General features: G+C 39.8%; 1 protein-coding gene across 1 annotated transcript; it reads left to right on the top strand.

Moving 5' to 3' along the window:
- The first annotated feature begins 53,006 nt into the window (after positions 1-53,006).
- SLC6A17 (solute carrier family 6 member 17) lies at positions 53,007-120,478 on the top strand. Its single transcript, XM_051993086.1, has 12 exons — positions 53,007-53,100; positions 77,023-77,400; positions 84,791-84,948; positions 90,202-90,328; positions 92,314-92,495; positions 94,507-94,617; positions 96,225-96,466; positions 96,745-96,937; positions 99,210-99,402; positions 100,286-100,445; positions 113,701-113,863; positions 115,158-120,478. The coding sequence occupies exons 2-12, from the start codon at positions 77,115-77,117 to the stop codon at positions 115,524-115,526; spliced, it is 2,184 nt and encodes a 727-aa protein (XP_051849046.1). The 5' UTR covers positions 53,007-53,100; positions 77,023-77,114; the 3' UTR covers positions 115,527-120,478.
- Positions 120,479-144,179: the final 23,701 nt, after the last annotated feature.

Genomic DNA, 144,179 nt, shown 5'->3' with positions numbered 1-144,179 from the left:
AATCTGTGAGCAATAAAAATAAGTGGGCCGTTTTATTCCTTTTTCTAAGATGGGAATCTGGAGTAAGTGAGGATAGAAGCATTTGTTTTATAGCTAGTTAAGTTGATCAGCGAGGGTGTCAGAAAAGTAGCCCAAGAGATGGAAGCCAACTGGCCAATCCCCTTTCACTGGTCTCCCCTCTTGAGGGAGGGGCTGCTGTGACTCCAGGTGGCTCCTATCTCCTTTAAGGACTTTTGGTGAACTTTTCCCATGATATCTAGGACCACCTCTCTGTTTAATGCCCTCTCTATATACCTGTTCCCCACTTTTCATCTCCCTCATCCCCTGCTCTACCATCATTAATCTCTGAGCTTCGGAATTTAATATTACTCACAGTGAAAATTTAAGTCACTCTATCTTTCTACATTTTTAATCTCTCTTTAATTGTGGAAAGAAAGGCTTATAGAGCTGGAAAGGACCTTAGAGGTCATGTAGTACCATCTCTTCAGTCTATAAATGAGAACACTGAGTTCAAGTGACTTGCCCAAGATTCACCTAGGTTGTCTCTCGCCATATTGGAAAGTGTTTTCAGGCATCAGGGAGAAGGCAGAAGAGACATTCCATTAGAGTAATGGAAGTCACCCCTAAAATTGTGTAGATAAATAACCAGGCAACTTAGCCTACACATGGGTCTGGTTCTAGTGGGAGTAGTTAATCCAGAGAATTAGGTGTTTAGGAGCCAATATCATGGTTTCCATTCCCCACACTGAAACAAATTAACTTTGCTCTCTTTTGTGATCTTAGCACTTCAGAGTTGACAAAATGAAGGGAAGCCCTTTAGTATATCTGTGACCAGTGGGCATCCATCCTTTGTTAGAATACCCATGGAAATGGAGAACTGACAACCTCCAGAGGCGGTTTATTCCCCTTCTGTACAATTCTCATCATTATAAAGTTTTTCCTTACCCATGACTGGAATCTGCTTTTACAACTTTTATCACTTGCTCCTGACTTTGCTCTCTGGAGCCAAGCAAAACAAATCTAAACCCTTTATAACACTATAACCTTTTAAATACTTATAAACAGTTATTATGTTTCCTTCTCCTCCCTCCCCCACTTCTTCTCCAACAAGTCTTCTCTTCAGTTCCTCCAATATTAAAAACAGTCATGATAGTGATAAGCAGAATATAATGTTTTTGACATTATCTTTGAATTGCTAGTTAATTTGTGAAATTATGAAATAGGTCAGACATGTCGAGTCCTTTTGGTGTTTTCTGGGAAAGATTACTTACTATATAGCAGTGGGAAAAGAAACTATATCATTCTTCAATAAAGCATAGAGGGTGTAAGGAAAAACAGCACAGAAATACCAAGCCAAGTGGCAAAAAGGGTAGGAGAGTACAGAGGTAGATGGTGTGATACAGTTTGCAAATTATATTTCTTTGATTCTTGGGACTATTTGTACATAATTTCCAGATTCCTCTTTGCAGTTTTGCTTCCTGCTATAGCAACATTATAGTGATTACTTATAAACTTAATATTACACTGACTAGAAAGGAGTGTGAATTTGAGAGGGATCAGAACAAAATACAATTTTAACATAATCTCATTATCTCCACCATTTCTCACGACATGGCTTTGAATCCCCTCATCACCCTGTTTGTTCTTCTCTAGATGAATGCTATCTTCTCAGCATCCTTTCTAAAATGTGGTACCCAGAACTGAACACCCAATCAGATGTGCTCTGGATAGGGAAGAGCACATTGATATTATTACCTCCCTTGTTCTGGTTATCATGCCTCAATTCAATTTAGACCAAATGAACGTGTTGGAGGTCTTGTGCCAGGCTATTGACTTACTTTGAACTTGGAATCCATTAAAAACCACAGATCTTTTTCACTTAAAATGTTATCTAATATTTCAGACTCCTTCCAATAGAAACATAACTAAATTCCTACTTCCCCTTATCAGACTGATAAAAATGAAATGAGCCAAAAACATCTTGCATGACATTTAAAAATGGCACAGAATACCAAATCCTACTACTTTAACTGAAACACAATCTATGTTTCTTTCTATCCTTATTTGGTGATGTGATTTCGGTGGGTGGTGGGGTTGAGGTGAAGAAGAGGGGAGCAAAAATAAGAGGAATTAATCTTTTTCCTTTTTGTTTTTTTCCCACGGTTACAACTGTATCAACAGAAGGCTCACACGAAGGGGTAATCTTGTTTTCTATTCATGGGATAGTCCTCTCACTTATATTTTAAAAACATGAAGAATTAATGGCTCCTCCATGTCATTACAAACTTCTCACTGATGAGGAACACAACACATTATTTTTAAAGATTTCACAGTTCTATTTGTAGTATGTATCTCTGCCCAGACACTTAAAAATTTTAATATTTTATTTTTCCAATTATATTTAAATATAGTTTTAAGCATTCATTTTTGTAAAATTTTTGAATTCCAAAATTTTTCTCCCTTTCTCCCTTACCTCCCTCTCCCCAAGACAGCAAGTAATCTGATAGGTTCTATATGTACAATCATTTTAAACATATTTCCATATGAGTCATGTTGGGAAAGAAAAATCAGAATAAAAGGGGAAAAACCACAAGAAAGAAAAAACAAAACCCAAAAAAGTGAAAATAGTATGCTTTGATCTGCATTCAGTCTCCATAGTTCTTTCTCTGGCATTTTCCATCCAAAGTCTATTGGAAATTGTCTTGTGTTGCTGAGAAGAATTAAGTCTATCATACAATCTGTCCAGACATCTTTCAGATATAATCTTACAAGGTATCAGGGTGTTCTGAAGTCAGTCTTTCTAGATTCACTGCTTGGATCTTCACTCACAACTACTCAAAAGGGTCTCTCCCTTTTTAAAGTTTCAGTTTTGGGGAATTCATCTCTGTTGTGTTGTTCTCCTCAGCATCCTTTCTCCATAATAATTGATTATAAATTCAGACAATTATTTCTAGCATAAAATTGTTTTAATTCACTTTGAGGAATCATTCATACACATTCATACATGGCAAATTATAGTCAGACGGCATCATTAGAAAACCTAGCATGGTCCAGTGAAATAGGTAAATCTGGCATCTCTCTTCCATTACACACTATTTTACCCCCAGACTAGTTTAGGAGGACTTGTTCTCCCTCTAATCCTCCTAATACTCCATCTTGTTTGTTCTGTCCTCCCTAACTATCATATCTGAAATCTCTTCCCCTAGAAGTAAAGTGGATTAAACACTAGAATAAGCTCAAGAAGTTCTAGACAGGCCCCATCATTGACCATCTGTGTAACTTTAGGAAATTAATTCATCTCTGGAGACCTATTTTTCTCATCTTCAAAGAGTATTGGACCAGAAAATCTCCAAAATTCCTCTCAGTTGCAAAGTTCAAAGATTTTCTGATTCTAGATTCTTTTCTTGCATCTATTTCTTGCATAGGTTACCTTTTCTCAATTGCTTTCCACCTTTCTGATTAGCTTATATTTTCAATAGTTTTGTTTGCCATATTTCTTTGACTGATTTAATAGTGGTATGGTTTTCAGAGTGGAAGATATGGTCCCATTTTATTTTATGTTGATTTAAGCACATACCAATATTGCTTTTGTTCAGTTCCGGGCACCATATGTTAGGAAGTACATTGACATGTTGGAGAGAAATAGTGGAGAGAAATCAGAATGGCTCAATTTCAGAATGGGAATGCCTTAACTATAGACATTCTCTTTCATTTTTTATATTTGGAACACTGTTTCCTAGCATAATTTAAAAGATAGATAAATCTGTATAGCTAGACACATGGATGAATAAGTAGATAGATAAGTATGTACAGATAGACAGATGGGTAGATCAAAAAGATAGATAAGTATAGCTAGACAGATGGATAGATAAGTATAGATAGATGGAGAGATAAGTAAATAAGTATAGATAGACAAATGGATGGGTTAATGGTTGGACAGATAGACAAATAGATATGAAGATATGTTATAGCCAGCTCTTATTGCTCATGAGAGCCAATTGTTAAATTTTCAACATTTGCACCTTGGAAATTGGCAAAAGCTGCAAATCAAGGTTTAATTTGTGGTTTTCTTGATTGTCTAGACCTAATAAAGTGATGAAGAATGTATTAATAACATAAATTAAACTTTTAAAAATTTAACATTAATTTTTTAAAAATTTGAGTTCCAAATCCTCTTCTTCCCTCCCTCCCATCCCTCCCTCATCCACTGAGAATATAATTAAAATGATATAATACATGTGAACTCACACAAAACATAATTTCCATATTAGCCATATCACAAAAAGCAAGAAAAAGAAAGCAAGAAAATTATACTTTAATTTGCACTCAGAATTCATCAGTTCTCTCTCTGATGTTGAATAGTCCTTTGAAACTGACGGGATCATTGTATTGAGCAGAGTAGCTGCATCTTTCACAGCTGATCATCATTAAAACATTATTGTCACCATGCACAATGATCTCTGAGTCCCTTTCACTTCATTTTGCATCAATTCATGTAGGTCTTGCCTTTTTTTCCTGAAATCACTCCACCCCTATTATTTCTTATAACAATAGTATGTTATCACATAAATAATATGGCCTCACATATGCCACGACTTATTTGGCTATTCCACAATTATATACATATATATATATATATATACATAATTTTATATATGTCAAAGGCAAACAACTTTGAAAGACTTAAGGACTTTGATTAATATAATGACCAACTATGATTTTAAGAGTACTTGTGATAAAAAACGTGACTCATTTCCTGACAGGTGATGAACTCAAAATGCAGAATGGAACAAATATATCTGGACACAGCCAATATAGGAATTTGTTTTGCTTACTTTACATGCTTGTTACAAAGTCTTTTTTTTGTTTCTCCTCCCTTCTCCTCCTCCTCCTCCTCCTCCTCTTCCTCCTTCTTCTCTCCTCTTTCTCCTCCTCCTTTCTCCTCTCTTCCTCCTCTATTTCCTCCTCCTCTATCTCCTCCTCCTCCTTCTCCTCTATCTCCTCCTCTTTCTCTATCTCCTCCTCCTCCTCCTCTTCTATCTTCTCCTCCTCCTCCTCTTCCTCCTTCTTCTCCATTTTGGTTAGGACAACCATCCCTTTTAAGAACGTGTCATAAGAATCAATCTCCCTGTTTTATAGGGCTTGTAATTGGGGACTAGCATTCAATTGATACTGATGTACTTTTCCCTATGGAAGATGCTGGAAAGCCTAGATCTAGGAGAGCCAAGGTGATAAGTAATAGAAATAGCTTGGAAAAATTTTGGAGCAGGTATAGACATTCTCTAATGGGTCCTGGTCTATTAACTATATAGTAAGTGACAGTTTCTTTGATTGACTTGAGAAACCACAACTGAGAGTGTCTTCAAAAGTCCTTCATCTGCCTCAGCCCTCCCTCTTGGAAAATCTCTGCTCTTGGTCTTATTCTGTGGATGGCATTCAATGAGCAACAATAACAGAAAAGATGAAGACTTGAACCCTTTCTCTCTGAGACTGATATGTTATCTCATAAAAATAGTTCTTAGTCCTCTGCCTTAAAGATAATTTTTTTTTGCTTTAGGTGGGAAAATTGGAAGTTATGATCTTGTGAATTTTAAAAGGTCAGGAAAACCAACTGTCCAGTGTGGACATGCTGCACACTGTTTGATGCTTCGCCTTAGAGCTGACTTTAGAACTCATTTGGCAGTGAATACTACATTTGAAAATGAATCTAGAGGCATTAATACTTTGCAGAAACTGTGCTATGTCTGAATTCCTTTTCCCCAGAGACTAAGGTGGTATGGGGAGACTGTTTCCCCAAGGTGTCAGGTATAAAGATTTGTACTTTGGTTCTTTCTAGATCATTAAAATAAATATCCCTGTCTAAAAATTAATTTAGGTTAAGTAGTTAAATGGAATTGGAGACCTAGCCACTCACCGGTGGGAAAAACACAACTGATGGGGGATTGAAACAATATTACCTTAAAAAACTCTACCCAAGCCTCTAGAGGTATATACCCTTAGAACTCTGAGGGCGAGATGTAGCAGCTTGGTTCTGAGAATGAGCACAGATCTCTACATCCAGATTATAGAAGTGAATGAGTGCCTTAAAGTGAATCTAAATCCAAAGTTTAGCAACCTCAGCTCCAAGGGCCAAAATGCCCCTGATCTAAAAATGTTTTTTATATTTTTGAATACAATTTTATATGTAAATTTATATTGAATACAAAACCCTATCAAGACCTGAACTCAAGTTCATTGCTAAAAATTTCATCCTCTTCTCTTAAAAATCAAAAATAAAACAAAGCTATAACACTTGTTCTTTCCTTAGTTCCCATTCTCTATGATTTTTCATTTATCACTAATTGTCAGGGATATGATGGTAAATGTTTAATCACTGGCTCACCAAAAACAAAAAGTTTACTCACCAACACGTTTAAAATTTAATTTGCATCATTAGCATTTTCCTCGTTGCTTTCTTAAGTCTAAACAATTAATATAACAATAGATGATCCCTGATTTTGAGGGATAAATGCTCACTCTGAAAATCTAGCAACCTGTGTGAGCTGGCTCTAGCCAAACCTGCCAACTGGCTCAACTGCGATACCTGACCATTATATCACAGCTGGAGAATAGTAGCTCATCTTAGATGGGAGACTTGAATTCATTAAAAACTCATTATTTTCTAACTTGCCTTGAACATTAACTTCTTTTAGGCTCTTTTGATTCTATCTCTTCTAATCCAAAGGTTATTCTCTCTTTGGCAGAGAGTAAGAGTGAGCAGTAGTGATCTTAACCATTTTTTGATTCTCTTCTTTTTCCCCAGTACTCTTTTTTTAAAATTATCTCCAATACTCTTTAAAAAAACCCAATTTTTTTGAGGTAGTTCTTACTTTGTCTCATTCCAAATTTTAGCATGCAATTCAGGACATTATTCTATATTATAAAGAATAATACTAAATCTTGGAGAAGCCTAACTCCTATGAGAAAGGATCAAACATGTTCATTTTCCTTTTCCATTAGCTATCCTTGCTTCCATTTTCTGTAGTCTAATTATAAATTTAGGTTGATTGTTGAGTTCCCAGCATTTCCACCAGAGACACCAATTCCTTGATAGTGAGAATCAGATCCAGAATAACATGATGATGAGAATTTATATTCCCCTTCTCATTTTAATACCATGTTATTAAAACTATATAATTACAACATAATAAGTGTTTGAATGTATGGGTGCCAAGGGAAGAGATCTAAGAATAAAATGTTCCTTAGAGATAGAGACAACAAACCCAAAATCTAAACACTGGATTTCATATTTAATATTTCACATATTTCATATTATCTGAACAATACTCCTAGAGCAGACTAGGGCCTAAGAACCAGGAGAAAATGTGTCTTGCCCCATGACACTGGAAAACCTATCTGAGCCATTCAAACAGTGAGACTGAGGTGACTATCCAACCAGTGTACAGGTGGGGCAGACCCAGAAGAACAACTTAATACCACCTGGTGACTCACTCATACAATTCACTCTGCAATATTTCAAACTGCTTGGCTGGGTGTTTATTTTAAGACAACATATAAAAGCCAATAGTCTACACAAACACTAAGAAGTCAAATCATTGAAAAGGAATTTGACATTATGTGCTGGTTAAATTCTAAAGTAAACATGAAGGAGAAAATCATATACAGTCAAAATTACCCTTTCTCAAATTCCTTAAATTGCTTACTCTGTCTCTTGTGTTTTGAACTCTCCATTTTAAGAGGTGTCAGGGGTTGGTGGAAAGTTAACAGTGCCCTGGTCCATTGGAAGAGGTGCTATCCCTCGAACAAAAGTATATGTTCATCGAATAGAATTATGAAATCAAAGGTGGAATCTCCTGTGTTATTAAACTCTCTCTCTCTCTCTCTCTTCCCCTCCTCCCTCTCTTTCTCCTTCCATTTTTGTCTTTATTTCTATCTCTTGACTTTTGTCTTTCCCTCCTCTCTATTTCTATTTCTGTCTCTCTTTTTTCAGTTCTTCATGTAATTTAAATGCATACGTGACATGACTTTACTCAGCCTCACTAAATGTATCTTTAGATTCTTAAATTGTGTATATTTATCTCAAATGTTGAATAGTAACAAGGTCATGAAAATGTGGATTTTTCTTATTTTTACTTAGAGTTAGTAGGCACTGCTATCCACTTCTTTTCAGTGATGAGGGGCCAAGTGTTGGTAGCCCCATACTCGCCTTGGTAATTATATGCTCCATCCAGAACCAGGAGGCACTTAGGAGAAATACTAAACTTTCTATAGTTTTCAAGAGGTAGTACTTTCTCCTGCCTGGTTTTGTCCCTTTTTAGGTAGCAATGTTATATTAATGTACAGTTGGGATCATGGTGGATGCTTTCAACTTGATTCTTTCCAGTTAAACTTAGCACTATTTACTGGAGAGCTCCACCCACTTCTCTTTTCTATCATATTTTAATGACTCCAGATTCATGTAGGCATGGCATAATTGGGTTGGACCATGTAGAATGCTTGACTTTGCCATAAATGTAAAAGGCATAAATCCAAATGTCATCCATGTGTCCACAGCCAGCTGGGGAAATTGGAAGGCATAGTGCTTAATTGGTTTTTGTGGTCTCTTCAAGTTCAGTCATATAGATTCAGAGGCTAAGCCCTTCTCCTGTCATGTCATATCAAGCCTTTCCTGTCCCACTACTAGTTTTCCCAATGTGTCCTTGCCTGAGGTGTACCTCCCTTCTCTATCATTTTCATATCCAGCTCATTTCTACTCAAGCTTCTTACCTCTTTTCATAAGATAGCTAATAATAATACCTAACATTTATATAGTACCCACTTTAGTCCAGGTACTATTCTAAGTACTTTATAAATATTATCTCATGGTTTTTTCCCAAAACAGGGACATAGGTGGTATTATTAGCCATCTTACAGATGAGGATACTGAAAAAACACAGGCAAAGTGATTTGACTAGAGTCACATAGTTAGTAAATGCCTATCTAAAGCCATATATGAACTCAGGTTTTCCTGACTTCAGATTCAGGACTCTCTCCATTTTACTGCTTGGTTGCCTCTGCTGAGACAATAGAGCTATGTGGAAAGCTATCTGGCTTATTACTTTCTAACCCCACTTAGAGAGAGGAAACTCCTCAAGAGAAGCCACATGTAATGGTATGCTAGTAAATGTTTAACAACTGCTTTTCTAGGGGAGAAAGGTATACATACCACACTTTTAAATTTAATCTGCATTATCAACATTTTTCTCCATCATTTTCTTAAGTCTAGACAATAAACAAAATACAACTCAAACTCTGATTTGTAGTGTTTGCAGGTTTCTGTATTATAAATGCTCATGCTGAAATTTTCACAATAGGCTCTTTGGAGCCTAGAGACAGTGGAAGTTGGTTTCAGTACACTTATGGCTGTATTACCCTCTATTGCCCGTTGGTTTGAGGAGAAACAGAGAAATAAAACCTAAACTTTGTTGGGAGAAGAGGTTTGATTTTGCTAAAAAAACTCACTGGATAAAGGAGAACTCTTTGCTATTTGAAGAGCTGGCTGAAAAAAAAAAGGCTGAATTGCATTATTGCTCTCTATAATTTGAGAAGGATCTGCTATTCAGAAGCCAAGAGCATATCTGAGAAGCCAGGCAGTTCTCCAGATTAAGGAACTGCTTGCTGCTAAAAGAGCATAACTTTTTTTTTCAGCACCAAGCCAAGGGTGGCTGGATGCTAAAAGAGTTTGTCGTTGCTTCAACATTAGCAAAGAAGTGGTTTTGCCTAGCAAGTGGTATGTGTTAACAAACTGCTACCATCTAAAGAAACCCCTAAATTTATTTTTGCTGAGGCAATTGGGGGGTCAGACAGCTAAGAAGTATTAAATGTCTGAGGCTGGATTTGAACTCAGGTCCTCCTGACTTCAGGGCTGCCACTCTATCCACTGTGCCATCTAGCTGCCCCAGAAACCCCTAAAATTTTTACGAATGGAAATGAAAATAACCCTTCCCCAGAACATCAAGATCTGTTATTCAGGATTTGTAAGCTGCCTTCAACACATGGGTTTTCTTATTCATGTGCCTCCCTATTAGCTTTCTGTATGTGCCCACTTTCCCTTCACTAACGATGTGTGTACTAGGAGGAGAAAGTATGGGCCAGTTTTATGGATGGACTAGGATGCTTTGATTATTCCTCCTCTTATTGTCTATTGAGTAAGTGTTGTTATTCTTCTTGCTCTTAACTCCTACTGAGAAAACTTTATGATTAAGTTTTTGCTTTATTGTTAAGTAAATATTTTATGTTTAAGAGTCAATAATATCATAGTGATTGATTTTGTGTAAACACAAAGCACTCCAGTAGGGGCTCAGAATTAAAGGTGAGTAATAAAAGTGTATTCCACACACACAAAAGTAAACCTAGAACAGTGAGATCAAAGAATACAGTGGCTATGGCCAGCTTTCCATCCTCAGTGGCCAAACTGGAGTTTAGAGGGAAGAACAGGAGGACAGATACAATGTCAGATGCCACGGCAATTATAATGCCTGCTTGGGTGAGTTTGGGGCTACACTTAGAGATTCTGTAAAACATGAAACAGTAGCCTTTCACTCTTATTTTGAAACTTTGTAGAAACTGCTGAAAAGAAAGAGATTTCATTTCACCACTGGCCTTTATTGTCTGCTGTCTGTGCAGCTCACAATTCTGGATATCCTGCAAGTCAGTCCTGAGCATCTTTCAGATGCAGCAGCCTCCTAATGAGGGCCATCTCCTGCAACAGCACCCTTAAAGAAAATCCCAACTTCTCCAAGTGAGCGCTACCAGGGTTGATGACCTGAACTCATGAGAAACACAGAGCAGAAGAGACTTTTAGCAGGCTCTGGTATTTTGTTTGATTTGGAATATTTGTCGCAAAGTTTTCAGCTTTTTCTTTTTCATCAATAGGAAGGAAGTAAGAAAAGAGAAAGCAAATGTTTATTAATTGAAAAATAACACAAAAGAAGCAGGTCTAATTTTTTAAAAGAAATTTTGGGTCTAAGCTCAGACTTGCCAAACCACCCCATGGTCTCACTATCATGTGCATGTAGCTGCTGTGGAGAATCAGGGAGAAGGGAGAGAAATCACATCCCTCCTACTTGCCGGATGTCCTAGGAAGAGCTGGCCCTGGCTGTGTCCCAATAAAGAGGTTCCACTTTTTAAAAGAGGCCAGAAACTTCACTTCTTTTTGCTTTTAGCTTACAGAGTGGATAGCTTTTCCACTCATCTTTGACACAGCCTCCAGTCACAAGGAGGACCAACCAGAAGTTGATGGCAAGGGGTCCAAATATGTGACCCACCAGAAGGAGTCAGGGTATATCCTCAGCCTGGTTACACTATAATTAGATAAATTCCCTTTACATGAGATCAATGTCTCTGTCTCTTGAATCCAGAAGCTAGCCATGCCTTTGATTCCATTTGGAATCTCAGATTCTACGGCCTTGGAGCCCGGAGTCCATTCTGCATCCAGGACATTCCCTAGGACTCTGTGCCTGGCCATGTCCTAGTCCCCACAGGCTGTTATTGTCCAGTGAAGGCAAAGGCCTCAGCCTAATCACTTTTGGCATATCAGTGTGTTGGAAAGGAGGTGGAGGGAGAGACAGGGAGAGACAGGAAGCATGCAGCAACATGACACAGCAGAAAGAACGTCACAGTGGGAGACAGAGACTCTGGGTTCAAGTCCTGACTCTGCCCTTTGTAGCGTTGGGGGTGGGGTGGAATCATTCTTCGGAGGGTGGAGAAAAGCCTTCCTGACTCAAGCAAGACTCCTGCTGCTCCCTACGCCACTTCTGGGTGGGGATGGTGGTGTCTGATGTGGAGCTCAGACTGCAGAGCCAGCTGTCAGCCAGCAGGCACTCTGGGTGTTGGGATGAAGTGAGAAAATTGAAACAGAAATGAGATCCGAAAGCCCACAGCAGATGGTGCTCCCAGACAAGCCTGTTTCTCTCTCTGCTCCTCACATTCTTTGTCTCCTTCCCTCCCTCTTCTCTTTATTTTGGGGTCACCCCTTCTCCTCCTTTTTCTATTGTCCTTGCTCCCTCCATCTGTCTTAACCACACCCACACGAGATACAGCATTAAGCTATGAATGAAAGTTTAACTGTCTGTTTCTGTTCTATTTATGTCTCTGTCTGTGTGTCTGTGTCTGTTTCTCTCTGTTTCTGTCTGTCTGTCTCCATCTCCATCTGTCTCTCTCTAGTAAGTGTGCCTATCTATGTGTATCTCTGTTTTTGTCTGTCTCTAATTTGTGTCTCTTCTGGTGTCTATGTCTTTGTCTCTCTTTAGTAAGCATGTCTGTCTGTTTCTGTGTCTGTCTCCCTCTAGTAAATGAGTGTATCTCTGTCTCTGGATCTCTCTGCTTATCTCTGTCTCTGTCTCAGCCTCTGTCTTCTGTCTGCCTCTGTCTATTTTTTTTTAATTTCTCTCTGTCTTTATCTCTCTCTTTCTCCCTGTCTTCCTCTCTCTCATCTCTTCTTGTCTTACCTTCTTCCTCCTCCTAGTGGTTGGATCTATGGGCCACCAGGGCAGACTATAAAATCTGGGTATTTTGTTGCTACAATGGTAATACCCCAATAAGCTGAAATTTTACTGAAATAACTGCTTTTGTGGATACACAGCTTCCCTTTGTCTCTTCTTCCTTCTCTGGGAATAGAACCATAGGTATGAAGCTGGAAGGGACCTTAGATGTCATCTAGTCTAAATCCTTCATTTTATAGATAAGGAAATTGAGGCCAGATAGGGTATTTTCTGTTGGTTATCCAGATAGCAAGTAGCAGAGGCAGGATTTGAGAATCCATCTCCAAATCTGATGTTCTTTTTGCTGCATTCTTCCTATCTCTCTGTCTCTGTATCTCTACTTTCTTTCTCTCTGGCCCACAGTTATGCCCAATACAAAGGCAGACACAGCCCACGTCCACAGGGACACAAGCTCCCTTTGAAGATAATCTCCAGAAAAAGGGAGTCATGCTCATTCAGACAGGCTTGTGTGCATGTGCCGGCAGCAGTACCTGGGAGAAACAAGCAAGCTGGCCGCTCCCTGCCTCCCTTCCTACCGCTGCAGCAGAACCTGGCTGCTGGGGCTTTGCCACGTCCTCCCATCCCACCTGCTCAGCTCTCTGCAGCCTCCTAGTATCCTTCCCTGCCTTTCCAATCTCACCCTATTCTGAAGGGCTGTAAATCTCTCTCTGGTCCTCAAAAGTATAACTGGAGTAGAGCCCAAGGAAGACTGGAGCCCCCAGAATGTCTCTTATTTAGTCCCCATCCTCCCTGGACTGCTTCTCCCACCATGCTGATTTAAGTGGTTTCTTCCCTGCCCTTTGCAGCCCTCACCACTCTTATAGCCTCCTCCTTCTCCTCCCTGGGTGGTAATCAATCTCCAGCTAACCACTGTTCAGTCCTGGTTGTAAACCAGTCATGGTTAATGGCAGTTGGGGGAGGAGAGGGCCCATCTCCATATTCTGAACAGCTTTAGCTTTAGATTACTTTGTCTTTGCAGCCCCCCCAAGGTGACTGTCTCCCCCCTTCTCTTCAGCAGCACCTCCCCAGTCCCTCCTTGATCCTTATTCTCTTTGAGAAGTCACAAGTTACCTTGGACAGGGAGATTTGTTTATAGACCTCAAGACCCAGGAACAAAGCTGCTTTCAATCAAAGAAGGAGGGATTGAGAACAATTAAGCCAGGGAGATGCTTCCCCAGAGAGGCCCCCAACCCATGCCCCTCCTCCCCCTTTCTTTTTTCCCCTTCCTTCCTTCCCTTCCCATCAAGGGGCCTTACAACAGGAATACTCTTGTTGCAAAACTGCCTTGGTCTAGGTCAGCAAGGAAGACCTCTGGGCTCTGTAATTAGGTAGGAACATAGAGATGAGATTCTCTTTTCTTCTTCAATCGCCAGACTGCTTTTCCAAACTTTCACTTTTGAGGAAAAATTGAAGAACAGGACAGGGACCTTCTCTGGTCCCAAAGTTGGGTAGGGGTGAAAGAGACAGGAAAGGATCAGGATGAAAATTGCCGAGGTCATCTCTAACTGGCACCCTCTGGCAGCCCAGTGTGGGAAAGGAAATATTTGTTCTTTCTGATTCAAAAACCATAGATTTAGAACAGGGAGCTTAATGGGCATTTCATACCTGTGAACTAACCATCTTCCATACCTGGAATGTATCTCCGCCTTCACCTTTGCCTTTTAGAAGAACTCCTAATTCAGCTTAAGAGTCAGCCCAAGTTGTACGTCTTTTGAGAATTCATTTTGTACCTGTATATGTGCTGGCCTTCTCCCTAGAAGAATATCAATCAACAAAATACAAAGCATGAAATAATTCCTGCCCTCAAAGAGCTTTATCTTCTAATGAGATATGGAGAGATAGAGACAGAGGCACTGAGACACAGACATACAGAGACAGAGATAGAGTCAGGGGGGGAGAGAGAGAGAGAGAGAGAGAGAGAGAGAGAGAGAGAGAGAGAGAGAGAGAGAGAGAGAGATCATTTCAGTTCTGACATTTTTTGATCTCTCCTCTCTCCCCTCTCCCTTTTTTCTTTGGTAAAGATGCTGGAGTGGTTGGCCATTTCTTTCTCCAGCTCATTTTACAGATGAGGAAATTGAGGCAAACAGGGTTAAGTGACTTGCCCAGAGTCACCCAGCTAGCAAGTTTCTGAGACTGGATTTGAACTCAGGAAGGTAAGCTCTAGCCCACCACTCTATCTACTGTGTCACTTAGCTGCCATGTATACAGACTTACATATGTGTATGTGTATACACGATACACCAGAAGATTAGATACAAAGTAGTTAAGTCCAAGGTAATAAGGGAAGGAGCGCATGAGTATGTAGCAGGATTGAAGGAAAGATTTCATGTGAAAGGCAATACTTGAGTTGCCTCTTTTTAAGGCACAGAGGGATTCCGTGAGGCAAAACTGAAGACGGTGCACATGGGGGATGACCTGGCCAATGCAAAAGCACCTAGGTGGGAGATGAAGTATTAAGTGGTTTGCTTACTGTCTCATAAGGAGTAAATATGGCAGCTGGCATTTGGACCCAGATGCTCTGACTGCAAATCCCAGGTTCCTTCCGCTGATCTTCCACAGCTTGTTCAAGTTTGACGTAAACAACATGTTCATCTTCATCAAAGTGAGTTCTTTTCCAACTGTTCCTTTTCCCTTCTTTCTGCTGGCCATCTGGGTTCCAGACCTTTTCCCATTTTCCACAGACAGAGGATGGGAATTGCATTTCTTTCTTTTTTCCCTGCTATCTCCCCGCAGGGCTCAGAAACTAAAGTTTGGATTCATCTTAGTGGTATTAACTCTTGATGTTATTAACCTTTTTCTGCAGTCCTCTTTCTGACCTTTTAATGTTAGTATTTCTCCAGAGTCCCTGTTTTTGACCTTCTCATCTCTTGATACTCAATCTCTACACACACACACACACACACACACACACACACAGAGCAACATTTATTAAGGACCTGTTATGTTCCTAGCACTGTGCTAGGCACTGAGCAAAAGTAAGCGTGTCTGTCCTCTGGGAGCTTACAATCTAGTGAGGGGAGAGAATGTGGACCACATGTATAGGTATATGCAAAGTTAGATATGAATTACTTCTGAGGGAGAAGGCAGGTGGACAGATTAAAAACACATTCGCATGAAATGTGCTTGAACTAAAGCTTGAAGGAACTAGGAATTCTAAGGCAGCAGGAGAGAGAAGGAAGTCCGTTCCAAGAATGGAACAAACTTTTGTAAGAACCTGGAAATAGGAGATAAGAGTATAAGGAATAGAAAGGAAGACAGTTTGGCTCGATGTGTGTGTGTGTGTGTGTGTGTGTGTGTGTGTGTGTGTGTGTGTGTGTGTGTGTGTGTGTGTGTAGAGGAGCAGTAAATTTGGACCAAATTGCAAGCAGAGGAATTGAAAGTCCATCCTGTAAATCAAAGGGAGCTGCTAGAGTTTGTTGATTATGGGGATATGGGGAAACGGAGGTAAACAGTGCTAAGTGACTTGCCCGGAGTCACAAATAGGTGTTTAAGACCATATGTGAACTCAGGTCCTTTTGACTTGAGGGCTGGCACTCCACCCACTGTATCACTTAGCTCCCAAGGTCACATCTATACTGTAGGAGACTCATTTGGGAAGCTAGCCAGGAAGAGAGATTGAAGAAAGTAGAGGTCTGAGGCAGTGAGACCAATTAGAAGGCTGTTACAAAAATGCAGGGGAGAGACAATGAAAGTCTGAGTGAAATTGTGTGAATGGGGAGACAGAGAATAAGTTTTAAGGCATGCCAAGGGATAGAAATGATAAGATTTAGAAAACTATTTGGATACATAAAGCCATCCATTCCTGCTGCTTCTATCATCACCTCAGCAAGCAACCCCCAAATCTGTCTCTCTCCTCCTGACTTCTCTTAGAAACTCCAGATTTTCATCTTCAACTTCACTTCGCAAATGCTTGCAAAGCAGTTGGGAGCATGAAATTTTCTTGGCAACGATATTGGAGAGTTTTGCCATTTCCTTTCCCAGCTCGTTTGGCAGGTGAGGAAACTGAAACAAATTGGCTTAAGTGACTTGTCCACAATCACACGACTAGTGTCTGAGGCTGGATTTGAACTCAGAAGATTAGTCTTTCTGACTACAGAGAGAGGGTTCTTTATGCACTATAGCACCATCTAGTTGCCCCAGGAATACTACAGGCATCACAAACTCACCATGAAAGAGGCAGCCCAGTATTATCAGGGACAGATGTGGATTTGAACCAGCTCTGTACTAGTTGTATCCTCTTAAATCACTATCTGACTCGGGGTCTCAGTTTCCTCCTCTGTAAAATGAGGCGGTTGGGTTAGATGATGTCTAGGGTCCTTTCTGGCTCTAGATCCTGTGATCCTATGAGTCTGATTTTTTTTTAACACCAAAGAAGGGGCTCTGAATGCCTGAGAACCCCAAGCCCCAGGGCAGTTTTGAGGAAGGCATCTTCCCAGGCTTCACACAAATGTGAGAGCGATTGCAGTGACATTTAGTGAGTTCCCATTTTAGTTTTAAAGTGCCCTGTGCATCGGGCTAGGAGGGTTACAAAGGAAGCAGAAGGCATTTTACCTCCATCTGGTTGGGGGGATGGGAGACAGAAGCCAGACATGAGCCAGACACATGAAATTGCTGAAGAACACACCGACTGAGCAGAGGCTTAAATGAGTGCCAGTGGATGTGGGGTGTGAACTGAAGACCCAGAGGCAAACTGGGAAATGAGGAGACTCATGCCTGCACAGAAAGTACCGGAGTCTAGTTCATCCAAGGTCATGGGGCAGATAATGAGCAAGTGATTTCCTCTCTGAAGTGAAGGACGTTGTTGGACCAGATCATAGCATCACAGATCTAAGGCTAGAAAGGATTTCAGAAGGAAACTGGCCTGTCCAAACCTCTCCTGTTACCCAGAAAGCCAGCCCAGGTCCAATCACTGACTTGGAAGTTAGACTATAAATTCCAGAGGCAGGATTTGAACCTACAGCCACTAATCTTTCCATTTTTCTTAAAAACCCTTTCTTGTTCTGTATAGTTTGCAGGAACTTTTGCTGGTTCAGGGAAGAGTTGAGATCAGATGAAATTTTTATTTAATTTTTTGGAGATGACGGGGTAGGTGACTTGCCCAGGACCACACAGGACCACACTGTCGGTGTCTGCATTTGAATCGGATCCTTCTGACTCCTGAGCCAGTATTCTATCTAAGGTAAACCTTTTAAATGATGATTCCTGAGATTTCCCTTATCTATTCCCTTATTTCTTGGCACAGTGGTCTCATCACTTACTAAGACAGTCTAATTTTATACTATAACCCTGATCTGGAAGGGACCTCATAAAGGCACTTCTGAGCCTCCTATTTTACATATGAGAAATCTGAAGCTCAACAGAGTTAAATGTTTGGTTGGAGATCACAGAGGAAAGATTTGAACTCAGTTTCTTGGGTTTAAAGCCAGCATGCTTTCCATCATATCACATAGCATCTTCCTCCAGTCAACATTGAGAGTTCTCCCTTAGCATAATTGTGAAAGCACTGAAGCCTTTCTTCCTTAAGTAAGTTCTCTTTCTGTGCTTTCTTCCTCCTTCCCAATGTGCTCCCCACCCCAACTAGCCAAATCTTCCATCCCCAAAGGATATAAGCTGCCATTTATACTTTGCTCTTAACTAAAGATGCTTTATTACTTTCCCTAAGGGCATTTCTTATTTTTATGTTTCTCTAAGGCAATGAAAGACTATTCTGGGTTAAAAGCATTAATGAACAAATGGGAATTTATTTAATTCCTTAAATATTATTCAATTTAATAAGCATTTATTAAGCTCTATCTTGAGCTAGATGCTGTGGCTGGAGGCATGGAATTCTAATAATAACCTATACTTAAATGGTACTTTAAAGTTGTATCTTATATTTTATAGCTGGAATAGATGTGGTGTTCAGGAGAACTAGCAGCTCTGATGTGAGGGCTATCTGAACCCTTTTCAAGGCTACTCATGTATCTTTAGTGTCCACCTTTCACCTGTGGATCCATGTAGCTATAGCATTCAAAAGAGCTAAATCCTGGTAAAACTGTCTCTACAGATGGGTTAAATTAGGTTGAGGATAATGGACATCTCCCCCTTTTGTTTGTTTTTCCTTTCACTGTTCTCTCTCTCTCCTCTGTCTCCTTCCCTTTATCTCTTTTTTTCCTCCTCTTCCCCATCCTTTCTCTGCCTTTGTTTTTCCTTCTCTTCTCCCTGTTTTCTCCTCCTTTTTCTGCTCTTCCTGAGGGAGGAATGATCTGGCAGTCAGCAGGAGTAGTAGAGACCAACAATTAGCGTCAGCAGGAACCTCCACCTTACCCCCACCCACTTCAAATCCATCAGTGAGTTAGGGGGATGTCTACCCCAAGCATGTGAAGATTCTCCAGGTGGAATGGATGAATAAGAACAATTCTTTCCAGTGGTCAGGAAGGTGGCTGAAACAGGTGCTGTGGAATCCTTCGAACTCGGTCAAACACAAATGACATCGAGGTCATCTGCTGCACCCCCGACTATCACCATTTGTCTTGATTTTTATCTTGCAACTGGACTTTGATAATTCTGGAAGAAGGAATAATATTGAAGACTTTATGCAACTCTGCCTCACTTAAATCCAAATCACTCATGAGTCAAGAGATCACCTATGGTGTCACTGGTCCTCTTCAAAAACAAGTGACAAACAACAACTTCATAGTTACAAAGTATGTCCAATAGAAAGGAATACTAAAAATCAGGAGTACTGGGTGTCCAGAGTATGACTACCTGTAAATTTTTTATGAGCCTCAGTTTCTTTGCTTTCCTTTTTTTTTTTTCCTGAAGCAATTGGGGTTAAGTGACTTGCCCAGGGTCACACAGCTAGGAAATGTTTAGTGTCTGAGGTCAGATTTGAATTCGGGTCTTCCTGAATTCAGGGCTGGTGCTCTATCCTCTGTTCCACCTAGCTTCCCCTCCTCAGTTTCTTTGCAAAGTAGGAATGATTACACAACTTGCCTCACAAGGATGTTATAAGGAAAGCACTTTGGCAAAAATAAAAGTCCTTTAGGAATGTGAATTGCTTTTATTATTACTAGCATGGTGAGGTGAGTGAGATGAATAGAACAGTGGTCTTGGAGTCAGGAAGTCCCATGTTCAAATCTGCTTTCAGATACTGTGTGATCCTGGGCAAATCACTTTATTTGTTTGCCTCAGTTTTCTCAGCTGTAAAATGTTCATAATAATTGCACTTACCTCAAGGTTGTTGTGATGATTAAATAAGATAATATTAATAAAGTGGCTGGCACATAATAAGAGCTAGATAAATATATATTCTCTTCCCTATTAAAAACTTCAATTTAAATCCCAACTTTGTCAGGGAGGGGGAAGAGAGGTAAGGATGAAGGGGATAGAATTTGGAACTCAAAACGTTTTTTAAATGTTAAAAAATTTAACATGTAATTGGGGAAAAATAAAATTTTTTAAAAGAATAAATACTATCTTGGACACTTCAGATCAGGATGATCTCACGAAAATATCTTTACCTCCTTGGGTTTCCTCATCTCTAAAATAAAGGAATTGAATTAAATGATCTCTTAAGATTCCTTCCAACTCTCCATCATTCTACAATTGAATATGAGGTTATGTAATGAGTATTATTTCATTTGATCTTTGTAATAGCCCTAGGAAGGAGTCACTGGGAATATTCTTCTCTCCTTTTGATGGAAATGGACCCTTATAAAGTGTAAGAACCTTATTCAAGGTCACTAAACAGTTCAGAAGTCCAAGAGATGTTCCAACCCAAATTTTCTGCCTCAAAGTCAGCTCCTCATCGCAACCTAAACATTTCAAAGTTCTCCTTCCTTTTGACAGAGCATTGGCTAACAGATTTGTAGCTGGAAGGAACTTTAAAGGGAGAAGGATGCAGATGAAGAAATTCTAGATTTGGCTTCTAGAGGGAAGGAGTACAAAAGGAAAGGCAGAGAACTATTAGGTAAGAGAGAGATGGGGAGGAGAGGGAAAGGGAAAGCAGAAAGGGGAGGAGACTAGCAGGATAGAGGAAATCAATCCTCTGCTGCTTCTTAGAGAATGTGATTCATTGCTCAGCAGCAAAGTGAAGACCATGGGGAATATAGTTATGGGGAGTGCTTTTCAAATGCCCATTCACAATCCGATTTAATACTTTGGTGTGAGAAGACTAGCATTGATCATGGAAGGACCCCCCCCCCCAAATCTCCCTTCCTCTCTCCTTTCTTTTGTTTTTCCTTTAACTGTTCTCTCTCTCTCCCCTCCTCTGTCTCCTTCCCTTTATCTCATTTCTCCCCCCTCCTCCCCATCTTTTCTCTGCCTTTGTTTTCTCTTCTCTTCTCCCTCTTTTCTTCTCCTTTTCTTTGTTCTTCCTGAGGGAGGAGCCTGCAGGAATAGTAGAGATCAACAATTAGCATCGGTAGGAACCTCCACCTTATCCCCATCCAGTGCAGTATCTGGGGAACCTCCCTTGGGGTCTTGTTAAAAGAAACAGTAACCACAGTGGAAAAGACAATAGAAACAATATAGCAAGGGAAGACCTGATTTCAGGTGAGAGATGGATTCCCATTGGAGCCCAGCAGCAGCCAGCCTTCAGCATACTCTATCTGCCCTCCCTTGTTTTGCCATCGACATCCCTTAGGAATTGTCTTGGAGGAAATGCTCCCAGCAGGAAGGAAGGAAACAGCACTAGCAGCTGAAGGTTGGATCAACATTGTGATGAGCTCACTTGTCTTTGAGGCTGGAAACTCTAGAAGGTATTACTGTATGTGTAAAGTATGTCTGCTGCTGTTGAAATGGTAAGATAGTCCTTGGGGGCACTGGTCAGCCTGTCAGCAAAGGGAAATGGGTGAAGCTGGGGCAGAAGAGAAGTTTTCAGTGGACCCAGAGAGCATCTGCCTTAAAATCAGAGTTAAAATTAGAAAAGAGGGATCATAGAATTATAGATTTAGAATTAGAAGGATCTTCAGAGATCATTTACTATAACCCTTCTTTTACAGAAAAGGAAACAGGCTTGACAGGGAAAATGACTTGTCAATGTCACAAAAGGGTAGTGAACAGAGATGGACTTCAGACACAGGACCTCTGAGCTCAAGTTCAGTACTCTTTCCACTCTCTTTCCATTTTTCACTGTCTTTCCATCATTCTGGAAGCATGAAATTGGTAGGAGGCATGAGAAAGTTTGAAATCATTAAAAAAAAATCCTTGAGTATCTAACATCCAAAGCACTTTGTCAAAATTTAATCAAGAGTTGTCTCTCAGTTTAAAATCATAGTCATTTAAAATTACAGAGATAAAACCCAAGTTGGACTGAGACTGTAGTTAAAGGTTATAGCTTCCAGGATATTCTACCAGTTCAGGTTTTTTCCTAGCAATCTGGCCTACTCCATTCAGTTCTCCAATCTCACTTCAATCACACACCACAGAATTTTGCTCAAGGCATTGAAATGAGATAGGAAAGCATGCTTATTGAAGGAGGCTGCGCGTTCCCCTCTGTGGTTCAGAGTCCAACATCTACACATCTCATGGTCCTTCTCATGCCTTCACTGACATCCCAACTCAATATCCATCCCCATATCTACCTGCTTTACTTTTCCTTACCCCACTGAGTCACAGAACTTCAGGGGAATAGATTTTTCCCATTCCTAGAGCAACTGAGCCCATGGCTAGACAATCCTCTGTTGTTCCCAGTAAAAGACTTCCTAGTTGTGCTTCTACACATTTTAGACCTGGGAGTTGCTTCCTAGAATGATACCATATCCAAGATCTAGAATTTTGACATTTCATTCTCTGATTGTAAGCTTCTAGCTATATACTTCTCTCACACAAATGAGACTTTTTGTCTTTATCATGACTTTGGGTCTTCAAATGTTCATACAACTTTGTGCCTCAATGGCTTCTCAAATATATATATATATACACACACACACACATAAATACATACATATATATATATACACATATATGCACATACATACATACATATGTATATATATATATATATACACAAAATGCAGCTTATTATATTTTTCCCTAAACCTGATCTTCCTTTTTCCTTCTGAGTTCAACATTTCCGTCTATGGCATTACCATTTCCCCTGACTCCCCTGTTTGCCATGTCGAGGTTATTTTTGAATTTTCTTCCTCCATTATCTTTCATATTTAGTCAGGTACCAAAGTCCTGTCAATTTTACCCTTGCAGTACCTCTCCCCTTTGTTCTTCTCCTTTCAGTTCTCATTGCCACTCTCTTAATATAAACTTTCATTACCACCAAAATGGACTATTGCCATAGTCTTTGATACCGCTACTCCTTTTCATCTCGGATGTGTCCTTCATACCACTTGCAGAGTAAGTCTTTAATTCATAGATCAGGCCATCAGTTCTTGGCTCATAACATCTTTAGTGGATCCTTCTCACTTACCAAGTAGAGAGTCAGCTGCTCTTCCTGGCATTCGAGGCTCTCCACAATTTGTTGCCTCCTTCCTATCTTTTATCACCCCCTCCATGCATTCTAGGCTAGCCAAACTTTCTTTACCAGATACACATTACACTTTCACAACTTGGTGCCTTTGCTCATATTTTCCTCTTTGACAGGAATACCTTCATTCCCCCCTCCTTTGTTTATAGAACCACTATCTACCTTTCAAAGCTAGACCCAAATGCCATCTCCTCCTCATTCTTCACTTCCATTCCCCGCCAACATATACACATACACACACACACACACACACACACACACACATCCTTTCCCCCTTAGAATTCATACCACATTGTGTTTTGTGATTCTTTAATGCATTTATTTATTATTGTATTATAATTATATATGTGTGTATATATGTACTATACATGTATGTATATGTGTGTGTATGCATGCCAGTTTCTTAGCTTCCTTTTGTTGTTGTCCAGACATTTCAGTAATGTAATGTTCTCCACTTAGTAATGTTCTTCGTGATCCCAACTAGGGTTTTCTTGTCAAAGATATGGAGTAGTTTGCCATATCTTTCTCCGGCTCATTTTGCAATTGAGGAAACTGAGGATTAAGTGACTTTGCCCAAGGTCACACAGCTAGTGCCTGAAGTTGGATTTGAATTCAGATCTTTCTGACTCTGGGTCCAGCTCTCCCTGCACTGTGGTACCATCTAATTGCCTTTGAGCCTCCTTTCAGACTATAAACTGCACGAGGCCAGATAACCTGATTTGGCTGGGCTTGATATTCCCCTCTACCTCTACTCTTAGTGTTCTGCATGGGGTAAGTGCTTGATAAAAGTTGGCTTTGGAGAGCTGAGTTTCATCTAAGTGAAGGTGAGTGAAGAACTCATTTTATCTGTGTTTGAGGATTATACCAAGCAGCTGACCCAGACAGAGATGGATCAAGGGAGAAAATATCTCCCTTGACAAGGTCAGGCAAGGCTAGCTGAAGATGAGATTGTCTTCATAATTGGACAGTTCCAAGCCTCTGCACATTATTTTTTATTTATTTTACTTTCTCTTGTAATAACTGTAAAGTCACCTTATTTGTGAGAAAAGCGATTACCATAATCCTCAGCTGTATGGCTGTGAATCACAGGGACACTACCTTCTGTAGAGAAATGACATTGCAGAGGACTAGGAGGACCACAAAAAGCCTCTTGATGCACATAAATAGGCTATAGGATGGTGTCAACACTGACTTGCCAGCAAGACGTGCCATAAACACAAAAGCACCCAGGAAATGTATGATTGTAAAGAGGAGGTGAGATCATGAGATCAGAGAGATGAATGATTTGAGGCTGTTGCAATAAGACCATGCATGAAATCCAGCAATGGACAGGAGATCTTTGATTGCAGGTTTATGGGAGGTCAGTACATCCAGGTTGCTGTTATTTATACCACTGAAGTGGCCCAAAAGTCTTAAATCTGTTTTATACTTTTGTTGTTGTTGCTTAGCCTTTTGGTTACATCCATGGGGTTTTCTTGGCAAAGACACTAGAGTGGTTTGCTATTTCCTTCTCCAATGGCCATTAGACAGTATATGACTTGCCCGAGATCACACAGCCAGAAAGTTTCTGAGATGGGATTTGAAGTCAGGTGTTCCTGATTCCAAGCCTGAAGTTCTATTTACTGTACCACCCAGCTGATTCTGTTTTATACTATTTGAGCTTAAAACTATATTAAAAGACTCTTGGGACATGCCATATCCATGTGATTATGTAAAACTACAGGCAGCTAAATGGTAGAATGGATAAAGTACTGGATTGGAATCAGAAAAGCCAGAAAATCCAGCCTTAAATACTTTTTTTTAAGCTACATGACTCTGGGTGAGTCATTTAATCTCCTGGGGCAGTTATAAGGATCAAATAAGGTAAAGTGTTCTGCAAGCCTTAAAATGTATATAAATTTAAATTTATAAGTGATAAGTATATGTTTATAAATTATACATTTATTAGCTATAAGTATAGCTATTATTATTATTATTATTACCAACCTCACTGAGTTCAGAGATCTATTAAAGTATTGAATTATATAAAACCTAACAAAGGTGATGCTGACTCCAATGAATTAGGTAAAGAAGGATATCACTAAAAATGCTCAAAATCACTATTGATCAGAGAGATGCAAATTAAGACAACTCTGAGGTAACATTACACACCTCTCAGATTGGCTAAGGTGACAGGAAAAGATAATGATAAATGTTGGAGGGAATATGGGAAAACTGGGACATGGATACATTGTTGGGTGGAGTTGTGAACTGATTCAGCCATTCTGGAGAGCAATATGAAACTATCCCAAAGAGCTACCAAAATGTGCAAACCCTTTGATCCAGCAGTGCTACTACTGGGCTTATCCCAAAGAAATACTAAAGAAGGGAAAGGGACCTACCCGTATGTGCCAAAATGTTGGTAGCAGCTCTTTTGGTAGTGGCTAGAAACTGGAAACGAAGTGGATGCCCATCAGTTGGGGAATGGCTGAATAAGTTATGGGATGTTAATGTTATGAAATATTATTGTTCTATAATAAATCAGCAGGATGGTTTCAGAGAGGCCTGGAGAGACTTACATGAACAGATGCTAAGTGAAGTGAACAGAACCAGGAGATCATTATACACAGCAACAATGAAATTAATCAAAAATCATTCTGATGGATGTGGCTCTTTTCAACAATGAGGTGATTCAGACCAGTTCCAATAGACTTGTGATGGAGAGAGCCATCTGCATCTAAAAAGAAGACTATGGGGACTGATGTGGATCACAACATAGTATTTTCACTTTTTGGTGGTTGTTTTCTTACTTTTTTGTTTCCTTTCTCAATTTTTTTTCCTTTTTGATCTGATTTTTCTAGTGCATGATAAATATGGAACTATGTATAGAAGAAGTGTACATATTTAACATATATTGGATTGCTTACTCTCTAAGGAGAGAATAGGAGAAAGAAAGGGAGAAAAATTTGGAACACAAAGTTTTGCAAGAGTGAATGTTGAAAAATATCTTTGTATATATTTTTATAATAAAAGTATTATTTTTAAAAAGAATTTTATCAAGTGAAAAAAAGGAAGATATTTGGTCCATAGGGTTATAGCGAATATTTAAATCCCTAGCTGTAATAATAAATATAATCACAGGCATTTATTTAAGATGCTCGCTTACATTGATGGAGAGTTTCCTTATTATAACTAAAAGCATTTATTTAAAATGCTCACATACATTGATGGAGAGTTTCTTTATTCAATAGTTCTCTTTATCAGTGAAATCATGGATCCAGTCTCTCTTTCTATCCCTTTAAAGTGTGCAAGTCCCTTTATATAAATTACTTTTGAATCTTGCAATAAGCTTATGTGGCAGGTACCCAGGACTTACTTTCTCTATGCAGATGGGGAAACTGAGAATCAAAGAGAGTGATTTGTCCATGTTCTCCCACTTAGTAAATGACAGGGAAGGAATCTGAACACTGGCCTTTCTTATGTTGTCCAAATTGCTTGACACTATTTTACCCTAAGCTGACAAGAAGAGAAGAAGTCCCCTTTTGGGAAGAACCTTTAAATGCGTGGCTCCTGCTTCCTGGCTTTCTAGGCACATTATTTCATAACTCTATTTATAATTTTCCTATCTGACCATCTCATTGCAGACATAGGGAAACTGAGGCAGATATCCAGAACATTAGCAACCAGGGCCTTGATACTCTAAATGTCTACCAGTATTATTTGAAAAAGAAGGTTGGGATGACCCAGTTTCTGATCTAGAATGTTGATAATCATCCCCAGAGTTGGCAGGGATTTACTGGAACTTGTTCATACTGGCTCATGAAAGCTGATTGTTAAATTTTCAGTATGAACATTGGAAATCAACAAATGCTACAAATCAAGGCTTTATTTATTATTTTATTCATTGTCTAGACTTAAGAAAGTAATAGTGAAATGTTTTAATTCAGATTAAACTTAAAAATGTGTCATTCATTTTCTGAGTCCGTTTTTAAACATTTACCAATACATCCCTGGCTGTTTGTTATATGATACAGGGTATTCCAAAAGTCCTGATGCCGTTTAAGCTTATTAAATCTTATTCTTCTTATAGTTAAAACTTATAAACCTTATTATTAAGACCATTAGGACAATAATTGTGCATAACAGGAATTTTGAATCCTTTGACAATCTGATGAAGCCTCTGGATCCCTTCTCAGAATCACATTTTCAAACACATAAAATGAATCAAAGGAAATACTCGACTTCAGTCAGAGATCAGTTCAAATAGAATTGTAGGATTCTTTTCCATCTAAATCCACAGATTTCCACTGACCTCAGGTTAAGAAGCCTTGGTCTATATAGATCAAAAGTAGAGAGAATAATATAGATCTCTTCTTAGGAAATGTGGCATATGTATGGACTTCAGTTATGTAAAGGCCCTGTGTGAAATGCTTTTCAGAGATCTCACCTGATCCTCACAACAACCCTGAAAGATGCTGTTATCATCTCCATCTTATAGTTGAGCAAACGGAGCTAAATAGAAGTTAAATGACTTAGCCAGGATCACATAGCTAGTAAACATCTAAGGTCAGATAATACATGCGAAGCCCTTCGTGGGGAAACTGTAAAGTGTTATTGTAGATGCAAATTGTCATTCATTTTATTTGGCTTTGTGGACAAAGAAGGGAAGAAGGTTATTTAGAAAATTAGTATTTGCTGAAGCCTTCCCAATCACCCTGCCTGGTGGCTGTTTCTTTGGGACCTTTGAAATGTGTATAGATCAAACATACCCTAGTTCTGGAGCAAGGATATCCTGGCCACGTGGATTTTCTTCCTCATGTGTCTCTTCCACGTGTATCCATCCCTGGCAGCTCTTCCAGATTTCTCATTGCTGGATTCAAACATTATATAGTTATGCTATACCCTATAGGTCATAAGAGCGGCTCCTTCTGTGGTTGGTAATTGGGATTGTGGGTCCAGAAGAACAGAACTGGGAATGTTCCCTGGTTTGAGATCCAGTCACAGTTGAAATGGGAGAGCTTCTCTGGAAAGAAAAAGTCACAAATATTGTTGGGGTTTGAGAGGTTCTGTGGAACTCATGTGTAGCTATAAACCTAGATAAAAATCTCCAATCCTGGAGTCCTCCAGGAATATCTATGTCCGCAGGGCAGGACCGACTTGAAATTTGTTCTCCAAAGATTCATATATACAGCAAATCCATTCATAATCCTTAGCCTCAGTTTTAATCATCTGTAAAATGAGGAGAATAGTAATTCTACTATCTGATGGATGGTACAGTGGATAGATTGTTGTTGTCTGTCCTTTGTTCTCGAAGGGGACCATGACATCAGGGAGGTGATGCCATGATATGCGAGGGACTTGGATTTAAGTGAGGGAGAGTTGTGCAAAGTCACCTGCCTCACTTTCCTTCCCAGAACCACCTGGGTCTAGTGGCCAGACGTAGATCAGGAGGACTGGAGATGGCCCCAGATGAAGCAGAAGACCTTAGCGTTTTTAAGCAAAGGTCTTTAACAAGGTCTCAGTTTGACTGAGACAGCATTCTAATAGTGATTAAGGCTAAGTAGGAAGTGAGAGAGTAGGGCTTGGAGACAGGAAGATTCAACTTCATGAGTTCACACCTGGCTTCAGACACTTAGTGACTCACTGTGTGAGCCAGGACAAGTATGTTTGCCTCAGTTTCCTCATCTATAAAATGAGCTGGAGAAAGAAATGCCAAACCACTGCAGGATACTTGCCAAAGAAAAATGGGGTCATGAAGAGTTTGACAAGATGCAATTTTCTTCCCAGAGTAGTCATGAGATTCAAACAAACATCATGAATATAGAGTGGAGAGAAGGAGTATCAAAGAGAAGGAGAATTAGAGAGAGACCAAATCAGAAGAGAGTAGAGAACTGACTTTGGAGTCAGAAAGACCAGACTTTAAAGTCCTGTCTCTGATACCTACTGACTATATGACTCCTAAATTATTCCAGAGGCTCCCCATTATCTCTAGGATTAAATATAAAATCCTCTATTTGATTGTTAAAGTCCTTCCTGATCTCAACCATTTCTATCTTTACAATCTTATCATCTCTCATACCTTTCTTTGTCCTCTACAATATCCTGCCACTAACCTGGCAGTTCTCATTTCATCTTCCATAATTTTCTCTGGCTTTCTCATGCCTAGAATTCTCTCCCTTTTTTCTCTGTTTCCTGGAATCTCTAGCTTCTTCTGCAAGGAGCATAGGCCCTTAATAGTAGACATTTAATAGACATTTAATAAAATGTTTCTTGGTGGCCCAATGGATAGAACACCAGCCCTGAAGTCAGGAGTACCTGAGTTCAAATCTGATTTCAGACACTTAATACTTCCTAGCTGTGTGACCCTGGGCAAGTCACTTAACCCCAATTGCCCCAGGGGAAAAAAAAAGTTCGTTGCCTGACTGACTTTCTCTCTGATTCTGTGTCTGCTTTACTGATTGGCTAAAATTTCAGGACTTCGCTTTCTTCACTTAATGGGGATAACTATTGCTCAGGTTGAAAACGAGCTCCTAGAAGGGATAGGTCTTGGGTTATACTTGAAATAACACAGGTTTGAGAAAGTCAAAAAAGTCGCATCTCACAAGGTTCTGCACTGGCTAGTTTGGGATGCTTTGGTACCCAGAAAGTCCCGCAGCCCTGCCTGCCCGGGCCGCCAGTGCCGCAGTTCGCAATCAGGCGCTGCAGGGGAAGCACGTCTCACCGTCTGCGTCTGCTGCTCACGTCTGCCCGGCTGCTCTCAGAGGAGCCCTAGTTCCTCGGGAGGCATCTGGTGGGCTCTGCTGGCGGGAGGCGGGGGCGGGGCCCAGGCACCTGCAGCTGCCCCAGGAGCCCGGTCCCGGCGCATCCGCTCCGGGCTGGCCGGGGACGCGCAGTGGCCGAGCCTGGGAATCTGAGGCCCCTTGAGACTGGGCAGCCCCGGCGGAAGCCACGGCGGGGCTTCTGAGCAGCGGGGAGAGAGGGCTGCGAGAAGCCTGGATTTCTAATCCCCCTGCCTCCCCGCTCCCCTGGCAGTGCAGCCAAAGGGCGGCTCATATTTCACAGCTGTCATGTGATTTTTCCAGGCTGTATTTTAAGCCTCTGTTTGACGTCACTTTCTCGCCTAGTCCCTGGGGGATTCTGCCTTGTACATTTCCAGGCTATTGAGGCCAAAGTTTTCCTGTCACCCGGGGTCCCTCCTGCTTCCCCCGCAGCCCGCCCCTGGAGAGGGGTGCTGGGAGCGAGGGGGAATTCGGGACTGGAGGAGGGGGCAAGGGCTGGGGAGAGGGCGTGTGCATGGCTGCGCCTGGCCGTGACAAGCCCAGGTGAGCATGTGTGTGTGTGTGTGTGTGTGTGTGTGTGTGATCACTGGGACACCGCAGGAGAGGAAGGCTATGGTTTGGGCTGGGAAACATTTGTCTCCACCATGACTATCCAAAACGTGCCAGCCACTGGCCTTGACGATGCCCGGTACTTCCTCCGTCAGGTGATTTGGGAAATTCTGGGAAACAAAAGGGAGGAACTGGTGACGGGAGGGGGAAGACAGACAGAAAGAAAGAGAAGAGAGGAAGATGAGAAGGGAGAGAGGAGAGGTTAGGATGGAAAGAGGAGGGGAAAAGAAAGAAGGAAAGGGAGAGAAAGGGGAGGGAAAGAAAGGGAAGAGAAGAGAAATGAAAGGAAGGGAAGAAAAGGGGACAAAAAGAAGGGAGACAAGGGAAAGAAAGGAAAAGAAGAGAAGTAATGGGAAGAGATTAGCTTGGGAAAAGGGAAGGGAAAGCATTTTGATTCAATAACTTCTCCCCACCTGAGGCAACTGGAGTGAGATGACTTGCCTCGGGTCACACAGTCAGGAAGTATTATGTGTCTGAGGTCAAATTTGAACTCAGGTCCTCCTGATTTCGGGGTTAGTGCTCTATCCACTGCATCACCTAGCTGCCCCAATAATTATTTCTGAATGCATCTTACAATTCGAATACTTATTAAAGTAGCTAGACATTTTTCTGATTCCTGAATATATTTGGTGTTTCTTTAACTTTAAATCTAGGATACTATGGTCCTATCTTTGTACACACTGCTCTTTGTGTCCCTTTTGTTCTATATCCTTTATCATCACCTGTTGAATTCTTACCCCTCCTTTAAAGCCCAATTCAAACGCCTTTTCCTTCATGAAGTCTTTTCTGATCAGTACAATGGAAGGGTACTGCTTTCAGAACCAGAAAACCTGGGTTCAAGTACTATTTCGATCACTTACTAGTTATATGTCTGTGGAACTCAGTTCCTCTATTTATAAAATGAATGGATTGGATTAATGACCTTTGATCCCTTCCAGCTCTGCATTTGTGATCCTGTGGTCTACTACTATAGACTAATGATATGCTGGCAAATGTTTTTTATGTCTTTTTTTTTGTGTGTCTAGATCTTTTCCTCCTCCTCCTTCTCCTTCTCCTCCTCTTCCTCCTTTTTCTTCTTCCTTCTTCTTCTGTCATTCAGGGTTAAATAACTTGCCCAGGGTCACACAGCCAGTAAAGTGTCGAATGTATGACCTTGGATTTGTACTCAGGTTCTCCTAACTCCAGAGCCAGAGCTCTATTTTTTCTTTTTCTAGCTTCTAAAAAGCAGACTCTAGAGTACTAGGAGTGACTTGTGCAGGTTCACATAGTCCGAAGATCTCAGAGGTAGGACCTGAATGCAGGACTTGATGACTAAAAGCCAGCTTTCTATCCACTACTTCACACTACCTTTGTGTAATTTCTATTTTTGTGAACCACTGCCCAGACCACCTGCTTCTCAAACAGCTGTTCTAAGGACATGCAGCCTGGAAGAGGATGATTAATCTCCCTTTAGCCTTTAGCAGCAGGTGTGGAAACTGCAGCTCTCAATCTCTCTCCTACTTCCTGTAAGACTCATTGAAATCATAGGATGTTAACACTAGCAAGGTTTTTTTTTTTTTTTCACTTTTTAAATGAAGTGACCTTTTTGTCTTTTTCTTCTCCCAATCAGCAAACATTTATTTTCTTTCTCTCCCACCTCTGCCCACATGATATCACAAAAGAAAATCCTCTTAACAAATATGCATAGTCAGGCAAAGCAAAGTCTCATATTATCCATGTCCAAAAACATATGTCTCATTCTGCATCGTGAGTTATTCTTTCTGTCAGGAGTCAGGTAGCACACGTCATCATCGGCCCTCCAGAGTCAATGGTTAGTCATTGCTTTGCTAGAGTTTCCAAGGGTTTCAAAGATATTTTTCTTTGCAATGCTGTTGTATAAGCTATTCTCCTTATCTAGTTTAACCTCCTCATCTTAATATTTTTCGTTAATCAGCATTTATTTTCTATCCACACCTTCTCTCCCCTCCCATGTACTCCCTCATTTTACAGAATAGTTAATTAAAGCCCAGAGAAAGTGGTCTGCTGGTTCTAGGAAGAGCTGAGACAGATGCCAGGTCTTTTCACTTCCAGTATGGCACATGTCTCGCACATAATAAACACTTTTGGAAATGGCATCTTCACGGACAGGGAGGTGGGGTAGGAATATAGATACTTTCATTGGGAGCTGTGTGGAACACCAAAGGCAGTCATAGGATAATATTTACAAGGTGCTTGGCAGTGTCTGGCATATTAATAAATACTTTTCTCCTTTTTCCTTTATTCATTAATGCCTGAAGTAAGGATTCACAATAGAACTGCGATCTCTGCTTGCTTTTTGAGTTTGAGCTTGGGGTATGTCAATTGGAGGAAAACCTCAACTGAATCTGTGGCAAAAACCCCTGAAACTGTAAATGTCTTTTCTGATTTTGCTTTCCATCTCACCCGGCCCACTTTAGGGTCTAGGACAAAGGCCTTTGGTGTAGGAAAGGGAGACAGATTGGAAGAGAGTAGGAAGGAGAAATAGACTATACACAATTTTAAGTTCACTTAAAATGGGCAGATCTTGGGGACCATTTAAGCTGGGAGACTCTACACAAGAACCTCTCTAATGCCTGGATTTCTTATTTATAAAGCAGAGAGAATGAACCTGGCCTCCTTGGCAGGAGAGGCAAAGGGATGGACTATAAAAAGATGAGATAGATCTCTGCTTGGAGCCCGTGGAGCAGAATCTGGCTACTTTATAGTGGCCTAGTGGATAGACCCTGTAGATAAAAGCTTCCAAGTGGGGCCCAAGGGGAAGCCCAGGCTGGTTTAGCACCTTGAGGAAAGCATCATTTCCACTGGGTTCAGAATACAAAGATCTTTCAGCCTCAGTAATTGACTTGTATGGCATCCAGCACCTCCTGGCTTATAATTCACCCCCAGTGATGTATCATCTTTAACAAAAAAGATTCATCACCGAGGCAGAGGCAGCCGAGGGCTTGTCTGGAGTAGAAAATGGAATAATTCCTCATCCCTGCCAGCAAGTTTGCGGAAGCAAATTTTCTTGTGTTCTCCAGCTCCTCTGGCACAGCCCTAGGCTTGAAGCCAACATTTAGAGTCCTGGGACTTGGTCTTTAGGAACTACAAAGAAACATAGAGCCCGGGTTGTAGGGATGGCCCTGGATCAGGACCGCAGAGACCCCGCTGATCTTGCTTCCTCTAAAGAGCTCAACAACCTTGGGCTTACCTTCCTGTTTGTTTTCCTTTTATAAAAAGGGAAGAATGATTGACAAGCCCTACTGCTTTATAGGAGTGTGGCAATAGTTACCCCATCCAACAGACATTTATGGCTACTCACTACATTTGGACAAATCATTTACTTTTTCGTGTCTGTAAAATGAGGAAGCCCTTAAGGTCTCCTCCATTTCTAAATCTATGATTCCATTAAATGCTCTCTACACAGGATGCAAAGGGCAGCTCCTCTGCCTAACTTCAAATCCAGGTTTAGGCACTTACTATCCCAAATGGAATCCCAAAGAATTGGACATGACTGAACAACAACATGGGATGCAAGAAAAGCATAGGGCCTGACCTCTAGCATCACTGATCCAAAAGCAAATGGACCTTGAAGGTCATCCAACTTAACTCCATTTTACAGATGACAAAACTGTGTCCCAGAAAGGTTGTCACTTGCCCAAAGTCACTCAGATGGCAAGTGGCAAATTCAGTATTTGAATCCATGTTTTCAAACTTTAAATCCAGCACATATAACAAAGAATTGGAAGGGATCTCAGAAACTAAATCCAGGCTTTTTATTATGAAAAATTGAAGTCCAGGAAGATTGAAATTCAGATGAACAAGAGTTAGATCTGTTTTCTCCAGAACTAAATTGGAAATTCCCATTGATATCCAAGCAAGATTTCTGGCTTTATTCTGAACACTTGAGATTTTTGCCTGATTTATCAGTGACCTTGAACATATATCCTCACAAACTGCTCAGTTCTTCCATTCTTGTCTTTTTTTTTTTTGCAAGAATTATACACATACTCAGAATCCCTTTACAATCTACTTGAAGATATCGCTAATCCATCCAAGTCCCTACCCTGTGCTAATACCTTTCAAAAGATGGGAAAAGCAGTCTTCCAGTGAATTAGAATAACCCCTAAGGTTCATTAGGCTTCTTAGAACTACATGTTGAATTAAATAATATAAAACTTTAAAGTTTTATTTTACTAATTATTATTACTAAGGGTAAAAATTGCTTGGGTTCAAAGAACAAATTTCACAAATATATGATGGAGGAAATATGATTAGAAAGCAGTTTGAATGAAAAAGATCTGGGGTTTTTTGTGGTCTGCAGGCTTAATATGAATCAACAGTATAATATAGCAATCAAAAGGTATGAGGCTCCAGGATATCAAAAGATATTATATTCTGTCCTAGTCAGACCATATGTACAGTATTATGTTAAGCTCTGGACACCACATTTTAGGTGGAGTTGGAAGTGATGCACTAACTAGAGTACAACCTCTAGGCTTTTTTCCCCAGATCCTGATATCTACTTAGGGTTATCTTTCCTCTCTGAGGTTGATCCTTTACTCAGAGGGAGATTCCAGATTTCAGATAGTTAGATCACAGGCTTGCCTCCCCACTTTTGGCAGGTCTAGGGTCAACTGGAGAGATGCTTCTTCTTCCAACCAGGTTTGGCCCATAAATAAAGGCACTATAGCTCTCAGGAGGCTCTGAGAAGAATGGGCAGGCTGGGGGATATTGCCCATGACCATTTTCCTTCGATGGGGAGAGAGAATCTGTTTAATATATGGAGTTAGGGCACTTCAAAGAGCCCAGGCCTTGGGAATTGGGGCAGGGTTACTCAGTGGAAAGACAATTGTTTCCTAAATATAGGATTTTTTTTTTCTGAGAGAGTGCACTTCAGGGGCTCAGAGGAACTAAATGATTTATCCATGGTCACACTGTTAAGACATGTTGGAGTGATTTTCTCCATCCTGTACTTATGAAATTTATTTTTTCAATCCAAGCAATATTGGCTCTCTGGTGTCTAAACCAGCACGCTTTCTTATGCATATTTTGATGGAGGGAGAGGAAAGCAAATATATGGACCTTGGAGGAAGGGTAGTAGAGAGCCAGAAGGAAATCCTCTTCCTCATCTCCTTCCCACTGTTTTCCAAAGCAGCCCTGATGATATCTGTCTCAGCAGGCTCAGCAGGTTCTTTTGGGATGCTTTACAAAGACAATATCTCTGAATTGTTCCCTACTCCTAAAGATGAAGTCAGAGGGATGGGCTTGGCTCAAGGATGACTATTAGAGCCACAATGAGATCCCAAAATTTTAATACAATCCAGGAGTAAGATAGGACCTGGGTTGTCACAAAGTTCAATCACCACACTCCATGTGAGCTCCTTGAGCTGGTATAGAACATGGTACATAGTTAATAAAAGCATGTTGACTTGAATTATTCTTGTTCTTCTTTGAAATAGACTGAGTCCTTTTTTTAGGGTAAATATGTGCACTTCTTTTAAATATATTTCCACATTTGTTGGAATGTTTTGCAAGAAAAAATCAGACCAAAAGAGAACAAGTCACAAGAAAGAAAAAACAAGCAAAAAGTGCAAATACTATATTTCAATCCATATTCAGTTTCCATAGTTCTCTCTCTGTATGTGGATGGCATTTTCCATCCCAAGCACAGACTGACTGTTGATGCAGGAATCTCTAGATGGTAAGGGTTGACAAGAGGTCGCCCAGTTTTTGCTTGAACATTTAAAGAGATGGTAAACCCCTCCATTCCATTGTAGGACAACTTTGGTGCTTGATTCAATTCCACAAAGATATGTTAAATGCCTATTCTGTGGTAGACTGGGGCAGACGGCTGCAGTAGATATAGTTCCAGTTACCTTGATTCAAATTTTGCCTTACACTAGCTATGTGACTTTGGATGAGTCACTTTGCTATGTCTCTGAAAGCTCCCAGGATTTATCTGCAGAGAGATAAATCTGACCCCCCACCTTTTTTTTTTTTTTTTTTGGTGGAATAAAGAATTTCTGTACCAGAGTTTCCTAGCTGATGAAATCACAGATTCTTGTGATTCTGCAGGATACTGATGTAGGATGGAGGCACTATTGGAATCCTTCCTTATTATGAGCTGAAACCTGCCTCCTTGTTATTCCTTCCCTGACCATTTTTCCTAATTCTAGGCTAGCTAAAGCATTAGATCAAGAACTGAGTTTGAATTGTTCCTTAGTCCCTTGTTAGCTGTGAGATTACGAACAAGCTACTTCACTTTTTTTAGCCTTAGTTTTCCTCAGCTACAAAATGGAAATAATGGTAGTGCCCATTTTGTCATTGTTGTTGTTGTGTCATTTCAGTCCTGTCCAACTCTTCATTTGGGTTATTTTGGGTTTTTTGGGTTTTTTTTTTGGTAAAGATACTGGAATAGTTTACCATTTCTTGATCTGCCTCACTTTACAAATGAGGAAACAGAGGCAACCCATTGTACAGATCAAATGAGATAATGTATATAAAGCACTTTTCAAATCTTAAAGTATTTATATATATATTATTTATTAATATCATTGTTGTTTTTTATTATCAATATATTATTATTACTATAGTTTTACCCTCTGAAATCATATAGAATTGATTGGTCCCATTTTGGAGTTTCCCCAGAAGTCACTTTGTCCTACTCATGTTTGAATAGGAATCCTTTCTGCTAAATTGTGATCATTCACCCTCAGTTTAAATAATATCAATGAGAGGGAAGTCATTACCCCCAAAGCCTACCCATTCTACTCATGAATGGTAAGAACGGTTAGGATGTTCCTCTTTGTACTATTCACTCATTGTTCCTGCCTCTACTCTCCAGGGCCAAGTCTAATGTACTTTCTTGTTACAGCTCTCCAACTTGAAGACAGTTGTTTTGTCCCCACTTCTCTTCCCCTTCTCCAGACCTCTTTCTCTTATCTACTTCAAACTAAACATTCCCAATTCCCTTGTCCTTACATATCAGGGTCTCCAAGCCCTTCAGTATCCTGATTGCCTTGGTTGCTATCTGTCAAATGAGGCAGTTGAATAAGATAGCTTCTAAGATCCTTTCTAATTCCAGATCTTTGGTCCTATGATCCTTTCTCTGGTCACATTCCATTTAATCATCATTTATTAGAACAGACATTGTTTTTTGTTTGACTTTTTTTATCTTCCTTGTTTAGTATAGGGACTGCAGAGTGAGTCCTTTATAAATACTTGATGATTTATTAGGTGTCAATCATTTTTTTTAATAGTCTGACTCTTGAAATATCATGTCCCATTCCCGTCCTCTAGTTTTCTCCTCTCTGGGTCAAATATTCCCAGTTTCATTTTAAAAGATACAAATCTTAGAGCTCATTAGGGCATTAGAGAGCATATAGTCCAATGTCCTAATTTTAGAAGTAAGGAAATTGAGATAAAGCACAAAGGTAAAAGGATCTATCCAGAGTCACATAAGGCAACAAGAGATATAGATAGTATTCAAATCCAGATTCCCCAGGCTCCACAGCCATTGTTTTTTCCCTGGTGCCACGCTACTTCCTAGCCATGAGATGGCTTTCTTCTCCTCATTTCCTGTCCTGGGAATACTTTTACAGAACACAGAGATGTCCCCTTTCTGCCATCATTGATTAATATCCCTTAAGAAATCCAGCTTAGAGCTGCACATTGGCTCAAGGTCAGAGAAACATGGAGTTCTGGAAGGGCCAATAGGTCCACAAGAGCCCCCAGCATTCTTGAGTTGTCAATTTGTCATAAGCATAGGCTGTAGGATTAAGGAAAAAAACCAATCCACCTGGACTGGGAGTCTGGAAGTCTGGGTTCCTGAGTCTCTCAGGTCCTGATAACTGGATGATTTCACCTCCCTGAGCCTCAATTTCCTTATTTGTAAAATAAAGAGGTTGGAGCTCTAACAGTCTCTGATGCAAAGACATCCTCTCCTACTGCCTCTAAAATAAACATGTTGTTCTTTTAACAATCATGGAAGATCGATAAGGCTGTCAGCACATCCTGCAACAATGGAAACTTTTAGCCTGATTATTATTTTTTTAAAAAATAAATGCATTTCTTTTTTTTCTCCCTTTCTTCTCCCTCCCCCCAACCCATCTCCTCCCTCCCCAGGACAGCTCAGAGTCATCATGAATGAAAAGGGATGATCACATGGCCTCGTCACCATGACGACGGATCCCAGCAGAAGATGCGGGCATCAAAGTCACATGAGAACCATGGAAAATTGGCTGAGATATTTATAGAGCGGTAGGCTGCTGGTGCCTTTATGGAAATGGGTCTATATTTGACTGTGGTACCAAAGCTTCCATTCCGTCTCTCTCGCTCGCTTCCCCACACCCCAAGCACTGTCTAGTAGGGAGCCGCAAGGCACTCTGACTGAAATTGATCTCACCAAATGACTCTGTTCCCAGGCAAAAAACCAAATCCTTTTTATTCCCATTATTTCCCCCCAAGATCCCTCAAGGCACCCCCATCACCATTGCTGCAGCTCTTATGGAGACGGATACCCTCTCTGCTCTTGCAAATGGGCACCTAGCAAAAGCCTCCCCAGTGGTGATCTGGGTGGAGTGGGAGCAAGCCTGGTTGGAGATATAGGGGTGCTGGCATTTGGGGAGCAGTTTTCTTCCACGTGTTTCTAATGAAAACAAGCAGTCTGGCTTGGCTTCCAAGGGACCCCAGCCTGCTCAAGTCAGCAAACAATTATTAAGTGCTTTCTATAGAGAGCTGAGTAATGGTCCAGGAGGAATTTGAATAATCAAAGATAAAATTAGATGTGGATTTTGCCATCCACAGGGTTTCTAATCAAATCGATGCCAAATCTTTGGAGTTAAAGGTTCAAATCCTGATTCTGAGGCTTATTGCCTTTGTGAGTTGGGAAAAGTCATTTAACTTCCCTGAGATCCAACGTTCTCATCTCTCTAAAATAAGGGGTTTGAACAAGATGAACTCTGAGTCCCTTCCAGTCCTAGATCCATTGATGCTATGGTCGTCCCCCTTTTAATTCTTTTAGGAAGCTTCAAATAACTAGTTGTGCTTTTTTAAATCATTGTTTCCCTTTCTTTGTGGCACCCAGCATAATGCCTTACTCAGAACAACAGCAGCTAGCATTTATATGGTGCCTTAAGGTTAGCTGATTGCTTTACAAATATTATCTCACAACAATCCTAGGAGGTGGGTGCTATTATTATACCCATTTTACAGATGAGGAAACTGAGGCAGGCATCAGGGCAAGAGACTTGTTCTGAATTACACAGCTAATAAGTGTCTGAGGTAGAGTTTTCTGGATTCAGGTTTTAATGGCTGTTTCATGTACATTTGTTGAGTTTATTGAGGTAGTCAAACCTTGAACAAATTAGGGAGTTTCAAGAGTGCATGGACATGGTGTCTTAGACTTCCTTAGGTTGTCTGGTTGTCCTGCCTCTTTCATAATACAATGTAATATGGAGAATCTAATTGTGTGGTGCATTGGGTAGAACACTGGGCCTGAAGTTTAAGTCTGGACTCATACACTCATGAGCTGTGTGACCCTGGCAAGTCATTTCACCTCAAATTGCCTCAATTTTATCATCTGTACAATGGGTATAATAATAGCACCCACCTTCTGGGGTCATAAGGATCAAACGATTTAATGATTATAAAACACTTAGCACAGTCCCTTGCACATAGTAAGCGCTGTATAAATGTTAGCTATTTATTGTTATTATAGCAATATTTTTATAGGTAGACCTCTATTTACACAGTAGACATGCTCTAGAAAACATTGAATGGGAAGTGTTTGTGAATAGAATCCTAAAGAGTTATAGCCAAGGCCTTAATAAGGATCAAGTAGTCCAACCCTCTTATTTTAAAAATGTGGAAATTGAGGTAAAAAATCACATAGCTAGCTAGCAGCAATTTTACATGTAGTATGATATCTGTCTAGTTAAAAGAAATCTGTATCCAGTGCTTTTTTTTTTGTAAAATGAAAAATCCCTTATTATAGTGTTGACTCACTCTTTTAGCTAGTCTTTGTTTTAAAAAAATCTAGACTCTCACATCATAAGAACATAGGATTTAGAGCTAGAAATCATCTTATTCTAATACTCTCATTTCACCGATAAGGAAATCATGGCCCAGATAGATCAGATTTACTTCAATTGGGGCATACCTATACTGTACAATAATATAATAACTGCTGGTATTTACAAAGTGCTTTAAGGCTCACAAAATGCTTTACATATGTTAACACCTCAGCTTGCAGGTTCTCTAAGGATAGTCCCATGAAGCTGTATGCTACATTATGTATGCATAAAAGGATATGACTCCTGGTTGGCTGAGGGACCTCCAAGTTGGGCCACTGAAAAAGGTAAACACTTCAGCGAAGGGTTTAAGGAAGACATCGAGTAAGTAAAGCATTGACGTTTGAATGGGAGATTGGAGAGCTCCTCAGAGGTACAGACATGATTGGGGGGGAGGACACATCCCACCGTTGTCCTTGATTCTTAGCACCTGCAACCCTAAAAATTCTTGAGAATGGATTCTTTCCAATGAGGTCATTGTTTTTTTTTTTTGTTTTGTTTTGTTTTGTTTTGTTTTGTTTTGTTTTTAGAGGTCATTGTTTCTTTTTGAGCTGAAGAGCTCATTTACACTTGTATATTCTACCATTGACCCTAAACTGTATAATCACTCTGATTTGTTTACTTCTTATTTTGATAAAGAGGTTTCTCATCTGTACAATGGGTATAATAATAGCACCCACTTTCCGGGGTCATAAGGATCAAATGATTTAATGATTATAAAACACTTAGCACAGCCCCTTACACATCTGTAATTACCTGTAGTTACCTTTGGTGTAACCAGGGTTTAGTAGGAGGAAGCTAAACTGGTGAAAATATGCTGTTATTGTGCCCTTAAAAACAACTAGAGAGTGATTGAAGGGATTGGAGATTTTACTGAAGAAAGAGAAGGCTTGGGGTAGGAGCCACCAAAGGTTCTTGTCATTTCAGTCGTGTCTAACTCTTTGTGACCTCATTTGGGGTTTTCTTAGACAGATACTGGAGTGGTTTCGCCATTTCCTTCTTTGACTTACTTTTCCACTGAGTAGACTGAGGCAGACTTAGAGTCACTTGCCCAGGATCTTACAGCTAGTTAAGAGTCTAGGGCCAGATTTTAACTCAGTAGGATGAGTCCTCCTTTCCCCTCTATCCCCTAAGCTATCTAGCTGCCCTTAAGAATATGATTATTCCCCTCAAATATTATCAGGAAGAAGGTTTAATTCTGAGGGAAGATCCAGGACAGATGGGGAGAAGTTATAGAGAGGAAGGTTTCAACTTCAAATAATGTAAAACTTACTGACAATTAGAGCTGTCAAAAGGTAGAATGAATAAATTATCTCATTAAGTAGAGAGCCTCTCATCATTGAAAGCGATCCTAAGCACTAGAATTTAGAACCATTCAGCAAATTTTACAGATCATCAGACTGAGGTCCAGTCTCACGTGGGACCTGGGAGAATCACGGCTTGTCTGAGACTACACAGGTTCACGTGGCAGGTAGATTATTACTGGAATGTCATAGAGGGGATTTCTGTTGAGATAACAGTTTAGACTGAATGACCTCTGAGTCATCTTTAGAACACATCTTGCGCCTACATGGTTTTCTCTTCACCCTTTCTTGAGTCATCTGGCAGGTCTGACCTCGGTTTCCAATGGAGATGAAAGAACATTGAGGTGAATTTTGCCCTGACTCATACAGAGAGACACAATGAAGATTATAATTGGGTGCTCCCTACTTATTCAGTACCTTCTCCCCCCTCCCCTGACTTCTCTCCAACTTCCTTTCCCTTTTTATTCTACCTTGCCTACCCATGGTTTTGGTTCTGGATTCCAAACTTGACAATAGCTTTTGGGGGCAGGCTCGGACTTTCTACAGATGGACGAGCCAAGGCTGGAGAGATAAAAGGAATTCCTTAAAATGGCCCAAGCAGCAGGACCTGGGAGTCCTGGGAGAGCAGGAAAGGTACTAGGGCTGTAGTAATAGGTGGATGTCACCTCCCTGAAAACAGGTCCAAAGTCATACACCCATTTCAATCCTATCCCTGATAAATTCATCCTGCTACAACATCATCTATGTCTCAATTGTGTCTACTATATGAGAGGTGCTTTTTTAAAGATACAAAATAGCAGCTTTTGCCTTCAAAAAGATTATTACAATCTAGTGTTGTCATTGGTAGTTTTCAGTCATGTCTGATTCTTTGTAACCCCATTTGGGGGGATTCTTTGCAAAGATTCTGAAGCAATCTGTCATGTTCTGCTTCAGCTTATTTTACAGATGAGGAAATTGAGGCAATTAGGATTAAGTGACTTGTCCAGGATCATATTGAGGTTGCAGTTAAACAATCTAGTGGAATGTGTTAAGTACATTGCAGGAGTCAAAGAGGGATGAAAAAGAAGAAGAACAATGAAAAACACATTTGTTAGAATATTTACTACTGAGATCAGCAGAATGACGTAGGAAGAAGTGATAAAAATCTTGAACCTGGATACAAAAAAATCACCTCCCTAAATATAAGATGGAGGGGATATGAATTGATGTCAGTTGTACAGAGAAAAGATTTGGGGCTTTAGTGGACTTCTAATTCAATAGAAGTCAGCAGTGTAATGCAAAGAAGATAATGATTTCACTGCATTAAAAGGGGTATAGTTTTTAGGAAACAGATAGGTGATAGTTTTGCTGTGGTGTGTACTTGTATTGTGTCCAGTTCCAGGAAGCATGATTTAAGAAAGATACAAATCTAAATGGAGATTTGACAGTGAAATTTTAAATATTGAGTGGGTCAAAGAACATATCAGAGAAACAATTAACAATTGTGTAAAAGAAAATGATAATGATGGAGCAACATATCAAAATTTGCAATCCTCAGGGGGAAAAGCTTACCTCTATAAGCATACTTAAACAGAATAGAGAAATAGAGGTTTAATGAACTGAACATGAATTTTAAAAATTGGAAAGCCAACAAATGAACAAACTAAGTTAATCACAAGAGGAGATGTTAAAAATTAGGAGAAAATAAGAAACAAAGGTTCATAGAAATTGTAAATAAAACTAAAAGTTTGGGGGAAAATTAATAAAAATTGTAATTTTTTAGCTAACCTGATTTTTAAATAGAGGGCAGAAAATGAAATTAAAATATCAAATGAGCAAGGTGAAATCACAACAAAATCAGAAGAAGCAAAAAGAACTACAATTTATTACATTCTAACAAAACTGAGAATTCAAAGGAAATAGATTACCTTTAAAAAATGTAAAAAATTATCAGAAAATCAGATAGATATCTTAAATAACCCCATCTCAGAAAATGATTGTAAAAAATAAACTACTAAAAGGAAGAAAACATTTTGTCCTAATGGATTCACAGCAGAATTCTATTAAAATTTTAAAGAACAACTAAGGGTGATATTTCACAAGATATTCTCAAAAACTGAGGGGGGAAAATCTCCTTATCAGAATCTTTTTGTGAGATAAATATAAGCCTAATAGCTAAACTAGGGAAAGATAAAACATAGAAGGAAAACTATAGGCCAATATCATTAATGAACATTGACCCAAAAATTTTCAACAAAATCCTTTCAGAAAGTAGTGATTTATCCCATAAATCATATATTGTGTCCAGGTAAAATTTATACCAGAGATGTTCAAGGATGGTTCAACATTAGATAAATAATCACCATAATCATATTAAAAACCAAAATGTACAAAACCACAAAAACATCTCTATAGGTACAGAAAAAGCCATTGACCAAGTGCAACTTGACTTTGCTGCCTAGAAATACTGAATGATGGATTATATCTTTCTTATGTCCTTCAATTAGAGTATGAGCTCTCTTTTTTTGTGTGTGCTGTTCTTCATTTTTGAAGAGGACCAGTAAGATAAAGGTGATTTCTCAACTTGTTTACGAATTAGATTTAAGTGAGGCAGAGTTAACACAAAGTTGTCAGCCTCATGTTCTCTTCTGGATCATCCAAGTCCAGTGGCAAGACAAAAGGCAAGACTAGCACAGTGTTTGACACATAGTAAGCGTTTAATAAATATCTTTTCATTGCTTCTTTCCCTCTTCATTCTATCTTCCTTTTCCTCCCTAATCTCTCTGGGAAAAGAAGCCTACACAGGGCAGAATGCTTTATGAATACAATTTGTTAAACTCAACATTTAAGTTTTAAGCCTATCAATCAGTGTGCCTACTATCCAGTTATCAAAATCACCAAGAAGTTATCCTTTCATTAGTCTTCATAAAAATTATGAAGCAGTGGAGTATCTCTGCCTCCCCAAAAAAGTCATCCTTTCATTAGTCTTCATAAAAATTATGAAGCAGTGGGATATCTCCATCTCCCCCACCTTCAATAATATCCCTGAGATTTATGAGATGGCAAATTTAGTGTAGAGAAACATAGGGAAAAAATGCTTAGTTTTTTTTTTTTTTAGAGGAGGGGAAAGACCAAGAGTTTGAAAGATCCTTTGCAGCTGAGTGTCCATAGCCTTCACCTTGGTCATCCATTCCTTTGATCACCATTATGTTGTGATAGAGCTGTTTGCAGGGATTGACATCCATCTAGGTTATGCCTTATGTTTCTGAATCTTATCATGTAGCATTTAGCAGTTTGGGGATCAGGTAATGGTGAAACCATAACATCAGATTTAAGCTGGTTCTGATTGGGTGGACTGCCACAGCTGAACTTGCTGCTTTAGACTCTGATCCAAAGAACAGAATATCGCTGTTATGACATTGATTATCCCTACCTTGAGTCACCCAACACCAGCAGAACGACAACTCCGTGGCAAAGGATTAGAAATTGAGAGGATCTCCATCAATTGGGGAATGACTAAATAAGTTGTGGTATATATTTATAATGGAACAACTGTTGTACTATATTAAATGACGAGCAGGATAATTTCAGAAAAACCTGGAAAGACTTAAATGAACTAATAGAGAGTGAAGTGAGCAGAACCAGGAGAACATTGTATATAGTAAAAACAATATTGTACAATGATCAACTGTGAATGATTCAGCTCTTCTCAGCAATGTAATGATCCAGGACAATTCCAAAAGCCTCATGATGAAAAATGCTACCCACCTCTAGAAAAAGAATTGATGAAGTCTGGATACAGATTGAAGCATACTATTTTTTCACTTTATTTTTTGTGGCAGTATTTTTCTTTCTTCTGGTTTTCTTTTGTGAGATGACTAATATGAAAATATGTTTTTCATGATAGTACATGCAAATATCAAATTGCTTACTATCTCAGGAAGTGGAGGCGGGAGAAGAAAAATTTGAAATTCAAAATTTTAAAAAATGTATATTAAAAATTGTTTTTACATGTAATTGGGAAAATAAAATATTCACAAAGATGCAGATTTTTTTTTAAAAGAACTATATTAGGGGCAGCTGGGTGGTGCAGTGAATAGAGCACCAGGCCAACAGTCAGGATAATCTGAGTTCCTCTGTCCCTCCTTCCCTCCTTCCCTCTCTCTCTCTCTCTCTCTCTCTCTCTCTCTCTCTCTCTCTCTCTCTCTCTCTCTCTCTTTCTCTCTCTCTCTCTCTCTTCCTCCCTCCATCTCCCTCCCTTCCTCCAACTCTCCCTCACTCCTTCCCTCTCTTCTTCCCTTGCTCCCTCCCTCTTCCTCTCTCCCTCCTTCCCTCCCTCCTTCTCTCTCCTCTCTTTCCCTCTCTCCTTTCCTCTGTCTCTCTCTCTCTCACTCCCTCCTTCCCTTCCTCTCTACCTCTCTCCGTCTCTCCCTCCCTCCGTCTCTCCCTCCCTCCCTTCCTGCATCTCTCCCTCGCTCCATCCCTCGCTCCCTCTCTCGTTCCCTCCCTCGCTTCCCCCTCTCTCCCTTCCTCCCTCCTTCTTTCTCTCCCTCCCTGGCTCCCTCCCTCGCTCTCTCACTCACTCCACTTAACACTTTCTATCTGTGTGACCCTGGGCAAGTCACTTAACCTAAATTGCCTCTGCAAAAATGAAAAAAAAAAGAAAAAAGAAAAAAAAAAGAAGTATATTCTCAGTTACCAAAGTCACCTCTTTCTAGTCTCAAGATGCTTACATTCTACCAGAGGGGTGTGTGTGTGTGTGTGTGTGTGTGTGTGTGTGTGTGTGTATACACACATATATATATATATGCAGAGATAAGTAGATAGAATTTAATGTGAAAATCAAGAGGGCATTCATCACTTGGCGGAATCAGGGAAGGCTTCCCAGAGGAGGTGATGCTTAAACTGGACCTTGAAAGAAAATAAAACTTCTGAGAAGTGGCATGGAGGAGGAAGTATACTCCTGATATGAGGAGTGGTTTGGGCAAATGCCAGCAGTCAGCAGATGGAATGTGGAGTTCTGAAAACACCAAATGGTCCGGTTTGGCTGGGACAGAGAGCTTGGGAGAGGAAGTCATGAGAAATAAGGCTGGAAAGGATAAAAAAGTTCCACAGCGCATTCTACACATTAATTGGCAGTATTTGGCTGTGCCATCAGAAGTAGGAAGCCAAACAGACAGGCCCGAGCCCTGTAAAATATACACCTGCTTCTCTTTGCTGACCACCCAGGTGTGCCTGACTGAAACTAGTAGTGATAAGAACCTTATAGGACATGGATGCTAAGTCATGAAGGTTATGTTTCACCCGGTCCTTTCCTTTTCCTGCTTAGTAAAGTGGCCGTTTCCTCTGAAACCCAAGGCTCTTAGCTTTTGGTTAAATTTCAGGTATATTTTGTCCCCTGTGAGGACAGAGAATTTACTTAATTACACTGTGTTGCTGATGTCAATAGGCAGCTGGGTGGTGAAGTGAATAGGTCATGGAATTGGAGTCAGGAAGATCTCAGTCTGAAACTTACTGTCAGGGAAACCTGGGAAAGTTATTTAATGCTGTCTGTCTCAATTTTCTCATCTGTAAAAAGGGAGCTACATAGTACATAGCTGGTATATAGCTCTAGGATTGTCATGAGTGTTAAAGACCATGCCTAAGTGTGAAATCCAGAAAGCCTGTAAAGGGTTAAAGGGAACTGTACCATTAAGGGGTGGGTCGATTCTCAGACAGCACCCACAGCTGTGAATCATAATCCACCTGAAGGAATTGCAAATCAGCCTTTACTGAGGCAGAAGTTGCTTGTGAATTGGGAATGAAATAAATCAGAGGCAAGGGGGAAGAGGAGAGAGATCAGAGAACATAATTGTACCTCAGTCTCCTAGTATCACTTTCATCCTCTGACATGAAGAGATCTATTCTGCTGATCAGAAGCAGATCCCCAGCAGCCACTAGCAGGTGGCTCCCATAATACATATGGATCACAAGATTCTGTAAAATGCTTTGCCAATTTTAAAGATCTATATAAATGTTAACTACTGTTATTATTATAAGAGTATGAAGTGAGGAGATAACATGGCCACTTGAGTCTCCACTGATTCGGACACACATAAAGTGTACCCAGACCTACTCAACTCTGCCAGTTTAGCAGGTTTCCCTGAGTGGCCCCGAAATAGTCAATCTTATACTATTTTATACTCAGGACAAAGAGAAGTGGAGAGGTTTATTGTATACTAGAGGAGGGTAAGTAGATCCCTGGAAAAATTCCTGGGGTACTTAGTGGTGATGGATATATCTATCAGTCACTTTATCTGTTTCTATATATCTTAATCTTCATCCCACACACACCTTGTCCATCACTTTTTGCTGAGGGAGAGGCCTGATCTGAATAGATTATATCATGTTTATGTGCTTATTCCAGTTTCTAATCTGACACCAATCATAAAATGATTAGGATTTATTCCTTCCAAGTCATATACTAATCCTTCATGCAACTAACAAATTAATCTTCCTTAGGAAGGAATCTGGTTCTGTAAATCCTCAGCTCAAATATATTCACTGGCTCCCTTTGCATCTTGAATAAAGTTCAAACTCTTTTGACTGATATTTAAACCATCTTGCCTTGCCCTTATTTCATACTGCTTTTTTTCTATGTAATTTATGCTTCAGTAAAACTGGACTGGAAGCCTCCAGATGGTGCAGTGGCTAGAGCATTGGGTTTCAAGTCAGGAAGACCTGAATTCAAATTCTATCTCAGATATCTATGAGCTGTCCCTGCACAGGACACTACTCTAACTTCATTTCTTCACCTGTAAAATGAAGGGTTTGAACTGGATGACCTTGAAGGTCTCTTATAGCTCTACATCTATCCCTATTCCCTATCCTGGTCCTCTGTTTAATGCCATTAGAATGTAAACTTCACGAGAGAAAAATCTATTTTCCCTTTTGTTTTTGTAGTTCCAGTGTCTTATATTCATCTATTCATTCATTTGTCCTTATTAAGTGGTGGTTAAGAGCCTGGCATTATGTAGCCTTGGTGACACTAATCAAAAACAAAATCATGCCTGCTCTTGAGGAGTTTACACTCTCATACATAGAAAACATGCAATAAATACTTGTTGGATTGCTAGATTTGCCTGCTCTATTTTCTTTGTCTAGGATTTCTCCTCTTCCTTTGTTTGCAGAATTCGTATACATTTTTTAAAGCCCAATCCAAGTGCTACCCACTAATGGATCCTTCCAATTGGCAACCTTCCCTCTCAAACCTCAGGTTTATGTCCCTTAGAGGTTTTGTCCCTTTCAAATATAGGTAATTTGCATTATACTTTCTTGGTATTTTATCTTCCTTTAGGCTATCAGCTCTATGAGGACCCAGAACTAGATTTTATGTAAACTTTGCATTTTTATCAGGAAAGTGACCTGCACACATCAGATGATGCTTAATAAATGTGTATTGGAGAAAAATTTAAATTGTATGTTGCCCTGCACCAGAATGATTGTCTGCCTGATTCAAGTATTTTCCTCATCGAACATCCTACTACCCCTGCAGCCTGCTCACCATGGAAAATAAGCTCTTCCATGGCTCTTTTCAACAATGAGATGACTGATGCCAGTTCCAGTGATCTTGTGATGAAAACAGCCATCTACACCCAGAGAAAGGACTATGGGAATTGAATGTGGATCACACATAGCATTTTCACTCTTTTTTGTGTTGTTTGCTTGCATTTTATTTTTGTTCTCATTTTTTCCTTTTTGATTCGATTTTTTTTTGTGCAGCAAGATAATTGTATAAATATGTGTGCCTCTATTAGATTTAACTTTTTTTTTTTTTTACCATGTTTAACCTATATTGGACTATTTACCAACTGGGGGAGGGGGTGGGAGAAGGGGAGAAAATTGGAACACAAGGTTTTGTAAAGGTCAATATTGAAAAATTATTCATGCATATGTTTTGAAAATAAAAAGCTTTAATAATAATTTTTTTAAAAAAGGAAGTAAGCTCCTTGAGGGCCGGATTTTTTTCTTTTTGCTTGTATTAGTGTCCTTAAGTTTAGTATAGTTCCTGGCACATAGTAAGTACTTAATTTTTTTTCCTTTCCCCTCTTTTCCTCCTTCCTCTCTTTTCTTTTTTCTTCCTTCCTTCTTTCCTTCTTTTTCCCTTCCCTTTCTCATTCTTTCTTTATTTCCCTCCTTTCTTTCATTCCTCCTTTTTTTCCTTCTTTCTTTTTTCCTTCCATAGAGATGCAAATATAGCATTTTGATAATATGATTTGCTTTAGTTTTCTCTGACAGAAAACAACTCCCCTAATTTCCCACCAGTTCTGAAAACAACTGGAAAAAGTATACCTAGGTTTCACTTGTAAAGGGAAATAAAACCAGGTTCTGAGTTGGAACTTACTAAGATAGTCTTGCCTGTCACTGATTAGAGACAAAGATCCAGAGGAAAAGTAGAGAGCAGGGGAAAGGAGAAACATCTCACTTCTCCCAGGGTTGAAACACTTAAGATCTGAGAAAAACTGCCCAGGTATATAAAACCAAGTCAGGAAAAAATGGTTGAGCCAGTCAATCAACCAACAAATATTGGTGAAATAATGTAGCACTTGAGATGCAAGCTGCTATAGGAGACACAAATATATGTAAAATAATGGTCCTCCCTAATAATGATAATTACTATAATTACAATAACATTAATATAGCCATTTAATGTTTGCAAAGAACTATAAATATGCAACACCCAGCTATAGACTCATTCCTTCCATTCAAGCGGGAACCAGGTAGGTCCCGTTCCTTGAGAACAGTTGGTTCAAGAGTACTATCTTCTATGAGCGCAACCTTTAACATTTGAATAGTAAACTCAGTAAACTCAAAATAATAGCAAAGGTATTTACTCAAAATAGTACATCATAAAGAGTAATTGCAAAGCATCTTTTCCCTCCCTTTCCTTCAAATACCCCAGAATTTTGAGGTTCTGGTTATCTTTTCTTGGACCTTTCAAGTTTAATTTGGAATGTGATATTCTCGACAGAAATGCTCTGTTGCCCAATTGAGCTGGTTCATTTCAGTGTGCTGTGGATTGGGTGAAAAAAAGTGCTCTTGGTCGGGGTGACCGAAGCAGTCCCCTAAGCTGGAGTCTTGTTCTGCTGGACTGGACCAGGCTATATAGGTTGCTTATCATAGACTGGGGGGACTGCCCATCCTATGAAGGTCTCATCTATCTGCTTGGTTGTTCAGCCACTGAGATCTTCCCAGCATGAGGCATCTTTGACAGACTGGCTAAAAGTTGCATTTTCTTCAGTTGAAATTACTACAATAACTACAACAAAAGAGGCAGAAATCTTTTTCTTTACCTCTTGGATTCCTTCAGAGAATCTTTCTATTCTGACACTAACACAAAGGAGTTAAAAAGAAAATACAACCTCCCTTATACTCCTAGTTACTTCAAAAACCCTTTCCTTTCGTAAGACATTCCACCTTGCCTTAGGGTTATCATTCTCAACTTAGTCAATTATATTTCCCAAATTTCTTTAAGGATCTTATGCAGATGAGTGATCAGGAACAAAGGAATGATTGAAATCTTGTGCCCTGGAGACACATGAATTGTTTAGCTGGCCACTTCATACTCCAAAGAATAATTCAAACCTCAACTACTTTGCCCAGTAGAGAAAGTCTATTTTGCCTTCTACTTTACATTTCAGAGTCTGTTTTTTAATCCCTTAAGACTTTTGGCTTTGATTAGATTTTCTAAGGTATTTCCAAGACCTGTGAGGGAGGTATCCTATTACCACCTGTTTTACAGATGAGGAAAACTGAGACTCAGTGAGGTTATGATTTAGCCTTTGTAACCCACCTAGTAAGTGAAAAAAGGCAGGATTCAGACTCTTAGACATTTCTTAGACCTATGAGGGAGGTACTCCATTACTACCTGTTTTACAGTTAAGGAAAACTGAGACTCAACAAGGTTGTGATTTAGCCTTTATAACCCATCAAGTAAGTGAAAAAGGTAGATCTTCCTGACCAAATCTTGAACTACTGTAGTGACTCAACTTGACCCCCATAAAAAGGTTTAGCCTTTAGTTGGAAAGTGAAGAAAATGGACTCAGGAAAAGTTTACCTACTAAGAGTCAAATGAATGGTTATTGTTGTTCATTCGTGTTTTACTCTTCCTGACCCCATGTACCATAAGACAGAAGCCCTTCTGTAAGGAGCCATAGGATTTGAAGTGGCTTCGGTTGTTTGGAGGGAGAAGAAATCATCTATTATAAGTAAGGAAAAAGGTTTGATTTGGTCTTTAAGACTTTATCATCATTTTTATAGATGGGAATATATATTCTTCTATAAATGGAAGGAGAACGGTGGAGAGGAAAGCAGAGGTAGGGAGCTGAGAACATACAACTTGAGTTAGGGGTGTGGCGAATAAATACTCCAGTTTGGCTAGAGTGGAGGGCCAGGAAACAGGAGGCTACCTCTCCTGCAGGGCTTTGATCAATGAGGCGATGAAAGCCTGTTCTCGCTGAAGGCCTAGGAAGCCTCAGAGGTAGAGATGGCCTTGCTGGCACCTGCCCGATGTGTGTGTGCCCAGGCGGGCCTTGGCGAGCGCTCGCCGGGACAACCACTGAGGCGTCGTGAATGTATTCCTGTCGCCGAGAAAGGGAGGCCAGCAGATGTTGGGCTCAGCTCGGGCATCCGTGCCCACGGGTGGATCCTGGAGCACCCCTCCTCTCTTCTCGTCTCCTGTCCTCAGCCGAGCTCTGTCTACAGCACGCGTGCCTCTCCCATTGACGCGGGACCGCTAGTGAGTCAAGCTTGCGTCACGAGCTCAGCGGAAAGAGTGGCCTTCCGGAAAGCCAGGGACAGTACAAAGTGCCGCTGTCCCCCGTGCCGATAGGGGCATCTAGACGCCGTGCCGGGGAGCAGGGCAGGGCTGAGCCGAGCAAAGCACGGGGTGCGCCCCGCCACCTTAGGCATCCTCCCGTCGGCGTTGGCCGGGAGGAGGGAGCCGTGGCCAGGGACGACCTCCCCGTCACCGCCGCCGCTACCTCCATCACCGTTTGCGGGCTCTTAGCTCCCCTGGCGACTTCGAGGCGGGGCCATCTCAAGCGAGCCTCCACCGGCAGCCCCCCTGGATCGACTGGCCCAGGATAGCTTGGCTGGGGAAGGTTGGCGCTTCCGAACGCCAAGAGCGAAGTGAGGGGGGCGGGGGTGCTTGTCGCGTGCGCCGGCGCGCAGCTCCGCCTGGAAACGCAGCCCCTGGCTCTGGGCAGGCTTCCTAGCAGCGTGCTGCACCCAGACTGTCGGGCGTCTGGACGCGGGTGTGAGTGAGCTTGAGCTCGGAACTGGGGACCCACGACCCAGCTAGGATCTCTGCTGCCGCGGCTGCGCTGGGGCGGAGGCTCCTCGGAGTCCACAAGACAGGTGAGTTGATGACCGGCGGCGCTGTGCTCCTCCCTTCTTCCTTCCCATCTTGGCGCGGACTCTCCTCGACGCTGGAGCGGGCATTTCCCCTGGCTCTGGAGCCTTGGCAAGGGTCTTCCGTTGCAACTTTCCTCAGGGCAGTAGTCATCGTCCCATTTCACTGTTTTTTAACCAGCCCTTAACTCCACCTTGTCCCCAAGGAAAGCCCTGGGTGCACCCCCTCTCCCCCCCCTCAGCTATTTTCCCCAAACCTGCCCCGACAGGCTGAGGAATGGAGATGCTAGAAGCCCTCTCCCCTCTTTGGGTATCAGACTCCTCAGACTGCGGTCCCTCTCCAGCTGCTCCCACTTCTGTTGCCTGGTTACCGAACTGACCGCTCTCTAAGGGCACAGCAAAGAAGCGCTCTCTGGGGCGGGGTGTATGTGTGTGGGGCAGTGTCGAGAACGCCTGGGTTCCCAAGGAGTCTGAAGAGGACAGCTAAAATTGTCCAGGCCCAAGGGCAGGACTGTAGGACCCAGGAACCTCCTGAGATCCAGGGGCCCACCTCAGCACAAAGAGATCGCTTCTTAGGTTGCACCTCCCTGGATGGGAGGGACACTGGCCACCTGGAAACATGAGGGCTGCTGGCCCCCCAACCATAGGGAGCCCGGCTTCAGCCTCTCGGCCTCAGATCCATTTGACCTTGAATATCACATTGGCAAGGGGAGCTGAAGCTTGCCTCTATGATGAATATTTAATACTTAGCCCCGAGTTTAGCCCTTTAGGAATTCAGAGTAGGGATCTACTCTCAAGGAGAATTTCTATTCGTGAAAGGGTTGTGATTGATGGGGTGAGGAGATATTGGGGGTGAGTGACTTTTATGCTATTTTAAAATGTAAGTGCATTCATTATGTTCTTCCCTTAACTCCAGGAGTACCTCAGAGGTTTGACTGATTTGGAAACCAAACCTGCTATTTCTTTTTAGAAGGCCAAACTTAGCAAGTCTTAACTGCTTTATAGTGCAGGGAACATCCTGAAACGGCAGTGGCAAAAGCCTTTTTTGACTGTTTCACTGTGGCATGTTGTATATTTTTTTTTATTTGTCCCAGATTCTCTTATGTGGCCCTAGCTTTTGTTTGAGAGTTATATCACTAGGGCCTTTGTTTAGTTAACTATTACCAAAATCATTCAAACTTGGCACTCTGGGGTTGAAGACAGTAGAAAGAAAGGAAGGTGATAAAATTGGGAGAGGCCTGAAAAAAGTTGATTTTATTTTCGAGACACTCCCTATGTTGATAAAAACTTCAAAAATTTTTCAAATATGTGTTCAGACACAGAAAAAAAAAACTTCAAGAATGTGTAAATGGGCTCTCTGGTTATCATATATACAGTGAAGTGGTTTTGTTGTTTTTAAATTAATTGGCTTCTGTATGAATGAAAAAAAAAAAAGCTTTCAGGTTGTATGTTTGATTGTCCTTGACAGTTTTTCCTCTCTGAATCTGACTCCTCAGCTGGCTTGCATCTTTAATGGCCAAGTGCGTGGTTACATTTCACCAGATTCCCGTGGCTCAGCACAGAGGGTGACTCAGTGTGTAAGCCAAATGGTGCCCACTAGTTCTGATTAGAGTGAGTTTGTTTACCCTGAGTCACACTCAGTCATGTGCCTAGCCATGGTATGTGTGTTGAATGTAACTATTTAGCAGAGATCACTTGTGAGGGGGGAAATGGTGTGATCACCCAAGGCTAAAACTTCCAAGAGAGACCACGGGACTTGCTGTGGAATGTTACCCCAGAAAATTCTGGGCATATCCTCAGGATGCCAGACTTCCAGACCACCAAACAGCCAGAAACTAGGGTCACTGTCCAGAGTGCAGTGCTGAACAAATGTCAAGCTGGGCCTTGTGTATGTGTGTGTGTTTGTGATATGGTTTCAGCTTCTCTTGAGCTTTGCTAGCCATAATATGTTGTTTCAAGGGAGGCAAAAGTGAAAATGCAGGATTTCCTATGGTTTGGAGAAAGGTCAATAACTGCATCAATGTGACCTATTTCTCCACCTTCAAATCTTCCCAGGCAGACACAGATTTCAGGAAAGGGTTGTGGTGAGAAAGAAGAAATACTCTGTATGTATTGGACCCTGGGGGATACACAGCCAAATCCACCTGGGAAGTCTGGGTTCCCTCTAAAAAGCATTAGGGTAAGAGACTGAACCTTTGACTATGAACTCCATGTTCAAGTCTTTGACCCAGTCCTCCTCTACCTCCCGTACCCTCACCCCTACCACTCTCCTCCGAGGCTCATTCAGTAGTTCCCAACACTTTGGTTAGACTCTTTTTTTATCCTATTCTTTACTATTTCATGATGAAACTAGGAGACTGGGTTAAAGCTGCCAAAGAGAGGGGGTGTCTAAAGGAATAGGAAACTTAGAATATTAGCTTTATTTCTGTATCAAAAATTTTCTTCCTGAAGGCTCATGGGACCTCTCATTCCCTCATTCACTGTGTCTGGACTTGATATTCATTAATTAATCTGTATGTCCTTAGGATCAAGAAGAGCCAGTGCATGTCAAATTAAAGATACTGTGAGGAGAATGATGGGAGGTTATTTGTCCCTGGGGAACCCCTCTCCTCCTCTTAATCCTCTATGCTTGACCCTTAGAGAGGAATCCTTTTCTTGGAGGAAAGTACGACAGCATCAAGAAGAAGATTCCCAGAAAACTAGACTCCTTTTTCCATCTTGTTCGATTCCCTTTGTTCCCTGTAGTCCTTCATATCCAGTTTTGCCGCAGTAGGAAATTTCATCTCTAATCCCCTTTAAAGCCACTGAGATAAGCAACCGAAAAATCTATGGGGAGGAAGGATTTGGGCTCCTCAGTGAGTTTCTCCATAATCCTGTCTAGTTATCACTCACTTCCAGATCAGGCTGCAGGTGTTCTCAAATAATCAGATGTCCTGCAAACACCACAGACAAATGATGGAACAGAAGAAGCACCTATCACATCAAGCCCCCCGGTTCTTTTTAAACTACCTTTTCTTTTCCTTGGCATCCTATTTGCCTACAGATCAACCCTGGCAAAATGTTTTAAAAAAGGATTTTCATGATTTCTTTATAGAATGGGTGAGGCTCTTTGGAAGTTAGTCATAGATTAGTCTGAATGTCTGGATGAATTTGAATTCTGAATTCTTTTTGAAAAGGGAAAGGAACCAAAAGATTTTGAAATTTCTGAAATCTCAGGCTGATCCCCTAAGCATTTTCCAGGACTCCTTAGATGAACAATTTTGGCCCAGACCTATGTTCAGAGAGTCTGGAGATTTCTGTGAATGACTACTTAAAAAAAATAAAAAATCCAAATGAAAGGAAAAATGGAAAATATATATTTACTGTTAACTGAGATATCAGGCAGGATCTAGGTGTTTGAAGTGGATGGATATCTCCCTTCTTTACATGGAGAATAGAGAATAAAAACACACAGAAATAGAACTTGGGGGACATTATTTGTAGATTCGGATATCTATGAATCCAGACAAATCAAGTCACTAAGCATTTATAAAAATAGTGTATGCTAGGTCTTATGCCTTAAACCTTTCCTGAATCAGTCACAACCAAGACCAGTAATGGAAGAATCAGAGAAAGCTTGTGATTGGTATGTGGTACAAGTGAAAGAACATTGATTTGGAGTTAGAGGTTCTGCCATATTGTCTATGTAAAATTGAGCAAATCATTCCACTTTTCTGAAGCCTCAGTTTCTTCATCTGTACAATGGGGGAGAGGGAATTTTGGACTAGATGACCTTTACAATATTGTCCAGCTCCATTCTATGATCTTATGATCCTGGATATTGTCCCTGAGAACTTCTGAGTCTGCATTATCAGGGCACAGCTTGCTCCTGGTGAGGGCCCCAGTGTGTCAGATTTCTTTGTTGAAAGGAATGAGTGCCAAGAATTTGCAGCAGTTTGTGCTGCAAATGACCCAGAACCCAATGTAAAACTGAGGATGCTCCAAGGGTGTTTATAAGCTGGTGTTGACATATGTCACTGGGTGAGAATCAGGTTCTGCCATGTATAGCACATTCAGAGGAAGTAAGAAGACACCCTTGCTATTCCCTTCCCAACTTTATTCATTCCTAGACCTGACTGATGATATTCTCAGGAAGCTGGCTCTCTATAACTCTGAGAAATCTCTAAGCAGGAATAAGTTTTTGTTGTCATGGCCACTTTATTATCTTTGACCAATTTGGGAAATGTTGAAGACATTTTCCTGTAAGTGATGTTGGATAATGATAAGATTCATCATCATTACCATTCCCCTATCAGGGTATAACTAGTCCCCTTCTCCAAACTCTATCTCAATTAGGATATTGAAAACTTCCCAGAAACCTTTGTTTCATTTTGGAGCAGCCATTTTGTAGAGATGTGTTTATTTTAGCACAATCTGCCTTCTCACCAAAAGAAACATTCCACAAAAAAAGAAACTTAGTTATACAAAAAAAAAAAAAAAAAAGTATAGAGTATTCTAGCTGTGTGACCCTGGGCAAGTCACTTAAACCCAATTGCCTCAGCAAAAAAAAAAAAAAAAAAAAAAAAAAAAAAAAAAAGAAGAAGAAGAAGAAGAAGAAGAAAAGAAAAAGAAAAAAAAAGAGTATTGAGTATTTGCTGTATATGGAAACAATATACCTATACAAAAACATACATGCAAAGAACATATGTATGCACACATTTGCATAATGCAAATGACTTATTCCTTAGCTGCATAGATATGATAAGAAGATGCTAGCATGAAATACTAGAGCTACACAGAATTTCTCTAGGAAGATTTCCTGCAGGAGGTAAGTTTTTAAATAGAATAAATGGATTCCCTATGAACTATTGAAATATGGGGTCCTAAAGTGTTTATTATATAGCCTTTGTGTGTAGATTGAAAGCCAAAGTAGGGCTACTTAAAGGGAGAAACTGATACTCCAGCTCTCAAGACCCTAGATGATTTTTTATCAGATGTAGTTGTCACCACTAGGATGTCACTCAATCTCATAGAGCCCAATGCTGGAACTCATTTGAAAATAATAAGCTGTCTCTCCTACCACTTCATCATTTCTAATTACTGGTTTAATTGAGTTTCTGCTAGGTTCTGTGTTTCGCTGATTTACAGCCTGATTTTCTGCTTAAAATGAATTTTCTACTGCTGGAATTTCCCCTTCCATTGTAATATTCCTTAAATCTTAAGTTTTAAAAATCCCAGACTTGCTGTACAAGGGATTCAGTATATTAAATTACTATTATATTAAAACTGTTTATCAAGGGAATTGCAGCCTATGTTTGGTGGTGTACTTCTAGGATAAGCTATTTCATATATACTTAACAAAGAAGTAATGTGTTTTATATTGTTTTGTTTTATTTTTCTTGTGGATGAAGATGAAGAAATGGTAGGGTTAGAGGATCCATTCTTTTCCTCTGCTCTTGGAACATTTGGTGCTGTTCCAGGTTCTGAAATCATGTATAGGGTGTTCATGGAATCCCACCCTTTGAGTGACTGGAAGGGGTTCTTTTTTTGGCTATTTTCAGGAAAATGGTAGGATCCAAAATAAGAACATTGACAGGAGCATAAAAAGATATGGCTTCACCAATATCTTGCTGAATAGTATTTGTCTTGTAAATTGTTTTCTCATTGATGTATTTCACTCCCCACCCCCATTAAAAAGCTTCAATGAGAAAAGATGCATATAATCATCTCAGTTCATCTGGAAAAAAATATCAAGCAATGAATGTGATTAAGGGTATCTGATAAATATTCCTTCAAGTGCTCTTCACTGGTTCATTGTATAACTCAGGTAATTGGACACACACTGTTCCCTCTGCCACCTTCTCAGAGGCAAGAGAAAACGTTCATCTTAAGAAAGGGTTTGGGGCAATTGCTATGAGGGCCCATCTGTGAGCAATAGGAACTGCTAAACAAGAGAGGAAGGGAGTACATTAATTGGACTTGTATTTTTCTTTTCCATTTGATTTTTTTAATGTCCTCATTCCAAATTGGAAGAATTATGTTGGTCTCCTGCCTGGAAACAGACACATGCTTCAAAGCAATTTAATAGAAAAATGTCATTATGGAGTCTTAAAGGAAACTTAAGCTTGTCTAATAGCTGTTCTCTCTAAACACCAAATCTCTCTATTCCCCGATGTGAGGAGAATGAGGGACAGGTTGAATATACATGTGCTGATGTCACCTACTCTTCTACCCCTTGTCCATACCCCCATCTGTGGACCCAGGTCCTTTGCCCTTCAACCCTATGTAGTACCCTGCTTTGTATAGCTTCAGAGACCTGCATAAAATGATAGGGATATTTCCTATAGATGGGTTTGCAGTTCCTCACATCCGTGATTTCATTTATGTAGCTACACCCACCACCTCCCACCACAGGTATAGACTGCAGCCTACTCACATCTCCTTTCACATGTCATTTTTTTCTACTTTCTCTAAATCTTAAGGTGATCCATTAAGTTTGTTTGAAGCCTTCCTTAGTTATTTTTAATGCTCTGTTGTTACTGGGATGTCCTTCTATTGTCCCTCACTCTCATGGCATTACAAGTTCACTGTCTTTTGGGGTTGATGATGTTTTTTATGCTCTGATATTATCAATATGCTTCAGTCTGTTGATGTTCATCACACTTCTTTCCATTTTCATTTGAATTTCCTCAAATTTCAGGGTTTTTTTTTGAGAATATGATATACTTTGGTTCATAGTTATTTGGTATCATTGGAAGAACATTAGTGTCAAAATAAATGGGCTTTTATGGTAGCTATCTACTTGGGATCTCTCATTAATTGTATCAAATGTATTTATGCTCAGACAAAAGAGGGGAAATATAGGAGAGCAAATGCTTCTCTTACCAGTGCAACCAAAGAATTGATGGGTTGACTAAGTTCTTTTTCATTCTCATTCACTTCCCAAGTCCATCTACCCCTTCTCTCACTCTTCCTGGATATTTTGTCTTCTCTGAGTTTTCTTCTCTCTTGCTGCTGTCCTTGCCTATAATAACCACTTCTCACTCATTTTCTAGATCATCACCTGTATCATTCATATAGCTATAATTGTGTCACTAATGCTCAATCCCGGCTGGACCCCTTTTTCTTTTACTTCTCTTTTCCTTTTTTTGTGTGTCACCTCCTCAACTTCCATGGGTTCCACGATCATTTCCATGCAGATGACTCTTTGAAGTAGATATCCAGTTTTATTCTCTTGAGCTCCAGCTCTGCATCATCAAGTGCCTAATAGACATCTTGAGTTAGATGTCTGATCGGCATCTCAAACTCAACATTTCCAAAACAGAACTCAATTTTCCACCTTTCTGAATTCATCCTTTTTTGTAGTTTCCTTTTCTCTGTCAATGACATTACCAGCTTTCTAATCTCTCAGATGTATAACCTTGAAGTCATCTTCAACTCCTCACTCTTATCTCACAAATCTAATTAGGTGTCAAGTTTTATCAGTTTTACTCTCCATCTAGCATATCCATTCACTACCTTAGTTTAGATTTTTGTTGATCTCTTGTGAAGTGCTGTAATCTCCTAATTGGTTCCCCTCTTTCAAATCTTCTTTCTGACCCGTCCTCAACATAGCTACCAAAGTGATTTTTCCCAAGCACAGATCTGGCAGTGTCATTCTCATGTTCAATAAACATCAGTGACCACCTATTATCCCTAGGAGAAAGAACCAACTTCTTTGTTTAGCATATATAGTCCTTTATAAATAAGACAACTACACAAATAACTATAATACAATAGAACTTCCTAAGTGCATAAGAGAAATCTGAAGGAAGGAGTGAGAAGGAAGAGATAATTTCTGATAAGGGAACCATGAAGAAGACAGTAAGGACCAGAATTCGGCTTCTTGGTTTTAGAAGGCAATTTTGCTAAGGATACAAATGTGGTTAGGGCACAAAATATTTTAGAAGAAAGAATGAGGTGTGTGAGAGTGGGATGGTGGTGGTAAAGAATCAGGTCCTGAAAAATCTATGGAGGTAAAGAAGCAGTAGTTTCAGTCATTCTTTGCTTATTTGATATATATGCTTATTTGATATATATATATATATATAGTGTGTATGACAGATAGAAAGGGAGAAAAGAAGAAGAAGAAAGGAGAGAGAGAAAAAGAAAAAGGAAAGAAGGAAGAAAGGAAGAAAGGAAGGATATACTGTGTTCAAGGGGTTATATTTCTATACCATTTTAGAACCTAAAGTAGAATGGAAGCCCAAGGTAGAGTAGGAAATAGTTAAAAATAAAATTGATCTGGGATGTGGAGTTAGATTATATAGAGACTTCATCTTGGGTAGAGCACGGTTAACTTTAAAGGGCTTTCCCATTCATTAAAGTTCTCTGATCCTTTCAACACAATGAATCCATTATTATCAGGTGAGGATCTATTTAGACAGAGGATGAATTTGGTCTGTGAAGTCTGAGGACTTCCCCACGCATAACCCAAAGCTGCTGTAGAATCTAGCTGTGCTCGTGTGTTTAAGCTCTTAATAAAGAACTTTTCAGCCCTACTTCTTTGTTTCAAGGAGTAGCATGGGAAGGGAAGGCTATGATTCAAATGCCGTTACAAGACTCGGACCACTCTCCAAAGGTGAGAACAGAAGGATCCAGGAATAATATCTAAGTGACAAATGTTGCTAAGTGATCCAGTGATCCATAAGAGGGAAGTTCATACCTAGTTTAAGAAAACAAATGAAAAATGGGACTAGTTGAATATAGTAATAATAGCTGTTCAGTCATTTTCAACTCTTTGTGACCCATTAGGAGTTTCTTGGCAAAGACACTGGAGCGGTTTGCCATTTCCTTCTCCAACTCATGACAGATGAGAAAACTGAAGCAAAAAGGGTTAAGTGACTTGTTCAGGGTCACATAGCTACTGAGTATCTAAGGTCAGATTTGAACTCAGGGAAACGAGTCTTCCTGAAGCCTATCTACTGTGCCACCAAACTGTTCCAACAGTGTGTGCATAATACATGTGTGTGTGTGTATGTGTGTGTGTGTGTGTATACACGTGCACATGCATATGTCACCTCTATATACATATATTTGTGTGCATGTGTATATATACCACACATATGAGTAGGTAGAGATCACATCTACACATGGGTTTATGTATTTGTGTACATATGAGTATATATATATATATATAAATGTGTATATATACACACACACATACATATATATGTGTGGCACTTGATTGTTATATGTGCATAGAACTATTATTTGATCCTCACAACAGCCCTATGACCTCTGTCTATAAATTGATCAAATTTAGTCTCCTTTCAAGTAATAGAAGTTCTAAGCAAATTTAAGTTCCAGCCCCACCAAGAGCCAGCTCAACTTGATCCTGTGAGAGGAAATTGTTAAATTTTTCAAGGTGAGCATTTATACTCTGGAACTTAGCAGACTATAAATCAGAGGTTAATTTATTATTTTGTTAATTTCTAGATTTAAGGAAGTAATGAAAAATATTAATAATACAGTTTAAATGTAAAATCTAATTTAATTAAAACTTTAAATTCAATTAAATTAATTAAACTTAAAAAAGTGTTTCATGCATAAATTTCCCACCCAGTCAGTAAATATTTATCAGAATTCCCTCGCCTATTCTACATTGGGAAGCTGTCAATTTACCTCCATAATAAAGATTTCAAGATCTACAACACTTCCTTCTCCCCTGACAAATGTTCTTAAAATAATTTTCAACATTGGGACTGTATGTTGAACATTGTCACTTACAAACTCAATTCACTGGCATTTTGGAAGCTTTGCGCTAACTCACATGATAACAATGGAAAGATTACTAATGTTGATTTACCTGAATCCCATCTACCAACTAGCAAATCCTATCATCTCTGGACCTCATTCACTCAGCTGTAAAGTATTAAGCTTCCCCTGAATACTCTTCAAGGTCCCTTCCACTTCTTATGCCATGATCTCTCTTTGAATGTCATAGTTTATAGGCGTTAGAGCTGGAAGATCATCTTGTATAACCCCTCTGATTATAAATAAGGAAATTGAAGGCAATACTCTGAGTCAAACAAGTAGTAAGTAATTGAGGGTCGAACTCAGGGCTTCTGACTCTCAAATTCAACCCTGTTTCTATTTATGAATTTTAGTCCTTTTACAACCACCTATTTGTGCCCATGTAATTTCCAAATGCTCCTAAGTCATCCAGACCCTCATTTGGGGCCATTCACATATGGCCTTTGTCAGTGACTTCAAGGACACAATGGAAAAAAAAGAGCAGTTCTGAATGATCAGGACTGACTCACAGAGAATTGCATTATTAGCTGTCATGGTTTTAGAATAAGAGAAAGGAGGATATCACTGGATCTGTGTGGACTCGTCAAAAATGGTGGCTGTCTATGCTTTCAGTTGGTCTGTTTTATTAAAAAATAGCAAGCTTTCCTCCTCCTCTCCAACCCCCTGTTCAGTGCAGCCCAGGCTCAGCAGAAAGAGACCCTACAAACCATCACCATCATCCTAGTAATTGCTTTGAGCTTTCCGGATGTGACTCAGCTCCCAGGGACCCTCCTCCCTCCACCTCCCTGGGTTTACACAGTCAAGCAGAAGGTTCCTAAACAGAGCTGAGAATAGGACTTTGAGATCAGCCATTCTTTACTGTTTGAGTCAGCCTACTACTTAAAATGGCAAAGAAATGTGGCAAGGAGATCAGCCCTCTCTCTACCAGAAGATATTTTTACCTATTTGTCTTGCTATATTTTTCCCCTTCGAAAAAACTCACTCATCTCTTCTGTTAAATGAGCTATTTTGGGCTCCTTGATGCTTTTGTTGCTAAGTGATAGGTTTGGAACCAGGGGCTCGCACAGTGTACTGAGACAGGCTCTGAAGTGTACCATAAGTAATTGAGTTATTCCTTTAAGTTAGTATCACAGAATTTAATCACTCGATGCGTCGTTCATGAAGGTGACTTTATAAGCCAACGGAGACACAACAGGAGAATTACTGGTACCCAGATAGCTTAGTTGCCAGAGATTCTCAATGAAAAAGATGTGGTAGTAAAATGGAATGAGCCCTGAGATACAAACTGGAAAGCTAGTTATGATCCCATCTGAGCTGCTAACTAGCTGTGAGATACAGCAAGACTATTCATCTCAATGCCTTGGTTTAAGGAAGGATTATGCTAGTCTTCTGTGCTTCCATAAATTCAGTTGAGTAACTTTTAAGAATGAAACTACACTGGCTGGAAATATGCAGCTTTGGGGGAGTCTCATCAGCAATAGGTGTGGGGGGCCAGTGGGCAGCAACTCTTACAGTCACTAGAACTTTGATTCTCCCAACTGGATGGAAGACCATCGAGATCAAAAGACTTTGAAATGAAAGTCTCATCCGTCTCCCTGCACCCTGTAGAATGTAAGTTTCTTGAAGATAGAGACTGTCTATCTTTGAATCCCCTGCATTTATTTAGTACATTGTTGTTCAGTCATTTTAGTCATGTTTAACTCTTCATGGAATTATGTAGTGGTTTGCCATTTCCTTCTTCAGCTCATTTTACAGATAAGGAAATTGAGACAAATAGACTCACACAACTAGTAAGTTTCTTAGGCTGAATTTGAACTCGGGTCCTCGTGATTCCAAGTGCTCTACCCACTGTGCCATCTTGCTGTCCTTTGGGATTGGGTGAATTTTTTAAAACTACACTCTTCTATGTCTTGTGAAGAAGGGGAAAGAGGAAGAGGGCTAGTTCTCTTTTAATCTTACCAACAGGATTGTTTCCTGCTGGATGTGTCATTGTTTCTCACGTGGGATGCTTTGTGAGCCTCTGGCTGGACACCAGGTCCCCAGCTCACTATTGTTCCCATCCCATAGAGACTTCAGAGACCAGCTGAGAACCCTTCATTTTACAAATAGGGAGATTGTAGCCCAGGGAAACTAAGTAATTTGCCAAATATCAGCGTCAGAGTCAGAATTTGAACCCAAGACATCTGAAATCAGAATCAATGCTCTTTCTGCTTATATCATGTTACTTCCTTGGTCTACCGTCTCCAGTCTGAAAATGGAAGTGCCGATTCCGTGGCTGGCATCAGGATTCTTAGCTTTAGGAAATGAGGAAATCCAAGTTGGCGCTGCCTCTCTTGGTGACTGATTATTGGCATAGGGTGCCAACTGAACAAATCGTCTGTGACTGGAAGTAAGAATGTGGGAGGGAACCTAGCTGAGGCAGAATAGGTGCAAAAGCAAGGGGATCGAATTGCCAGGGTTTGGAGATTTATGGTGGCAAAGTTGCTTTAAACTATTTCCAAACCGCACATGGGCACTGCGCTGCAGCAGCTTTCTTCCAGGACACCTGCACCAAATAGAAATCTCTTTAAATCCTTTGGACCTACAACTTCTAGACTCTAAAGCCTTTTTTACCTTTTTCTTTGACAGTAGGAGGTAGTGCGTGACCTAGAAAATGAACCCAGAAGCCTTTAGGGAGGAACCAGTGAAAATGGACATTTATGGAATGTGGGGGTTCTAACCAACCAACAGAAAAGACCACTTTCCTTCTCAAAAGGTGAACTGAGAGTAGCCCCACAAAGAAAAGGTTGAGATTGATGTGGCTAAAGGTAAATAGAATCTAGTTCAATTAAATTCAGCAAGGATTATATTTATTATATAATAATTACACATTATATGCTACTATGTGCCAATCTTATCATATTGAATATATTTTTAAAAATTATGCAAGGGAAGACAATGTAGAGCATTTCAGGGAAAGATGGAGATCATCTTTAACACGTTTAGTCATATTGTGAACCTCTGAAGATGGTATATAGTGGCTCATGCAGCGGGAGTGACTGTCAAGCCTGAACTAGTGAAATGACGATGCTGGGAAGATGAAAGGAATGGGTGGAAATACTGAATTTGGACTCAAGTCCTGAGTTTAAATCTTATCTTTATCATTTGTTAGGCAAATCACTTTAAAGTTTTTGCAGTTTCCTCATCTATAAAATGAAAAGATTGGACTAGATTTTCTCCAATGTCCTTTCTATCTGTAAAACTATGATCTTATAATTAGAGCTGTGAGGATCTAATGAACTATGGATTCATTAAAAAAGTCAGAACAACTATAAAAATGACGAAAAAGTTGATTTTTGAAAGGCCTGATAAGATTTACACAAACAGATATTGAATGAAACAAGCAGAACCAGGAATACATTGTACACAGGAACAGCAAGATTGTGTAGTGATCAACTATGAAAGACTTGGTTCTTCATATATTGGATTACTTGTTTTCTAAGGGAAGGGGTAGGGGAGAGGGGAAAGAAAAAATTGAAATACTTATTTATCCATGTATTTTGAAAATAAAAAGTTTAAAAAAGAAAGACTTGGTTCTTTTCAGTGGTTCAGTGATCTAAGACAACCTCAATAAATTCTGGGTAGAAAATGTCATCTACATCCACAGAAAAAACTATGGAGACTGAATATAAATCAACACATGCTATGTTCATTTTTTTCTTATGGTTTTCTCTCTCATGATTTTTCCCTTTTGTTCTGATTTTTCTCTCCCAATCTGATTTACAAAGAAATGGTTATTAAAATTGATGTACATGTACAATCAGAAACAAAATAAAACAATAAAAAAAAGAAAGTTGACCCATGGTTTGGGGCCTGTGGAAATGGTCAGTCAGAAGAATCTTCAGAATATCAGCAAGTAGAGGCCAGGAAGGGGCAAAAAGAATTAGAAAGAAAATATGAAAAACAGAGTTCTGGAAAACAGAATCCATATACTATCACTGGAGATGGGAAGTTCATTTTAGGGAAACTAAAGAGGGGTAAGTGCCTGTAACCTAGTGAAAGACCAATCTGAGATTTCCCTTGGATGAGAATTAGAAGGAGAAGAATTAGGGGACAGACTTAGAGAAGGAGGAATTGTAGGATGAATTGGTGGGTGCCAGAATTATAGTTTGAGTCAAGGGTCAAAGGCAATAGATGTGGGCCTAGAGAGAGTAAGAATATGTTCTCCCAGAAATATATATATATACACACACACACTCTACCTACCTACCTACCTATCTATTTATAAAACATATACATACATACATATACAATACTATATATAATACAGGGAATCAACACAACTTTGATCTGACGAAAGGATCCATAAACCCAAGAACTGGAGCCTAGAAGAGATCCTTGTAGGAAGAAAGAGAAAATCAAGAAAGAATTTACAGAACACTAACTAGCGTGCTAGTCCACATCAAAAGCAATGAGTAATGTGAAACTTCATCCATTCTCCTCCCTAATCCTTCTATTTCAGTCCTAGCAGAAGAATCTTTCTAATGTATAATTCTGATGGAGAAGCTCTAGAGCACTAGCTTTCTATTACATACAAAATGAAATAGAAATTCTTTACCTGGCATTAAAAACCCCTTTTTACCTTAATAACTCTGTAGGATCATAGTTTTACAGCTGGAAAGGAGACTGGAGGAAATCTAGTCCAACCTTTTAATTTGATAGATGAGGGATCCAATCTTATTTTACATTACTCCTTTTAAGTTATACGTGGTCTAGCCAAAGTGAATTTGCTATAGTTGCCTCATTATATTTTTCCCTTTCTTTCCTTATGTTTTTGTACAAGCCATTCATTCTTTTTATTTATTTATTTATTAGGTAATGGGGGTGACTTGCCCAGGTTTACAAAGCTAGTAAGATTTGAACTCAGGTCCTCCTGACTCCAAGGCTGGTGCTCTATCCACTGTACCACCTTCCCATACACAAGCCATTCTTAAGGGATGGAATAGATGCCTCCTCCTTGCTCTCCCCCTTTTTGCCTTATTGAAATCCTTATTCTTCTTCCAAACCTCCACCACGATGTCCCACAAACTACATCTGATCCCTGCCTCCTTGACTGCCTCTTTGACCATTCTTAGGTATTTTATTTTCTTAACCCTCTCTCTAAAGTATTCGAGGTAGGGTACCATTTATCATCTTTTATACCCACTGCTTGGCACAATGTCCCTACATATCGTCACTTAATAAATGTTTATTGAAGGAAGAAAGCTGACATTTGTTAAGAGCCTAGTATGTATCAGACAGTGTGCTAAGAATTTTACAAATATTTCCTTTGATTCTCAGGTAAGTACTATTATGATCTGCATTTTACAATTGAGGAAACCGAGGCAGACAGGACTTAAGTGACTTAGCTGCCTCAAATTCTTACTATAGTAAGAATGAATCTAATTTCTACTTGGAAATTCCCTCACACTATAACCAAATTTAATTCATGCACTTTAATAATTGATATTTGTGGAAATATGTATTGAAGAATTGCTCTTGTTTAACATAGATTGGATTACTTGTTGTCTAGGGGAGGGAGTGGGGGAAAGGGAGAGAAAAATTTGGAACACAAGGTTTTGCAAAGGTGAATGTTGAAAATTATCCATGCATATATTTTGAAAATAAAAAGCTTTAATTTAAAAAAAGCCAAAAAACCTGAGTATGCTAGAGTGTTATACCCAAGGAGAGAAAAGGAAACAGAGGGGAAGAGAAATCAGGGAAAGGAATTGACCTTTTCCGAGAGGGAAATCTATCTTGTGTTTACCTTGGATGGTGGCAGTCGAAGGTGAGTCACAGAATAGTGATAGAATGGAACCCCGGCTGGGGAGCCTTCTGTTGGGGAACTGTCCTTGGGATGCAGGGCACTGTACCATCCCCGAGACCTTTACTGTTCAATAGAATGATGGAAACAGATAGCCAAAGTCCTGGGAACTTGGAAAAGGAGAGACAATGATAGATAGGCCAGAAGTAGAGCCACGGTAGAAAAAGCATCAGACTCAGCAGCCGATGACCTTGGTTCCATCCCAGAATCAATGCCCCAGATCTGGCCCCAGTGGTCATGCAGGCTAAACCTCAGATTTAACAGATCAGGAAACTGAGATCCACACAATTTATCAAGGTTATACAGATAGTAAATGTGAAACATGGGGACAGGAACCGAGATCCTTTTCCTTCAGTTAGTAAAGAGGAAGGAAACAATTGTTGAGTAAGTGCTAAACACTTTACAAATATTACCTTATAGATGCAGAGTCAGATGGGCTACATTTATAATCATGAGACCCTTAGGCTATTACATCTCTCTTGAATTTGTCATAAGGATAAAAATTTTGAATCTCTGGAATACGATTAGGATGAATCATTGTTATACTCTGAAAAAGCAAAAAAAAAGAAAAAACAAAAAAAAAAAAAAACAAAACCCAAATATTACTTTATTTTATCCTTCAACAACACTGGAAAGTAGATGCTATTAATTTTTCCATTTTATAGATGAGGAAACTGAGGCAGAAAGAGATGAAACAACTAACCCAAAGCAAGTTAGCTGGGAAGTGTCTGATTTTGAACTCAGGGCTGTTACTCTACAGCCTTTTTCTAGAACTACGTATTGCCTCCTCATTGTATCAAATGGCTTCAAAGTCTCTCCATCTCCATGAATCTCAGTATCCCCATCTTTGAATATATTACTCACCTCACAGAGTTGTTGAGAGGATTAAATCAGTCAGTCAGCAAGCATCATTAAGCACATACTATGTTCCAGGCACTGTGTTAAATAATAGAGAAAATGAAACAGTCCTTTCTCTCCAGGACTTAATGTCTATAAATCACTTTGCAGCCATAAAGACTTCAAGCTCTCTTAGGATTTCCTCTTTGGGGTGTCATCCCCCCCCAATTCAGATTGCAGCCCTTATTCCTGAGGATCTGGCCTGTGAGTAATGGTGTCCAGAGAACTGTGTCCAGAGAAAATATGTTTATTGGCAGTGAACCCTCTGGCAATGATCCTTTCCAGCTTTAGCCAGCCTGGTCCTGGGGCGGCAGACACACAGGTCACTGCTGGGCTGGGGCCTGAAGCCCTCCCAGCTCCGTGGGGCCCGAGAGAGCTCGCCCTCTGCTTCCTAGCCTCCGAGAACTCAAGGTCACGTTCCCACTGCAGTGAGGCATCCGAGGAGATTTTCAGTGGAAGTTTCCCACCTTGTAACGCTCTATCAATATGTAAGTCTACTTAGAGTTACATCGGTGTGGGCTGTCATCCCTGGTGCTGGTAGCCAACGCACAGGGGCAGGCTCTTTCTGTTTGTTCTGACACTTCGAGGATGCTTTGATAGGGGGGGACCTTTCGGAGGAGAGGGACCTTCAAGGGGCAGCCTCCTGCTTGATCCCAGCATCCTGGCAGCCTGCATTTACCCCAGGGCTCATCTTTCCATGCTTTGGCCCCGTCAGGCCTGGATGCACTGGGTGGGTGAGGGACCTATGAGAGCAGGACTGGCGAAAAGTGACCACAGAGTCCTGGCTTTCTGGCCACCTGGTGCTGTTTGGCCCATGCACTCACTCTAATTGGGAGTGTTCTGACCTGTCAGCTCCCCAAAGGGTGAAACCTAATCAGATTCCTTCACATCTCAGTGACCAGGCCCGGCTTATGACAGGGGAAAAGAAGCCAAAAAAATCTCTAGTTCCAGTCCATCAGCGCCCCTGCATGCAGACTCGCTGGGATCCTGCTTGAGTTTTTCCAGTTGCAGCATAATGAATAGTAAATCATGTCTAATGCGTTGTAAGTTGTCTGGCCTGAATCACGCTGCAGATAAGGTCTCTGGAAAGTAGTTCTGAGGCCCTGGACATCCTGGCGATTGCTATCTGCAGAGGGATCCTGACCTTTCTCTCCGCTTCTGCTGGAAAGGCTGTTCTCCCAGCCTTGGGGAGAAGCTGAGGCTTGTGTCACTTTCTTAATGAACCTGCTTCAAGTCCATACAAGGGGGCTCCCAAACCTCTCCAGCTTCATCAGTTTGTGTGCAGAACCTGCATCTTCTTCCTCGAGTCACTGGGCTGTCGCTTCTGGGTCCTAAGATTAGGAGTTCAGTTTGCTGAGCAGAGAAAGGACTTTTCTGGACCCTCATGGTTTCCTGAGATTGGATGCCCCAAGGGCAGAGTCTTTCCCTGACCGAGGCACTGACTTCTGGCAGCTTTGGTAAGGGACAGGGGACCCAGGAATGGAAGAAACTTGGACAAGGACAGTGAGAAAGGGAGGAAGAAAAAGAAAGAGGTAAAAGGTGAAAGTGAAGAAATATATGGGGAAGAAGGGGATATGTGATAACTGCATTTTGTTATTCAGTCATTTTTCAGTCATGTTTGACTCTTCATGATCCCATTGTGATTTTTAGAGTGGTTTGCTATTTCCTCTCCAAACAGTTTTTACAGATGAGGAAACTGAGGTAAGCATGGTTAAGTGACTTGTCCAGGCCACACAGAGAGTAAGTGTCTGAGGCCATATTTGGACTGTGGAAGATGTTAAATAGGATGACAGGATTTGGATATGGAAAAGAGACAGAGGACCACCTTGGCCTTGGAGACAGGAAGACCTGAATTCATAAATAGCCTCAGACACTTACTAACTGCACAGCCCTGGCCAAGGCACTTCATCCCATTGTCCATCATAGTTGATAATCACATAATCATGTGGTTGCTATGTACTGCGTTCTCCTGATCCTGCTCATTTCACTAAGCATCAGTTCATGTAGGTCTCTCCAGGCCCTTCTGAAATCATCCCGCTGGTCATTTCTTACAAAACAATAATATTCCATAACATTCATATGCCACAGTTTATTCAGCCATTCTCCAATTGATGGGCATCCATTCATTTTCCAGCTTCTAGCCACTACAAACAGGGCTGCCACAAACATTTTTGTATATGTGGGTCCCTTATATCTCTTTGGGATATAAGCCCAGTAGATACACTTCTGGATCAAAGGGTATGCATAGTTGGATAGCCCTTTGGGATAGTTCCAAATTGTTCTCCAAAATAGTTGGATCAGTTCACAACTCCACCAACAATATATTAGTGTCCCAGATTTCCCACATTCCCTCCAACATTTGTCACTATCTTTTCCTGTCATCTTAGCCAAACTAGAGGTGTGAAGTGGTACCTCAGTTGTCTTAATTTGCTTTTCTCTGATCAATAGTGATTTAATTTTTTTTTTCATGTAAGTAGAAATGAGTTTAATTTCTTCATCTGAAAATTGTTCATATCCTTTGACCATTTGTATTCTTATAAATGTGAGTCGATTATTTTATATAATTATTTTATATTTTAGAAATGATGTCTTTATAAATTTTTTCTCCTATTTTTTGCCTTCCCTTCTAATCTTGGCTATATTTGTTTTGTTTGTACAAAATCTTTTTAATTTAATGCAATCAAAAATATCCATTTTGCATTTCATAATGTTCTCTTGTTCTTCTTTGACCATAAATTCCTTCCTTCTCCACACATCTGAGAGGTAGATTATCCTTTCTTTGTTCTCCTAATTTGCTTAGAATATTACCCTTTATGTCTAAATCATGAATCCATTTTGATCTTATCTTGGTATAGGGGCATATAGGGGCATTTAATCCATTGTCAGTTTCTTTATTTATAAAATGGGATCATAATGGCACCTACCTCTTAGGGTTGTTGTGAAGATCAAATGAGATAATATTTGTAAAGTGCTTTGTAGACCTTAAAGCACTATGCTAATCATTGTTATCTAAATTATTGGTTCTCAAAATGTAGTCCAGGGACCTTGGGGTTCCTAAAATCCTTTCAGGGGTTTTTCAAGGTCAAAATTATTTTCATAATATGGCATTTTAATTTCCTAATATGGTAAACATCAAAGGATATAACCATGGGTCTGCTAGAGACAGTAAATGCTGGCTCACAAGAGCCAGTTATTAACTTTTTAGTCTGAGCATTTATAGCTTGGAAATCAGCAAATACTATAAATCAGGACTTGATTTTTTTGTTTTGTTTTGTTTTGGATTATCCAGAGTTAATAAAGTAATGGGGAAAATTTTAATTATTCAGATTAAACTTAAAAACACATTGTCCCTACATTTGCACCCCTTGGAGAGCTGATTGTTAAATATTTATCATCACCTACCAGGATGTAACCTATATAAACAAAAAAAAACTTTCTGAGTCTTCAAATTTTTGTTTTTTAGTGTGAAGGAATCCTGAAACGAAAATGTTTAAATAGTGCTGATCTAGTCCAGTCTCTTTTATTTTACAGGTGAGAAAACCCTGGCTCAGAAGAGACTTGCCCCAGTGTCACTTTGGAATCTCAGTTGGGAGGGACCTTAGAGGTCAACAAATCCAATCCATAACTGGTCATGAGTCCACTCAGCAATGTATTTGACATATAGTTTTCCAATCTTTATTTGAAGACCTCTAATGAGAGAGAGCCTATTAAACTGGGCAATCAGAGGCAAGGTCCAGATTTAAATCTGATTAGGGCACTGAGGTGATGCAGTGGATAGAACCAGATTTGAAATGCATGAACTCTTCCTGAGTTCAAATCTGCAGCAGACACTTACTAGCTGTATGACCCCGAGCAAGTCACTTAACCATATGTACCTCATGTTCCTCATCGGTAAAATGGGAGAAGGAAATGGCAGACCACTTTAGTGTTTTTGCCAAGAAAACCCTAAATGGGAACACTAAGAGTTAGCCATGAGTGAACAACAATTAGGAAGTTGATCTGATGGCTTATTATGGATCCTTATGGTGAAGTCAGAGTTTTATTTAGATTCATTCTGCTGGATATCTGAAAGTGATAATCTCAGCTCCAGCAGCCAGAGCACCATAATGCCATTTCTGGGGTGATTTAGATCTAAGTTGTTAATCAATGTCCCATAATTTTGGATGTGTCTGAAAGTGCCTTTTTTCACTTGGTCTGGCTATCAAAGAAGAAACTATGGAGCAAAATCCTAAAGGAAATAACTCATTTATGTCTTTTTTAAAGGGAATTCTGGGTCTCTTCCCCAAGAAGGGAAATGAAAATCCAACCTTTTCCTGTTTTTGAATGTTACTAAAGATTCCAAAAACCTCTTGAATTTAAGTAGAGTAGAAAAGAGCAGAATATTGTCACCCTCTGACATAATCCTGTTACTAAACAACATCCATCCAATCATAACTAGGAATCTTAGCATCTGAGTGCAAAATCAGATAGGGTGAAGACTATCTCCCAAATGGTAGAACCAGTTCACTCACAGGGGTTGCTGGAGAAATCAGTTGCTGGGAAAATGGGGATGTCCAGTCTCCTCCCCCGACCTCCATTTCCAATGGGTCTACTCCTTTGCTTCTGCTGGGATGCAGAAATGGCATTCTTCAGATCTCAGTGGGAGGGAAGTATGCCATTCTATATGTTGGCATCTGGGCAAAATCCCCTTTAGCCCTGCCTTATTTTTGGCTCTTGCTACTAGAGCTGTGCTTCATGTCCAACATGCTCTGGCTCGGCATCCATTCCTGGGCTTGGAGAAAGCCATTATACAGGGTTAAGATTAACACAAAACTTAGACTTTATGGTCCACCTGGTGCTAGTGTTCTTGTTCATATCCATCCTGGTGTTAATGGACATGTAGAATGGAAGCAGTGAGAACTGGTGGGAATGGGATGTTTCTGATGACAATTTTCCTAATAAGGTATAAATTCCCACCGGATATAATTACAGAAAGTTGGGGAATATATAATAGAGGTAATGAGGCTTCAATGAAGTACAAATATATACATAATTTTTTAATATACTAAAGTATATATATACTATATATTTTAATATTTATATTAAATATTATATATAATATTTATATTATATATAATATAATATATATTATATAAATAAATATAATTATATATACACACACTATATATATATATATATATATATATATATATATATATACACACACATACACACATACACACACAGATTTATTATCCCTTTAGGTAGGGTGAAAAAGTTTGGGGGATACAAATAGAGCAATAGTTTATCATTAACTGATCAAAGATTGGCCCACTATTAGTAGCCTTTGAAAAGTTAAGGGTCAAAAGTTAAATAAAAGGACAATTAAGGCAAGGGAGGAGCATTGTGAACTGAACCTCTGAACCTCTATCAGCAAGACACTATCTCCTGCAGGGCGAGTGGAGCCATTGTCATTGGAGAAGGAAGAAAAGCTTTATAATACTCTCCACATCTTGTGTATATTGTTATTAGTTTGTGCCCACTCTTCTACTGATGTTGTGGATTTGTGGAAGTATATACCCTAGATTGATGAGGGGAGTTTTATGTAGCTACTATTTTTACTGTGCTATCTCAATAAATGCCTTTGCTTTGAGAAAATTGTGGCTACTGTATGACTATTAAAGCTAAATGCCCTGTAACCTGTAGTTTTAGTGGTTCAGACCCACTTTTGAACCCTATTGGAGGCACAAATTGTCTTGATCACAAATGTTTTCCCTAAATGTGTATGTTACAATGAACTCACTCTTAATTTGTGCCCCTCTTCCACCGATGCTGTGGATTTGTGGAAGTGTGTACCCCAGATTGATGAGGGGAGTATTTTTAGCTACTATTCTTACTATTATGCCATCTCAATAAATGTCTTTGCTTTGGGGAAATTGTGACTACTGTATGACTGTTAAAGCTAAGTGCCCTGGTTGGAGCTGTAGTTTTAGTGGTTCAGACCCACCTTTGAACCCTAGGAATAGTCATCTTCCAGAGACTGAACCCCAAAGTACAAGTTGGGGAGCTCCCAGGGGGCTACTTTAAAAGTGATTATGGAGCTGGGCTATTCCATCCCTGGAAAGATGTTAAGCAAACTGTAAGGCAGTTTGTTCATTTTCTGTATTTCTTTCACTTAAAAATCTGCTTCTGTCCTTTTAATGAGGAGGCAGTCTGAAATGCAACAGAAGGTTGGGAGGCTTCAAAGGTTTTGTTTCCAAAAAAAGAAAAAAAAAGGGTGAAAGACAAATGAGGAGAGAGCAAGGGAGGGGGTGGTTTTGCATCGCTCATCAGTGTCGGGTAGACGTTATCTTCTGTAAAGCCGTCAGTGAAGGATGGAGTACCAGTTCCTTGGCCATTGCAATCCTCTGATAATGTCAGCAGTGAGAGATCACCCTGGGATTTGTTGGCACGGAGCAAATGCCGCCAGCTCTAGCGGCTTCTGCTGTTCTGGATCTCGCCTCTGCAACGGGTCAGCCTTCTCTTAAAGCCGGGCAGCTGTCCAAGAGCAGCGAGGCTGCCTGCCGTCCAAGTGTCATGGGCAGAGGGCATGTCAAAGAGCGTCTCCTTCCCTTCTCCTGGCTATTAGTGCTCTCTTTCCTTTTGCAATTACTTTAATTTTACATTCGGTGTTTATGCATCGGTGTTAAATGGTTTTATTTTTGTCTTTCTATTCCCATCATCCATCCCAGTCCCTTGCATACATAGTACATGGAAAGCAGTGCATTCTTTATGTGCATATATTACTTTATGTGCATATATTAATTACTCCAATAAAATGTAATCTCCTCGAGGACGGGGACTAGTTTATTTTTGTCTCTATCCAGAGAACCTAGCTCAATGCCTCATACCTACTACATGTTTAATAATAGCTTATTGAATATAAGTGCTTAATAACTGCTTATTGATAAAATAAACAAATGAATGATAGAAATGTTATAATAATAATAATAATAATTAGAGAAAACAAAGGGGCCTTAATCTGGACCCAGCCTTGTCTACCTTAGTGGGGAAAGCCACGGTGATCAATCAAGTGGTCAGTTCTCTATGATTAATATTATGTAAGAGAATAACTCATGAAAGACCCCCAAATTCCCAAAATTTGAGTGTGGTTTCCATCATACATTTCCCCTCAGAAGATTCACTTTCTTAGATCTGCTCTGCTCTTTGGGGCATAAGATGAGTTCCCAGCAGCCCAGCACACTCCAGCTGATGAGGGGGGCAGGTGGACCTAGCAGTACCCCACTTCTGGGTCAGGAGCAACAGTTAGTCTGCTGGGATTCAGCCTTGGCCATGGATAGTCCACCACGTGGTATCATGGGGGACTCCTTTAGCTTCTCAGACATTCCTTCAGTGCCCCTGTTCTAACGCCTTTCTTTCATGTCTTTGCTTTTCAGGTTCCCTGGATGAGAAAAAGCTGAAAGCGGCTCCCATCCCGCCTTCTCTGTAAGCTCAGGGGTGGGGGCCTTGGGGCCCTTGGGGGTCACCAATGCCGAAGAACAGCAAAGTCACGCAGCGGGAGCACAGCAACGAGCATGTCACCGAGTCTGTGGCCGACCTGCTGGCCCATGAAGAACCGGTGGACTATAAGCACAGTGTCCTGAATATGGCGGGAGAGGCCCAGGACAAACAGAAGGATGTGGAGGAAGACCTGGAGGCTGAGGATCGGCCTGCCTGGAACAGTAAGCTACAGTACATCCTGGCCCAGATCGGCTTCTCGGTGGGCCTGGGCAACGTCTGGAGGTTTCCATACTTATGCCAGAAAAATGGTGGAGGTAAGAGGCAGCCTTGAGGATCGAGGGGGAGGAGAGTGGTCTTAGATTATTGCTTCTGCTTGAAGGGCAGAAAACTGCTTATACTGGACGTCAGAAGGGGGAGGGCTTTCCCTTCACCATATTTCCCTAGAGAGGATCCCCATCTTTCTACTCATTTCTACATGACTTCAAAGTTTCTTTGGTTCTCCTGCTCCCTCAATCCCCATATCCACTTATCAAGTTCCCTATACACTTCCATCCCTTAACATGGTTCCTCGCCCATAGTCGCAACCCAGTCCAAGCTCTAATTACCTTTTAAGACTTGTTTTTAAGTCTCATAATTAACCCCCCCTTCCACACAACTCCCAGTTCTGGCTTTGTCACTCCTCTGTCCTCAGATGTCTAGTTGTCTTTCCTTCTACACTCATTGCCTAAAGGAGCAAATTAAAAACTCCTTAGTTTGGATTTTAAAGCCTTCTACAGCTGTCTTTTCCACCATATTTCATATCACTTCCCTAGAGTCAATCTGTCTCCTCTCCTTGACACTATCTTCCACCTGTGTAGCCCATCTCTCAAGCCTGACATGTATTCCTTCCTCATCTCATCTTCCAGAATCCTTGTCTTCAAGACCCAAGGGCCATCTTCACCATAGAACTTCATTTGATTTCCTCCTCTACCTCAGTGGTTCATGTTCTTTCTCTCCTCAATTGATCTTGCATTACCTTGGCTTTGTACATATTGTATCCTTCTCCCTACTATAATGTAAGATCCCTGAGGGTAGAAATGGCTTCATTTTTATCCTCTTACACTCTGTATTGCAATGTCTTGCACGTGTGTGTGTGTGTGTGTGTGTGTTTTAGGTGTGTTCAGTTGTATCCAATTCTTTGTGACTACTTTTGGGGGGTTTCATGGTAAAGGTACCCAACTAGTTCGCCATTTCCTTCTCCAACTTATTTTACAGGTGAGGAAACTGAGGTAAACAGGGTTAAGTGACTTTCTCAGGGTCACACAGCTAGTAAGTATCTGAGGTCAGATTTGAACCTGACTCCCAGCCCCCTAATCACTAAGCACCTAGCTCTCTCCTCTTACACATAGTAGATACTTACCAACTGCTTGCTGATTGATTGAAATCAACTGTGCTAGACAAGGGCTTGTCAGTTCAACTGATTTTCCAAGAGAAAAACATGTAGGACACACTTTTAAATTTAATCTGCAGTGTTAATATTCTCTTCCTCACTTTCTTAAGTCTAGAAAATCAACGAAACAGTAAATCAATCCTTGATTTGTAGAGTTTGCAGATTTCCAAGATGTAAAAGCTCACACTTCATTTAATATCAAGAGAGGGTGTTGGACTAAGACCCGAACAACACTAGTTCTAGATCAAGGGTTTTAATTTTTTCCCACTAAGTGATCCCTTTTTGCCTGAGAAATTTTTATATGTCTCTAGATATATAAATGTGTAAAATAGGTATACATATTAAATATTCATTGATAATAAACCATAATTTCATGACCTCCATATTTGATTAATATAACCCACAATTTTAGAAGCTTTGCTTTAAGGTATTAAAAACCAAAATAATAATATCGATTCTGAGCAGCTAATTTTTTTTAGTCCTTACCATGAGCCAACCACTGTGCTAAGCGCTTTTATAGTTATCTCATTTGCTTCTCACAACATGATTCTCACAACATGCCATCATTATTCTAATTTTACAGATAAGGAAACTGAGGTAGACAGAGATTAAATTACTTGTTCAGGGTCATGCTGATATATTTCTGACTCCAGATTCAGTGCTTGAAGAACTCATAAGGATGAGAAAGCATTCTGGCAGGAAAGTTGGCACTCTGTAGTTTGTAGATATGGTTATTTTAGTAAAACTTTGTTTAGTCAGACCCTTGGGATTTTTCTGCCTTCCATTTATGTGAGAAAGATATACATGGCAAGAGAACAGCTGAAACCAAGTTTTTACTTCAAGATCAGCTCCCAAGTGTGTCCTAGCCTTGGACCCTAATAACTACTCACAGAAGGATGATACCCAAAGATTTTCAGGGCCTTTTTCTCACAATAATATCATGAGGTTACATGAAGTATAAATATGCCTTATCCATTTTACAGATGAGGTTCTTGAGGTTCAGAAAGAGGTAAGTGACTTGTTCACAGCTACTCAGCTCTTTAACATGAGTCTAAGCCTTGAACCAAGGTCTCCTTATTTCAAGTCTACCATTTTTCGTACAAACCTATAATGTCTCTCTATTTTCCTAGAAACATTCTAGCAAATCTTCTATATTTATTCCTATGATCCTATATTTTCATTGAATCTAAACAATTGTAAGGCACTATACTAGTTGTTGAGGGGGAAGGAGAGAATAAGAAAGAGGAAGACATGGTTCTCACCCTTCTATGGATTTTAGTATATAGTAGGGGAGGTAAGCAAAAATATTTTGTAAATCTTAAAGGACTTAAGTAAAGTTATTGTTATTCAGGGATGTGCTGGTAAATGTTCAATAGCAAATTTTATCAGAATGAGAGAGGACAGTTTGCTGGTCACTTCTAAATTTAATCTGAATTATTAACATTTTATCCATCACTTTCTTAAATCCAGAAATCAACAGAACAACAAATTAAGCCTGGATTTGTAGCATTTGTTAGTTTCTGAGATGTAAATGCTCATACAGAAAATTTAACAGTTGGCTCTCATGAGTCAGTACAAGCTGGATCTAACTATAATTCAAAGTAAAATGTGAAGGTTCAGTAAAAGAGATGCAAAATAACCTGAAAGCACAGAGGAGTGATAGATCACTTCTAGAATTTTTAAAAACTTTTTTCAGAAGGAAGAGGACAGACTTCACGGGCAAAATGTCTTTGGATTCTGATCTTGAAGGAATATCAAGGACTTTAGAATCAGACCTTGAATGAGTATCATTGATGTTCAAAATAATGATCCCAAGGTATATGGCAAGATTTTAAGTCATCAAAGAAAGATCTCATTTTGTCCAGTGTGGGTGTCCATGGATGGGGAGTAGACGGCTACCCTCAGAGTCCAGAGTCCAGAGGATCTGGGTTCAGTTTCAGCCTCTCACTCATAGTGGTTGTATGATTGTGGGTAAGGCAGCTAATCTCTCATTGCTTCTAGCAACCTACCTAAGACCAGTAATTAAGGGAGAAATAAAGTTGTTGTTTGTCCATTCTTGAGAAGGACCATGACATCAGGGAGTGCAGGTGGGACGTGCAAGTGGATTCTATTTAGAGGACAGTGGGCTGTGTAAAGTCACCAGTGGTGCAGTGGAAAGAGCACCGGTCCTGGAGTCAAAAGGAGCTGAGTTCAAATATGGTCTCAGACACATAACACTTACTAGCTGTATGACCCAGGGCAAGTCACTTAACCCCAAGTGTCTTGCAAAACACACACACACACACACACACACACACACACACACACACACAGAGTCACCAGCCTTCGTTAGTCAACTATCTTCTATGAAACCATCTGGACCTAATGGTCAGATATAGGATGACTGGAGATGCAGTGGGAGACTTTTAAAGCTAAGATCATTAACAGATCTCAGTTTGACCAAGCAATGCCCATTCTGTGATTAAGGCTAAGTAAGAAATGAAGCAAAGAATGGACTCTTTTACCTTATCCTCCCACCCACCCCAAAAATACAGTCAACCTGGGAGGGGAAGACTCTAAGGGTTCTGGCCAAAACAGAAACAATTGCTATTTACACTCAGTGGAATCCATGGAGGAACCATTCTGGCCCAAACAAAGAGACAATGGGGCTTGAGCTGGGATCTATTGTTGGCCAATCCATGAGAGCCAGAGGAGCTCCAGGAGCTGATGAAATCACAGGTCTGGTAAAACTACAATAACAACAACAATAACAACAATAACAAAACACAAACTTTATTTATTAAAGAAAAGAAAGTATAAAAATGAACTTTCTTTAAAAAGGGAGAGATTTTGTTTTTTTCTAATTTAGTTTATTTGGGTTAGTAAAAATTCATCTACTGTTCTCTCCTCCCTTAAAAAACAAATGCACTTTCAAAATATTTTCAAGAATAGTCGAAATTAAAGGGCCATGTGATTAACTATAACATACCCAAAGGCTTTCCTAATCTCTGTTTAAAGCCATCATGTCTCCCACCACACACACACACAAAATCTCTCTCTCTCTCTCTCTCTCTCTCTCTCTCTCTCTCTCTCTCTCTCTCTGTATGTGTCTGACTCTGTCTCTGTGTCTCTGTCTCTTTCCCTCTCTCTGTCTCTGTCTCTAATTCATTCACTCACACAAACCCTTTGTTAGAGGAAGTATTGAATACATCTTTTCATTAGAGAATCAAAGCATAGAGAGTCTACAATTTCCTTTCTTCACTTAATAACATTCACAATTGCGGATATTTTATATATAATATTTTTAGATGGACAAAGTATTTTACATACATGATGTCATTAACACTTTTTTTTTCAGATGGGGAAATTGAGATTTAGAGACCTTAATCATCTTGCCCAAAGGTGGGACAGCTTATAAAAAGAAACTCATTGTTGTAGCTCTATAGTGTGGATTCTTCATGACTTCATTTGGGGTTACCTAGGCAAAGAAATTGGAATCATTTGCCCTTTCCTTCTTCAGCTCATTTTACAGATGAGAAAACTGAGGCACATATGGGTAAGTGACTTGCCCTGGCTCACCCAGCTAATATCTGGGGTCAGATTTGAACTCGGAAGGCTTCCTGATTCCAAGCCCAATGCTCTGTGCACTGTAGTGCCACCTGGCTGCCTTAAAATGAGGACTAGAATCACTAAATAATTTGCCTAGAGTCATACAGCTAGTAAAGTGGGATTCAGATTCAGATTTTCTTAATTCCAAGTGCAACATTCTGTTCACTACATCACCTATGTCTTAATTAACATCAAGGTTTGGAGTAAGGGTTAATTTTTAATGAAAGAAGCACCAATGGTGAAAGCTCTATGGATTGGCTTCCTTTAGGAAGTCTTGACTAACTAAAATCTATTAGGCTATGACATAAATGAATGAATGAATGAAAAAGTACTTGGGCATCTACCATGTGCAAAAGCACCAGGGTTACAAATAGGGAAGCAAAAAAGTTATTCCTCTTAAGGAACTCATCTTACTAGAAAAAATAGCACCTATAGAAGGTAAACACTCATTTGCTCTGTAACTCCTCTGTATATATACACTCATTCATTCCACAAATATATGTTCATTGCACTGTTCTAATGTGCTGCTGCAGGTTTGTTTCTTTGTACCAGCTCTTTAAGTCCCTTGAAAGCAGAAACTACTTCTTATCTTTCATTGGTTTTTCTCCCCCAGTGCCCAGAAAGGTGCCCACAGAGTGAGCTATTTATTATATTCTGACTGGCTGGTGAGGATGGTGAAGGATTTGTCTGTCTAATGTATGAGGCAGAAAGGCACAAGACAACACGGCATAGGAAGGCTTGGTGTGATGCAGGGTTCCTGGCAGCTTGCGTTGGGTGATTGTTGGACAAGCAGAGTGATAGCTAATGCTTTTGACCCGTCGTAGGGTGAGGATGTATTTACTGCAGCAGAGGCCGATGTTGGCACATCACTCCACTGAGGGTACTCGCCCGTGTCCAAACATGGTTTTAATTCTCCTGCTAAACACCCTGTCACTTAGAATCGGGAATGTGTCTGAAATGATGCCCTGGGCGGTGAGATTAATTCATCAGCTGGAATCTTTGGCAAGATCTGGTTCATCCTTCGCGGTCATCCTGGTTATGCTTCCTGCACTGCTAATTTCTCTGCAGATTCCCCAATTAGTTGTAGATTAATAGTGTTTCTATTCAGGGCCTTCACTCTCGGGAAAGATTCCAGCCTCTGCTTTCCTGGAGCTGCCCATGGTGCTGTGTCAGCATTTAATGCCCACGCAGTAAAGGTAGTGCTTTGAGTATCTAGCTGGGTGCCCACACATTAGCAGTGTAGGTGATGGAGTGGATCTGCCAGGGATGCTCTGCTGTGTGGGTTAGTTAGCCTGGGAGAATATCAACTTACGTTCATATAATACTTTGCAGTTTTCAAGTCATTTTATTTGAAAGTTGACATGTCTATAATACTTTCAAATTTGCAAAATTCTTTCCACTACATCCCTTTCAGGCAGACAGTACAGCTATTATTACAAATGAAGAAACTTGGAAAAGCTTAAGTATCTTTCCAAGGTCTTGTGAATAGCAAGTGCAGAAATGAGACTGAAAATTAAATCTCTTCACATCCGATCCTAGGGCTCTGGACACTATAAGGCAACTGGGTGGTACAGTAGATAGAAGACTGGTATCAAAATCAGGAACACTTGAGTTCAAAACCAGCCCCAGACATTCACTATCTGTGTGTCCCTAGCAAGTCACTTAACCTGCCTGTATCTCAGTTCCCTCATTTGTAAAATGGGATTAATAGTAGCACCTCTCTCCCAGGCCTGTTGTGAGAATTAAATGAAATAATATGTGTAAGGCATCTTGAAAACCTTCAATAAATACCAGCTATTATTATTATTATGCCGATCTACCTGTCATTCAATGCTAGTCATGCACCATGTTTGGATTAGCCTGTGAAAAAATTCATTTTTCTCTGAGAACGGCTTGCCTTGTTGAGATGCTGGGATGGATATGAATTTAGTGATTCAACTTTTCAGGTTAGGTATTTCCTCAGAGGAAGAAGTAGATACAGTATAGACGAAGTGTAAATGTATAGGATGTCATGGTCTTGGATCCACCAACTGCCAAGTTTCCACAGTCCATAACACGGGCATGCCCTCAAGAAATAGAGAAGACAGCATCAAGATCTTGTGAGATAAAGTCCTTACTGCCCAGCCATTTGATACACTCTTTACCTGAGACCAAAAAGAATAGTCAGCATAGTGCAGCTCAGGGATCTGTACCACTTAGGGGAACCTAAATGCAGAAGCAACAGAGAAATCTACCAAAGGAAATAGATGCTTTTCACCTGATTTGCCACAAGCAAGTACCACCTGGCTCTCTTGCTGCCCAGACTATGGTGCATTCAGTTCCACCGAAGTTCTATTACCCAGAAGTCTAGCCTATCTTTTCATTTATAAGCAGCCTCCACAAAGCCTCAGTCTGTGAGGGAGCCTGGGGATGCCCTTGGAAAAGCTTTCGGTTGCAACTGTTGCCTTCTTAAAATCTTACAATTCTACTGCTTTATCTCTCTGGCTAAGGGACCCCCAGGGAGCAGGATAGTAATGGTGAGAAGAAGAAAGCCTTGATGAATTCTAGGAAAATCAGAGAACCAAAAGAATCTCCGAGAATGGGGTTGCCAGTTCTTCTTTATCTTTTCTGCCAATCATGCGCTCCCTCTTACTTTTCCTTTGCCTCACTAACCTGAACTCCCTGATGCTTCTTCTCTCTCCATGCAGGTGCTTACCTCGTGCCCTACCTAGTGCTGCTGATCATCATTGGGATCCCACTCTTCTTCTTAGAACTGGCTGTGGGCCAAAGGATACGCCGGGGTAGCATTGGAGTATGGCATTATGTGTGTCCCCGGCTGGGGGGCATTGGCTTCTCCAGTTGCATTGTGAGTTGGGGAGGGGAGAATAAGGGGAGAAGAAAGAGGGAAGAGAATGAGGAGGAGGAGTGGGAAGGGAGAAGGAAGTGATCGAGATCATTCCCTGAGCCCAGAAAGAAAAAGAACAGTTCTTGGAATCCATAGATGAGGTCACAGATGCTCCATTGAGGTTTGCCTTCTGGAAGGACTGATGGCTAAACAAAGGATTGCGTCTAGCTAGTTGATGTCCTCAGTGACCACTCAGCTAGATCTTTCTGCTCCATCCTGAAAAACTGACTTAAATTTTCCAGGAATCTAGAAGAACACCCCCCTGGCGTGTCATTTCATTACTTCTATTGTTTTAACTTGCAGGAGTAGGCAAAAATTAGTCATTTAGCCTCCAAGGTTCATCAGTCATGAGCACATGAGCTGAGAACTGGAGACATCCTTCATGTGGATCACAGCTTAGTGGGTGGCTCAGAATAGTTCTTTGAAACAGAAACAGGCAGTTCTCTTTGAGAGGGACCATGTGGTGTAAACAAACTCATAAGAATTATGGTGCCCGATAATTAATCATTCAACAAGCATTTAATAATTATTTATTATGTGCCAGGCACTGTGTTAAAGACTAGAAATATGAAGAGAAAACAAAAACAATCCCTGACCCCAACAAGCTTATGTTCTGGGGAGATACTAACATAAATAGATATATACAAGATATGACCAGAGTAACTTTAATGGGGAAGGTACTAGTTGAGAGAAGAATTGGGATAGGACTTCCACAGAAGGACTCACACTGAGTTTTTTCCCTTCTATATGTCTGAAGCCCCAGAATATGGATAGTTTTAATTGATTTTTCCCCAATTTAAAAAATATTTTAAATTACAATTTTGAGTTCTCAATACTATTCTTCTTTCTCCCTGCTCTTCCTCCTTCCTGGGGTGGTAAGCAATCAGAAATAGACTATACGTGTGCAATTATGTAAAGTATTTCCATATTAGTCATTTTGTATATGACTCAAATAAAAGGGAAAAAAGAAAGAAAGTGAAAAATGGTATGCTTCAATTTGAATTCAGTCAATATCAGTTCTTTCTCTGGAGGTGGAGAATATACTTCATCATTAATCCTTTGGGATTGTCTTGGATCATTCTATTGCTGAAAATAGCTAAGTCATCCCAATTCTTCATCAAACAATATTGTTGTTACTGTGTACAATATTCTTCTGTTCTGTTTACTTTACTTTGTATCAATTCATGTGAGTCTTTTCAGGTTTTTTCTGAAATCATCCTATTTGTCATTTCTTATAGCACAATAATAGTCCATTATAATCATATACCTCAGCTTGTTTAGCCATTCCCCAGTTGATGGGTATACCTTTGATTTCCAGTACTTAGCCACCACAAAAAGAGCTGCTATAAATATTTCTGTACCAATAGGTCCTTTCCCCCTCCCCACTCCCCCAGCTTTTTTGGGATCTTTTTGGAATATAGATTTAGCAGTGGTATTGCTGGATCAAAGGGTATGCATAATTTTTTAGCCCTTTAAGGATAGTTCCAAATTGCCTTCCAGATGTTTGGATCAGTTCACAATTTCACAAACAGTGAATTAGTACCCCAATTTTCCCACATCTCCAACACCCAGCATTTATCTTTTTTTTTTTTTCATATTACCCTCTCTTATGGGTGGTACCTTAGAGTTGAGTTGAGAATTGAGAGTTGTGCATTTCTCTAATCAATCATGATTTAAAACATTTTAAAAATATGACTATAGATAGCTTTGATTTCTTTGAAAACTGCCTGCTCATAGCTTTTGACCATTTATCAATTGGGGAATGACTTGTATTTTTTTTTTTTATAAATTTGACTCAATGGTCTATATATTTGAGAAATAAGGCCTTTTTCAGAGATACTGTTGTGAAAATTTCCGTCCCTCCCCCAGTTTTCTGCTTTCCTTTTAATTTTGATTATATTGGTCTTATTTATGTAAAATCCTTTTAATTTTATATAATCAAATTTATCTATTTTATATTTTATAATGGTTTCTATATCTTCTTTGATCCCAAATTCTTGGCTTATCCATAAATCTGACAGATAAAATATCTTGGTATACAGTATGAGATGTTGGTCTAATTTACTGTTTTCCAGTATTCCCAGAAGTTTTTGTTCCAAAAGCTTGGATCTTTGAGTTTATCATATACTAGGTTATTATAGTTATTTACTGTAAGATAATTTTACCTAATCTATTCCATTGATCCACCACTCTATTTATTAGTACCAGATTGTTTTGATGATAACCTCTTTGTAATACAGTTTGAGATCTGGTATGGCTAGACCACTTTATTTCACTGGTTCCCTTAATATCTTTGAGTTTTTATTTTTCCAGATGAATTGTATTATTTGCTCTAGCTCTATAAAATACTTTTTGATAATTTGATTGGTATGACACTGAAAAAATAGATTACTTTAGGCAGAATTATCATTTCTATTATATTGGCTCAGTCTGTCCATGAACAATTGATATTATTCCAGTAGTTTAGGTCTGACTTTATTTGTTTGAAAAGTGTTTTATAATTGTGCTGATATAGTTTGTCTTGGTAGGCAGACTCCCAAGTATTTTGTATTGTCTACAATAATTTTAAATGTAATTTCTCTTTTTATCTCTTGCTGCTGGATTTTGTTAGTATGAACCAAGTCTTAAAAGAAGCCAGAGGAGCCAGGAGGAAAAATTGAGGAAGGAAAGTTTTCCAGGCTTGGGTGGGAGGTAGCCATCACAAGTGTACCAAGTTGGGAGCTAGAGATATGTCATGTGGAGATAGAATCATATCATGTGGAAGGAATAGCAAGGAGACCAATTTGGCTGGATTATAGAGTATGTAAAGGAGAACAAAGTGCAGGTAGGTAGGAAGGGGTCAAGAAGATTATAGAAGATTTTAAATGCCCAATAGATGATTTCAAATTTGAACATGGAAGTATTAAGGAACCACCAAAATTTATTGGACATTAGAATGACATGGTCAGACCTGTGCTTTAGAAAAATGACTTTGGCAACTGAGTGGAGTATGGATTGGAGTAGGGACCCAGAGCTTTTGCAATAATTTAGATGAGAGGTGATGAGGTTTGTGCAAAAATAGTGACTGTGTGAGTGATGATAGGTGGGCATAAATAAAAGATAAAATTAAATTAAAAGCTATAAGATTTGACAAAAGATTTGATATGTAGAATGAGTGCAAGAGTGAGAAGTCACAGATAATGCAGGGGTTATAAGGAGTCAATGATAATGCTAGGTGGTATAGTGGATAGGGCGCCCAACCTAAAGCCAGGAAGAACTGAGTTCATATCCTGCCTCAGATAAGTATAATGCTTTCTATATCTTCTTTAGTTGGAAATTCTTCTCTTATCCATAAATTTGTGACCCTGAGCAAGTCACTTAATTTGTCTCAGTTTCCTCATTTGTAAAATGAGCCAGAGAAAGAAATGACAAATCACTTTAATATCTCTGCTAAGAAAATCTCATACGGGGTTCCAAAGAGTTAGACGTGACTAAGCAACAACAAAACAGGAGGATAGAGATGTCCTTCATAGTAGTAGGAAACCTGGGAAGAGAGAAGGGTTTGGGGGCAAAAAAACAATTAGTTTCATTAGACATGTTAAGTTTGAGATGCCTATGGGACTTCCAATTCAAGATATCCAAGAGTCAATTAGGGATTCAAGAGTAAAGTAGAGAGAAATTAGAACTAGATATATAGATCTGCAAAGAGATGCTAGTTAAACCCATGGAAGTGGATAAATTTACCAAGTAAGATAATATAGTGGAAACAGAGAAAAGGGCCCAGGATAGAACTTTGTGATATGGCCACAGATAGTGTGTGTGTGACCTGGATAAAGATCCAGCAAAGAAGATTGAGAAGGAGCTGTCAGACAGTTAGGGAGAAAATTAGGAAATAGTGATTTTATGAAAACATAGAGAAGAGAGAGTATCCATGAGAGGAGAGGAAAGAGGAGAGTATCCAGAAAGAGAGGATGGCCAACAGTGTTAGCTGCTGTGGAGAGGTGGAAAAGGATTAAGGCTAAGAGAAGGCCATCAAACTGGGTAATTATGAGATCTTTGGCAACTTTGGAGAGAGCAATTTCACTTTAGTGGTGAGGCTAGAAGCCATATTGCAGAAGGTCAAGAAGCAAAAACCAAGAGATAATGTGGAAGCATTCAGTAAAAAAGGCTTTTTCTAGGAGTGTGACTGAGAAAGGAAAGGGAGTTATAGGATGATAGCTTGAGGGTCAGAATAAGGAAAGGGAACAAGCATTTATTAAGTGCCTACTGTATGCCAAGCTTTGTGCTAGGAACTTTACAAATATTACATCATTTGATACAATAACCCTGTGATATAGATACCATTTTACCACTGAGGAAATTGAGGCAAACTGGTTGAGGCAAATTTATCACACAGTGAGTAAATGCTTGAGACTATATCAGAACTCAGGTCTTTCTCATTCTAGGACCAGTATTTTACCCACTGAGCCATAGCTACCCACATAAAGGTACAGCAAGTTCTTGTAATGGTTTCTTAAGGGTAGGAGTAAGGAGAGGTGGGCATATTTTTAGGCAAGAGGAAAAAAGCCCACTAAATTTTGATCAATGATTAAAAAGAAAAGGGATAATTATGGGAGCAAGCTACTAGAAAAAAGAATAGGGGTTTGAATCAAGAGAACAGGTACAGGAAGTGGAGGTCTTGACAAAAGACCAGAATAAAGGAGGAGAAAATAGATTGATTTCAAAGCATTTTTAAAGTGTTGGAGAAGAAGAAAAGAAGGAGCTTGTGGTGTATGGTTTTAATTTTCTCAATAAAATATGAGGTGAAATATTCAGCTGAGAAGATAGGTGGGGAAGGAGGTATGGATGAAGAAAAAAGAGATTTGGACCAGCTTCTATGGGGAGTGAGACAGGAAGGAGTAAAAGTACTACTTTGCTGAGGTAAAAACCCAGTGGTGATTTAATAAAATAAATTCATTGCACACAAATCTTGTCACTCAAGATTCCTTGCTGTTTGTATAAGACTGGAGCCCTTAGGCAAGAATTTTGGGGGCCTCAATTTACTCATCTATGAAGTAGGCATAACATTGCTGTTAATGAAAGATCTACCAGGGATGCTGCAGGTAGTATTGAATAGGATCAGATCTGGTACTAAGGGACAGCATCATTGGTTATGTTAATCCAAACCTGAGGTCTCAACAGAGCCAGAGCAGTTCCCGTCTTTACCAGGCTCTCTGTCCCTCTGTCTTTCTCCAGGTGTGCCTCTTCGTTGGATTGTATTACAATGTGATTATTGGCTGGAGTATATTTTATTTCTTCAAATCCTTCCAGTATCCATTGCCCTGGAGTGAGTGCCCTGTCATTAGGAATGGAACTACCGCAGGTGAGTCCCTGGGAGTCTAGCCTGAGAGACATGAAGCTAAAAACCACAGCACAATTGGTACCACTAACCCTAACCTAGCAACACCCACCTATCAACCACAAAACAGATTTTGTCTAGAGTAGATCTTCGTAGCTTATTGTCTGGGAAAAGGGGCCCTTCCTGGCTAAAGAAACTTTCAAAGAACAAGAGCTCTTTGTAAATTAAGGGAATAATACTGGAGATTTGAATTAGTGACTCATTCCACCTGTACCATTATGATCAGAATGCCATCTTCAACAAGTCACCTATTTTCGTAGAGACACAATTGTCCTGTCTATAAAATGAGAGGAAATCAGCAGTACGCTTCAAGGGGGGGGGGCAAAGGGGAAAGACAATGTTAGCTAATAAGAATTATTGTTGTAACAATGTTATATATTGTTATATCCTCTGGCGAATATATCACCTTAACATCCCTGATCCCATTAAGTCCTTATAGCACTTTTATATGGTCAGGATTCCACCATTTCCATTTTAGGGATAGGGATAGCAATAGGACCTTCAATTTCTGTGGTATTTCCAGGTAAAGAAACTCTTTGGCAATTTCTATACTCCTTTTAGTCTTAGTTGCCCAGAGCATTGAGGAATTCAATGACTTATTTGTCCATAGTCCTACAGTCAGTTTGTGTTAGAGGTCTGGCTGGCTTTGAGGTTAGCTCTTGAACTCAAATACCACACCACCTCCCCATTTTGCAACAGAGGAAAAAAAAAACCTAGAAGGGAAAGCTTATTTAATAATTAATCTCTACAATCTATATAATGTCCATTGTGTTTTAGACACAGTGCTAAATAAGCACTTTAAAATCATTATTTCATTTGATACTACCCTGTAAGGATGAAATTATTATTATCCCCATTTTACAGATGAGGAAAATCAGGTAATCAGAGGTTGTGACTTGCCCAAGCTCATTTGGCTAGTGAGTGTCTGAGGTCAAATTTGAACTCAGATATCCCCTGCTCCATTTAGTTTCCCCTCCCTCCTTTCCCTGCTTTATCTAAGGTCATTATAACAGCATAGATTATAACATCAAAGCAACCTTTGGAGTCCAGTCTTTTACGAGGAGGAAACTGAAGTCCAGACAGTTTAATTGATGCCCAAAGGTACACTTGCAATAACAGAGATATGTTTTGAACCCAGGTCCATTGATTACAAATCTCTTGTTCAGTAGTTTTCAATCATGTTCAACTCTTCATGATTCATTTGGGATTTTCTTGGCAAAGATACTGGAGTGCTTTGCTGTTTCCTTCTCTAGCTCATTTGATAGATGAGGAAACTGAGACAAATAGGATTAAGGGACTCGCCCAGGATCATAGCTAGTAAGTGTCTGAGGTTGGATTTGAACTTGGGAAGAAGAGGCTTTGAGACTCCAGGTTGGCCCTGCACACATTATGGCATCACTTAGCAGTCCTCAAGCTCCCAATCTAGTTCTTTTAAAATTTCATACTTCTGCCTCCTAGAAAGGTTCTATCCTTCTGGTTCCTGGAGGAGCTGAGATGAGAAGCCTTCTAACTTGGGCTCCACTCCAAAGGAGATTCACCTGGTGATTTTAATGTCAGGAAAGTGACATGAGGCAAGAAAGTAGCCAGATCAGAAGATTCTAGTGCTCTCTATAATATACTGAGAATCCAGGAGTGCCCAGCAAATCATATAATTAGCATTTGGAGTTAGTATTTCTATGCATTATTCTGAAATTTGAATAGGATGCTTCTTGGTGATTTAAAATTAGGGTTTCTTTCTGTTAGTGTTCTATGAAATCTAACAATCTCAATTTTGATGTCTCAAATATTTCTGGGCATTTTATGACAATTTGGTTTTCTTAGAATAAGATCAGGACCTTTTCTCTATCTGCTCCCTACTGGTTGTAAGAAAGCCCTTTGTCACACAATAGGGTGATATTTGTCTGTGTTCCTCAGCCCTGAGGTTTGATGGCTTTGATCATTGGTTTCAGTGGTGGAGGAAGAGTGTGATAAGAGTTCAGCTACCACCTACTTCTGGTACCGAGAGGCTCTGGATATCTCCAACTCCATCTCTGAGAGTGGGGGGCTCAACTGGAAGATGACCTTGTGCCTCCTGGTGGCTTGGAGCATTGTGGGTATGGCTGTGGTCAAGGGCATTCAGTCTTCAGGAAAGGTAAGTAACAGCAGGCTGCAAAAGGTGAGAAGGGATAAAGGGTAGTAGGTGTCAGGGGACAAGGGCATCAACCAGAAACTGATCAAGTCTGGGTTCTCATTCTGGTACTGTACTAGTTCACTGTATATTTTTATCTAAGCCTCAGTTTGCCCATCTGTGAAGTGGGAATTATACTACCTGCTTCACAGGGTTGTTGTGAAACAAAGATATATACATCCAAAAGACATGGAATCATGAGCATTATTATTTTCAATGGGGCCACAACTAAAATCACCAAAGAGATTGCTTGATAGGATGAGGAGTCACCAAAACTTAGATAAACAAATTTCTGTTCTTTGGTTTTGTAAATAGCTGGTGACAGCTCCTTGTTGAACCAATGGTAAAAAGCAAGTAGGGTTTGATGGGCTGGGGTGGGGCAAAGAGAGAAAAAGATCCCCCCAGGATTATTCTTGTTGCAAGCTTGGTTTTCAGAGGAAGTGAAGACAGGGCTGGTTGGCATGCAAGCTTGCTGAGAAAACTTCAGTATTGTTCTCTAGATATCTGAGAGCTAGGAGCTCAGAATCAGCCCCAATACACAGGATCCCAGAGCTGGAGGAGGCCCCGGAGACCTCCTAATCTAACCTGTCCCTCAACAGCCATTTCTTCTACAAAATACCCAATGAATGTCTGACCAGCTTTTGTGTAAAGACCTCTGGGTAGTGAGGAATGCCTCTCCTTCATAAGGCAGCTTATTCTACTTTGTTTCACAAGTTTTTCTTTACATCATGGTGAAATCTGCTCCTCTGAAACTTCTTCCCACTATTTCTAGTGCTACCCTCTAGGGTCAAACAGGACAAATCTGTTTTCTCTCTCTTCCCTATACGAGTTTTATCCTAAAACCATCATTAAAGTGGAGTAAAAGTAGAGAAGGGATGATAGAGACAGCATTGAGCTAAAGTGTCTTCCTAAGCAAAAAGATAGATCATGTGATCTAAAGTTAGGGTCTTTGTCTTCAGACTCCCAAATAAAAAATTCCAAAAGCCCTCCCCTGTCCCACTTTGCTAGTTACAGAATCAGCAAATTTTGTTTAACCAAACTGTAGTTGAGGTAGTGTCTTGGAAATGCATGCTGATGAAACTTTAGAGGGCTCTAGCTTTCTGTAAAATATAAGTACAGTTGAATGTACATATCATTCCATTTTCCTTGGAGTTCAGGCTCTCTTTAAACAGAACTAAACCCTCTAACTTGCTGAATATAATCACTAAGATTTATACAGTTTTTAAAGTTCACAAAGTATTTTTAATTATGATCTTATTCAAACCTAACAACTTTATGGGGGTAGATTATTTCATTATGCCCAATCTATAGATGTAAAAACTAAGTCTGAGAAACATTAAGTTTTTGGGTTACAAATCTAGTGTTTAAGGAAGGATTCCTGAACACCAAACCAAGGACTCTATCCGCTATATTACCTAGTTGTCTCATATTGGATATTCAGTGTGTGAGCATTAAACAAAGAGCATGAGGGACAGGAGGTAGGAGAGAGGAAAACAAACCATGGTGGATATGTTATCTATCACCTTCAAGAAGTCCTCATGGACCCCAGGTGAAGCATTTAACCAAGGGATTGCTTTGCAACTTACCTGAATGTCACTAGCCCTACAGAGAGAAAGTCAGCTCTTTGACACTGTTCATGTTCACATGAAACCTCTATCACTTTACCCCTTGGGAATTTTATAAGCACATCAGCCAAAGCTGGGAGTGGAGGATGGGCATAGTGAGTATATACTGGCATAGCCAATCTACCTGGGCACTACGCCAAGGAGCCCTGATGCCCCAGGGAAGTGTCCATTATTATAGACCCTCAGAGAGGGCTTCCTGTCTTTATGAAGCTGTCCTGTTCTCTGCTATCAGCCTGGGGAGCAGGTGAGAGGATTACAGGATTGTAAGGTTTCATGTCATAAGGGATGAAGGGCAGCTGCCAGCAGGCACACAGCCCTGATCCTAGGGCATCTCCTTGTCTTCTCTCCAGGTGATGTATTTCAGTTCCCTTTTCCCCTACGTGGTGCTGGCCTGTTTCCTGGTCCGGGGGCTGCTGCTGAGGGGAGCTGTGGATGGAATCCTGCACATGTTTACTCCCAAGGTAAAGCCCAGGATGCTCTCCTGGCAGTCACACACCTACTGCCACATATCATTGGGCATACCTATGGCAAGAGAAATTCATCACTTACCTCCAATCAGGAAGATCTCAAAAGAAAATCCCCACCAGAAATTTGCAGAACAATCTTCTAAGTGGACTGCTACTTTAGTAAGATATAACTAGAGATGTGCTGGTAAAAATTTAGCATTTGGCAGCTCCTCCCCCCCAAAAAATCTATGCAAACATGATTTTGAATATAATCTACATTTTAACATTTTCTCCATACTTTCTTAAGTCTAGAAATCAACAAAGCAAAAAACAAAGCCCTAATATTAGCATTTGCTGTTTTTCAATGCTCACCTGAAAATTTAATCCCAGCACACCTCTGTAATAACTTGCATGTATAAAGGAGGCACTTTCACTTTGCAAAGCTCTTTCACATCTCTTATCTCATTTGTTCCTCAGAACTACCCTATAAGATAGGTGGGGCAAAGAATGATTGTTACCTGTTTAACAAATGAGGGGACTGAAATTTGAAATAAGTGATTTACGCTACTAGTGGAGGACAAAATCAAAACTGGCACTTACCTCTACTTACCCTCAGTTAGGCATCCTCCTTTCTGTTGTCAGAAAGCTGAGAACCAAAACCTACAGATTTAGAGAATCACAATAGCTTGGAACTGGGAGGGACCTCTGAGGTAATGCAGGATCTGAACTAGGAATAATAATTAAAAATACTAACATTTTAATAGCATTTGCTATATTCCAGGCACTGTGCTAAGTGCTTCACAATTAGGATTTTATTTGATTCTCACAACTGTGAGATAAGTGCTATTTTTATCTACATTTTAGAGATGGGAAAACTAAGGCAAAGTTTGCTAAGAGTTTTGCAGCTAAAAAGTGTCTAAAATTGGAGTTGAACTCAAGTCTCTTGGACTTCAATCCCAGTACATCACCTGGCTACCTTAGTAATGAGGTCATTCAAGCTCTTTTCCTCAAGACAGAGTTCTTATTCTGATGACAGCTTTCTAGCCATAACTTCTCTCTCTCTTCCACATTGTTGTGGGAACTAGTACCAATGAGATAATGAACATGATAGTTGGGTATTTTTATTAGTAAGATAACAATGTAGTTGCTATATTGTGGGGATTAAATGAGATAAAAGTGAAAAGTTACAACAATGGATACATGTGAAGGATTGGGGTAATTATATGGTGCGGAAAGAGCTTGCTGGTCAGAGACTATCATTCACTGGGAAGGATGTGATGGAGGAAATTGGGAGGGGTACTTGATTTCTTGAGTTCTCTTCCTCCAATCTGTTGTCTCCCATACCTGGGAGTTTCCCAGGTCTCCTTGAGGAGGGGGGTACTGCTTAGACCAGCAATGGAAGATGATACTTTGGATTAGTGTAAAAAAGGGGTGTAGCCAAGAGAAGCTGGGTTTCCTTTGAACCATTTGATGAAGCTGGAGGAGGAAAGTTGTATATGTGGGCTTGGAGGTGGGGGAGGGAGCAGCAGAAACCAATTAACCATTGTCTTCCCTCCCTTCTTTTCTTTCCTTTTCCTTCCCTCTTTCCTTTCTCCTTCTCCCTATCTTCTACTACTTAACAGCTAGACAAGATGCTAGACCCCCAGGTGTGGCGGGAGGCAGCCACCCAGGTTTTCTTTGCCTTGGGGTTGGGCTTTGGGGGTGTCATTGCCTTCTCCAGCTACAACAAACAGGATAACAACTGCCACTTTGATGCTGCCCTTGTGTCCTTCATCAACTTCTTCACCTCGGTGCTGGCCACCTTGGTCGTTTTTGCTGTGCTGGGCTTCAAGGCCAACATCATGAATGAGAAGTGTGTGGTCGAGTAAGTGACAGTCCCCTTTTCCTCATGGTTTTCTCCCTGACCCATCTTCCCTACCTCCCTGGGAGCAAGAGGCCTGGAATAGTCACCCCTGCTCTCAGATTGTGGAAAGGGGAAAGGAGAATCCTATTTTCCCCTGCTTCAGCTTACTGGAGAGAAAGTCAAAAACGTTTCTGTCCTTGATCCCTTTTGGGGGGAGAACTGGGGAAAATAGATGGGGTGGAGGAAACTGCCCTACTGGGGATGCTCCATCATTATTCTCCCATCCTCTCCACTGTCAGGAATGCTGAGAAGATTCTGGGATATCTCAACAGCAATGTCTTGAGTCATGACCTCATTCCACCTCATGTCAACTTCTCCCACCTGACTGCTCATGACTACAGTGAGATGTACAAGGTCATCATGACTGTCAAAGAAGACCGATTCCAGGAGCTGGGCCTGGATCCCTGTCTTCTGGAAGATGAACTCAATAAGGTTTGGAGACAGGGCTCTCCCTTTGCAGGGATCAGCAGCAATGATGAAAGGGTCTAGGATCAGGGACAATAGATATTTGGGGCACAAGGAAAAAATTAGACAGGATCCTCGTCATTAGGGAACTCTTTGACTAATAGATGAGGCAAGACAACAATATCATAATTCATTCAGCACATATTGATAAAGTACTCTACTTTATGTTAGGTGAGGGAAAGAGTAGCATACCTGAAAGGGGATTAGTCTTAGAGTTAGAAAACCTGGTTCAAATGCTGCCTTTAACTTGTACTGACTGTGTGACGATGTACAAGCCCTTAACCTCACAATTCCCCAGACAGCTGTTTAGGATCTCAGGATGGAGATGTATTGCTAATCTTCCTTTCAGCCTCCATGGGAGCCATTTCCACACTACAAGTGCCTTGCATTAATGAAATCATTGGTCCAAATGTCCAAAAATGAATGTGCTAAGTACTCTAGAGAATGGAAATGCTAGATTGCTGTCCTATCTTGATGGGTAGAAAATGTGGTCACACATGAAAAATTGAATAGATATGTCAGAGGAAGATGCAAGAGGAACTGAAGGACATTTTATGCTACTTAAAGGGGAATGGGATAAGTATTTATTGAGCACCTACTTTGTGCTAGACACTACGCTAAGCACTACAAATATCTCATTTGAGTTTCTCAACAACTTTGGGAGGTAGGTATTTGTATGATTCCTATTTACAAGTAAGGAAACTGGGGAAGATCAAAGTTAGATTCCTTGTCCAGGATCCCACACCTTGCATCTGAGGTAGGATTTTATCACAGGTTTTCCTGACGTCTCCAGGACTAGCCCTCTATCCCATCTTGTCACCTAGCTGTCTGTATATGAAGATAACAAAAACTAGAGATTCTGAAGAGGTAGAGCTTACTGTGGATTAGGGGTCTCAGGGAGGACTCCGTGAAGAGAAGAGAACTTTAAATGGATGGGAACTTAAGAATGGGTTGGGATAGACAGAAAGGAGAAAGGGGAAAAGCATTCTAAATGGGAAAAATTAAGCAGAGGCTAGAATAGGAACTAAATGTTCAGTGGATGAGTCCATTTGCTTGGAAGAAAGAAAGGGCTCCTTTTGGAGACTAGAGAAGGCATTGAATTCAAGGCCATGTGCATTTTACTCCTCAAGTGACCAATAGCCAGCCATTGAAGCAGAGATTAAAAGAAATGTAGCAGCGAGACTGCATTGTGCCACATGGTTTGGAAAGAGGAAAGACCGGATCGGCAATTAGGTTAAAAAATTTAGTGCCCTAAGTACAGGATGATGGAGCCCTAGCTTGATAGTGGTTCCCTTTGAAAAGGATCTAAATTTTTTTTTTTTTTTACCTGACATGAGGTCAGTGTGAATCAGCAGTGTGGACTGGAATGTTAAAATTCCTGGTTTGTGATAATGAGACCACACCTGGAGTACTCCATTTGAGGGATTATGGCTTTAGAAAAGCAGCAGAATATAAACTTTCTGCAGGTAGAGGGCACTTAAGAAGTGCTCTTGTGATCCATTTGAATTGCAGTCATAAAATGGAATCCAACAAGGTTGACCAGGATGTTGATGGGATCTGGAAATGATATTTGAAACAGGCATGTGGGAGAGAGGGGAAGACTGAGAGAGAGAGAGAGAGTAGACAACAGAGAGAAAGAGAGACAAAGACATACCTCAGAGAAAGGAAAATATGAAGTTGTTAAACATTTACTGTGTACCAGGCACTATGCTAGCCATGGGGGATACATATATAAGCAAAGAAGGCAATATTTATGCTCGTGGAACATGCATTCTAATAGGGAAAGACTGTCCAGAAAGGGGAACTGGAAAGGGAGGGGATGGGACTAGCGAATGGCTGTCTTCAGATTTAAATGGAATGTCACGTGGCAGAGAAAGTGGATTTTGTTCTGTTTCAGAAGTGGGACCCAGTGGGTCCAGGGAAGAAGATTTCAGCAGGATGCTAGGAATCTAGCCATGGATTGGACTACCCCAGTCACTGAAAGTGCTCAAGCAGAAAATTGTCTTTCACGGATGTAGAAAGGATTTGTGAACTGGGTAGCAAGGTGGCCAGATGAGTTTGGAGCTCAGTCTAAGAGTCTATGATGCTGGGATTTCCTTGTGTGTGCCATGAATGCCCAGAACTGTATGACTGAGGACTTGGCAGCTGGTGGCCATGACGGGTGGTCTTGGTTGCTCACTTTATCCTGTTATATGCCTACTGAATCTTGTATCTTCTTCCTCCCCGATTCCTTAAACAGTCTGTGCAGGGGACGGGTCTGGCTTTTATTGCCTTCACCGAGGCCATGACCCACTTCCCAGCCTCTCCCTTCTGGTCGGTCATGTTCTTCCTTATGCTGATCAACCTGGGCCTGGGCAGCATGATTGGGACCATGGCTGGGATCACCACCCCCATCATTGATACTTTCAAGGTGCCAAAGGAAATGTTCACAGGTAAATCCTTCCCCATTCTTTTTTTTTTCTGTTCCTCCTCCTCAGGGCACCCTTCCATCCCCCATACTCTGTCTCCTTGCAGGAGGACAAGGGATGAACAGCTTCACTGTCAATAGTGCTCAATCTCATGACTTTAAGAATAGCTGCTGTTTTACTCAGCTCATTTGTAGACAAATTACTTAGTCTCCAAGTGCCCAGAAACCCCCAAGCTGGTAGGAGCTGGTGCCCTTGGGGAAACTGCTAGTCAGTTAGGGATGATAAGGGTTTATACAAGTGTCAGAGGAGAGAAAGGAGTATACATGAGAGAGATTCTGAAGATAGGACTGGGAAACAGGTTGGATATGGGAGAAGACTGGAGGGTTGAAGGTGACGCGTGTTTTGTGAATTTGGATAAATGATTACTAGCTCACTCTATCTTGATTTCCCCACCAAAACTTCAGTCTTTTTTGGGTCAGAACTAGTGTGAGCTCGGTAAATAGTGTCCTTTGAGAATCTGGGCCAACAGCCTTCTTGGCAAATAGGAAAGAAGCTACCTGTGAGGTCAAGGCTCTGACGGGTAAGAGGAAAAAGATCATAAGACTCCATTGCCATTTTTCAAGCCTTGTTTTATGGGCAATGGCCATGTTTCTCCCTCTTCGTGATCCATTGCCCATAAAACAAGTCTTGAAAAGTGGCTCTAGCCCAGATTAGAGTTATAAGACAATAAATGAGTGCTACTAAATGATATCAGGGGTGTTTGTTGATGGGATGCTGTGGGATTTATCAGTACTCCTAGGACTATGGTACTTGGGAGTGAGAAGTGATGGGGAGAGGTGGTTAGGCTGCCTCCTCTGGGAGAGTCTCCACAATCTGAGGGTCTCTGAAAGCTCTGTTCTCTTTGCAGTCGGGTGCTGCATCTTTGCATTTCTGGTGGGACTCCTGTTTGTCCAGCGCTCTGGGAACTACTTTGTCACCATGTTTGATGACTACTCGGCCACTTTACCCCTCACCGTCATTGTCATCCTAGAGAACATTGCTGTATCTTGGATTTATGGGACTAAGAAGTAAGGTTCTGATTTGGGACAGGGGGATGTTGGGATTGGACAAGGGAATGCCTTCCAAGGATCGAAATCCTGGGAGAGGGGAAATTCTTCCATAGGGACTCCCCTGCCCTGGGAATTACTGGGGAACTATTAAGGGTCTTTTGTTCTTAGAACCTTGAACCCCTTCCTCCCTGCGCCACTCAGCTCCCTGCTTCATTTTTAGGCATAGAAGTCAAGTTCCAGAATTCAGTGGATTTTTTTATTTCTAAAGGCAAACATTTATTGAATATTCAATCATGAAAGACATTATTTTCATATGTAAAAACATACTAAGGAAACAAAGACAGTCACATTTAACATACTATTTATTACATTACAATACTTCATTCCATAATACTCTCTCATTTTTTTCTTAACCTCCTCTGGCTTCTATCATTTAACTGTAACTGTACTCTCCATAGATTCATAGAGTTACCATAGATCTCATCATTGTCAATTCCAAAGGCCTTTTATTTGTTTATTTTATTATAGCTCTTTATTTACAAAACATATGCATGTTTTTTCCAATACTGACCCTTGCAAAACCTTCTGTTCCAAATTTTCCCCTCTTTCCTTCCACCCCTATCCCTAGATCGCAGGTAGTCCCATACATGTTAAATATATTAAAGTATATGTTAAATCCAATATATGTATACATATTTATACAGTTATCTTGCTGCTCAAGGAAGATCTGATCTAGAAAGAAGGTAAAAAAAACCTAAAAAGGAAAACAAAAATACAAGCAGACAATAACAGAAGGAGTGGAAATGCTATGTTGTGTCCACACTCATTTCCCATAGTTCTCTCTGGGCGTGGCTGATTCTCTTCATTAATTCAGTGGGGTTTTTATAGCAACTGTGGATTACTGAGCCCAAGTACTTAGAGAAGGAGATAAGCTAGAGTAGATACTTCCGCTCTCCATGGTAGGGAGCCTAGCCTAGAGAGGGAAAGCCTAACTAAACCAACCATAGAGTGGTTTAAAGAGCACTCTTGGTATCCTGGAAAGAGCACTAGCTCTAGAGATTGGGAGACCTCAGTTCAAATTCTGACTCTTATATTTATTCTCTTGGACCCTTACCTCCTAGGGCAAATCACTTGGGAGCTTGGGCTAGTTGGATTCCAACTCCCTTTTAGATCTGATTCTATGATCTACAAGTAATACTAGGAGCTCATCATAGTCCTGAACAAAGGAAATTAGGGGAGACTCAAGAAAGGACTGTACCTCAGATCCTGCATCTGGGATAAGGAGATGGCTTTGACAGAGAAGCCCTCAATTCGAAATCTGTCTCATATTCTAACTAGCAGTAGGGCACTGGGCAAAGTCAGTCTCTCTCTGTCAGCCTCAGTTTCTTCATCTGTAAAATGGGGTTAATATAAACATCTACTTCAAAGACTTATTATAAGAATCAAATAAAAGAAATTACATAAAACATTTCACTAACCTTAAAGCCCTTTATAAATATTAGATATATCAATCACTCATCAGAATTTTCTCTTCTCAGTGGCTAACCCATTCCTCCAGTCTTCTAATCAATATTCTAGTTCCCTAATTGTTGCTATTCTGATTTGCTGCTCTAAGGGAAAAAACAAAACACCTTCTCCTAGCCCTTTTTTGTCTCCTCCCTACTCTAATTCTAATATAAATTAACCCCAACACTGCCTAGTTCCTCTCAATTTCCTCCCTATCCATGGTTATTGCTTAGTTATTTCAGTCATGTTCTACTCTTGTGAACCCCATTTGGGGTTTTCTTGGCTAAGACACTGGAGTGGTTTGCCATTTTCTTCACCAACTCATTTTACAGAGGAGGAAACAGGGTGAAGTGACTTTCCCAGAGTCCCCAGCTAATGTGTGTCTGAGATCAAATTTGAACTCAGAGCTTTCTGCCTCCAGGCCCAATGCTCTATCTACTTTGTCTCCTCCCCACTCTAGCTATATAAAATAATCCTATTACTCCCTAGTTTCACCCAGTCCCTTTCTCTTTCTCTTTTCTACTGAATCTTTAGAGTTTAGAGCCTTAGGCTATTGAAAACCAATCCCGTTCCTCTTACATTGCTTTCTGCCTACACACCCTCTTCAAATTAATGAAAACTTGACTTTCTCTCAGAGATGCTACATACTTGGAAAATCTCTCTGTTGTTAGCCAGGCCCCCATTTGAGTCCTTCTACCTTCCTCACAGGGCCAAAAGGAAAAGTCAGCATGTTCTTTCCTCCCCGTCCCCCTTTCCAAACCATTGTCCTAGTAAAATTACTCAGTATCTTTTTTTGCTCAGAAGTTCATATCATGTAATTCTACCACCCTCTTCATATCTTTATAATCTTCTACCAACCTCCTCAGCCATGAGGTGCCAAAAGCATTATAGAGTGGAATTCTTGCTCCATGACGGAATGACCCCTGAAGAGTCTTAAATCTCATCAATATGGGACCACTTTCTAGTGGTTCCTGCTCCCTGCCATTTATACTTCCTCATGCTTCATAAATATTCTTTCATAAATCTTCCATTGCAAGACCATCCAATATGTTAGAAGTCTTCCTCTGGACATTTTGGCATTGCTAGGGTACACATAGGCAGCTAAGTGTCACAGTGGATAGAGTACTGGTCCTGGAACTAGGAAGACTCATCATCCTGAGTTCAAATAAGGCTTCAGATACCAGCTGTATAACCCTGGATAAATCATTTAACCCTTTTGGCCTCATCTGTAAAGTGAACTGGAGAAGGAAATGGCAAACCACCCCACTATCTTTGCCAAGAAAACCCTAAAAGGGGCCATGAAGAGTCAGATGTTTCTGAAAAAATGATGAATAATTGAAAAGGTGGGCATTGATATATAGGAACACCTAACCTGCTGATTTGAGCTAACATGATTAGCTCACTTTTCTGATCATACAATCTCATAAGATCATATACTCAGAGCTGGAAAAGTTCTTAGATCTATGTAGTGCAACTCATTCATTTTACAGATGTGGAAACTGAGGCCAGGGAGACAAAATAATTTGTTCAAGGTCACATTGGTGCTAAGTGGTAGAACTAGGATTTGAACTCAGGTTGTCTGATTTCCTTCAATTATATCTTGTTATCTTGCTCTTAGATGATGATGTTTATGCCTTTCTTTATGGATAAGTCTTCATTGGTAATGTTGCAGCCCATTACATCCACCATATATCTATTGCTCTTTGGATCACCCATGACTTTGATTCTTCAAAGATTGCAGTGTTCCATGATTTACAATTCTACAGAATCATTAAAAAATAGGATAAGAATAGAGAATGGATTCTAAGAATAGAGTGGATTTTACTGGAAAGGGAATTCTTAAATGAGAAAGAAGCTCCCTCTAGTGATAAAGATTAGTACCATATCATCAACTTCTAGTCTTATAAAGTAGCCTGGGGCAGAGAGAAGTTAAATGTTTTGCTGGGAGTGGCACAGCTAAGGGGAAAGTCTTGAAGGGAGTCTTCCTTACTCCAAAGCCATCTCTCTATCCACTTCACTATCCACTCCATGGAAGATTATTCATGTTTCAAAAGATGGGTTATTCTTTCAGGAAGCAGCTTGGGCTTAAAGTACTATATTATTTCCCAAATTCTTGAGTCTGCTTTCTTCACACTCAATCCTGGACGGGTCATTGGCCATCTGTGTTTTCTGATCAAGATACTGAAAAGATCAGCTCAATGGAATACCTCTCATAGTCCAATCAGATATTAGTCAAGAAATTACTGAGGTAGTGTCTATGGAAATATTGAGCAAGAAATAAGCACAAGAGCCATTTTTGAGACTGTAACTGAAAGAAGAAAGAACAAAAGATAACCTCTACATTTTGAACATGAGATATTCAGTAATGGTAGTGTCACTGATAGAAATATCTGATAGTAAAGTTAAGTGTAAAGGGCTGAAACTCTGAGTAGGTGCACTTGGACAACCGAGCACTTAAGGCTAATTACTTATTGGACAATACTCTATTAGAATATGCTTGGAAAATGGCCTTCCCACTATTCTGGGCTGGCTCAGTACTTTGGTGTATACAGAGAATTGTAGGAGGGACTAGGGGGTGGAGTAAGACTAACCAGAGTCACTTTGGGCTGGAGAGGAAGAGAAGGAAAGTGGTGGAGATCTTGTGTCCATCCAATTCCCTTCTACCCTTAAAGACCAAGAATAAAGACTTATCCTGACTCCGGCTGATTCTAAGGTTTCCAGGGTGCTAACTCAGTTCTCACAGTTAAGGAGGAGTAGATTTAGGAGAAAATATAATAAGCTTGGTTTTTGGACACATTGAATTTGAAATGCTTGAGACATGTAGATTGAGATGTCTTATGAGCAGTTAGACATTCTTGCAAGAGAAGTCAGGGCCAAAGATTTATAGATTTCTGTGATGTAATATATAGGAAAGGGGAAAACATTATCCACTTAGAAGCTAAAGAACCAGGTTTATATATATTGACCCCAGCACTTAGGGATGCTGTAACTATGAGCAAGTCATGCAAACTCTGAATTTCAGTTGCTGCTTCCAAAAAAAAAAAAAAAAAAAAAGAAGAAGAAGAAGAAGACTATTTGTGTAACTGATAGGTTATTGTGAGAGAAAGAATTTGTTCTCTTTAAAGCTCCATAGAAAAATTCTTATGATTACATGGAAGTGACAGTTGAAACCATGGAAATCCATGAGATTGGCAAATATAGAGAATCTTGTTCACTCTCAAATCCCCATGTAAGGAAGTCCTTTCTTATGTAAAATTTAAATTGTCCTCTTGGCAATTAGATGGCTATTATGACTAAGCATAATCCAAAGGAGTGTAATCCAAAGGAAAGAGCACTAGACCTGGAGTCAAAACAGATCTGAATTTGAATCTTGACTCTGACATTTCCTAATAAAATAGAGATAATAATAGCACCTAACTGTCAAGGTTGTAAGAATCAAGCACATGTGTCCTTTGCAAATCTTTAAATCTATTTAAATCTCAGCTGTTGTTATCATCATTACTTGAAGGCAGCTATCACATCCTCCCACCCCCAAGTCTTTGCTCTTCCAATCCTCATACAAAACAGTCTAGTACTCCCACTATATGTGTGTCTTCCTGGACCCCACTCTAGCTTGTCAATGTTCTTCCATATTTTATAGTACTTTCCTAAAATATACTGCTCCAAATTACACATTTATTTATTTTTATTTTTTAAGTCTTTGTCCTTAGTTTTATACACACACACACACACACACACACACACACACACACACATTTTTATTTACAAGTTATATGCATGGGTCAAAGGATATGAACAGACAATTTTCAGATGAAGAAATTGAAACTATTACCACTCACATGAAAGAGTGTTCCAAATCACTATTGATCAGAGAAATGCAAATTAAGACGACTCTGAGATATCACTACACACCTGTCAGATTGGCTAAGATGACAGGAAAAAACAATGATGAATGTTGGAGGGGATGCGGGAAAACGGGGACATTGATGCATTGTTGGTGGAGTTGTGAACAAATCCAGCCATTCTGGAGAGCGATCTGGAATTATGCCCAAAAAGTTATCAAACTGTGCATACCCTTTGATCCAGCAGTGTTTCTATTGGGCTTATACCCCAAAGAGATACTAAAAAAGGGAAGGGGACCTGTATGTGCCAAAATGTTTGTAGCAGCCCTGTTTGTAGTGGCTAGAAACTGGAAAATGAATGGATGCCCATCAATTGGAGAATGGCTGGGTAAATTGTGGTATATGAATGTTATGGAATATTATTGCTCTGTAAGGAATGACCAGCAGGATGAATACAGAGAGGCTTGGAGAGACCTACATGGACTGATGCTAAGTGAGATGAGCAGAACCAGGAGATCATTATACACTTCGACAACGATATTGTATGAGGATGTATTCTGATGGAAGTGGATTTCTCTGACAAAGAGACTTAACTGAGTTTCATTGGAGAAATGATGGACAGAAACAGCTACACCCAAAGAAGGAATACTGGGAAATGAATGTGAACTATTTGCATTTTTGATTTTCTTCCGAGTTATTTTTACCTTCTGAATCCAATTCTCCCTGTGCAACAAGAGAACTGTTCGGTTCTGCAAATATGTATTGTATCTAGGATATACTGCAACATGTTTAGCATATATAGGACTGCTTGCCATCCTGGCGGGGGGGAGGGAGGGAGGGGAAAAAACGAAACATAAGCGATTGCAAGGGATAATGTCGTGTAGAAATTATCCTGGCATGGATTCTGTCAATGCGAAGTTATTATTAAATAAAATAAAATTTATAAAAAAAAAATACAAGTTATATGCATGGGATATATATATATATAATATATATATATATATATATATATATATATATATATATATATATCTTTTTATTTACAAGTTATTTGCATGGATAATTTTTCAGCATTGACAATTAAAAACCTTTTGTTTTTATACATGTATATATATATATACATGTCCAAACAATTATTTTGCTATACAAAAAGAATTGGACTTTGAAATACTGTAAAATTAGCCTGGGAAGGAAATCTAAAATGCAGGTGGACAAAAATATAGGGATTAGGAATTCTATATAGTGGTTCATAGTCATCTCCCAGAGTTCTTTCACTGGGTATAGCTGGTTCGGTTCATTACTGCTCTACTGGAACTGATTTGGTTCATCTTATTGTTGGAGATGGCCAGGTCCATCAGAATTGATCATCATATAGTATTGTTGTTGAAGTATATAATGATCTCCTGGTCCTGCTCATTTCACTCAGCATCAGTTCATGTAAGTCTCTCCAGGCCTTTCTGAAATCGTCCTGCTGATCATTTCTTACAGAGCAATAATATTCCATAACATTCATATACCACAATTTATTCAGCCGTTCTCCAATTAATGGTCATCCACTCAGTTTCCAGTTTCTGGCCACTACAAAAAGGGCTGCCACAAACATTCTTGCAATACAGGTCCCTTTCCCTTTTTTAATATTTCTTTGGGATATAAGCCCAGTAGTAGCACTGCTGGGTCAAAGGATATGCACAGTTTGATAACTTTTTGAGCATAGTTCCACATTGCTCTCCAGAATGGTTTGGATACATTCACAATTCCACCAACAATGTATCAGTGTCCCAGTTTTCCCACATCCCCTCCAACATTCCGCATTATCTTTCCCTGTCATTCTAGCCAATCTGACAGGTGTGTAGTGGTAGCTCAGAGTTGTCATAATTTATATTTCTCTGATTAATCTGACTTGGAGCATTTTTTTATATAGCTAGGAATATAAACTACACATTTAAAGATGGGTTTCAGTTTATTCATCTGTAAAATAGAAAAAAATACTACTTTAAATAGGCAGATATTTTATTAAGCACCTACTTAACTGTGTGCCAGGCACTATGCTGAAGACTGCCACTTAGGGTTATTGTAAATAAGGAAAGCACTTTATGAATCACAGGGCATTCTGTAAGTATGAAATCAACTCAGTGCGTAATAGATATGGTCTCACTAGTTTAGGGTTCTATGGGACTATCTCTTCCCTTTTTCTGGACCTGTATAGCTTTCATATCTATGGTTTACAAAAATCCTAAGGACTTGCTTTGTCTTTGTGGTTCCATTCTACTTTAGGCATGATCTCTTGTCAATTCCTATTATTTCCTATTGTAACTTCTTTCAAATAAGCTCCCTTCTCTCCTATGATACTGCCATTACTTTGATACAAATTCTCGCTCCTGGACTATCTCAAAAGTTTGATGACTGATGAGCCTGCCTTAAGTTCTTTCCCACTGCAATACATCCTTCAATCAGCTGTCAAATTGATCTTCCTAAAGTTGGACCACATCACACCCTCCTATCCCATTCAATAGACTCCACTGGGTCCCTATTGCGTCCAAGATCAAATATGTATACATCCAGAAGCAGCTACACCCAAAGAAAGAACACTGGGAAATGAATATAAACTGCTTGCATTTTTGTTTTTCTTCCGGGGTTATTTATACCTTCTGAATCCAATTCTCCCTGTGCAACAAGAGAACTGTTTGATTCTGCATACATATATTGTATCTAGAATATACTGTAACTATTTAACATATATAGGACTGCTTGCCATCTGGGGGAGGGGGTGGAGGAAGGGAGGGGAAAAATCAGAACAGAAGTGAGTGCAAGGGATAATGGCGTAAAAAATTACCCTGGCATGGGTTCTGTCCATAAAAAGTTATTTAAAAAAAATATATGTGTACATCCTACTTCCCATTCCTTTTATACTCTCGATACTCCTCCTTAACATATTCTGTAACCCAGGGACATTGACCTCCTTGCTATTCCTCCCCCAAAACACTTCATCTCCTAACTTGGAGCTTTTCCCCAGGTTCTCCCAACACAGGGCATGTTCTCTCTCTTCATTTTCACCTTGTAGCTTCCTTTAAGTCTTAGCTAAAGTCTCCCTTTCTACAAGAAGCTGAAAATCCTCCTAGTCTTCAGTTTTAATGTCTTCCCTCTGAGATTAACCCCAACTCAACTTCTCTCTATCTTGTGTGTACATAATTGTATGCATGTTACCTTTTCTATTAGATTTTGAATTCTTTGGGATCTGGCACTACCTTTTGCCCATCTTTGTACCCTCAGTGATTTAGCACAGTGCCCAACATTAAAGTGACTTACTCAGAGGTAGAGTCAAAGCCAGGATCTAAACTTGACTTTGATTCACAGTTGTGTCCACGACAAAATCCCCTGTATTTCTGATAATGTAAACTTATTATTGGCTCCTATTGAACTTGTAACCTGATAAAACTTATGCTGGTACTGGCCTCCCCTTTACTACTGTTAATGCAGCTTTATTGTTGGCTCCTGTTGAACTTAGCCCACTAAAGCTCATCCATTGCTGCATAAATATTTGTCCAATTCAACCTGGGAGGCTCTGGGGAGACTGTACTTTTCACTCTTCTACAGCAGAGGGCATCTGAGACTGTACAAACTTGATATTCGATTTCCATCTAGAAGAAATCTTAGAAGCCATCTGGTCCAGCCTCCTCATTTTAATAAATGTTTGTCCAATGCTTGTATGTTACCTCCCCCATTGGATGGAGAGCTCTTTGAGAGGGACTGTGTTTTGCCTGATTTGTAGGACTTGATGACCCCAGTGGGTTAGTATAGTACCTTACAGGTGCTCAATAAACAATTATTTCTTTAAAATAAGTGGTTTAATTACTTGTCCAAGGTTGCACAGATCTCGGTGTCAGAACCCAGAGCCTCTTACTGAGAACCTCTGTTTCCAAATCCAGTATTTTTTTCCATTCTACTTTCTACTATGAATCGCCTTTTTATGACTGTGGAAGGGCAGCTATTGGCTCCACCAGCTCAGGGGGAAGAGAAGTTTAGGGAGGTATATGTAGATACAGTCTTGTGATAATAGCCTGTTATAACTGTGCATAATGTAGAACTTATACTAACTAGATGGGAAGAAGAATGGGAATGAAAAAGCGAATTCTCAGACTTTCTTTGTGGGATGACTCCAGAGACCATGAATGAATACAGAATTTGGGAATGAATACACAGTTTGGGAAGCAGTAAGTGAATATTGCATTAGGACTAATAGACATCTTAAAGATCCTTTAGATTTACCTTCCTCATTTTTTCCAGTGAAGATACTTATTTGGCCCCAGATATCTCACACAAATAGCTAGTGCCAGTTCAGTGTAGAGTCCCAGATTTCATAGCTCAATATAGGTTTTTTTTTTTTTTTGGAGGGGGGATAGGAGGGTGAGAATTGACAAAAACTGTGATTTCTTTCATTCAAGGAGCTCCCAGAAAGGAAACTTACCCACTTAACCACCTAGCCTATATACAATATATAATAATACACTAAGTCTTCTGTCCACCATGATCTTCTTCAAACACAATTTTATTTACATGTCTTTGTACAAACTATACCCCCATTGCCTGGGGACATTGCCTATCCATTTACCTCTGCAATCACTGTGTGTCTTCAAAGCTCAGCCCAAAAATCCTACACAAGGCTTTTTCAGATCCTCCTAAATTGCTAGTACTTTCCTATGCCAAGATTACTTTGTAATTTTTTTTTAATTTTTATTTAATAATTACTTTATATTGACAGAATCCATGCCAGGGTAATTTTTTTTTTTACAACATTATCCTTTGCACTCGTTTCTGTTCCAATTTTTTTCCCCTCCCTCCCTCCATCCCCTCCCCTAGATGGCAAGCAGTCCTTTATATGTTGGATATGTTGCAGTATATCCTAGATACAATATATGTTTGCAGAACCGAACAGTTCTCTTGTTGCACAGGGAGAATTGGATTCAGAAGGTAAAAATAACCCGGGAAGAAAAACAAAAATGCAGATAGTTCACATTCGTTTCCCAGTGTTCTTTCTTTGGGTGTAGCTGCTTTTGTCCGTCATTTATCAATTGAAACTCAGTTAGGTCTCTTTGTCAAAGAAATCCACTTCCATCAAAATATGTCCTCATACAATATCGTTGTCGAAGTGTATAATGATCTCCTGGTTCTGCTCATTTCACTTAGCATCAGTTCATGTAAGTCTCGCCAGTCCTCTCTGTATTCATCCTGCTGGTCATTTCTTACAGAACAATAATATTCCATAACATTCATATACCACAATTTACCCAGCCATTCTCCAATTGATGGGCATCCATTCATTTTCCAGTTTCTAGCCACTACAAGTAGGGCTGCTACAAACATTTTGGCACATACAGGTCCCTTTCCCTTCTTTAGTATTTCTTTGGGATATAAGCCCAATAGAAACACTGCTGGATCAAAGGGTATGCACAATTTGATAATTTTTTGGGCATAATTCCAGATTGCTCTCCAGAATGGTTGGATTCGTTCACAACTCCACCAACAATGCATTAGTGTCCCAGTTTTCCCGCATCCCCTCCAACATTCATCATTATTTTTTCCTGTCATCTTAGCCAATCTGACAGGTGTGTAGTGGTATCTCAGAGTTGTCTTAATTTGCATTTCTCTGATCAATAATGATTTGGAACACTCTTTCATATGGGTGGTAATAGTTTCAATTTCATCCTCTGAAAATTGTCTGTTCATATCCTTTGACCATTTATCAATTGGAGAATGGCTTGATTTCTTATAAATTTGAGTCAGTTCTCTATATATTTTGGAAATGAGGCCTTTATCAGAACCTTTAACTGTGAAGGTGTTTTCCCAGTTTGTTGCTTCCCTTCTAATCTTGTTTGCATTAGTTTTGTTTGTACAAAGGCTTTTTAATTTGATATACTTTGTAATTTTTAAAATATATCTTGGATATAAACAAATATACATTGTTTTTTCCTTTGGTTAGTAAGTAAGCTTTTTGAAGGCAAGAACTGTTTCATCTTTGTCTTTGTAACTATATAATACAACATGATACAAACCAATTAAATTTTATTTGCCAGGCACTGTCCTAAGTGCTGGGGGTACATTAAGAAGAGACCAGCCCTGTCCTCAAGGAACTTACAGTCTAATGGAGGAACACAACATGCAAAAAGAAGCTAAAAGCTGGGGAGAGAAAGGAAGCATGTAGTGCTGGGGTGCAGGAATATGATAATGGTAGAATAGAATCCTGAGACAGCTATTGAAAAAATGAAGACTTACTGGATTTCTGAGTTCTCTTTATTTGGAGGGTTTGGAGAAATTGTTTTACCCCTTCCTCCAGTCCTCCAATTAGAGTGGAACAGGATACTGAAGAAATCTATGGGATGATGAGTTTCCTGGAGATGAGCTTTTCTTGTGAGCCAACATTTTAATAGTGGAATAATAGCCAAATAGTATAGCTGGTGGGAATTAAAGATGTGGTTGGGTTTCTTTCTCCTCCTTACATGGAGGCATAGGATCTGGCCATAATGGGCACTTAATTCTTGATAATTCATTGTTGAAGAATGGAAGACTTACTGTTTTATTATATATTGTGTATTATATTAGAGGCAATTAGGTGGCTCTTAGTAGATAAAATCTTGGGCCTGGAGTCAGGAAGACTTTTTTTCCTAAGTGTGAATTCAGTCTCAGACACTTACTAGCTGTGTGACTCTTAGTTCAAGTTCACTTAACCCTGTTTGCCTCCATTTCCTCAAATGTAAAATGAATTGGAAAAGGAAATGGCAAACCACTCCATTATCTTTGCCAAGAAAATCCCAAATAGAGTCAGGAAGAACCAGACCGTACCAAAATAAATTAACAACAAACAACATCAAAAGGTGTCTCAGTAGCTAGAGCACTAGGCCAGGAGTCAGCAAAGTTTGAATTCAAATTTGGTTTCAGACACTTACGAGTGCCAGATGGAGATCAGGACATCCATCCTGGGTTGCAAACCTAAAAGTAATGTATAAATGCTAGATATTGTTATTATTATGTATAGAACTCTGAGTTAAGAATGTGAATGGAGAACAAAAAAAAATATCCCAGAAGAATTTTCAGTGAACCTAAGAATCAGGATATTTCCGTTTTCCTACTCCTAATTCTTCCAGCTCTAGATAGAAGACCCTAATCTTACACATCCTATAAATTCCAGTTCAAATGCCATCTCTCTTCCCTGACTCATCTAGTTGTAAAGAATTGTAGCTCTTGGTTTGTATCTAATTTACAAATTTATTATTATGTCCCATTCTTAATTTAGGTATTTATATGCTTTAGATTGTAAGCTTCCTAAGTAAGGAATTACATCTGAACTAAACTCTGTCTTCAAGAATATAGTGCTCTGTACCTGGGGGGGGGGGATTAGTTGGTGGATATTGAAGTAAACTAAACTTTTTTGGTGTGAATGTTTATTATATCATAATGTAGAACCAATTGGAAAAGTCTTGACTTCAGATCATTTTAGTTCAAATCCTGATTCTGTCCTTTGCCTGCGGGAATCTTTGGGGCAAGCCATTTTACTTCTCTGGGCCTCAGTTTGCTCATCTGTTAAATGAGAACATTGGAGGAGATGATTTATGAAGATCCTTTCTGCTCTGACATTCATTCTGTGGTCCTGAGAATGTGTGATTTTTATGCTTGATTAGAGTTGAGGAGAGAGCAGAAAGGGATGGAGTGGCTTTCTACCTCCAGGAATAGGGAAGAGCTAACTGAGAAAAAGTCTTGCTGATGATGAGTTTTGAGCCAGACAAATGTGGAAGCTCAAGGATGGGGGAGAATATTCCTTGTCCTTGAGCTGTGTGATGAAAAATACCCTCTCAAGCATTTGTGGACTCTGGGCTGGTGGTGGAACACTTGCCCCATCTCCTCCTGTCCTCTCTATTTTCTTCCCTTGCCAGGTTCATGCAGGAGCTGACAGAGATGCTGGGCTTCCGGCCCTACCAGTTCTATTTCTACATGTGGAAGTATGTGTCCCCCTTGTGCATGGCCATTCTCACCACTGCCAGCATTATCCAGCTGGGAGTCACCCCACCAGGTTACAGTGCCTGGATCAAGGAGGAGGTAAGGAGAGAACCGGTCACCTTTCCTCAAGCCTTCCAAAGGGCAGGACCACATTAGAGCCAATGGATACTTCTTGAGTCAATATCTTTCCAAGACCTATTTATTTGTTCTCGGTAGGAAGTTTATGTGCCACTTTTGATCTGGGGAAACTGGGTCCCAAAGAGGCCATATTAGTTAATCACAGTGACTGACACTGTGGTTAGCAGTGGAGCCAAAGTTAGATCTCAGATCTCTTGATTCTTGGTCCACTCTAATAAATGCCTATTGTCATTTATAGGGTGGGTCATTTAAAAGTTCTGGAGGCAGAGAGCCTAAGTTCAAATGATGACCATGACTGCCTAGTTGTTTGGGAGGTTTTTGAACTTTTATAAATAAGAAAGGTGATACTTTGTTCAGGGGCCAACATAAAAAAAATGTCACCCTTTTACCTTTCTTTTCAGTTATATTTTCCAATGGTGGCTCTTGTAAACAAAGTAATGTAATTTTTTCTAAAACTTACAATCAAAACCATCTATTTCTTTCTTTCAGGGCAAAAGAAGAAGGGTCAGGAAAAGAGAAAGAGATGGGACAAATGAGATAAAATTCATAAAGTATAAAAATTTCTTGTTCAAATTCAGAATAATAACTTAATAGCTTTTTATTATTTGAACGAATTGAGACATGTCCTGATTCTATTACAAGAAGTAGAATTCTGGCATTTGATATAATATTCCAAGAAAGTTAAAATAACATTTCCGTTCCCTTTGAGGCAATTTCCATTAACAAAGAAAAAATATTTTTATTTAATACCTTTCAGCAGCAGTTTTGGATTATCACCTCTAGAATGATCAAAGGACACCCTGATTCAGAGCATTATTTTTGGTTGAATATTCTGCTGATCATTGTAGAAACAATCAAGTATGTTCTCTAGATCAGCAGCTACATCAGATGGAATGAATCCCAGATCACTTTAGGCTCTAGGTTCAGAGAAGTCTTCTATATTTTTCTACATTTATTTTCCATGGGCTTCAGTTTCCTTATCTGTAAAGTGAGAAAGTTGAATTTGGTGACTTTTGAGATAACTTCCTACTCTAGAACTATGGTTCTATGTCAAGGGCTGTGATCTGTCTCTTCAATACTATGGCATGGAAGGGCACAAGGAAAGAAAGATAACCTTGTCGCCTTGGGGTGCCAACAGGAATTGGTGAGAAGGGTCAGAGAGAAACCATTTCTCTAGCCTAGTGATAGAACCAGGTCAGGGTGGCCATCCAATTGATGCTTTAACTTAGGATGTTTTCCCCTTACTTCCTCTCAGGCTGCAGAACGGTACCTCTATTTCCCCAACTGGGCAATGGCTATCCTGATCACTCTCATCGTACTAGCCACTCTGCCCATCCCTGTGGTCTTCATCCTCCGCCAATTCCACCTGCTCTCAGATGGCTCCAATACCCTGTCTGTCTCCTACAAGAAGGGCCGGATGATGAAGGACATCTCCAACTTGGAAGAAAACGATGAAACCCGTTTCATCCTAAGCAAGATGCCCAGCGAGACTCCCTCCCCAATGCCCACCCATCGCTCCTACCTTGGCCCAGGAAGCACGTCCCCCCTGGAGATGAGCAGTGCCCCTAACGGACGCTACGGGAGTGGATATCTGCTGGCCAGCACCCCTGAATCTGAGCTGTGACCTCGGTCACTCTTCTTTCCATTCTCCATCCCTCACCTGCCTCTCTGGTCTGCCCTCCTACTGCCCATATTCCTGACTGGTGGTGGTACCATCCCCAGTTCTACTGGCTCTTGGGTTCTCAGAACCACCACCTTGCCTCTTAGAATCGATCATTCCTGGGACCTTGCTCGGTGTAAGGAACAAGGGGTTGGGAGTATGTTCTCTTCCCCATTCTTCCCATGTTTGCCTGTCTCTGTAAGTCCATCTGGCCCCTTCATACTTCTAGCCAAATCACACACCCTAGGAGGTGCCATCACGATAGTTTAGGTGCTGTGGTGGCTGTGTCAGAGATGACTCAGGAATCTGGATTCCCTGCCTGGCAGCCATTTAGGGCGACTCCTGAGGCATCCCTTTCACCTCTCCTATTTTCTGCCACCTCGGATTGTCTCTCTCCTTTGGTGTTTTCTTGCTCCTTACCTGGACAGAGCTTGATGAGGCAATAAGACTGGAGCTTCCTCTCTTGGGATCAGCAGATTGCCCTGCTGATGATCTGGGAGAAGGATACTCCGCAATAGACACATTCAGGGAAGGAGGGCTAAAAGTCTGTCTTCAGGCCTGGCTCTCAGCAGCCAATTGGAGGCCTCTAAGGTTTTTTCTTCTATGAAAAAGGTGGTGGTGGTGGGGAAATTCCTGTGGAGCCTCAGGTAGTGAGCCCCCCTCATGCCTGATGCTGGCGGGGAGGGGTGAAAGGGGGAAGTGATGAATTGAGGATGAATGGATTTCAATGCTGTGTCTCAGACCCAGAAGCAAGTGTATGGGATCTCACTCAGGGACCAGTATAAGGTCTCTCCCCGATGTGGGGAAGAACAGAGAAGGTGAGCTATTAGTAGGATGCTGCTTTTCCCATGTGTGTGTACACATGGACACATCTGTCCTGCTGGCTGTCTCCTCAGCCCTGAGTGGGCCCAGGGCAGAGTCTCAGCCTGGGAATGTTTTGCTGTTAGCTCAGAGTCAAACCTGAGGGGAGTGACCTCTGACTCTCTCTAGTTCTGGGAGCAAGGACAGTTGGGAGTGAGGTGAATGGGGGCAGAAGGCTGCTCCCCAACTTGTTTTCACAAGCACACAATTTTTCCTTTCCCTCCCTTCCCTTCCCCACTCCCTGCCCCATCATTCTAGGCAGGGGACAGTCCTTCTCTCCACTGGCAGCTACTTCCTCCGGAGCAGGAGGATCCTGAGATCGGGATTCTCTATGCTCCTAGGATTGTAGGGGGGCTCTGGCCCAGTACCTGCCTTGCCCATGGTTGGTTAATTAGGCACAAGATGGAGAAGCCCTCAGGTCTGGGGTAAAGAGTTTCAATTTCACTGCCTCCTCAGTCCTGATGGCCACTCCCACCCTGCACAATTTCTATCTGCACAATCCCAACGGCAACTCCAGTGACCCCCCACCCTGCCACTCCATCACCATGACTCTCTTCCACCTCTCATAGCACTTCTCCCCTCTCCCCTTTCCCTTTCCTTCCTATTTTAAAAACTATTCTTAAACCTCTTAAGTCCCTGCTTTAAGGCAGCAGAGATCATGCCCTGATGAATTATTGAATGAATGGGTTCCTTCAGGCCGGGGAGGTTAAGTGACTTAGAAAATCGAGCTCAAACAGATCCCCCAGAACTCCTCTGGGGTTCTTTGCTTGGCCCTCATCCAGTATTCTCATCTCAACTGACCTGGTTGCTGTCTAGCCATCCCCAAGAGGAATCAGGATTGCTGAACAGAATCAAATCCTGATTTCAATTCTTACCACTCCCATATCTCATCTGCAAAATTGGACTAGGTGACCTCTAAGGTTCTTTCCTGCTCTCAATCCTGTGATGGTCCTGGGGAGAAGGGATTCTGGTAGCTGTATAAATGAAGAATACACCCCTAAGGATTTCAGAATTGAATTGAGAACTATTCAATGAATGACTTGTCCCCCAAACTTTCCCCTGGCTTAGAAACTGATCATTTGCCTTTAGAAACTTCTTCTGGGTGAGCATCCCTGGCAACAGTGCTTGGTCCAGGTCCCTAGAAGGAGAACCTTGAAACACCTCCCCTGGATGTGGCCAAGTTTTCACTCAGGATTGGGAGAGGACAGATTGAGCCTAGAGTCCCCTCTTCTTCCATCCCCTTCCATTTTTCTCATTTTCCATTCTGCCCATTCTTTCTTCTTTTGTGCTGCTGCTGCTTTTTCCTTGCCTTTTCCTTATCCTCTTAGGGCCTCCTGTATGAGAGGACCTTATTTCCAAAGTGGGGTGAGTGTATGAATGAATTTGTCCAATTTGTGGTACTCTCACTTCTTAGAGACTGATTATTCCCCCTCTTCCTACCTCCTACCCCCACCTTTGCCCTGAGCTTGTTAAATTAAGTGAAATTAGGTAGGGAAAAGGAAAATTTAAAAACCCAAGAGAGACAATACATTATATATATAATATATATAATATTCTATATATTCTATTTCTATTGTATATAGGAGCTGTACATGTCCGTGTAAATGCTGTTTAATGAGAAGCCCAAAGCAGTGATTAGTGGACTATTTTCATCCTCAGTGCTGTACAGATATATTTTCATTGTATATTTGATATTTATAATTTTTTTTAGTGTTTGGCTGGGTCAGACCCAGCCTGACAGCCTGTAAGGGCAGGGCACTGGGCTGGGTGGGTGGGAAACACTCTTTCATTTTATGTGGGGTTCAGTATAGTGTTGTGATAATTTGCTGTAGGCTGGGGCTAAGTTCCAGCTGTGTTGTTACTGTATGTTAGGCATAGGGCTCCTTTGCTAGGTGAGTAGGATGTCCATGCAGATGTGTTAGGATTTGTGATTCCTTGTGTCTACTGCTTTTCTGGGCCTTTTACCCACTCTTGCCTGCTACTGTCCCACACTAGACTTTGGATTAATATATTGGAAATGAGGGAAGAAAAGGCCCCCACCGGTGGGGGTACCCTTTACCTATTAGTTTTCTGCTTTGGGACAACAGAGGCCTTAGGCTACAGAGTGAATTTTCCCCCATGGTAATGTGTGTCTTTCTGTCTGTCTTTCTGTAAGTAGCCAGAGTGAGCTGGAGCTCCATGGACTCCATGTGTTTGGAAATGGTTTGCATTCATAGATGAGCAGAAATAAGGCAGAGCTGAACAAGCCACTGTCATCCTGGCCACTCTTCAGAAACAGAAAAGGGGCAGAGAAACCCTGACACTTTCCATGAAAAACTTAGGTGCTCCCATTAAGTTCATCAAGTCCCTTTTAAATCAGTGAAGAAACCGCTTGATGTTGCTGGCTGGGGGAGATCTTTTCATCTATCCCCCTGCCTCAGTGCTTACTGATGCTGACAATGAAATAAGCTTAGCCTGCATGAACATATGGGATGCAACTTGAGGGAATTTCTGCTGTTCTTCTAGATTCTTCAGTGTTCCAGTTTGGGGTGCCCTCATGCTTACTGGGGATAAAGCACTGGGATGGGTGAGGTACAGAGGCAGCCAGACTGTCTTTAACCAAAATTCCAATTTTTCTTCTTAATGGAGCAAAATAATTTGGGTGATAAGGGTGAAAGACTAGCCTCCGGAGCCCTAGTTCATGGGAATGGGGGCCCATGTTGGAATTGGGGGAAGGTGGGGGGATGGATTGGAATGCCTTTTGTATCTTCATTGCAACTTCCCTAACTATTGCTTGACTTGATAAAACATTTATCAAGGGACCAGAATTCATATGTAAGAAGCTTAAGGTAACCAGAGGGCCTCAAACAAAACCCTTCCTGATTCCCATTATTTCTACTCTCACAATCTTCCAGGAGGACCCTCCTTTGGTATGAGCAGGCAGGCTCACCCAGTCCACCTCTGGGAACAGGGAGAAAGACTGTGCAGGAGTTGAGCAAAACCCTGGTTCCTCTCCTGCTCCCATTACCAGCTTCTTGCTCAGGGAGATTTTTCCTCCATCCTTCTGGCCAAGCACCCAGCTAAGTTCCCCTAAGGTTCATATGAATGTGAAAGAGACCAGGTTGGTTGGATGGAAGCAGCTGGGCTCTGGGTAGGGTGAGACTTCCCTTCTCTCAACCATCCTTTCCAGGAGCCAGGTGGGCCCAAGCAGGTGTGGGCAGGCTTCTGGCCCAGACAGCTTTTGCTTTCTAGCAATAAATTCCCCATAGTGCTGGGACAATCCCTGGGAAGTGAGTCTGATGTTAGTTATGTAATCTGTGCCCTGGGAGCTGTTGTTACAAGCTGCTGGTGGTCCTGACCCCCAATGCTTGCCTGCAGTATTACTAATTGGTCCCTGTGGCCACAACATTCCAACTCACCACCCCATCCCTCAACTCTTTCCAACATTGTTCCTTGCCCACCTGCTTTGAATGTGGGACATTTGTTCTCCCTCTCAGAAATATCTAACACCTGCCCACTTCCCAGGGTGAGAAGGCTACCAAATTTAACACGCATTATTTCCTCACCTCCTTCCCACCAACTCAATAAATGTTCTAAAATAAAGTCCTTTCTCAGCTTAAGATACCGAGTTTAGCCCAGAATTCTTTGCACAGCCTGGCAGCAGCTAAAGTGATTTCCTGAAGAGAACTAGCAAGCAAATCCCCCAGGAGAGCCCGAGCTCTTCTCCTAGTCCTTGGGCTTCTGGGGGTCAGATTTGTCTTCCAATTAGAGTGAAAACATAGGACTGGGATTGAGAGGACAGTTCTCAAGGACACCTGGAGGCCGCTGTCTCCTCGCCCAGGTTCCATTGTACAGATAGTTCGATAAAGCACACAATGTATAGCCACTTTGTTTTCTAGTAAAAGTTTAAATCTAATTCAGCACATATCATCCCTTCCCTTTCCCTCCCACCATGATGTAGCCAGTCAGAGATCTAATTAAAAACTGCCCTAGTCCAGGAGGAGGGAACACAGCAGTTCCTCTGAACCCCCTGCCACCGTCACCACGGGGCACAATAAAGTATCTGTTCTTACCAAGCTCTTGTTGACTTGCTTTCTTGCTTGGAGGGTGGGCAAGGATTGGGAGAGAACTCGGGGGTAGAGAGAAGGGTGGAGGTTCTAGGGGAAAGTTCTGAAAAATAGAGTAAAGAAGGTAATGGTTCTTTTTGATAAGCAGTACTAAAGTACTGGCTTTAAAGGGAAGGATCTCAAAAGTTTGGGAGGGATTCTGGAGGAATCTGTACCCAGGGAAGAGCCAGAGCCAAGATATATAGAGAATAGAATGCCAGGAATCAGGACAATAACAGGCGTTCATTAACTATTTACTCCCGTGTTAGCACTATGCTAAACTCTGGGATACAGCCAAAACACAGTCCCTGCCTTCAAGGAGCTTACAGTCTAATGTGGGAAGGTGATAAACAGAAGGGAGACAGTGTCAGAGAGATGCTACAGGGAGAAAAGGCCCCAATCACTGAGGAAAATTTCAGAGGGAGACCACAGGTGAAGCTTGAAGAAATAAATGGGAGATAAATGAAGGATGGTCAGCTTGGGCCCCTCTCCAAAATGGGGGCCTCAGGAGAAAGTCACTAGGGAGAGAAGGGGTCTAGCAAGGGAAGCCATGAATTTGTGACTCAGAGCTAAAAAAAAACAAACCTTTTCTGAATTCAACTTTATGCCCTTTAAGGTCCCTTTCATTTCAATCTGTGATCCTACGAGAAAAGAAGGTGGGATGAGAGGAGCCATGCAGTGAATGTGGAGCAGGGGTCTCTGCTTGCCCCCGGCTTCCCACAAGGCTGCAGGGACAAGGGCTTTGGAGCTTTGAGATGCCTCCATCACCCCTACAGCTGATTGCAAACTATCATCCACCCTTAGAGTTGGCAGGAACCCCCAAGAATTGTTCAAACTCAAAATGCAAAAGAGATTCTATTTATATCGAGCCCAAATCCTACCTTCTGGGATCAAGTAGAGTAAACTTAATTCTTCTATTACAGACTACCTCAAATATGTAAATGTAGCAGTCATAGGCCCCCCTCAATCTTCCCAGCTCCTTCAATGAAGATCTCTCCACATTTCTGGTTCCTCTTCTATTACACTTCAGGTAGTTAATATCTGTCAATCTTCAAGTAGTTAAAATCAACACACCAGCTGTGGTCAGTCTGGGACAGAAGGAGGAAGGACTGTTATTTTACTTCTATTAGAATCATCTGAAAAACAGCTATCCATTTGGTGTTTTCACAAAAGCAGTAATGTAAAGGACATCCTGTGAGTATGATTAAATAAATAATCAAAGGACTTCCCTTCGAAAATTTCCCCAACACTCTCCTGCACCTTTCTGGGAAGAGCACAAGATATCGATTTAGATAAAAGGGGCAGCTAGATAGTACAATAAATAGAGTGCTGGATTTGTAGTTAGGAAGATCTGAGTTCAAATTTTACCTCAGACACTTAATAGCTGTGTGACTCTGGTCAAATCAATTAACCTCTATTTTTGTCAGTTTCCTCATCTGTAAAATGGGGATAATAATGGAACCTACCTGGTCTGCTAAACCTGATGAGACGGCCCACTTGTCCTGTGTGAAGCAGCATGACACAGTAGACAGAAAGCTAGGTTATGACTCAGAGGATCTGAATTTGAATTCTAGCTCTACCATTTATTATCTGGGAGGCAGCCAGGTGGAATAGTGGATAGAGCACTGGGTCTGGAGCAGAGATCTATGTTCTTTACTACTCTGAAATTTGAGAGAAAGTGCCCACTGGCATTGGTAAAGGGATTCTGATCTGGGAGTTTTCTGCAACATTGAAATCATGGGCACAGTGCCTATCCTTCAAAAACCAGTCATGAATCCACTTTGCAATCATAAAGTCCATATATCACTATATTGTTCATAAGAATACCATAATAAATACATAGATTGGGGGCAGTTAGATGGCGTCTGGAGGACCTGAGTTCAAATATGGCCTCAGATACTTAACCCTGACTAGCTGTGTGACCCTCAGCAATTGCCTCAAAAACACATAATAATAATAATAATAATAATAATAATAATACATAAATACCTAGGTGGCACCTTAGTTCATAGAGCCTTGACTCAGAATCCAAGATTCATTGTTATGAATTCAAATCTGCCTGTAGCTACAGGCTTATGTCACCCTCACTTAATTTTATTTGCCTTAGTTCACTTATCTGCAAAATAGAATGAAGTGGCAAACCCCTGCCAAGAAAACCCCAGTGGGATCAGGAAGTTATACATGTCTGAAAAAGAACTGAATAACAACAATAAATGCCTAGCGCTGATAGAGTGTTTTAAGCATTTTATATATAAATAACACTTTCTACATTATCTTCTTTGATCTCATAACAACTCTAAGAGGTAAGTGCTATTGTTATCTCCATTTTGCAGATAAAAAAACAAAGGTTAAGCAATTTTCCCAATGTCACACAGTTAGCAAGCATCTGAGGTCAGAAAACCCAGGTTTTCCTGACTCCAGGCTCAATACTCTCATCTGACAGGGGTCCTCAAACTATGGCCCACAAACCAGATGCGGCAGCTGAGGACAATTATCCCCCTCACCCAGGGCTATGAAGTTTCTTTATTTAAAGGCCCACAAAACAAAGTTTTTGTTTTTACTATAGTCCGGCCCTCCAACAGTCTGAGGGACAGTGAAATAGCCCCCTATTTAAAAAGTTTGAGGACCCCTGGATGCACTACAGCACCAAGCTGAGAGAGCAATTCTTTGCAGAAATCCTAGTAGACCATGTGTGTAGCAATAGCCTGACCTGCCAGATATAAGTGTAGGCTGAGAAATGATACTTAATATTGGAGAAGAGCCACTTCTCCAAGGATTTCTAATCTGTGAGAAAATATCAAGTTGATAAGCATTTATTAAGCACTTCTTGTAAGCCAAGCACTGAGATCAATCAGAGCTAGAGAGAACAGATTTTGCTTTCTACCTGATCCTTCTCCAGGAATTCAGGGGTAGGAAGCATGAAGCCTCTCAGGTACCATATGATGGAGAGGCAAGTATTTGTAACCATAACAACCAGGCAGGGTAGAGATGGGAGGGGCAGGAGTTAAGGATCCTCCAAGGTTATCTGGTTTATGGTGTTTATTGAGTTCAATTCTGAGCATCACAGTTTAGGAAGATTGTGAGTAAATGAAAAAACATTCAGATGAAGGAAACCAAGATAGTGAAGGACATTGAGTCCATGACATGTAAAGATTGATGGAAGGAATGGACTTTTAACCTGTGAAAAAGAAAACTCAAGAGGATATGATCAATATCTTTAAGTGTTTGAAGGGCTATCACGAAGGAAAGGCAATCAGAAAGTGACAATCATTTATTTAGCCCTTAATATGTGAGAGCAAGACAATCCCTGCCCTCAAGAAGTTTATATTCTAATGGAGATATATAACAATATGTAAAAGGGAGCTGGAAAAGGATACTGAGGAAGTATCCAAATGGGAACACATTCTGCAAAGGCATGGTAGCAAAGTCTAGAGAATCAGAAGAACAGCCAGCAAAATGAAAATGAAGCATGGTCAACCTAGATCTGTCCCTAAACGAGGGCCCAGGAAGGAAATCAACATGGAACAAGAAACCCAGTATGGTAGAGAATTGTTCCAAGTTGAGAAGGCAACTGGATTATGGTGGCAAAATGCAAGAGAGTCAGCGTGAAGCATGGCTGGTGGGTCCTTCCCCCAAATAAAGGCCCTGGAAAGAACTCATCAATGGAAAATAGCAGATGGATGTTCCAAAGTGATCAGACTTGGTTTTTTTGGTCACAGAGAGCCAATGGATAGAAATTTCAAAGGGACAGTTTTCAGGCTGATGTGAGGAAAAACATTTTGATATTAAGATTAACATATTCAACTTTTGGACATGTTACCTCAGAAAACAGTGAGTTCACTCTCCCTGGAGATCTTCAAACAGAAGCAGCATGACCATTTGTTGAGTGGATAGAGCACTGGGCCTGAAGTAAGGAAAACCTAAGTTCAAATTGGTCCTAAGCTTCTTACTATGACCCTGAATAAATCACCTAATTTCAATCTACAAAATGGAGATAATAATAGTAATTTCAAGGTTGTTGTGACAATCACAAGAGATAATATTTGTAAAGTGATTTGCAAATCTTAAAGTGCCATTTTGTTGTTTGGCCGTTTCAGTGATGTCTGACTTTTGTGGCACAATTTTGGGGTTTCCCTTTTTTCTTATCCATCCTATCGCCTTCCCTTGTCAGAGTATTCAGTTGTTTTCAGTTATGTCCAACTCCTCTTGAACCCATTTGGGATTTTCTTGACAAAAATACTAGAGTGATTTGTGATTCCCTTTCCAGCTTATTTTACAGATAAGGAAACTGAGGCAGACAGGGTGAAGTGACTTTCCAGGATCATACAGCTCTTAAGTGTCTGAGGCTGAATTTGAGCTCATAAAGATGAAAAAAAATTTTTTACTTCAGGTCTAGAATTCTATGTTTTGTGCCACCTCGCTGCCCTAAAGAGCTATATAAATGTTAACTATTTTTATTATTTTACTCTGGAGATTTTTGTCTGGTTTAAGTTAGATGAGATAGCCTCTGAGGTCCCTTCTAGTGCCAAAATTTGATAACACTGTGATTGGGCAGGCTCTGGATCAGCTCTCTTCTGATTTCAGGGGCAGAAGTTATTTCAGGTATGACCACCAGAGGGGAGAAAAGTCTGTGGAAATTTCCAATCCTTTTCTACATCTAAGCATTAGCCTTGGTTGTTCCCGAATCAAGCTTTCTTCATGCCCATCTCCCTCTCATCCTAGGAAACTAAAGGGTAAGTTGAAACCCTAAAAGATCACAAGACCACAGAAACATAGGAATCTAAGTATCCAATCAGTAGATTGAAGATCTGATTGTGTGACCCTTTTCTCCCCACCCCCTTGCTATTCATTCAACTCCAGTGATTGCCTATTACTTCCAGAATCAAAGATAAAACCCTCTGTTTGAGTCTTTAGACCCTTCACAGACTGGTCCCATCCTACTTTTCCAGTCTTCTCACACTTGATTCCTTCTACATCTCTGCAAGACAGAAGCATTGACTTGCTTGCTGTTCATCCCATGTGGGACTTGGTCTTCTCTCCCTGCGTCTTGTTCTGATCCCTAGACCTCGATGGTTTGCCCTACTTACCTGTGATTCTTTGCAATACTCACTTGAAATCCCACTTTCAGAAAGAAGATTTTCCCAGTAGTCCCTACCCAAGATCTTCCTTCTGAGATGACCTTCCATTTATACTGTATGTACTATAGCACTACCTTCCCCAGTAGAGTGGAAACTCCTTAATGGCAAGGACTATCTTAGCTTAGCACATAGTAGGTGCTTAATAAATTTTTTGATTGATTGATGACATCTCATTTATATACTGTATAATTTTATATACCATGTTACATGTTGTTGTCTTCCCCATAGAATATGACTCCTCAATCTGAACTATACCCAAAGGGTATACAACTGTTCATATCCTTTGATCTAGCAGTGCCATCACTAGGTCCGTATCCCAAAGAAATCATAAAGAATTGGAAAAGGAATGGATGGCCATCAATTGGGGAATGACTGAACAAGTTGTGGTACATGAAGGTAATGGATTATTATTGTTCTATAAAAATGATGAACAAACTGGTTTTAGAAAAGCCTGGAAAGATTTACATGAACCCATGATGAATGAAACAAGCAGAACCAGGAATACATTGTAAACAATAACAGCAAGGATGTACAATGATCAACTATGAAAGACTAAACAATAACAGCAAGGATGTACAATGATCAATTATGAAAGACTTGGTTCTTCTCAGTGGTTCAGTGATCCAAAACAATCCCAATAGACTTTGGACAGAAAATGCCATCTGCATCCACGAAAAAGAACTAAGGAGATGATGTAAATCAACACATGCTATGTTCACTTCTTTTTTCCTGTTTTTTTTTATCTCTCTCATGATTTTTCTCTCCATACACAATTCATAAAACAATGTGTATTAAAAATAAATAGCCTAAAAAAAGAATGTGGGCTCCTTTAGGGAAGGAACAATATTTTTTGCCATTCTTTGCATCCCTAACATTTATCATAATGCCTAACATATAGTAAACATCTAATTAATAAATGCTTGTAGCTGACTGGCGAGTGAATCTGAACAGCAAAGGAAAAATGGAAATTTGAGGATTCTTTAGAAATGTATGCATGAACATCTTCAGAAGTTTTACCATCATTCTTTACTTGAGTTACTTCCAAAAAGTCTTAGAAATGACTGAGGCCAGAAAAGGGGAAATAACTGTTCCAAAGTTACATGGGTTCTAAGTAGTAGACCTAAGATCCAAATTCAAGTGCTCTGATCCCAAATTCTGTGTTCTTGGGGCAACACAAAGCACCCTTTGGTAAAAATGCAAATATATTCCAAGTATTAAAACACAATGGTAAGCTGGTAAAAATGTTTAACAATTTTCTGAAAATTTTTCCCTCAATATTTTATTTTTTCCAAATGCACTTATTTTTGTAAGATTTTTTGTTGCAAAATTTTTTCTTTCTCCCTCCCTTACTTCTTCCCTTCCCAAGACAATAAACAATCTGATATAGCTTAAATAAGTACAATCCTTTTAAGCATATTTCCATATATATCATGTTATGTAAGAAAAACATACCAAAAGGGAAAAAAACACGAGAAAGAAAAAACAAATAACCAAATAAAAAAGTTGAAAATGCTATACTTCAATTCATAACCAGTCTCCATAGTTCTCTCTTTTTATGTGAATGTCATTTTCCATCCCAAGTCTACTGAAATTGTCTTGGATCAGCAAATAGCTGAGAAGAGCTAAGTTATCATAGTGATTATCACATAATGTTGCTCCTGTATGTGCAAAGTTCTCCTGGTTCTGCTCACTTAACTCAGAATCAGTTCACGCAAAATCTTTCCAGGTTTTTCTGAAATCAGCCTGCTCATCATTTCTTAAAGAATGGTAATATTTCATTACATGTGTATACCATAACTTATTCAGTCATTCCACTGTTGATATGCATCCACTCAATTTCCAGTTTCTTGCCACTACGGAAAGGGCTGCTATAAACATTTTTGCACATGTGGGTTCTTTCCCCTCTTTTATGACCTCTTTGGGATATAGACCTAGTAGTAATACTGCTGGATCAAAGAGTTTTATAATTTTATAGCTCTTTGTGCACAAGTTATTCTCCAGAATGATTGGATCATTTCACAATTCCACCAACAATGCATTAATGTCCCAGTTTTGTCACATTCCTTTTAATATTTATCATCTTTTCCTGTCATTTTAGCCAATGAGGTATGAAGTAGTACTTCAGAGTAGTCTTAATTTGCATTTCTTTGATCAATAGTGATTTAGAGCATTTTTTCCATAACTATAGATGGCATTAATAAAAACATTTGACACCTTACACTTAACTGAGAGAAAATGAGAAACTGATAAAGTTGAGGAGGGCAAGAAGATTTAGGAACCTGGGTGTCTAGAGGGGGAGTCCAGGTTAGAGGAGAGGCTAGAGTCAGAGATGGGCTGTCGACTATTCTGCTCTTTTCCTGGGTATCAGTAAGGGTCAGTTTGGTTTAAGGTTCAAAGGTTAACAGCCACAGATAGTATTTGAGTCATCACTTACTGGATCATCGTGATAAGGCAATCTTAGGTTCAAGCTATTCTTGGGGACCAAAACCTCAGGAATTTCTAGACTTAACCCTTATATGCATATGTGGAAACTGAACTGAATGTGGAACTAAAGCCCATAGTAATTTGCCCAAGTTAACTGAAGTCATAAATGACAGAGCTGACATTCAAACTTAAGCCTCCTGACCTAACTTTGTTGCTGTTTCTACTGTATCACATAGCGCCTTCCCCTCCTATCTCTTCCTGGAACTTTCCCCTTGAACATTCTTCTTAACCTTATTGCTTGTCTTAGGGTTACAGTATCATATCTCTAAAACTGGGTTCCATTTCCCTAAGAAGAAATAAGCTCCTTGAGAGCAGGGTCTCTTTCTTCTTCATCTTTGTATCCATATATGGTGCCTATCATAATTATTTAGACATACTAGATAATTTTAAAAAGGTTTGTTGAATTAAATTCTCCAGCCTCTAGCATAAAATAGTAACTCAGCATGGCATTTGAAACCCTGGATATCTCATTTCGAAGGTATCTTTCTATATTCCCCCTTTATGGTCTAGCCAAACTAGGCTACAGCTATTCTTGATCATGACATTCCATCTCCTGGGGCCATTCCTCGACCAAGGCTGTCACCCATTCCAGAAATGCTTTCCCTCTTCATCTCTGCCTCTCAGATTCCTTCGCTATTTTTAAGGCTCAACTCAGGTGGCCCTTTTTATAGGAGATCTTACTTGCTACTTCTTCACCCACTCCACCAATCATTCATATTTCCTTCTTCTTCTAATTACCTTATACTTAATTACACAGGTACATATTTTAGCCAAATATGTACCTGTGGGCTACAATATTGGGCTAAAATATGTAGCCCAATAATATAATTAAAGATTAAAAACACAGTGCAGAAATGATCAATCACTCAACAAATAGGAAGAATGAAACAGTTCCTACCCTCAAAAAACTTGCATTCTAATGGAAGAGACATTATATTTAAAAAATATAAATAGTGCAAATATATCCAAATATATGCAACAAAGGTTGTCCTCCATGTGTAGCATGGGGGTATTGTTATGTGGCTTAAAGGGAGACAGAATAGCAATTCTAACCTTTTATCCCTTTACCTTTCACCAAGGGAGATTTTAATTCTTTCACAGAAAGGAAGAGAGAAATTGGGGCTAGTGGCTACTTGTCTTTCCTTAGAGAGATTGGATATTAGGCTAGGATTACATATTGATTCATTAGTTGGTTGACTGCTTCCAAGAGAACCAAAAATGACATCATTATGTTGGGGTCAGGGTAGAGTGTGTCTGACTGTGACTGATTAGACCAATTCAAGCTTGGAAGGGTTGTATCTATTTATTCCCTTAACTATTGTTAGTGATGCTAACTTTTAATTTAGCTTTATTAATGGAGGAAGCAGGACCCCGAATTTTGTATCCAAGGCTTATTCCCTTTCCACAAAATACCAGTTCCACAATTAACACACATAGTAATTAGCAAAAAACAAAACAAGAAAATATAGCCCTATTTATCCAAGTCAGAGCAAAACAGATTTCAAAGAAGGCCCCTTAGGGGAAGTATACCAGACATTACAAAGTGGAGGAGCTCTCCTCTTATGACAGAACTTAAACAAGAGACAGTCCTAAATCTCACCCAAGGGGAAGTGCTTCAAGTCTCTAGAGAAGCAAGTAAAGGATAGAGCCGTGGTGGAGGCTTCTAGTTTTTCTCATGTTGGGTCCCTCTCAGAGGGGTTTCCTTTGCCAACCTGGAGTTTATCTTAGTCATCATATGTCTTAAAGCTGTTAGCCAGAAGCATGTAAAGTTAATTTGGAACTAAAGAACTCTTGGATACTTGGAGAAAATTGAAGAGCTCACCTCTCTCCCACTCTCATCAGTTGTGTCTTCACTGCCCTCTCAGGCAAGTTCTGGGCATTGATCACCATCAGTGAGAAAAGAGTCCGGGGACCAATGGGCTTTGGGTTAGCTTTACAAAGCAATTAAATACAAGGTAGATTAGGAAGGAAGGTACTATTGATTGGAGAGATTAGGGAAGGTTTCGTGGAGAAAATGATGACTGAGCAGCATATTAAAGGAAGAAATGAACTCTACAAGTCAGTGCACTCCAGACATAGATTGGCTGTTGTCCTTTGTTCTTTAAGAGAACCAAAATGACATCACTATTAGAGATGAGTTATAGTGTGTCCAACTATGGCTGATCAGACCAATACAAGATTGGAATGCTCTGCCACAGGTCAGACGCAAATTATCCCTATGAACATTTGCATTGGCTTCTCTAACTCTGCACATCTTGTATTTCTTCTGAAATAATTTAATTCTGCTTTGCTCATACAACACAGCACCTTCTCTGATGAGGGCATGCCAGGCTGAGCAGTCCTGTGCCAGTATCTTCCATATCATATACTCAATTCTAAAATTCTTAAGAGAGACCTTGAGATTGTCCTTGTATTATTTTTTCTGACCACCTTATAAGCACTTGTGTGAGTTGTCCAAAAAATAGTCTTTTTGGCAAGTGTATATTTGGCACGGATAATGGACAGCACAAAAACCATCACATGGGGTATCATGAGTGAGGGTTAAAGAAAAGATCTGTTTGGTTGGATTTTAATGTTGGGGTGGCAGAAGAATAATGTCCAATATAGATAGAAAGTTAGTGCCAGATAGTGTAGAATTTTAAAAACTAAACAGAAGAATTATTTTAGAGGCAATAGGAAAGAATTGGGATTGTTTAAGTAGAAGAATTCTGTGATTATACTTAAAGAAAATTACTTTGGCAGCATGTAGGATGGACTAGAGTTGTAGTACGTGGGATTCTTCAATCTTCTTTTGAGAGCAGACCAATTAGGGGGTTGGTTCAATTATCTAGGTGGGAAGTGATAAGGTCCTGAACTAAAGTATGAATGGAGAGAAGAGGTTGGATATGAAGGATGTTGTAATGATAAAAACAGCAAGACTTGGCAAACAGTGAGTTCTGTGGGTGAGGGAGAGTGAGGAATCTAGGATAATACTGAGTTTATGATCCTGAGACATTAGAATGATGGCAGTGCTCTCTTTAGAAAGAGGGAAATTTGGAAGAGAGAAGGGTTTAGGGGGAAGAACAGTGAGTTTGGAGGGTTTTAGATTAAGATGTGTCTAGGATATCCAGTTTGAAATGTCCAATAGACAGTTGGGAGTTCCAGTGATGATTAGTCTTATTGAACTGGGAACAGATAGAATATTGATGTGTTCAGGGATTTCTCTCCTCTCCCCAGTTTGGGTCCTAAGATAGATGCAGACACAGAAAAGGAAGTACTCAAAAGGAGCAGTACTAGGGACAATGCTTCAGTAACATTGAAGACATTAGCATCCTCACAATATTGGAGATCCTATGCTTGTCCACATTTCTCATTGGTGTTTTATGGGGAACTATTTGTGCTGCTTCTCACTGGTTAATCTATCACACACCTGATGTTCCCTGCCTCTCTTTTTTTATTCCTGGACAAATCTCTGAGTTATATGATTATTTTTTTCTTTCCTTCTTTCTCTCTCTCTCATTTTCTTCCTTCCTTCCTTCTTTCCTTCCTTCCTTCCTTCCTTCCTTCCTTCCTTCCTTCCTTCCTTCCTTCCTTCCTTCCTTCCTTCCTTCCTTCCTTCCTTCCTTCCTTCCTTCCTTCTTTTTCTTTCTTTCTTTTTTTCTCTTTTTTCTTTCTTTCTTTCATTTAATAATCAACTATAAAATTAAGATTAAGATTTTCTCTTCCTATTTCTTCATTTAGAAACCAGCCCCATGTTGGTTATTTAGTCAGGCTCTGAAGGACATTGCTGATAGATGAGATTGCCCAAATTTTCTGGGTACATGGTTCTCAATATTGAGAATCCAAAATATTGGATTTTCCGATATTTTTAATTATTGGGACTCCACTCAAATAAAAGACCTTACAAACAGAATCCAATCTAGGCTAGATCTTGCCCTTAGTAAGTAAGTTTTTGTTCTTGGTATCTTTCATTAGAATTTAGGGTGATTCATTATTTTTTAAAAAACTTTTTATTGATAGAACCCATGCCAGGGCAATTTTTTACAGCATTATCCCTTGCACTCACTTCTGTTCCGAATTTTCCCCTCCCTCTCTCCACCCCCTCCCCAAGATGGCAAGCAGTCCTTTACATGTTGAATAGGTTACAGTATATCCTAGATACAATATATGTGTGCAGAAGCAAACAGTTTTCTTGTTGCACAGGGAGAATTGGATTCAGAAGGTATAAATAACCTGGGAAGAAAAACAAAAATGCAAGCAGTTTATATTCCTTTCCCAGTGTTCTTTCTTTGGGTGTAGCTGCTTCTGTCCATCTTTGATCAATTGAAACTGAATTAGCTCTCTTTATCGAAGAGATCCACTTCCATCAGAATACATCCTCAAACAGTATCGTTGTTGAGGTATATAATGATCTCCTGGTTCTGCTCATTGCACTTAGCAAAATTTAGGGTGATTCAGTTTATGAAGGGGAAAAACTAACCAAAGTAGATTGGCTAGAGAGGGATTCTTTTTTCTAGATTGCCAGGAGTAGGTATAATGGTCAGATCAAGTTCTCAGGAGGAGCTGAAGAATTTTTGTCCACCTCCTCAGTAATATGTCCACCCCCCCATTGATTTTTAACCAATCAGAGTTTATTTCCATCCTCATATACCTCCCTTTTCCAAAGACTTTTTAAGCAATTTTCTTCAGTGGGCATCTTTGGTTTATAAGAGAAAACCATAACTTCAGTTTATTATTTGCTAGCCATAATTAATAAATCAATTATTAACAACCTCAGAATTATGTCTTTTGGACTTTTCATTCATTACATTTTATGGATACCATGAATTGAGCTTCAGCTGAAGTCTTCAAATTAAGTTGAGAAGAATTTTTTTTGTTATGTAAATAACCAATTATTAAATTGGTATCCAATTTCTTTTCTTTTCCTATTTCCTCATTTATGGTCTAATCCCTGTAGAAGGTCAGTTTCTGAAGTTCATGACTGATCGATGGCTTCATTCATTACAGAGTGTTACTTACTTCTTCTTCCATGATTAAAAGTGGGTTTTTCTATTTCTCGTTTAGCTTAAGTAAAGAACCTAAGATTTATCTCTTTAAGGTGGAAGACAAACCCTTAAAATATCTAATACTAGAGAAAAATGACATTTCTCTCCTTTGGGATAGAAATCTTTCCATTTCCAGAGCATCTCCAGAGACCTTCAGAAGCCAAACTATTTTAGAATGCAGAACAGTCAGTCAGATAATTTGAGCTCAGAGACAGTGGCTTTATTTTTTCATATTTTTTGAATGTCTAATGTCTAGAACTGAAATGCCATCCATTGTTCCTGACAATATCTGATTTAGGGTTCCATATTCATGTTACCTGGATTATTCCTAATGGGAATCTTGTACCTTCAAATTCCATTGTAAGGGAGGGGGTAGCCTCTAACAAAGAAACATCACAAAAATTGTGACATTCTCAAGTCTAAGCAGTTTTCTCTACAGTGCTGAGATCCTCAGGGTCTCCCACACAAATCAATGGACCCAGTAAAAAAGCTACTTAAGGCTGCTTTGAGATAATGGCTTTGTGTCAACTTATTTTTTTGGACTGAGAAGTAGGTCTCCTTATTTTCTTTCTGATGAACATTGGAACACAAAACATCTAGCAGAGATATGCTTTTTTATAGAGAGAAACAAGAAATTGAGACTGACAGAACTGGAAATTTAATGAGTTGAATGTCATCTATATACATACAAATATATGTGAATATATATATGTACAAATATGCACAGATAAGTGTTTTGTGTTTATATGATACAATATATTATGATACTATCCTACATTATGTTGAACAAATGTTCAGTCATTTGAATTCTGTCCAACTCTTTGTGACCTTATTTGAGGTTTTCTTGCTCAAAGATACTTATGTTAATGATGAAGAAAGTGAGGCAAACAGAATTAAGTGAATTTCCCAGGGTCACATAAATAGTAAGCATCTGAGGCTAGATTTGAACTCACAAAGATAGCTCTTCTTGATTTCAGATCTGTCACAGTACTTAGCTGCCATTATGCATCTATGTAGCTATTATTTCTTAAACTCTTTATTACTTTTTTTTTAAATTAAAGCTTTTTATTTTCAAAACATATGCATGGATAATTTTTCAACATTGACTCCTGCATAGCCTTGTGTTTCAGACTTCCCCCTCCTTCCCTCCACCTCCTCCCCTAGATGGCAAGCAATCCAATATATGTTATACATGTTAAATATATGTTAAATCCAGTATGTATAAACATATTTATATAATTCTCTTGCTGCACAAGAAAAATCAGATCAAAAAAGGAAAGTAAATGAGTAAGAAAACAAAATGCAACTAAACAACAAAAAGAGTGAGTTATGTTGTGGTCCACACTCAGTTCCCACAGTCCTCTCTCTGGGTGTAGATGGCTCTTTTCATCATAAGATCATTGGAACTGCCATCAGTCATCTTATTATTGGAAAGAATCATGTTCATCAGAATTGATTGTTATATAATATTGATATTGCTGTTTACAATGATCTCTTGATTCTGCTCATTTCACTTAGCATCAGTTCATGTAACTTTCTTCAGGCCTCTCTAAAATCATCCTCCTGATTGTTTCTTACAGAACAATAATATTCCATAACATTCAGATACCATAACTTATTCAGCCATTCTCCAGATTCTCAGCCAGCTTCCATTCAGTTTCCAGTTTCTAGACACTACAAAAAGGACTGTCACAAACATTTTTGCACATGTGGGTCCCTTTCCCTCCTTTAAGATCTCTTTGGGATATAAGCCCAGTAGAAACATTGCTAATCAAAGGGTATGCACAGTTTGATAACTTTTTGAGCATGGTTCCAAATTGTTCTCCAGAATGGTTGGATATGTTCACAGTTCCTCTAACAATGTATCAGTGTCCCAGTTTTCCCACAAACCCCCCAACATTCATCCTTATCTTTTCCTATTATCTTAGCCAATCTGAGAAGTATGCAGTGGTATTTCAGAGTTGTCTTAATTTGCATTTCTCTGATCAATAGTGATTTAGAGCACCTTTTCATATGACTAGAAATGGTTTTGATTTCATCTGAAAATTGTCTGTTAAGATCTTTTGACCACTTATCAATTGGAGAATGGCTTGAATTCTTATAAATTTGAGTCGATTCTCTATATATTTTAGAAATGAGGTCTTTATCAGCATCCTTAAATGTAAAAAATGCTTTCCCATTTTATTGCTTCCCTTCTAATCTTGTCTGTATTAGTTTTGTTTGTATAAAAACTTTTTAACTTTTTATAAACAAAATTATCTATTTAGTGTTCAATTATGAGCTCCAGTTCTTCTTTGGACACAAATTCCTTCCTTCTCCACAGATCTGATAGGTAAACTATCCTATATTCTCCTAATTTGCTTATAATATCACTCTTTATGTCTAAATCAGAACCCATTTTAATCTTATCTTGGTATGTGGTGTTAGGTGTGGGTCAGTGCCTAGTTTCTTCCATACTAGTTTCCAATTTTTCCAGAAGTTTTGTCAAATAATGAGGTTTTTATCCCAAAATCTGGGGTCTCTGGGTTTGTCAAACATTAGATTGCTATAATTATTGACTATTTTGTTCTGTGATCCTAACCTATTCCACTGATCAACTACTCTATTTCTTAGCCAATACCAACTAGTTTTGATGACCCCTGCTTTATAATATAACTTTAAGTCTGGCACAGATGGGCCACCTTCATTGGCATTTTTAAAATTAATTCCCTTGAAATTCTTGACCTTTTTTTCTTCCATATGAATTTTGCTATTATTTTTTCTAGATCGGTAAAATAATTTCTTCTTGCAAGTTTTATTGTTATGGCACTAAATAAGTAGATTAATTTAGGTAGTATTGTCATTTTTATTTTATTCACTTGGCCTACCATGAGCACTTGATATTTTTCAACTGATAAGATCTGACTTTATTTGTGTGGAAAGTGTTTTGTAGTTGTGTTCATATAGTTCCTGACTTTCCCTTGGCAGATAGATTCCCAGATATCTTATACTATCGGCAGTTATTTTGAATGGAATTTCTTTTTGTATCTCTTGCTGCTGGACTTTATTGGCAATATATAAAAATGCTGATGATTTATGTGGATTTATTTTGTATACTGCAATTTTGCTAAAGTTGTGAATTGTTTCTAGTAGATTTTAAGTTGATTCTCTGAGGTTCTCTAAGTATACCATATCATCTGCAAAGACTGATAATTTGATTTCCTCATTATCTACTTTAATTCCTTTAATCTCTTTTTCTTCTCTTATTGCCAAAGCTAACACTCCTAATACAATATTAAATAGTAATGGTGACAGTGGGCAACCTTGTTTCACTCCTGATCTTATTGGGAATGGTTCTAGTTTGTCTCCAATACACATGATGCTTGCTGATGGTTTTAAATAGATGCTACTGATCATTTTAAGGAAATCTTTGTATTCCTATACTCTCTAGTGTTTTTTTTTTAAGTAGGAATAGGTGTTGGATTTTGTCAAATGCTTTTTCTGCATCTATTGAAATAATCATATGGTTTTTGTTAGTTTGGTTATTGATATAGTAAATTATGCTAATAGTTTTCAAATATTGAACTAGCCCTGTATTCCTGGTATAAATTCTACTTGGTCATAGTGTGTAATGCTGAGGATAACTTTCTATAATCTCATTGCTAATAGTTTATTTAAGATTTTTGCATCAATATTAAATTCTTTATTCCAAATTTCTGCTTTTAGTATGAGTTTATGGCCATCAACAATTCTCTTAGACTTTGATATACCTAAAGAGTTTACTGCTCAGAATGAGGAGAGAGAAAGATCTTTCTATACAAGGATTGAACTTATTCTGCTTAGAATTTAAATCAATGGGTGAAAGTTATAGGTAAATATATTTTGACTGAGTATAGGGAAGTAGTTTACAATAAGAGATGTCCATAAAGGGAATGGATTGCTTTTTGAGAACATAAGTTTCTGGCTACTGGACCTCTATGTACCAAGATTCTATGGTCCCTTGCTGAGGATTTTATAAATGTGATATGATTCAATTAAAAATTGGATTAGGTGAACCCTGAAATTCCTTCTCACCAGTGGTGTATTAAAAATATTTAACAAACCAGATTTCTGGAGGAAAATGTAATTATATACATATATATAATTTTTATATATGCATCAATAAACAAACATGCACTATAAATATATGTATATTTGTTTATATCATATTATACAAATGGGATATATGGGATGTTCAGAGAGGATATACCCTCTATAAGCTATTCTTAGTGCTGCTCATGCACCTTTGGTGTCCACCTTCACCCAACTCTTACTTTGGGCTCTAAGAATCTGTAGCATGAACAATGAGCACACCTCCATAAACCATCTCTGCAGATGGGCTAAACAGGCTGAAGATAATATGTCTACACCAAGCATATGAAAACTTCTTCCAGCAGATTGGGTGGATGAGAACAATGTGTTCCAGCAACCATGAAGGCAGCTAAAGCAGGTATAAGGGAGTGCTTAGAGCTTGGTCAGATGTAGAAGACACCAAGGTCATCCACTGCATCTCAAATCTTCAACAAATTGTCCTGACTTTTGTCCTGCTGCTAGACTTTGATGACTATGGAAGAAAGAATGTGCAATTCTGCCTTACATAAATCCAATTTATTTGTGAGTCAAGACATAATCCTGTGATGCCATTAGTCCTCTTTGAAATGAAGGACCAATAATATTATTTAAAACTACATTATGTATCTGTTCACAAATGTGTGTGTATGTATGTATGTTACATATTTTTGTTGTTCATTGTTTTAATCATGTGACCCTATTTGGCATTTTCTTGGCAAAAGTATTGAAGGAAATTTCCTTTTCCTTCCCTAGCTCATTTTACAGATGAGAAAACTGAGATACATAAAGTTAAGTCACTTGCCCAGGGTTACACAGCTAGTAAGTATCTGAGGCAGAATGTGAATTGAGGAAGATTAGTCTTTTTGATTCCAAGCCCAGTGCTCTATCCACTGTACTACCTAGCTGTTCTTAGTATATGTGTGTGTGTGTATGTGTATGTGTGTGTATAGTATAGATATATAAATTTATAACTATAACACACTTTTAAGATTAATCTGCATAACTAGCATTTTCTTCATTACTTTATTAAATCTAGACAACCAATAAAATAATAAATCAAGCCCTGATTTGTAAATTTTGCTGATTTCTAAAGTATAATGCTCACATTGAAAATTTTACAATTGTCTCTTGGGAATCTGTCTACAAGTGCTCCAGCACAACCTTGTTTCCTTATATGTATCCTATAAAGATAGTAGGGTATAGAAGAAAGGCCAGAAGATTAAGAATCAGATGCCCTGGATTTCTAGTTTTAGAATATTAGTTTGCCACTATTAGCTATGGGGTAACCTTGAGAAAATCTTATAAGCTCGCTGAATTTTAGTTTTTTTTTTTTAATATGTAAAAATTGAAATATTTGTTCAGCAGTCCCACAAAAGGTCTTTGTCTTTCAGGGAGAGTATCGTGAATACAAACAAGTTATATGGAATGCATTTCTTCATTGTCATTTTTGAGCTCTTTTGTCTAAAGGATTTATGATGAAAAATGCTACCCACCTCCAAAGAACTGGCAGACTCAGAATGCAGATTGAAGCATATTTTTTTCATTTTTTAATTTTTCTTAAGTTTTTTTGGGAATATGGTTAATGCAGAAATATATGTAATTGCATAACTTCATAGGCATAAGAGGTGTCTTTTTTTTTTTTTTACCATCTCCCTGGGTGAGAGGAGGGGTGGAGGGAGGTAAGAAATTTGTAAGTGTAAATAAAAAAAAACTTTTTTGTAAAAATGGAAGTTTGAGCCCTACCTCAATTAATCCCAGAAGGCCCTGACATCTTTATAAAATCAATAAATCAAAGGCATGAATTATGATATGAATTAAGCCTTAATTAATTTTAAAAGATCATAGAGACTTTAGGTTTTGAATGAAAACTGATAATTCAACATAGAAAACAACTTGTGATTATTAAAAGACAATCAATCATACCTCATGAGGCTGTGCATAAAAATGGCAAGCTAGTTGGAATGGAAGCAGTTGTGTGGCAGTTAAATCCAGTGGTAAAGGACTCCTAAAAGGGAATCACTTTTCAGAAGAAAAGAGTTTCCTACTCTTCCTTTCCTTTCTTTGTCCATATTATCAGAAAGTACAAGTTGGAGACAATGTAAAATTAGGAGTGGAGAGAAACATACATACATGGGACAATGTCTGCCATGATCTCAATTGAGAAAGGTATTATTGATCATTAGAGTTTATTAGAGAAAAATGTTATTTAGTCATTCTTATTCTTTGTGACCCCATTTGAGATTTTCTTGGCAAAGATATTGGAGTGTTTTGCTATTTCCTTTCCCAGCTCATTTTACAGATGAGTAAACTGAGGCAAATAAGGTTAAGTGAGCTTCCCAGGATCACACAATTAGTATGTATCCAAGGAAGGATTTGAACTTATGAAGTCTTCATGATTCCAAGACCATTACTCTATTCTCTGTGCCGCCTTGCTTCCCAATAGAGAAGTGTACTTAATGTGGATTTCTTGAGGACTCTTACAAAAGGAGAAGTATCAGTGTTAGTACTTTTGTAGTACACGTTTACCAAACCTATTCCCAACATGTGTACCTCATTAACCTTTAAACCTTAAATTTGAGTCACTCCCCTAAAGGACCTTGTGTATGTAGAAGAATGTTTCCCTGGTTTGAAGGGAATATTTTGTACTAACTCTTCCACCTCAGTAAATAAACTTTTCTTTTTTTATTTTACTTTTTAAAATAAAGCTTCTTATTTTCAAAACATATGCATAGATAGTTTTCAGCATTCATCCTTGCAAAACCTTGTGTTTCATTTTTTTTCTCCTTTTATTCCCTCCACCCCCTCCTCTAGATGGCAAGTAATCTAATATATGTTTAACATGTGCAATTCTTCTATACATATTTCCACAATTTAAGTAAATGTTTCTAAAAGTTATTTAATGCTATCGGCTAAAAACTAGTGGTAAATACACTGCTAAGATCTTTTGAGTCACAGGACTAGAAATACTAGGTCTTCAGATTTTCCTCAAGAATCTAAAAGGTAATAGTAGTGGTAGTTGCCTTCTGGGGACTCAGCATATCAAGCAGAGTAGGCATTAGAAAGTGGCTTTGGAAAGGGTGCTACATTGGAATTCTAAATGTCTGGCTTTTTGAGGTTCTGTTTCTTATTCTGGTGCCCAATACTTATCTCATCATCCCCACGCTCCAAAGTCTAAGACATTAGAATAAATGCTGAATTTGGAGTTAAAAGCATTGAATCCAAATTCTGACTGCAATTTACTTACATATGTGATATTGATTTAATTTAATGTAATCTCCTTGGGCCTCAGTTTCTTTGTCTGTTAAATAAAGCTGTTGCTCTAGATAAATTCTAAATTCCTTTCCAACTCTAAATCTATGATCAATTTTCCCTCAATGAGCTAGGAAAGAATAAGAAGGAAAAAATACCTTTCTTTAATTAAAAAAAATTATCAGGGCTGCCCTCCCCAACTATATAATAAGGGCTTCATCTTCAGTATAAACAGCCCATCTCCCAGAGAAATGTCCAAAAAGATCAATGCCCTGGCCCTAATTCCACCTAGAAAACCTGCCAGATTCATCTTAGAGACTGAGGATCCCTCGCAGGAGGCTAGGAGAACCTAATTAAATGATCAGATAAAGTCTTGGTCTGAGTCTCTGTGTGGTAAAAGAGTCTATTACCTTCAACCTGACTGAAGGAGTCTGATAAAGTAATTAAATTAACCAGACACAGAAAAGGGATTTCAAACAGAGGATTCTGGGAAAGGATGGATCCAGGGAGTAATTCTGCAAGATGCTGGCTAGAGTTCTCTGGTTCTGATTTTAGTTCCAAGGGCTGATTTTTAAGAGGAAAGGGAGGAAGCCCTGGGGGTCTGGGCAGTCAGCATGAGCCACAGTTTCTTTGGGCCCCCTGGAGACATGCACGGGCTAGATACAGGCAAAGAAAGAGAAGAGATGTGAATTGATCACATATTCAAGCATCTATATAGACAGGATGGATACGCTGCTGGCAATATGACTTCCCCAGTCCCTACACTTAGCCCAGTACTAATAGGAAAGCACCCGCCCACTCTGTTTTCCCCTTCTGAACAGAAGAACTCCCTGTTGATTTAGCCCTTGGCTCTGAACTACAACGAATCAGGTTGGGGAAACCTAAGCACAAGGACATAGCTTTTTTTCCTTCCTCATCTTCTTCACTCCCTCTTCCCTCTCCCAAGATGGATGCAAAGCATCCCCCAAATTTTGGGGTCCATCTGTAACCTCATTAATTTTGACATTTCCTCCAATGACATTCATTGGTATCCACTATTCATGCCTGTCATTTATGCCTCTGGGACTCTTGTCTATTGTAATATTTATGGAAAGAGGAATACAAGTATTATGACTCAATTATCCTTGATGGCAAGAATAATTTTTATTTAAAAACCTTTGTAGATCTTTTCTCAGTTTTCTGCTGTTTGTTGTCTCCCTTCCATTTCCATGCTTAAATACCATCAAAGATGACTCTGCCTATTTCTGTCTCTTGCCAAGCTTTCTTTAAACTGGTTTCCCCTTCTACTGTTTTGCTCTGATTTATGAGACCATGCTGTTTATAATCATCCATCATCCTTCTCCATAAGACTTTACAAACAAGTTTACATTCATTTATATTCTAAACCAGTGTTGCCTTTGGCCTTCATTTCTTCCTGCTCAGCAAGTGAGTCAAGTGTTTGCTGACGAAGGCACTTTTGAAGCACTTTTGATCTCCTTTTTTAATGGCAGATTGATTCATATTGGTTAAACTTCTGCATCAAGTTATTATAATCAGTGTTGATGTCATTTATGCTGTCAATTACCCATTTTTCATGAACAATAACTTGTTCAAGTAGCTCAGGATTAAATTGTTTCTATTGCACGTTGTGCCTTTCCCCCTTATTATTCTTTCTTTTAGCTTTTTATTAGTTCTGATCTTTGCTCTAAGAAGTCAGTGGTCTGACTTTACTCTGACAGCTGATTCAGCTATGACACCCACATCAGTAAGAATCATTTCCTGTTTGGTTAAGATCTAATTAATTTCATTTTCCACTGCTATTCAGTGTTTGATATGTTTGCTGACTATTGCATCTTTTCCTGAAGAAAGCATTCATGGTGTAAAGGTAATACATGATGCATTTTATCTAAAAATAATAGCTAGCGTTTACATAATGCTTTGAGGTTTGCAAAGCACTTTAAATATTTGATCCTCACAACAACCCAAGAGAAAGGAATAATTATCTTTATTCTAATTTCATTAAATGAAACATTTGTGAGATGCTTAACACCATGCCTGGCACATAGTAGGTACCTAATAAATGTTTTTTTTTTTTTCTTTTGCATATGAGGAAACGACGGTAGACAGAGGTTGTGTCCAAGAGTCAGATAGCTAGTAAGCATGTGAGGTTGGATTTGAACTGGGGTCCTTTTGACTTGAAGTTCAGTACTCTATCCACTGAGACACCCAGCTGCCTCTCCATATCTGCCTGCCCCTCCACATGTACCTGTCTACTCTCTCCAAGTCTGATTTTTCCCAAGTCTGCCTGTCTATCCCTTCTATGTCCTTCCCATAGGATAGCTCAATAATTACACTGATAATTGTAAAAAGGGGTATGATATATCTATCAGGGTTATTGTGAAAATCAAAAGAAATAATTTTTGAAAAGTGCTTAGCATAGTACCTAGAACACAGCAAATACTTAGTACATATTTTTCCTCTTCCTCAAATGTCCCTCCATCATGTTTTTATCTGCTGCCCTTCTGTCCTTCTTCTCATAGACTGTGTTCCCTCCTTCAGCTCATGTTTATATTGTACTTTTCACTTCACAAAACCCTCTCTCCATAACTCAGTGTAGTGGGTGTTACAAGAATCTATTCCTATTTTACAGATAAGGACACTGACAGCCAGAGATGATGAGTAATTGATTCAAGATAATGATACTTAACATCAGTATGGGCTTTATAGTTGGCAACATCCTTTATATATACTGTCTCCTCTGATTTTCAGAACAGACTATCATGGCAAGGACAAATTTGCTTATCCCCATTTTACATATGAGGAAACACAAACCAAAGAAGGTAAGTGATTTGCTCATGGTCACATAACAAGTAAACATCAGAGGTGAGAGTTGAATCCAGGTCTTTTTGATTCCGAGGCCATCACTTGAAAATCATGACGCCATATTGCCTCTCACAAATTGTTGCTTAGAGATTGGCTTCTATGTGATTCACAGAAATACAATGCCAGAATTTAAAAATTGGAAGACACTTCAAAGGTCTAATCTGTCCCATGCCCCTCATAATATCCCCACTCCAAGATCCCCCTCCCTACCCATTCTTTACTTTGAGACCACTGAGATAACTCCCAGAGGCATCTCACTCTACTTTTCTATAGTATAAGTTGTCAAGAAAATTTTTCTTATCTTAAATTTGCTTCCCTGCAATTTTCACTCATTGGTCTTAATTCTATTCTCTAGAAGACAAAAAGAACAGGTTATAATTCCTATTTCACACAACAGACTTTCAAATATTTGAACCCAGCTTTCCTATTTTTCCTTTTTTTTTTAGCCAAACATCCTCCAGACCTAAAACAGGTCTTTTTATAGCAAGATTGTTAGGCCTTTGATTATTCTCTTGGCTCCCCCAAGTAATTTTCAACTTAACAACATTCTTTTGAAAATATGGCAACTAAAAGTGAGCATATTACTGCAGAAGTGAGCTGACAGGAAAGGGGGTGGGATTACTTTCTTTCAGGACTATTTTTCTAGTCCTGTACCCACACCTCTTAACATAACCTGAAATTTCACTAGCTTTTTGGCTGCTATATTGGCAGTGGGGGCCCTCTAAGATCCCCAGGTCCTTTACAGAGAATTGTTTCCTGGCCATTTTCCACTTAGAAAATTTCTACTTAGGAAATAGAATTTCTGAAGAAAAAAATTAAGACCCT

This window comes from Antechinus flavipes, chromosome 4 (genome assembly GCF_016432865.1).
Source record: "Antechinus flavipes isolate AdamAnt ecotype Samford, QLD, Australia chromosome 4, AdamAnt_v2, whole genome shotgun sequence".
In the NCBI taxonomy this organism is placed as follows: domain Eukaryota; kingdom Metazoa; phylum Chordata; class Mammalia; order Dasyuromorphia; family Dasyuridae; genus Antechinus; species Antechinus flavipes.
The sequence above is the reverse complement of the archived record's forward strand: the minus strand, read 5'-3'. Positions and strand labels throughout refer to the sequence as shown.

Coding starts and splice junctions, on each gene's coding strand:
- SLC6A17 (XM_051993086.1), top strand. CDS start 77,115: ATGCCGAAGAACAGCAAAGTCACGCAGCGGGAGCACAGCAACGAGCAT. Junction 84,949..90,201: donor TTGGCTTCTCCAGTTGCATT/GTGAGTTGGGGA, acceptor GTCTTTCTCCAG/GTGTGCCTCTTCGTTGGATT. Junction 100,446..113,700: donor TGGATTTATGGGACTAAGAA/GTAAGGTTCTGA, acceptor TTCCCTTGCCAG/GTTCATGCAGGAGCTGACAG.